At 42.6% G+C, this 121896-nt stretch overlaps 6 protein-coding genes across 11 annotated transcripts; 2 read left to right on the forward strand and 4 right to left on the reverse strand.

Moving 5' to 3' along the window:
* Positions 1–46601: 46601 nt before the first annotated feature.
* Positions 46602–75430, reverse strand: snx19b (sorting nexin 19b). The gene is made up of 12 exons (XM_035384841.1): positions 75277–75430; positions 73171–74801; positions 72597–72735; positions 72387–72487; positions 71751–71870; positions 71404–71528; positions 70825–70918; positions 70271–70448; positions 67500–67629; positions 50134–50318; positions 49072–49159; positions 46602–48168 (listed from the first exon to the last, which is right to left on the reverse strand). The coding sequence occupies exons 2-12, from the start codon at positions 74779–74781 to the stop codon at positions 48045–48047; spliced, it is 2895 nt and encodes a 964-aa protein (XP_035240732.1). The 5' UTR covers positions 74782–74801; positions 75277–75430; the 3' UTR covers positions 46602–48044.
* A 68-nt stretch (positions 75431–75498) lies between these two features.
* On the reverse strand, positions 75499–77111 carry LOC118209516 (histone H2A-like). Its single transcript, XM_035384850.1, has one exon. The coding sequence runs from the start codon at positions 77015–77017 to the stop codon at positions 76598–76600; it is 420 nt and encodes a 139-aa protein (XP_035240741.1). The 5' UTR covers positions 77018–77111; the 3' UTR covers positions 75499–76597.
* Positions 77112–78467: 1356 nt separating this feature from the next.
* il4i1 (interleukin 4 induced 1) lies at positions 78468–93714 on the forward strand. 5 transcript variants are annotated; one of them, XM_035384845.1, is made up of 8 exons: positions 78468–78558; positions 80981–81003; positions 89305–89519; positions 89626–89738; positions 89983–90184; positions 90709–90783; positions 91452–91588; positions 91864–93714. In XM_035384845.1, exons 3-8 carry the CDS (start codon positions 89319–89321, stop codon positions 92627–92629), a joined length of 1494 nt encoding a protein of 497 aa, XP_035240736.1. In that variant the 5' UTR covers positions 78468–78558; positions 80981–81003; positions 89305–89318; the 3' UTR covers positions 92630–93714. The 5 variants fall into 5 exon arrangements, with proteins under 5 accessions (XP_035240736.1, XP_035240738.1, XP_035240737.1 ...); XM_035384847.1 differs by lacking the exons at positions 78468–78558; positions 80981–81003 and adding an exon at positions 81764–81810; XM_035384846.1 differs by lacking the exons at positions 78468–78558; positions 80981–81003 and adding an exon at positions 86428–86446.
* Positions 93715–94428: 714 nt separating this feature from the next.
* Positions 94429–97544, reverse strand: timm8b (translocase of inner mitochondrial membrane 8 homolog B (yeast)). Its single transcript, XM_035384851.1, has 2 exons — positions 97273–97544; positions 94429–94985 (listed from the first exon to the last, which is right to left on the reverse strand). Exons 1-2 carry the CDS (start codon positions 97381–97383, stop codon positions 94818–94820), a joined length of 279 nt encoding a protein of 92 aa, XP_035240742.1. The 5' UTR covers positions 97384–97544; the 3' UTR covers positions 94429–94817.
* Positions 97545–98231: 687 nt separating this feature from the next.
* LOC118209515 (succinate dehydrogenase [ubiquinone] cytochrome b small subunit B, mitochondrial-like) lies at positions 98232–105712 on the forward strand. 2 transcript variants are annotated; one of them, XM_035384848.1, is made up of 4 exons: positions 98232–98358; positions 99473–99583; positions 100560–100710; positions 103894–105712. In XM_035384848.1, exons 1-4 carry the CDS (start codon positions 98310–98312, stop codon positions 104057–104059), a joined length of 477 nt encoding a protein of 158 aa, XP_035240739.1. In that variant the 5' UTR covers positions 98232–98309; the 3' UTR covers positions 104060–105712. The 2 variants fall into 2 exon arrangements, with proteins under 2 accessions (XP_035240739.1, XP_035240740.1); XM_035384849.1 differs by having other exon boundaries at positions 100563–100710.
* Positions 105713–108773: 3061 nt separating this feature from the next.
* LOC118209941 lies at positions 108774–120932 on the reverse strand. The gene is made up of 10 exons (XM_035385672.1): positions 120740–120932; positions 120205–120216; positions 119627–119761; positions 119081–119235; positions 118295–118444; positions 110861–110972; positions 110633–110644; positions 110037–110168; positions 109398–109546; positions 108774–109136 (listed from the first exon to the last, which is right to left on the reverse strand). The coding sequence occupies exons 2-10, from the start codon at positions 120212–120214 to the stop codon at positions 108924–108926; spliced, it is 1068 nt and encodes a 355-aa protein (XP_035241563.1). The 5' UTR covers positions 120215–120216; positions 120740–120932; the 3' UTR covers positions 108774–108923.
* Between the last annotated feature and the right edge of the window lie 964 nt (positions 120933–121896).

The following is a 121896-nucleotide window of genomic DNA, read 5'->3' on the forward strand; positions in this document are numbered from 1 at the left end:
ATTCAGTCATTTTTCCTTTACCATGAATGAGAAATAAAGTGTTTATCATATTTTTAAATGGACATGCTTTTAATGAGGTATACTGTATACACGATAGACCTGCTAATTGTTTGTATGACAATAGAGGATCTATAGAACTAGCTAACAGTAATTTAGAAATGTGTTGTTCGCAGGGTAGCCACAGTAGCCTAGTTAAAATGTAGTTAACAGTAGACTTGCCACAGTGTTCAATTTGTTGTCACTTTAAGAAAATCAATAAACCTGCCAAGAAGTCTATAATCTATGGCTTCCCCTTCATGACTTTTCCGTAACATATATGTTGAACATTGCGAATTTGCATATCAATATTGCATAATGAAATAAAGTTAAGTACTTATTCCAACATCAATAATGTATTGTCGCTCCATTTATTTTAGCATTGCTTCATATTTTGCAATTGCTGTGTACATGTAAAATAAAAAATAAAAATGCATGACATAAATATATGGACTAGAGCTTTTACTATTTCAACTACTATATGCATGACATGACTTATTCTAATTCTAACTGAGGTTGTAGAACTTCAGATACAGGATGTGCTGCTTCTGCCCCAGGAAATCTGTACTGATACTATAAGAGTCCTGTGCATCACCCTTATACATATATGGTATAATTAGATTATAAAGTGCATTAACTATATTTATACTACACTGTCTTACAATGCCATAATTACACAATTTCATGCTCATATTTCTACCCTGGGGAAGCTTATTATTAGACAGTATCACCCAAGCATGAAAATCTCTTCTTCCCGAACTAAGTCAAACCCCGAAGAGAGAAATATCTCCCTCAGGAGAGAATGTGCAAGAGAGACAGAGGAAACGCAAGAAGCGCTGTGCAGATCTAGTGTACCCCACAACACAGAAAAGGCCCTATGATCATACTGGCAATAACACAAGCACTAAGGGAATTGGTAGCTCCATGTGATGGCCACCAGCTAGGTGACAAAGTTTGTGCCTGCAAAAAAAAAAAAAAACTACAACTGTGATGGATGTGGTGGTCATAAATTGGGTTTGCCATAAAAATACTGCCTCTAGTTTCATGTCAATAAATGAATGTGTGTTTCTGCTCTTGACAACCACCTCTTAGTAGTAATGGTAGTACTTTAGCGCTACTTTGGATTATTCATGTACATTATGTGGTATAAGCCTCACAGGGCATGTGGGTCAGACAACCAAAGTTTGCTTCATAGATCCTCTAGGCTACCTCTGCTGTATATTAATCATATATTAACTGGTTTGTTGGGTTGTAGAAGTACAATCCCTTTTTCATGTTTTTCATGACAGTCCATGGAACACATCACAATACACAGAGACAGTCTACCAACCCTGCATTTCCTTCTTCAGCCTGTCAGCAGACAAATGTGTCAGGAAACTCCTGCTCACTTCACATCTGCTGACTTGTGTTCTACATACTGTACCGCACAGCGATATGCCAACGATGCTACATTAATCTCACAGAGGGTGCATTACGAAATTTCAGACAGAATGGAGCTCCTTCCAGAATCACTCCTGACGGAGCCATTGTAGGAACACACTTCCACAGACATGCTAGAATTGGCAACCTGCCCCGGTATTCTGGCTTTTAAAGGTCTGATTTTGCCATAATGGGACACTTCCCTCACCACTCCCAGAGGTCATTTATTCACGTAACCCGACACTACTGCTGTTTCCACTCTTGTTTGGGATCACAAAATTTACTAACTTTATTTTGAAATGCCCAAATTTGCTGCCATGTCCATTACAAAAAAGGAGGCCTTATGTGTCTCTTCTTTGCTCAACATGGAGGACAAGATTTGCTGAATGCTTGCTTGGAATTTTGTACCTCTTAATCAATGCAGGGCATATTTTAGTGTTTGAGTCTATTAAAGCATGCACAGTGGAATTTGTAAATTAAACATCAGAGCTATCTGGATTTCTTCACATTGTGTCTCAGCCTTTAATCATAGATACTGTAACTGTGGCTGTTCTAACGGAGAGGTGCAAAACACAAGAGTATTTATCTAAACGTACTCCAGTGAGACCAAATGAGAAGCTTGCAGCCTCCTACCTAGTATCACTGCAACATTAACTAAACAGCAACTGAAAATATGAGAAAAGATGTGCAGGTGTATGTGCATAATTTACATAAATAATTTGAGTGACTATAAGAATAATTGCTCAAAGTTCTTTGCAGGGCACAGTAATGTGTGCTTCCTAAGCTCTCCCTTGGTAAGGATGCCCCAGAGTGATAAAATGAACCATCTTGTTGCATCTCCTTGGTGACCTTAAAGACCCGCGCGACTGAAAACTGCATCAAAATTAGTCTTGTGGAATACATCACAAAAATAACTTGAATAAGTAACAATTAGCGATCTACTGTATAAGCATCCTGCAAATAAATCTTTCAGAAAATTATACAATAACAAATTTGCATATCCCTGAACTTCCCCCCCTCTTCCTCTTTCTATTTTTTTCTTTCTTCTGTTTTCTTCTCTTCTACCCTATTATCTATTTTGGCCCCTTTCTCTCTTGCAGGCACCTGGTGAAAACATGATCTCATCACCAGACTTCATCTATGATGTGAATCCAAATTAAAGTATTATACTGATATTAGTAGTTCTTGCATCACATACAGAATAAGCCCCAGTATCGTTTTGAGACTGACTACTGGGTAAGTCGACACATACTGGTAACCCCATCGTAAGGCTGCAATCATCAGTGCTCGTATCTTGTCCGTTTTAGTTGTTTGGGCTGTGAAATATTTTGGAACATCTGGCCCCTCTATTTGTGCACTCACTTGGGGTCTATACGGAGTTCATAACTGCAGCCTCACCAGAACCCTTTTCTGCTTATTTTTCATTTGAATGTAATATAAAAATATGTAATTGGTGCCATACTGCTAATGTCTATAAGCAAGCTTGCTATCATATGTTAGATGTGTCTGGAAAACTATTTGCCAGATACCACAATAAAGCTATTATTGGACAATGCCTGTTATTTTCATGAATTTTTCTTCTTTTTTTTCTTTTTTGTTCCAGGTTAAGAGACCAGTTCTTTGTTAGATATTCTGCTTCTGTTAGAGTGTTCTGTCAATAGAAATGTACATGTGATCTGACTGTACTGCAAGTATGTTTCAGCCCAACAATGCCCTCACCATTAAAATGCCTGTGCGAACAACTGTGGCATACAACAGAATGCAGAGGTATTTACTGGGAGAAATAACATGAGATGTGTGCAAAGAAGGTTACACGTAGTCAAGTAAAATTAGTTGTTTCTATCCTTAACACTTCTTTCCTGGCATTACCCAATAAGGTGACAATAAGAAAGCCCTTGTGTTTTAATGATGTGCCAAACCATCCTTTCAGAGAGAAGCCAGACCTTGTTTCAGTGATATAGTATGTCTATCAGTTTTATGAGTGTGGAAAATGTTCTATCTGTCAAGGCACAGAAAAACAAGTGATTAATAAAGCCATGTTGGAGTGCTCCATAGGGGACTGTTCATTAATGCATTCCTTACAGAGGATGAAGGGCGCATGAAATGGTCAAATAAGAGAGGCCCTTTCTTTTAAGGAACAAAGGATCTTGTTCAGCTAATTTGCAAAGACAAGCCTTCCAAGAACACATAGAAGACACATTTCAGATATATATACTCAGTTGTTACCGGGACATAAATCGTAAATCCTATTCTACTTCCCAGCAGAGTGTTCAGTTTATAGTGTCTCTCTCTCTCTGTCTCTCTACAAAACTCAGTTGCTCTGTCTAGTTCCATGTAGCTAATTAGCTAATCCTGTTGCTTCCTAATGTTATAAACTCCATTTGAGTCTCTTGATCTATTGTGTGTGCTGAAGCATGATCCACAATGAGAACTTCCTACAGACAACGCAGGCAAATGTTACTCCCTGTGGCAGGGCTGCCCAACCCTGTTCCTGAAGACCTATCATCATGTAAGTTTACATTTCACCCTTAATTTCGCACCCCTGATTTTACAAATTAACAGCTCAACAAGCTCTCAGGTTGTTGAATGAGGTGCGTTTTGTAAGCATTGGAGTGAAGACCTACAGGACGGTAGATCTTGAGGGACAGGGTTGAACAGCCCTGCCTTACAGCATTAGATATTCTCACCATGCAGTGTTACATAAACTTTTTTCAAGATTATTTCATTTTATTACTTTTCTCTAGTAAAGACACAACACTTCATGATTGCCTCACTAATTATGTAGAATGTGCATTCTTTGGCAGGCACAACCAATCACAGTAGACTCCTATTTCAATTAAAAATGTGAATTGTAGAGGTGTATTTGGGCTTGACAACAGCACTTGTTTGTGGGTACTCGTACAGCATCTGTGACAGGCTGTGCCAGCTGCTGAAGAAAAGATGATCTGAGACTGTGGCCTTAGCCCAAAACTAAAGTGGATCTAAATGGCTCGTACAGAACTTCCAAAAACCCAGGCAGGAAACAGATGCGTGTGATTACTTACCCACTGCAGCCTACATTTTCCACAATGTGGAGAAAATGGGACAAGGGCCAACTCTCCTTCACTCTGCGATACAGTGATGTCACTCCTCCTCAGCGCGGGCCAGAGACCTTTCCCACTGTTCTGGGCGGTTGCAGCACACTGAAGTTAGCCGTGAGCCCAGGCGCGGCATCACCTAGGGGATACAGCACAGCTGAGGAATTCATGAAGGGTCTGTGCTCTCCTGATGGGAATTCAGTGACTGAACTCCAGCCCTAAAAGCCAGCGCTAATCAAAAGGCCATAATGTAATGTAAGAATTATCAGCTATTTGTACTTAGTGTATGTTAACTGGTTATATAAAGAGTGCTATTCAGACTAGCTGCAGGGATGGCATTCATTCTGCCCACAGTGGAGGAATTTGGCACAGATTTTGGAATGTGTGGCACAAATTGTGATTTTTTTTTCTCTGACATTATCTAGAGAACTATGGCTTTCTTCAATAATATAGATTCAATCTTTGCTTCAACTCTGTTTAATTCACTCACATCCATCAACACTAAATGATTACAGTAAAAGTGGAGCACGCACGGCTGACCTGCTCCAATCCTGGCACCAACCAAACTACCTCACTACACAAGGGCAGGAACAGGAGGCTACTCTTAGCTGTAGAATGCAAGAAATAGGTAAAACCCCTTGCCCTCCCCTCCCCTCAAATATCAAATGCATCCGATTATATAGTGTTTTCAATTTAAGCATAGGGTCAAATTCAGAATTCAATTTTTGCCAGGTTTGATAAAGGAGCCCCCTGGGATGGTTATAGGTTGGGCATCCTGCCACTGTTTATAGGCCCACCGGTTTACCTGGTAAAATCAACATTATATATTTGATATATTTTTTCTCTGGGGTTTATTTAAAAAAATACAATGGAAAATAAAATTGAAATTAAGTCACTTTCCATGGGTGGTTAATTTTAAACTCATTGTTTGCATACTGTGTAAATACTGTCAATACCTAATTATCTACCTTAGGTGTGTTTTGAGCAGAGGACAGATGATTTATCAGAATTATTAGTGTAAAATCAATCGCGCGGCTGCTGTAGCACCTTACAACTCCTTGAACTTTGAGGTATCCACAGCTGCTGCTAAATTCAGTGTGGTCATCAATGGCTATATAGCCACTGCTGGTCTGTCACAGGTTCCAGTGTAGAAACAAAATGGACTTGAATCAACATACATGAACATACTTAAGGACACACCAGCTGCATCCAGGTTTACATCATGGCAACACAACCAAGAGGCTGTTCAGCCTGCCCTTAAAATGTGCTTCTTAAAGTGAAAATTTAACCAGGTGCATCTGAACCCCAAATGGATGGGTTTTTTTCTTATTTCTTCCATAACATGACCAATGTAATCCATGATGCGTTAAGAGTACATATTGCATAACTGCTGAGAAAATGAGTCACGTTGATGCCACTTTAAGTCAGATTTTTTTATATTGAAAAACCATACATATAAGAATACTTCCTTTTATACTGTACACTCAGGAATTGAATTATAGAGAAAAAAGATGACAACTAGCACCCTTCAAAAACATGTTGACAAAAATGAGCTAGAGCATTTATTCATTTTTATGGTTTTAATGAAATATGAAATATGCCTGGCACATTTAAAATGATGTAAGACCACATACTCCATTTGAGGTGTGTAAATGAATAATACCATAATATATTATCTACTGGGGTTTATGTTGGCCTTAGTGAAGCCATCATAAACTCCATCTGGGCTCAGTCCAGTAGTAACAGTCATAACCTGAAGCGATTGTAACAACATGTGTCTGGATGAACTGTAGGAATTTAATGTCAATGTGTTGTGGCCAATATAAATTTTAAAAAATTAAAAGGATTATATTGTGGAATTCATACAAAAGATTATACCATTATGTCATAACTGAATTATCTATATCACATTTTCTTGCTATATCAATTTAAACATCTCATGCCATTTAGAAAAGCAGAACTGCATATAAATAATGAATCCATAATCACTGCCTGGTTGCTGTGAATGAATCAACCATCATTTTGACAAAGGGAGTGAAGTCTCACAGGTTCGGTTTATTTTTTAAATATTTGGCTATTTTTTGTTCATTTTAAATATTAGTTACGTCAATTAGCCGCTCATGCTAATTATCTAGTAGCTAATGCTAGATATGTAACAAATTGCAGGAGGCATTTTAGTTTCTAGTAGAAATGCTATTGTTGATTTTAATATTTAAAATATAGTATTTATAGTATTTTTCATACTATACAATTTAGCAAAGTTTCTTTCATAGCAGACTTTATAATTTGAGACAAAGGTACAGTTACACCTGGTCAAACCCCACTCCAGATACCTTAATTAAAACATTCACAATTAAGTCAGCTACCAAGCTGCACCTACTGTAGTTTTCTCCTAGTATACGCACGCTATTAAGAACTGAAGCTAACCCAATTGATGAGCCACGTAACAATGTCCACATTGCCAAATGAAACATTTGGCTCCTTCAGTGTGGATGGACAAAAGTTTGTTGTTGATCAGAACCTGCCATAATGCTAATTAAAGATATTACAAACAAGGCTCTGTTTAAAAAGTACACATTCCATTTGCAATGCAATACAGTATTAGTGTCATCAATTACCAGAATTAGACCTGCAGAGACATGTTGAAATAATACAAAAACTAAACAAAATGTCTGGAGCAGGATCATCTGTCAACAGGTCTCAGTATTTGTAAAACTTGGGGAACTTGCTGTAAAGGGAGGAAATGCATTTCCAAATCCATCGTCAGCTGCAGGAGTTATTTTTTAATTGGATTTGAATGGGATTTCTGATTGTGCACTAGCTTAACTGATAGATTTTGTAATCAAAGTTTGATTCTTTTATTTATTTTCATATAACATGTTAAGCTCTTTGTTAATTATTTGCAGATCAGATTTGATTAATATTTATTTTCTCCATGGAACAAGTAGCCAACTTTTATTTTTCATCATAGTTAAGATGATGTATTTAATCCAAGCTGTTTTCTTGCATTGACTTGCAAAGGTTTAGAACACGCCACAAAATTGGAAATAGAGTAACCTCTATAATCATATTTAAAACAATTTTGAGTCTTTCATTGTGAACAAATCTGAAATCCAACAGCACATTATTGGATGGTATAATTTTTGCCTGCAGCAAGTAATTCAATGTCCAAATTTGGAAGGAGAAATAAACACTATTCAGAGGCAGCAGCAATGCAGGTACATTTGTACTCATATATAATAATCATTAAAGCTATATAGTGGATAGTGAGTAGGACTGCAAGAGAAGGTTTTTATGAAGGGGACTGTGACTACAAAAGCTCCATCTGCATGATGTCATTTTGAATAGAGAGAAAGCTTGAGTGATGAATTACAGAGTGAGACCACACATCAACCTCATCAACATGGACACATGTTTAGCACGGGGATGACCATTCGCCAAATTGCACAGGTGTTTGTTCCATGACTAGTTTGGGTTGTGGGGGCCAACGACCATCTTCCAAGAATACGGGCCGTGTCCAAAAATACTGGGGAAGAAGTCTCAAGCCTTTATATCCCAGTGTGGCTGCTGTACAGCATTAATCAGCCGGCGGAACTACACTGCAGCCTCCATAAGAGCACTGCCAGCCAGGACCGAGCCCCATAAATGTGGAAATAATAGGGTTGCTTCTTTCAGTTTGTCCCTCCATCCATCACCAGCGTTAAGTGTAACCCTTTTGGGGGGGGGGGGGGTGAGGGGGGAGGATGTTCAAAGCAAGTTTAGCCTCAGGCCTAGCTCACTTCCCACCCTGTTATCCAGCTCACACGAGAGCTTGATCCTCATCCATGGCCATAATGTTCCTTCCTCTTGGCTTCAGCACGGAGAGTTTTCTACGCTAATGGCAGCAGACTGTATCCATTGTTCCCAGAACTGTTTAACTGCCGTACACTAATATACGAGTGCCATTTAAGGAGTTAAATCAATCATGATTTTCTGAAACAGTCCATAAATCATGCATCAGCCTGGTAGGTCTGTGGTAGATTTCCACTCTTATTTGTAGAACTAAATGGTAAATGGTAAATGGACTACATTTATATAGCGCTTTTATCCAAAGCGCTTTACAATTGATGCCTCTCATTCGCCAGAGCAGTTAGGGGTTAGGTGTCTTGCTCAAGGACACTTCGACACGCCCAGGCCAGGGTTTGAACCAGCAACCCTCCGACTGCCAGACAAGAGCTCTTACCTCCTGAGCCATATCGCCCCCGCATATCACTACAGCATGCATGCAAAATGGCCATATAAAACAGTGTTATATAAAACAGTTGCATTAAATACCACAACTACCTTTGAGGCCCAAAACAGAAGGGGGCTAGTCTGCTTCATTAATGCAAAGTCATTTACAGTCATTACTATAGTAGCCTACACATATAATAAAACTTTCCCATGATCCTGCTCTGGAACTACATAACATTTATACCCTGGCCCGAATGTGTGTTTAAAATTTTTTTTGACATCACCCAACTGACATCTTTTCTTTCTCAGCCTCTCATTATCCGATGCATACCATACTGGAAAACCTGCGTTCAGATAGCGGTCACTTCAGGTTTCAGTACAGTGCACAGAGCCAAAACACAGCCTCATAGGGTTAACATGGTAATAACATCACAGAGATTATCTTATACGCACATAAACTGATTGGTTAACGGCCAAAGTGAAGACAGGCCAGAAGGAAATGTAATTTCCTCAGCAGAAAAAGGGTGGTGCAGCACCTTATTTAACCCACTGGCTGTTCTAGGAAAGTAAATTATATCCTTCCTCTAATGGAAATCCCTTACAGTCAGAACGGCCTGCAAAAAAGCAAAGAAAAATGACCTGAAATGTATAAGGTTCCCGGGTGGCACACCCAGCTGTAACTTTACTGTACTCCTTAGTGCAGTGATGCACCCATTATCTGTGGACAAAAATTCTGTGGGGTGATGCAAGAAGCCAGGGAGGGAGGGTTTCAGTTGGTCAGGTTTCCCCCACCTTATTGTACACGTATGATTCTGATTTAGACCGTTCAGGTTCCTGTGTTCTGCCTGTGGCAGCTGAATGTGAAATGCAGGCCTGTGCGGCTCAGCTGGTGCACTGCGACATGGAGGCAAGAGGGACGTGGCAGCTCACACTACGGAGGAGACGCTCCAGAGCTCAAGAGACAGGCCTTAAAATGATACTAAGCGTTCCGCATCGGGGAAAAAAAAGTAAAAATAGGTTTCAAATGTGTAATTCACTTTTGAAAGCAGTAATCAGATCTACAGCATGCCTGTTTATGTGGCATTGACTAACAGAAAACAGAAAAATGTGTTTTTCCTCTGAAATTCTGTAGAATTGGTCCTAGACTATGTGTTAAGTGCTTATTATGTTCATATCAATGATCAAATATTTCAGATGAGGTCATCCCACTTTCATAGAATGAGAAAATGTCATTCTATCAGTTTGACTTTTATATTAAAAAAAATAATAACCCTGACAATCTGCTATATTTGGTCATAGTGATGTGACCACCCTGCAGAATCATTCGTGCTAACACAATCAGCTGAGCCCCTGTATTTCTTCTGATAAAGGACCATTGAACTGCTGATGATTCACAGCTGAACAAGCTCTCTACTGAAATACACCAGAATTTCATGTTTCATCTCAGTTCCTGTCATAATCCATCTGGAGTGACAGAGAGCATCGCTGGACAGGACAGCAAAGCAGTGTAGCAAAGCACTGATCCACGGGGACCTGGTAGGAGCTTGTCTGGGAGCAGTGATGAAATGGAGAGGTAACTGTGGAGAACATGATTCATTTAATCACATCTGGGCCCTGGTTCCATCAATGAAACTAATGGCTGTAGCCAGCAAAGTCCAAGCCCACAGTATTTTCTTGTTTTGCCCTTTAGAAGAGCTTTCCACAGACAATCTGTCATGTACAATTGCACTAGAACAAGCTAAATCAGGCATGCTAACTGGCTTTCATAACTGAAGTGTTTCATCTGCGAGGGCAATTTCTGTATACACAGGCAAGCTTCTGTCTCCTATGGTGGGCCATGTTCTATCAGACCCAAACAGATTCAGCTTTGGCAACAGACAGGGAATCACCGAATACTGCACAATCTTCTGAATATTTAGGTTGTTGCTATGTTAGTTTCCATGTAAAAATGTGTTTATACTAATGATACACGTGTAAGCACGACATTAATAAATGTGGTACACAGGAAAATGTTGCAAATTGCATTTTATGATGTAATGCAGCATAACCTAGGGTGTGTCTGGTTTGTTACCAAAAGGAAGGTGTGTAGCCAGAAAAAATCAGCTGATAAAGTAATACAGAGTATGTACAGTTTTATGCTGCAATAATAATAATAATTCCTTACATTTATATAGTGTTTTTCTAGCTGAAAGCATTTTTTACAATGAGGAGGGGGAAACTCAGCCACCACCAATGTGTAGTGCCCACCAGGGTGATGCACGGCAGCCATTTTGCATCAGAACGCTCACCACACATCAGCTGAGGTGGAGAGGGAGAGAACTTTTTTTTTCTAATTTAAATGGATGAATAGGCGGCAGGTTGTGAAAGCCAAGTTGGGAATTTGCCATTGACACCGGGGAGCCCCATAATAAATGGATATGATAGCAATACTTTTTATTACGTGATTAACAAAGTTGGTTCTAAGGTGCAGTGATCAGAGGCCAGTTCAATGACTGTGGGTGCAATACATATGGAGACATGGAGGTGGAGCCATTCTAAGCTAAGTTCATATCTTTCCAGCACCTTTCCCTGCCCCTTACCCACCCTGTTACAGTGGGGCAGTTACATCCACACCCTGTCACACTACAGTAATTATAGCCACACCCTTTCATCCTGCAACTGTACAGGAGCCATAGCCACACACCCCATCCTGTCACAGTGGAGTAGTTATAAGCGCAACTTTTCATTCTGTGACAGCATAGCGCACACAGCATTTAACAATCTATCGTGTTGAGAAACAACCACTCCAATATTTCCATCATTTCTGGTTCATGAAATTTTAGGTCAGATATTAATAAACACAACCGTCTGATTGTTAAACTTCCAAGAATACGTGCTTTTTCCATGACCTCCTGCCTCTTGGTAAAGCGCCTGACATTTTCTGGTCTGGAAAAAGAATTCCCAATTTAATGGCCCTCACTGACCCCGAGAAACCATGAGAAAGACAGCGAGGGTTTCCAGCAAATAAATAAATAAATAAAAAATAGTAAACTTCGGCCTCAAAAAGACTAAGACCATTGAATCAAAAGGTTGGGATGGTCCCTGATGAAACAGCAGGACTACTGCTGAACTGCATTTTTAACTGACGGACGCACACTGACATGCACCCAGCAGAGGGAGGGGCTGGGGTGTGGTGGTGGTGGTGGTGCGGGGGGGGGGGGGGGGCGGGGGTGGTCTTTGGCTTTGCCGGCCCCACAGCTTGCCAGCAGCCTTAGAGGTCTCACGAAATAAGGTGAGATCACCGCCCCATTTAAAAAAATGAAATAAAATTTGTTCTCCAGAAAAAAAGGTTGCAGTTCTCTCCAGCTGGGTCTGTAACAAACGTGAAGCACCTGCTGTAAGAATGCAGTGAGAATGGGGCTGGATGGGCCTGCCCATTTAAACCTGGGGGGCTAGAGCTGGCCCACACTGAAATGTCCGTTACCCTGGGGCTGAAGATCCCAGACAGGGGGGAGGGTCTGGCAGTGAGGGGGCTGAAGATCCCAGACAGGGGGGAGAGTGGGGCAGTGAGGGGGTTTACGTTACTGCAAAGGAACACCGTTCTTACTGGTTAAAGGGCAGTCCTGAGGTTTTATAGTAGGGAGTCGCTTTCAGCCTCTCTGCATACCTGTATTACTGCCCCGGCTCTGCGGCTGTGCAGGGACAAACAACACAAATCTCACTGCTTTCAGGTTTTCAAAAAACAAGTCATGGAACAGCAGTTAACCCATTTAATGTCTAAGTTGTGTTTTGTCAGAATGACCATTGTTTTTGCTGCTGTGTTCACCACTGAGAGAGAATGTAGGGCGTGGAGAGTATTTACATTTTTTATATTCCCAACTGCACTCTCAATAGAAATTACTCCCTCTCTTAAACCTCTCTTAAAGAAATGAGGACCAGATGAGCATGATAACATTTAAAACTATGTATATATATATATATATAACTTTATAATTAATATATTAATATTACAGCGTGTCCAAGATTTGAATCAGACTACAGAAGGAATAATATAGTTTAGGACTACCACCCTCAAGTATTGCAATAAATAAATAAATAAATAAATAAATAAATAAACACAGCAAATATTGTATCTCTTTATCCAGATGGAATTTTGGGGGATATGTATATCAAAAAGGAATGTTGGAATGCTGAACATTTTTTTGGTGGCAGTTTTCACACATTCAATCACAAGTGAGTCCTGACAGGCTGGATTAACACTGCATACCCAGCAGTGAATCAGAAATGCCGCAGCCAGCGTAGCTGCATAGTTTCCGACATTTATGAAGGGGTGAGGGGCGACTGGTTCTACAGGCACGCTGCATTTGGCACATGCACAATGAGACAAGTGTCTTGTTTAAAAATAAAAAAAGATTTCAAATGGCCTTTACCGAATGGTTAAATGCCAAGTTAACCAAAAACAAGTCACAATTTTTTCACCTGTTGCATTCCACAGGCCACTGCGATGGATTGGCAACCTGTCCAGGGATACTCTTGCCTCTCGCCCAATGCATATTGGGATAGGCTCCGACAGCCCCTGCAACAGGAATAAACAGATTAGATTATGGATGGATGGATTTCACAGGCCATGAAAAGAGAAAGATATTACCAGAAAATGGGAGTGTATGAGGTAGAGAAGATGAGGTGGGAATGTGCATGGTGTAGAAAATGAGGCAGTAGTATGTGTGACACAGCAGATGAGATGGGAGCGTGTGTAGCATTGAAACTGAGGTAGGAGTGGTATGCTGTATTTAAGAAGAGTAGGAATGTATCTGGAAGATAAAGTAAGATTATATGAAATACAAAAGGTGAGATGGGATAATATGTCATTTAAAAGATAAGTTATGAGTAAATGAGGTGTAGAAGATGAGGAAGGTGTGTGTGTGGTGTAGAAGATAAGATAGCAGTGTATGTACAGTAGAAATTGAAGTAGAGCATGCGTGGTGTAGAAGACAAGGTCAGAGAGTATAGTATAGGATATGAGGCGGCAGACTTTGCTACACCATAAATGTGCACAGGTCTGGTAAAAGTCTATTGGGCACTTTTAAAATTACGACTTGATGATACAAGTTTTAATACTTAAAAAAATACACTTGAGCAATAAAGAAAAATGCACTTAATAAATAAATGTGGCTACGTTTCTAAAACTATGTGTTCCTCCAGCTGGATCTGGAGACAGCCGCTAATGTTCAGTAAAATGGGGGATAACTCCAGTGCAGTGTGCAGTCACAGAGAGCCTGCAGTAATGCTTCACACACAGAGGATGGATGTGGAGAGTGCTGGTGTGAGGCACACAGGTGTCCTGAGGGCGGGGCGCGCCAGGCAGACCGCACTGGTGCCGTCATCTCTCCCGTGACCCCCGCGGGCGCTGCTCGGAGGTCCGGGCATTCGAGACCGCGGGGCTCATAAATCACACAGGGCCTAAAAGGTCTTGAGGAACGGCTGCGTCAAACAGGAGTGATCGCAGTGTGTTTACTCCTCAGCTTCTCTCTGCGCTGCGCGGACGTGCAAATCTGAGCTCACAGATTCATCTTTACCAGTGACACCCGCAAGAGAAGGAAAATTGGGGCGCGGAATGAACCTGTCATTGGCGCGGGAGGTGGGGGTGGGGGAGGTGGCAGTAGGGGTGCTGACAAATGATGGGGGTCTATTCGAGGAGGGCCCCGGAAGATTAATGGTTAAAAAGATGGAGAGAAATGTTGCATAGTTTTTAAGTGATCAGGCAAAATAAACAGAGCGGGGGGAACATGAGGGCTCCTTTCCTGAGTGTGACGGGCCCAGCCGAACACCCACACCACACACTGATTAAACACTGAACATTATTGTTAGGTGATGGATGAAACCAAATTTGAGCACTATAAATCTTCAGGTCCAACAACCAAGTCAAACAAGTGACTCCACAGGTAGACCATATGAATCCACAACTGTACCAACAAACATTCTGGGGGGAGCAACACAGTAAGTACTTCAGTATTACATGGATGACATACAAAATTTCCTTCAGATGAATTCCCCCATTGTGTAATTTATTTTCTTGAACATTTTTTTCCTTCAGAAGAAGAACTTTGAAAAGGACCACTGTACAATTTGGTCAAAATATGTTTAGAAGTACAAGCTATAGCTATGATATACACTGTCTCATGTTTGTTGTCACATTGTTCTGTTTGTGTTTACATAACTTTTTTTCCACCCATGATAGTTACAAATGCATATTTTTTGGAAATGGAACAGCTTTGGAATTTCCCTTTCTTGTGACTTCTTTTGACATTTCACCCCATCTCCCTTTTCTGCAAGACATATTCCCACCATATAAATCGATCATGTTAGAGTTCATGCTATCATGCTATCTTCTGCACCGCAGTTAGCTTGTGAATTTACTTTGTAAGATGAAGCAAGCTAACCTCATAGTGAGTGACTTGGTTTCAGCAGATGGAATTGGAACAAGGCAACCATAAAAGGTGTAGACCCCAGTAGACTCCAAAATCGCAGACTGAATCAAAAAAGAAAACGTATAATAGACCATTAGGAAGTTTAATGACAACAAATGCAATTGTGACCAAATTCTAATGGGACACCATGGAGAGCTCACACCCAATAAAACACAGAAAAGGAAGCTGTAAATCTGTGCAAAAGGGCAAAAGAGATTACTTCCTATCCAATCTCCGCAGGAATGGTAAGCATTTGAAGGTGTTCAGTCAAACTAGTACTGGAGTACTGCCCCTTCCTATTGCTACGATGATCACACACAACACACTCCAACCAGGCCTGCTCACTTAGCCTCCTCTCACCGGCTGGCCCCCGTCCCCTTGAGTAACAGGCCGCTGCTCCGCACAGCCCCCACTCTTCTCTGCCCCCTCCCTCGATAGCGTCGCTATGACCTCTCTATATTCCCCTGTGGTGCTCACTTATCATGTGAAATGCACTTTGTCATTTTCGCTAAAAACTATGAACGATACGAACAGCGTGGGTTATTCTGCTCCAGAGGAATTGTTCCGATATGTTTCTCTCTCTTTGAAATGAAACCCACATTGCGACCTTTTGTTCTGGCCTTTATCAAAACTGGCTAGTGCATGCACTAAAGCCGCAGAGCTACATGTGTGAGTGCAGGTGATACAAGTGGTCAGGTGATGCAAGATTCCAAATATGTCAATTCTGAGAAAAAATAGTTTTATAAAACAATTCCAGGCCTATGATTGATTATGAATAACCTAGAAAGTGAAGTGCAGATTTTGAAGCAAAAACACAGATTTTGAAGCAATAAGCAAAAACAGTGCTAGTAAATGCTTCTCAGGAAATGCCTCTCAATATTACATTAAGCAGCTGTATAAACTGGTATCAACTGCATGCAGGACTGGGGGAAAAAAACAATCAGGTGCTCTGAGCTAATTAGGGATATCCCACCCTCATACATTCAAAATTTTTAAGACAAAAAATGTAAACATTGACCCCTATTTCTGATTCAAGTCAGGCATAATGAATAAATAACATTGACACCATTTCAAAGAGGACAATTTTTTCTTTGGCTGGAGTGTGGAGTAATCCAGTTCTAGGCTAGTATGTGTTGCATTAGCAAGATTTACGTTAGCCTCTTGTGCAGAATCTGAACTTTTTAGAAAACAAGTTTGCTTTTTTAGACTTCTTTTCAAGCTTTTCACCTTTGCTTGTACACACCTTCCATATTCAGTGCCACTAGGCTTTCTCATTGTGTTGATCATTACCAGTGTGTCTCAGAAGATGACGTTCAGAAAATGTTCTCCTGTTGACAATGATATTTATTTATGTTCAAGGCATCGCATGCCTAGTGGTCTGGCGCCCAGGGAAATTGCCCAATTTATCTATTGCTTCCACTGGTCCTGATTGCATGTGCTCTTATTTAAAACTGTCACTGCAATACCTTTATTGGAAAGCAAAAAGAAGGACAACCATAATGTGCATTATTCCATGCACCTCATCACAGATCTCCATCAATTCAGCTTCAAATAGCCAAGGTTCCCTCAGAATTGAATAGGCATGACAGCATGCAGTTAAACAATCCCACTTAAGAGAGGGAGAGACCTGGGGGGAAAAGCAGGGAAAGAGAGATGTTTCCAGCATGGTGCAACAGCTGCACTCGTCAGGCTGGCTCCCGCCCTCGTCCATGATGTAATCGGGGAGTGAGGTCACCTCTGTCACCATGTGCGGGTGACTGGCAGCGTCAGCTGTCAGTCAGGACACAGGTGCGGCCGTTTTTACCGTCGGCTCTACCACAGCTGGGTCCGTCCACTGAACTATCAGACCTTCCACAGCCATCCACCGTCGCGCCCAGCCAAAAACAACAGCCCAAACCAAGGGCAAGAGTGTTACTTTCTCAGTACTGTCGTCATGGGCCCCGCCTCCTCCAATAACACAGTAAGCTGCTTTGCTCTGCCTCACAGACGAGCACATACATCTGTACAGGGGTTTCATGGGAAAGCAGAAAATGGGTTTCTAGGAAATTGGCATAAAAAGCATAAAGTCAGGCTTTGTAAGAATGTCAGTCAGCCAGATTTTGTTTGTGACACCAGGACCCACTATGCAAAACTCATAATGTTTGGGACAAAAACTTTTTTTTTCTTGATTTGCTCTGTGCTCCACAATTTTATATTTGTAATCATGTGACAAAGTACTAAATATGACTACGGTCATGTACATAACATTAGTACTGTATGTCTCAAACACTTTGTTGCCCTGAAATGGGGGACTGCAAAAATTCAATAATGATAAAATCAAAATGTATAAAAAATATCCTTCAATAGGAGCTGAGAATATGATCAACAATTTATAGTTGTGGAGTACAGAGCTAAATCAAGAAAATAAATGTCTTTGTTGCAAACATTATCGAGCTCACTGTATATTTATAAGCCCATCTTGCAATGGTTTTGATTAATTCAGTAGAGTAGGCTTGTTGCAGTGTTTGGTTTAAATGGTGTCATATGGTGCACAAGCCTACATTACTGTAGTTACAGTATGTCCATACCAGCAATACTGGTTTTTTGTAATTATAATTTTAAAATAAAAAAATAAAAAATAAATGACTGCATTTGCAGAGCTATTGAATAAATTAAATGTAGGGTATTTATAACCAAAGAAAAATTGCTTTGTATTTATTTTACTTTACATTTTTTATTTGTAGAAATTCAGGGGGTTTTTTTTGTTTATTTTTTTGTTTTTTGCAAAGTATTTTGTGAATTATTGAAATTTGAGCGTTAGGCTCCTCTAATAGGGGAATCTGGCAGGCCCCCCTAGTGGTGAAGGTTGGTATTCCTGCATGCCCACGGTATTATCAATATCCACCTCTGCAGTGAGAGACAGACCTATCCCTGTGATTGACTGGTGCGCTGAGCATGTACGGATCTACAGTGGCCAAAATCAGGAAATTTCAGCCTTATTTGCCTCCTCGATCACATAAGCTATGTGGTGTGCGATGATGCATTTTTATGTTTATCCAGAGGGAGGTTTTTCCTCCCTGGCATGATCCCTCATTTGTCATTAGCAATAATAACATTGTCCATTTTATTTCAGAGGATGCTGAGTGAAAAGGAGACAGCTAGAGGCGGGACCGCCTACTCGGCCCTAGGGCTCCCTAGATAATTATTAAACGGGTGCATAGCTGCTGTCAGAACCTGGCCACTCTTTGTGGAAAGAGGTGACAGAATGTGAGATACTGGCTTCTGCAGAAGCTACGGACAGAGGCATGGCTGCCGTCTTACTGCCAAACTATGCAGAGAAGATGAATCCTCCATGGCAGTGCTATCAGGGCAGCGGGAGACCTGTCGAGAATCTTCCATTACCCGCCCAATGCAGGAACTCAGGAAGGGCAACAGCTGCTTTCATCTGAGCCTCAGTCTTCTCTTCTGATACTGAGCAGCCAAGTCTCACCTGCCACATGCAGGGTATCTCCTGGGTGCAACAAATAGCTGAATACTTCAATATGAAAGCTTCAAAGCTGCTGCATTCTCATATTCACAAATGTTTTGTTTATTAACAGAAGTTACTGCACAATTACTCGGCATAATTGTGACATAACTTATCACAGTCAAACATGTGCCTGCAATTCCACTGAAGAGAAATTCCACTGAAGAGAATGTGTGGTTGTATGTTATATATTGTTAGTTTTGCTTGTGATAATTAAATACATCACAATTTCTTCCAAATTTTAGAATCAAGCTTGTTTAAGTAAATTAAATCATATATTAATTTCGCATCTGATTTGGGTGTAAACTGTGACCGCTGTATCGGTAGATTATCATTACTACTGATGACAGTTGTTAAGTACTATTTTTGCATGATATCTTTGAAAATATGTGTAATTAAAAACAAATCCAGTGTGTAGCTAAGGAATACACCCATAAGATGCTCCCATTGGTCAGTTAAATCGTAATGTACATCTTCCTTTGTAGTTCCCAGACAGAGACCATAAATCTGTGCCCATACACTGCTGCTTGGCTCGCAAGCTGTCATTATTCCTGCATAATCATGAAAAGCATTACCACCCTCAAGTGCATTAAACATCAATCTTCTTATGTAAGACTATCAGTGCCACCAGTTCTTTCCCTACAGCTGCTCACAGAAAATCAATTAAAATACCTCCACGTATGACCGTTCTCTTCGTGCACTACGTGAAACAAAGGAAAATAACAGAGCATGATGTTCTCTGTGTTTTTAAAATACTTGGGAAAGAATATGTTCACTGAAATATTATCCCTCTAAAGGATCATCTGTTTTGATTCATAACAGAAAAAACTTAAATACTCTTAACAGATCTTTTGCAGTGTTTTCTTTGTTCTTGAATATCAAATCACCAGATTAGATATGGAAAATCTCAAGACTGACAGAAGTTTCAGTTAAGGTTTCTGGGAACAAATTGATTTTTTTAAACAGTTTTTTCTATTTTAATGAAAAGTGAATGATTTCATGCTGTATTAGAGTTTGGTTGTGATTTCCATAGTTCCATATGATTCCTTTCCAGTAAATGATTGTGCCAAAGACATTAACATCATGACGTGGTGTGAAAATTGTGTGTGTGTGTGTGTGTGTGTGTGTGTGTGTATAATTCACCAAGCCTGTTACATAGAAAACAAGCTACAAGTTATTGATTAGAAGTAGACTTGTCAAAGTAGCCCTACCCACCTAACCTAACTTACATAAATAAACTATTGCACGGGGCAACGTATAATTGGCCATTAAATATACTTCAGTGTGTATGTGTGTATTCTTACTGTAACAAATATTAATATAGTACAAACCAATTGATTAATAATATCCATAATTTCACCTAACAACTTATACTGTAGACTAGGTGGAGGGAGCTGGGTGGGGGGAAAAAGTTCTGCCCAAGCTTTGATAACACGGAAGGTGAGTTCCATTTGGCAGAATATCTCCCATCTCCTAATGACAATTCACCTGGGAAATCAACTGTGCGACCTTCCTGTGCCAGCTGCTCCAGCTGCGCAGTCATGCAGTGCAGTAGTTTCAGCTGGTCAGCAGGTGGACTGCAAAGTGAGAGAAAGCGGTGGCTGGCTGTGTGCATTTTGGAGCGCTCTCCCTCCAATATGTATGTTATCTGATGGCTCTGCTCAATTGCTCTCCACAGTTTGACATTTTCATTTGACATTTCCATTCTGTGAGGAATACACACTCATAAATAATGACCTGAAGGCAGAAGAGGCTTGTCTTTCAAGTATTTGTTGTGAGAAAATTCCACAGTTGGTCACATTGGCATTCTGCAAGTCTATTCATAGATATTGAGTTACTTCCCGCTATTCGCCAGATATCACTGCATGAGACTGGCAGTATCCACTTACTCCCATCCGTAAGAGCTATAGAACAGCACAGCAACATTCTCCCTGACCCTGAGCCTGACCCAGTAATGCTAAACAAACAACTTGCGGGCAAAGCAAACAATCATGTCTGCACTTCAACAAATTCCCTCCAGAATGTCTGCCCTTTTAAATACAGGCAGGGATCCAACAGGACACTGTCTGTCAGCTTTATCCATGTGTTATATACTATACTAGCATGGATACAGAGGTGATGTGGCACAAGTATATTGGACTAAGTTAGTTTGTTTACTGGACAGCACATGGTTAAATTCTACACCATTGGTTATCTTAACAGGTTTCCTTAACTGTGACTAAAAATCAATGCAATTGCTTGTGTTGTTTTCACCAAAGGGACAGTTTTGGCAAGTTCAGTGCTCTTTGCAATTAATAACAGAAATGGATTTGTGTTGGACAAACAGTTGCATCCATTTGTAAAGGCTGATCAAATCCAGGAGTGTCTGTATACAGCTATGAAAACACCCAAAATTAAATACAGCTATGTTTCCACTTACCTGGAGTGCGATCTATCCGTCCATATATGAAAGATTATACTGTTTTTCTAGATATCCACTGTCCCCTTGATACAACGAACTTCAACGGGACCAAGTTTTTGTGGCGTTCAAAGAAACTTCTCTTTTTCAAATAAAATGACATAATTACTCATGAACATCCACAGACCTTTCTGTACACGGCTTCATTTAAAACTTTCTACTGCAAAACAGCAAGTCTCAACCAAAGCACCACTGTTTTAGGGTGTGTTGTCAAAGTTTTAACCTTTTAAACATTGTTTTAACAAATTCTTAGAAGGTTGGATAGACAGAACTCTGCATAAGTGGAAACATAGCTTTATTTCATTACTGGGTGAACTGCCCCTTTATGGAAAAAGCTTTTCTGCCATACTGGCCAAACCAAGTTGCAAAAAGATGACCCCATTAGTCAGCATAGCTAATTGGCCCATAATTAGCCTCACCTTGGAGCATTCCAAACAATCAATTTTCTGCCTGCAAGGCTCACCATGACCACTAATCTAACAGTCAATTCAGGAAAAAAAGCATGCGCAGAGTCCTGTCCATCTCTGCAGTGAAGGCTACACTGTCACATATTGCAAGTTATTGTGTCCTATTGAGAACATTTTATTGCTGGCTTGTATTGATTGTCAGTAACTAATTGTTAGGCCCAAACACAGACGCTTCAAGCTAAAAAAAAGTTTCCTGTGTCATTGCATTCTAAAAAATATCATCCAAGCAAGAGCTGCAGTGTCAAGTGTTGCACCGAGGGGTGCTGTAGCAGGCAAGAACAGGATGAAGCTGTTTATGATTTGTGCTTTCTTCCACTCAGTCATTTCGCAATTGTCCTGGATCACCCCCTTGAGGGTTCAGGATTATTACCTGCACAGGGACCTAAGAGCACATGTGGAATATGAACAACCAGGTTGTGTGTTTGCAGAGCATCGGCCTAGCATTGCATTTGCATATTGCAAATTGTTATTTTTTGCATTATTTTTTTTATAGTTTTGAATATCGCATTCTAACTGCAAGCCAAGCTCATCAGTACAACCCTTCTGTCAATGAAGGAGAGCCCAGACAAACATGAGCAGTCCTCCAAAACACGTGATGTCACCCACTCAATCTTTTCACTCCCCCGCTCAGATCAGACTTATCACACAGATTTTGAATGAGCACTTCCTGTGCAGCATCTGCAGACAGAATATGGGCAGCTGATCAGAGGGGGGATTTACTGGTGCAAAGCGAGACAGCCAGGTGCTGCCAACTGAAATCCCTCCTTTGCTGCATGGCCAAAGAATACTGTCCATCATGCACCACCAGTCACAGTCTGCACTGGTAAAGCTGAGACTGCGGGGCCAAAGCACACACACTACAACGGTACCTTAAACGTGATGAGCCGTCCAGCAGCCCTTCCTTCATTTAGCCTTTTTTTCACTTCTCTGTGATGCATCAATCCAGAGTGTCACAGATCAATGGCAGGCCATCCTGAGCCCAGGCAGCCCTTTTCCCAGGAAAATGAACTGTAAGCCGCGCTGAAATAGCTGCTCCTGACCTTTCAACCACTCTGTTCCCCAAAGACCCCGGCGCAACAGCGCCGCGCTTTCCCACTGCCGCGCTGAGAAAGGGGAGCAGGTGCAGCTGATTAAAAAAATCCCGCCCGCATTAAGGGTCCACGTTGGGAGGAAAATTCCCCCGTCTGCCCCCACTGGGATCATTAGCTTTCTCTTTTCCCACTGACGTTTGGGTCCGACACTCGAGACTCTGAAAACTCAGCTGTTCTCTGTCCTATTAATCATCAAACAGCAAACCGACGTGGTGAAATCTCTTAATGGGATCTGTTGGGTATATAATGAAGAATGAAATGCTCTGATGTCAAAGCTGTGATTATTATTATTATTATTATTATTATTATTATTATTATTTGTAATTATAAAACGTGCCCGTAAATGTTTTGAAGTTCTTCACTTACAGGGGTTACATAGTTTTGTTGTTCTTTATTGCCCACCTCTGCCTGCAGTAATTTTTAAAAATTAGGAAGAAAAATTAGGACCATTTAAAACTGCGAATATGGTTTCCTGAAGTACACAATATTACAATGTTAGCGTCATCTCATTAAGTGCAGATGTGTTCTGATGAGCTTCAATTACAATTATAAAAATCCTGGATGCTGATTGGTTGAGACTGCCTTCTACAGCTTTTGTAAATCTGATACAGTCACTGCACAAACCGTTACTTCCAAATATTCAGAAATAAATTATATTGTGTCATCAATTAATTGCTTCTATATGATGTAACCATTTCATAAAAGCAATACAGCACTATATTTTGCATTGTCCCTAACAACCCTGTAGCCGTGACTGTATTCATGATACAGCATGGTCTCTCGTACTGTCTTACTTAAATAAACTACTGCCATCAAACAAGCATATTGTGCATAATAGGCATTGGGCCATACTGCACTCATATGGCTAAAAGTTTGGCGGACAGATTTATTTATTCCCTTTTTGTTTTGGATCAGTTTCCTGTCAGGAATGTAATGATACTGTGAGCATAACCATTGTGCTCCGTGTGTGTTTTGTGATTTGCTGGCTGTTTTCCATTCCCAGAGAAACTGACAGTGATGAAGTAGCGAGCAGGTTCAGACTCCCAGACGTAAGAAATATCTTAAAATTTTTTGAGTAATTTCATCTGAAGTGCTCTGCCATGTTATGTCACAGCTGGGTCGGGTCTGAGCATGGGTGTCCGTGTGTGAGTGCGAGTGTGTGTGCGCATGGGTGTCCGTGTGTCTGTGTGAGTGCGAGTGTGTGTGTCTGTGCGTGTGTGTGTGCGCATAGGTGTCCGTGTGTCTGTGTGAGTGCGAGTGTCTGTGCGTGTGTGTGTGCGCATGGGTGTCCGTGTGTCTGTGTGAGTGCGAGTGTGTGTGTCTGTGCGTGTGTGTGCGCGCATGGGTGTGTGTGTGGGGGGGGGGGGGGGGTTGTGAATAAACGCTGTTTCGTCACAGCGTTTCAGCTTTGCGTTTCATACATGCCTTTAACGGTGACAGGTGAGGTGCTGACGTCCAGAGCTCCTGGGTTCCCACTCGAGCAGACAGAATGTGCTGCTTATCTCACACCAGTCCCTGTCTCAGCCCTTCAGCTTCCCGGGTCTGGTGTTCATCACCGACAGCCGAATGAAACGCTGTGCGCAGAGGCCAATGGGAGAGGTGGCAGGTTACCCTGTTCTCGGAACAGTGTCTGGTCAGAGTAAAAAGTCACTTTATACGCTGACAGGATAATATGTAGCCTCGTGGTATGGCTGGAATTAACAGATGATATGTGGATCCATTAGTTCTTTGCATAGCGTGCTCTGTCCTAAAAAGGTATCTTTCTAGAACCCATGCAGACTTGACATGCCAAATCAGATTTTCTGGAATGCCTATGAAACCTTACCAAACAGTAATAAATCAATGTCCAAAATTGTGATTAAATGTATCCTGGAAAAGAATATCATTACAGTCATAGTATAACAATGGGAATGATTATTCATTTTTAAACAAAACTTTTACACAGATGACAAGCCGGTATATACAGAAGTGATTTAATAATAAACTGTGTTTTTCAAAATTCATTAGTTAAACACTGTTTTGTTCGCATAAATACAGAACCAAATGAATGCTAACTAACCTTCCAGTATTTATTTTACAACAGGACAAAATGTAACTGGCTAACTGTTACTACATCTGTATAAACTTTTTTCTTTAATATGGGATCATTTTTAAAAGTTTGGTAAAATTGGCCTCCCTTTTGGATTTTCATATGCCATATATAACATTCAGTAATGGTATTTAATGTAAACATGGTTTAATAGAAAAGTGCTCACTTTTAAAATCCACACAGCTTTGACCAAAGAAGGTGATTAGGTTTCTGGGGGTTATTAAAGGGGGTGTTTAACATGCCATGTTATGAGGCCCAAAAGGTTTATTGCCTTAAGCTGCAGTAAAGCTCCTTAAGGAGTTTCTTTAAAGAGGCAATGCATTCTTGGTCAGACTTCAAGTAAATTAAATGTGTAGTAACATTGCATGTATTCTCATGTAATTACCCCATAATCACAAAAGCATTAGGGCTACTCAATTAAAGGCCAAATTTTTTTTATAAAATGTCAAACTATATTGAATGCTGATGAGGTCATGAAGTGTTCTGTTCACGGAATTTACATTAAGGATTTCCAGGTGTGCTAAATCCAGGGCTTTGCTGGGCACATAGTTTAATTCCACAGACTGAGCATGCTCTGTGGGCCCTCAGAGGAGCTTATTCCAGGCACTGAGGGCCCTCAGGTGCCCATGGGTGGAGCACAATCTGTGAGCCCTCAGTTGCCTGCAGTCTCATTAGTGTTATGAATAGACAGTAATGTCAGAGCGTGCAGAATGTTCACCCATTGTGCACACCTGTGAGTACAGCTGCCAGGAAACTCCTGCAGATAAATTTTATTAGACTGCCATTAAAAATCTGTGTGTAATGAATTGTTTCTCATTGGGCTGACATCACCACACCCTGAGGCCCCTTGGTGGGCATGCTGTTCCCAACCATAATAATCCTGCTCTATCTGATTTAATGCCACGCTGGCACAACAGCTCATTCACTGTGGCATGCGTCAACCCAGTCACTCCCCAGGTGAGAGTACTTTGGTCAGGTTGTCCTAATAGGTAAGAGCACCGGACGTTTCTAGGCTGTTGTACTGTGTGACGGAACGAACCCTCCGTACTTTTTTTTTTTTTTAAACTAACGGGTTTTAGTAGTGTATCTGCTCATGGTAGCGCTTTCACGTAGTGCGCAATATTTATGTTTTCCGGTTTGTCGACTCAAACACATTCGCAACTGTACATCTGCTTGCAACTATAATGTACTGCAAGTAGCTTAAACATATACATATCTGATCTCAAACATTACATTTATTTATTTTACTATATGTTCAATAAACGCAATATTAGGAGTTACTACTAACCGTTGCTTGTTCCGTTCGTTCCATGTTCAAACTGGAATGACGTAAACCGAATGTCACGATTCTGTGTAATTTTTTTGGAAGCTTTGGACAATAATAATTGGCTATTTTAGACGGGGTTACACAGTAAAGTGTATTCGGTAATATTTTCAAGTACCCAATTAGATATGTGATTATTAGATATAAAGTAGCACCTGATAATATAGTCTAATTATTTCTATATGTAAAAATATACTGTAATTTCTTCAGTGAAATAATTGAATATTGTATGAAAACGGTATAGTCCGGATAATAGGTATATAAGCAGGTCATTTGCGGTCAGTAGGGTGGCTGGCAGTATGTGGGTGTAATTGCGTGGTTATAACTGATGTGCTTATTATTTTGTTTTGTATATTTATATAAATGTTTGTATAATAGTTGGGGGCACTTTTGTTAATAAAACGCCCTACTTGGGTCGCACAAGTTTGAGTCTCATCTCCAAAGTTCTCTGTAAAATTTGCTGACCGACTGTCCTTGTAACATATTGCCTCAGCTACACAGCACACTGAAAATCATCAGATTTTTCATCTTTGCACAAGCATGCTGTGGGTTAAAAAAAAAAAAAACCTTCAGCAACCCGAGAGCTTAGAATTACCTGTGTAACAAGCTCATCGAAATTCAGTTTTTATTGAAAAATGGTGTGTATTAGAATGCAAAGCAAGAATGCAGTAAGTCTTATTAAAGAAAATGTAAACTCATGAAAAGCAACACTGATCCTAACCTACCCTAACACCCTAACAATCCACCGTAATCCTACAGTTTCAAAAACAAACCTAACAAAAGCCTGTGGCCTGTAATGTCATCCATGCATAACATCAAAACACTAAACACATTAAAAGATCCCATCTTATGCGTATTTCCAGGTTACCAGGAAAATAAGATCAGTCTATAATCTCAGAGGGGATATTTTTTGTACCAGTCACATTTCTGGGAAAATGCTGTCACTACACAATACAACATCCTGTCAGTCCCTTCTCACAGACCTATTTTCACTGGTGCTGCAGGTTGACATCCAACTCAAACAGCATTAATTGGATTTCATCACATGCACAAGTCTGTTTCCTTTCCCATGACATCATGCGATTACGCTGGCAAGCAAACCCTTACAGGATTCACTAGAGACTTGAAGTCATACGTCAAGTTCCTGAGCACTAGTTCCTGTTTATTCCACTTTTTTAAGTCTTTTGATGCACAGGGAAAACCCTCACATGTAAGATTACAGCAGCACAATCTAGATGGAAAGCTACACGCATTTTCACACACCGAAGCCACAAACCTCAGAATTAAAACACCAGTAATGTCCAGATGAGACCAGAGGTGTGAAGAGCACAGTGCGCAGAAGATTCTCTCTGCACAGGATGCTACTCATGTTCCTATCAGGGCTCTAGGGCCTGAAATCACTCCCAGTAGCAGACTTATGTAGACACTGCAAGCAAATGAGAATACCTCCAGTACACACTGCGTTCAGCTGATAGAGCAAAGACATTTCACTCTGTGTTAATCTGAGGATAACTCACATACACACTGTGTTCAGCCAAGCATAACTCGCATGACAAGGCTATGTGCAATGTTATGTGCAAAGAATCAGTGAAACAGAACAGGATAGATGGCATTAATTTACTGCACACCTACAATTCCTCAGTCAATCTCTGAATGTGTTACAGTAGCCACACCCTCCCCACATCCCAACTTGACTTCAAAGCAATCACCTGTTCATTATCTATGAGTCCAGGGCTGATTAAATTACTTCAGGACCAGGTATTTGTCTTGGGGGTGGGGGGGAGGGGTTGAAGGGGGATGGAGGTTGTGTACACAGACTTACTGCACAGGCAGGTTATAGCACTGGAACAGCACAAACTGTAAGTCCAAGCATCAACAGTCGGCCCAAAAAAAGATTTCAACAGCTGTTAATATTTCCCCAATGTCAGTAAGAGCTAGCAAGCACAAGATCACAGAATACATTTGAAGCGAGGCGATGCCTGTTTTTAATAATCATGGGGAAATGATAGGCTTTTGGCAAAGGACCATTATTAATGCAGAAAAGAAGTCGTTTCCAGGGACCGCTGACTGACAGTTACAGTGAATGTAAATTTCATCCTACATTAATAATGGCCCTTTACCAGGGTCTGTATCAGATAATCTGCTGTGGTGGGGTACACATACATATGCAACATGAGAACATGAGACATTCTGACCCTGATTTACAATGGCATACCAAAACACTGGGAAAATAAGGTAAAATTTGTCTTGGCTATTTGTCATAAATCCTAACCTAATGTTTCTTATTTTCTGTATGAAACATATATTGTATATAGAAATAATATTGGACTTCTACAATAGATGTAAAAATCAGAGGCCAAAGTTTAATATTTGAAGCTAATGGTTTGCTTTACTCAGCTTCAATTCCCACAGAAAAGAGCTAGGCTTCTAAAGTTCTGTAACCTCACCTCCTCACTCTTCTGTGATGCTCTACAGGAGCTTCCACTAGGCTATATTAACTACTGAGCTACATTAACCACTGGACTGCATTAGCCACTGGGCTGCATTAGCCACTGGACTACATTAGCCACTGAGCTGCATTAACCACTGGACTACATTAGCCACTGAGCTGCAATAGCCACTGGGCTGCATTAGCCACTGGGCTGCATTAACCGCTGGACTGCATCAGCCACTGGACTGCATTAGCCACTGAGCTGCATTAGCCGCTGAGCTGCATTAGCCACCGGACTGCATTAGCCACTGAGCTGCATTAGCCACTGGGCTGCATTAGCCACTGGACTGCATTAACCACTGGACTGCATCAGCCACTGGACTACATTAGCCACTGGACTACATTAATCACTGGACTGCATTAGCCACTGGGCTGCATTAGCCACTGAGCTGCATTAGCCACTGGGCTGCATTAGCTGCTGGGCTGCATTAGCCACTGAGCTGCATTAACCACTGGGCTGCATTAATCACTGAGCTGAGAACTGCTTTCCTGCCTCCTCACCACCACCCAGTAATAGAGGAGGGCTTTCCCAGGAGCCAGAACAGCTGTGGGGCAGGACCTATGGGTGGTAGGGGGTGGGCCTAAGGATAAGAGGGGGTGGGGCCTCACTCCAGATTATCAGCCTCCACAGTCTGGACAGCATCATCTGCTCGGTGACGTGAGGTCCACATCCGTCACCTCAGCAGGTCAGCGTGGGCCACTGACCGACCCTCCTTCCTGCCATGGGTCATTTGAGCAGAGTGACACAGTAATTGCTGTAACATCTGACATCTGCTCTTTCAAAAGTTCTCTCCAGAGAAATGCAAATATATAATGTTTGAAAAGCAGCACGTCTGCCCAGTATGAGACAGTGTTCACAATAGAGAAGGAGTTTCACTCAGTTCCAGATTCATCTAGACTTAGTAGGGTGGGACGACTCTGACAGCTTAAAAAAGGACAAATCCTTAGTTTGTAAAACTATCTGTCCTTCTTGTACTGGGCCTGTGCTACCCTTCACCATAACAGCCTCTTCAGCCAAAGACTACAAAAACAAATGACTGCAATTTCACCCATTATGCTTTTCTCTTTTGGTGTATTGACTCCATCTCTACTCCATTGTTCACTTTACCTTTTTACTTTCTTTTCTTTTTACACTAAACTTTCTCCTGTTCCTCTGGATTCCTGTCCCCACTCAACAAGGGAGTGTTGAGCAGGGGTGAGTAGAACCTTAAGCGTGAAGTTCAGAGAGCTGTCCGTCTCCTTATTGACATTAAATATAGTTATCTCTAATTCAACGCTTGGTGTCCTTGGGCTGCAGGGGAATGTTGGGGCTACAGTATCTTTCTCCTCATCCACGCGTTGTTGTGCTATCCAAAAAACTATGCCTGAGTGGCACCGATCACATCCCTTCTGAAATGCAACCCCGGAGCGGGACCAATCACATCCCATGTGAACATAGCAGACAGCAGCTGCTCCTGGAAGTGGGGCAGTAATCAGGAATTCAACAAACACATTCCAAATTCCTGAGAAACAGACCCCCTGGAGCAGATGTTCTGAGTACCTTCACTGCTTGCCCATACCAATCTCATGTCCTCTATTTCATAAAGACAAGATTAAGACAGTACTGCTAAGCATTGTGAATGATATGTTCAGTACTGGGGGAGCCATTTCTACATCCTTCAGATGTACTTCAGACTAGTCCATAATGCTATCTTGACTAACCCAAGCCAGAACTATTCACATATAGTCCAGACTAATCCAAGTCAGAAGATTACACAGATAGTCGAGACTAACACAGGCCATAACTATCCACACAGGGACCGGACAATCCAGGCCAGAGCTGAAGGCCTGCTGTATTTTAATGACTACAGTACGTTCTTGCTTTATCATTTTACATTTCCAAAAAACATTTATCACATGTTGCTCCATCAGTGTATCCCTGCTGCCAGAAAGTCCGGATCTGCAATGCATATGAGCCGTCTGCCGGCACTGAGGGGTTTTGGCAAAAACACACCGGAGCCTGCTGCGTGTAATCGATTAGGTAGTGCTTCCTTGCCAGAGTTTTTAAGCTCAGTTAGTGGTAAGCGTCATGGCGGAAACAAATATATTTATTATGTTTTGCCATGTAAAATCTAATAATTCAAATATACGTATGTGCTGATTAAAGGAAATGAAAGGTCTAAAGATTGAAGGAATACTGATGGAAAAATACATCTGCAAAAAATACTTGTGTCTTGTGATTTGTTTCATTCTTTGCAGCGCAGCCTCAATTTACGCTATTTACAAATAAATGTAATATTTTATGGGTTTTGTTTTTCAGTTTTTAACTGTTAAAAGTCAAATGTACGAAATACACAGTCATTGGTATTGGCACTCAGATACATTACATCCTGAAATTCTACACTGAAAATTTCTTGTCATGAAGGAAATGTATGGTTGAATTGCTCCAACTTTAATTTACCCTCTCCCATTACACCACAAGCCAAAGGACAGCGGTAAAGACTGGCGTGCCTCATCACGCCCCATGAAGCTTGTGCTTCGCTTCGGTTCAATTCAGCTCGCAGGAAGGAGTCGAGGATGAGGTCCACAGGCCAAGGGCCAAAAGCGGAAAAACGATGCTCTCAGATTTCTACTTTTTGAAATTCGAAAGAGTCTATTGCCTGATCCTTACTGTGGGGCGATGTAGGAAGGATGTGGCTTTTGCTTTCATGGTGAGATGTTCAGTTTGAGAGTGAAAAGGACTGTAGGGTAAGGTTCACTATAGGGGTGAAGGTTTAACCACTCTCATCTCTGGAGGTGAGGCATACAAGCTGTCAGCATTAAGCCCGGAGGAGCCATGCCCTAGTATCCAGGAACACATTTTGAATGTGTTCCATTGGTAAATCTCAGAGTAATCCCTCCAGGCTTTTAGGCACATTTCCAGGCCCTTTCTGAATGCCATCATTTTTACGTTGAAAGCACAACCATTTGGTAAGTGCCCATTAGCTCCAAGTCTGACATCGCTAACTGATGGCATTGTCAGGTGGCCTTGTTGTCTTCCAAATCAAGCCGTAAATGTAATTGAACTATGCGGGATTCCGACAGTTTGTCTGATAGTATCTCGAGCTCTGTAGGTATCCGGGCACAAAACCCGAAAGCAGCCAATGCTGTAAAATGCTGTAAATGCTGCCGCGTGACCCCTTCGAAAGGACGCTGACACTTGCAAGGTCAGGCAGGGTTCAGGCCTCCATCCCAGCCCTGTGGAGAAGGGCTTATGCGGGCAGGAGATCCAGAATGAGATGTCTAGCTACCTGATGAAGATCTCGCCCTGTTTAAAAGCAATTAGAGTGGCTATACTTCTCAGCCAGTCTAATTTCTCCCTGGGGCCCCCCGGGGTCGCTGTGACCTTGAGGTCAGAGTAGTGGGTCTCTGTGCTGTAGGCAAGCAGTGTAAGCATGTTAACCTCTCCCTCACCTCTCCCCCAGGCCCAGCCATCCACTGCCCCCCACCTCGGAGTGCAAGCATGGCCATGTTCACCAATCAGCTTAATTGAATAAAGATAAATAAAGATCTACTATGTTATATCATGCAAGCAATAACTCTATAGGCATGTCTCTATCTGTGAGATCAAATCTGGTAATGCTCAGGATGTCAACAGCATCTGTACTTTTCATAGGGGGATGGAGTTTAATGAAAACAATTAATTGCCACACTCTCTTTGTATTTTTCACTGCTTTTATTGTAAATAAATGCAATCGATAAACACGACGATTGCAAATGTACAGTAAAATATTGACTGTATGTGGATGCTGTGGAACTCGTATCTAAGATGTTTGAATAAGAATTAATAATAAGAATCACCCTTAGATTAGTTATAATATTATTTTCCTATCTTGCTTGCCACCAACTACTTATGCAACAGAATGCAACAAAATTACAGCACTTTAAATTTAACCATGTTTGATGTGGTTATAAAAAAATAAAATTTACTTTTTTACAATGAAAAAAAATCTGACAATGAGTTTAATAAAATAAGAGTTTTAATAGGCAAGCCTACTATAACTGCCATGCCCTGCTGTGCCAGCACAGTGCCCTGCCGTCTCCACATGCTGCCAGTGTCATTTCCTGCCATTGTTGGGTCCACGGCCACAGCAATATGGTAAATCCATTATTTTAAGGGTGTGGGACAATGGCTAATGGAACGGAGGGACCCTCCTATCCGCTGTGGACTCAGAACCCTGTGAGCCAGTCCCTACCAGGCGTGAGTCACAGCGCCATGACACAGTGCAGGGCACCGTGGGTAACAAGGAGCAGGGGAGAACTTCAGCGGCCTGACCGCTGGCCAGGTGCGCAGACACAGGCTCTGACGCGCCTCAGACCCGGGCTTCCACCCCCCAGGGAGCTGACAGTGCTCTCTCCTGAAAACCCAGACGCTAAACACGATGCCTCAGAGTTGTTTCGGGAATGCATTACGCAGCAGGACAGGGTCGGTCAGATCCGCTGCCCTTATCAAACCCGTATCGTTTTCCCGCTCTTCCTCATCTACTGACTGTAGCCCACTGCGCAGGGCTCGCCCAGGCTCTATCGCACCCGCTAGCAGGACTTGACCTACTTTCTCAGTCCAAAGAGTCGTGTTGGGACCGAAACAGGAAATGAACACTGAAAGCAGGGGGAGATTCTGGGGTCACATCATGTTTGGGGTACAGGAAGTGACGTTCACACATAGTACGGTTGCAACATCAATCAGACATCGTAACAGAACACTGGTGATGTTAAAAGATGTCATTGGACTGAACACACAACAAATATAACAAATAATATACCATTTAAATGCAGAGAGAGCAGTATTGTAGCATCTATCAAACATTATGCCCAACCTTTGTCATTATAGCAAGTTATTCAGTCATATTCAGTTTGTGCCTATTAAGCTCATGTAAATGGTTATGACAGATAATGACATTTTATTCAACAAACTTGTCCCATTACATAAATTATTGTCCATGGTTATGTACACTGATTCTGTCACAATAGAAAGAAAAGCTGCTCTGCTAAACAGTTTTCTATTTTTGTCTTTTTCTGTCTCATTAAAAGAAGTGTGAATCAAATTTCACGCATAATCTCCACAAACCCACTAACCCCAGACAGGCGTAGCAGCAGTTCAAATCTCGCTCATTGTCATGCAGAGTAAATGTCCGAGTAAATTCAGTTAAGGCCGAATCTCAGTTAAGGCACCACGCTGTGGCGCATGGATGAGCCTCCAGGTCTCAGATCGAACCGCGCCAATGCCAACTGTGGCTGGTAGCTCTAACTGGCGCTTCTGTCACAGACGATATGAGCGGGTCCAGGCTGTTAGGAGTCAGGGTTATCTTGCGACCCCACTGCCCTGTGGACCGCAAGTTAAAGCTGCATATGAAAGGTCTTCCTCGGCCTCCTCTCTATGCCAGTTTGGCTGCAGTCTGCGGTGTGAAAAGTGCGACCCCATGTGTTTTCGGGGGAGAACCACCGCTGTCTACACCCTCCAGAACTGTGCATGAGCACGGCTGCAGTTGCTGACAGTCGGCCATTCCAAATTAGGGTGGGAACCAAATAAAAAAAAAAACATTTATGTATTTATTTTTTAAAATGGATGTTTTTGTCTTCGATTTCAAGAAACATTTGCACAGACTAGTGAAGCACTAATGACAGCTGGTGCAGATAAGCACAGACAGGGAAGCAACCATTCAGACGGTATGGTATCTATTATGGGTATCTAGAACAGCAGAGATTAGTAATACATGCAGAGCCTTGGAACGGCTTGGCTATTGAACATCAGTACTCATCTTCAGAAAATGAATGCTAGGTTTAGACAAGCAACTCTTGGGCACCATTAGGTCATTGATAACAGGAATAAGGGGAGTCTCTCCAAAGAGTCCTAAGACAGCACTGACTGTAGTGCATCGAATAACACTGGACTACAGCCTAAGAACTATATAAAGGTTGGGGAGTCTTTATCAGATCAGTCTGAGGGGGGAAAAGCATATTAAAATGAATCAGATTAAATTAAGATATGTGATTCAAATTCCCATGGTTCTCTGGGTTGGTTTCCATTGAACTGTACAAATATTATAATGGTAAACAAATACATTGATTTTTTCTGTTCCTTCAAATAAACTGCCCCAATACAATAAATTGGACTGACAAACATCTTCTTCAAACACATTCAGCAGTGGAAGAAATGCAGGCCAAACAGGATGAGGTAGCTTCACACACACAATACAGAATTACCAACAAAAGGGCTTGTGGGTATTTTCACTGACTGCATAAGAAACAAAATCTATTTAATCCATTTATCTAAACCCAAATTATTTTTAATTTTTATTTTTAAATTAAACTTGCAATTACACCTTTGACCATGATTTGATGCAAGTGTAAACTGCACATACCGGTATCTCCTGGATGCGGAAGTGGACAGCGCATCTAGCGAGGGATCGTCAGGTGGATGCGAGGATCCACAACTTAGCTTGCATTGCCACCTTCTGGCGACTACAGAAACATTGTTGAAAAAGATTTAATCATTAAAAACTAAAACAAGTCCGCCCTCTGTTGGTGATAAATAAGATGCCTAGGTCCTAGGCATTTGGTGGTGGAACGTGATTATCGTTTGAGCAGTAAACGTGAAAAAAAAATACATTTTATGTTTTTCAGTGAGAATTTAGCAGTCTGTCCTGTGTGCGTGTTTCACAACAAAGAGATGTCATTTAGATAGCATAGGTATCACGTATCAGCCATGGATATATAAAAACCTTGATGAATTTCTGAGTTCTAAAATCAAAGGAAAATCATGAAATAATCTGTTAGCCATCCTTTGTCTTTTTCATGGAAATTTAAAGGAAAAAATCACTGTGACCAATGATTTAGCTGATACAGAAATACCAAAGAGTAACAGACTGTGCAAGTCACCACAGCAGACTGGAGTGATTTATCAAATCCTGGGACACTCTCGCAGGACTGGATTATGTTTACAATTATTTAAATGATTGTTGAATATATTTTGAGTTATGATTAATGCTTGCAGAGCGGGATATGAGTACAGAGGAGGAGAAGGGCAGCTCTAATTTCAGGGTGCTTCTTTTGCAGGTGCAGATATTCTGGGACCAGAGATACTGTAGACCCATTAAACTTTAACAATGATGACAGACCAGTGCAACCTAGCCATGTGTTTATAGAGCTGCAGCACAGTATTAAATTACAAACCCCCTATAACCTCAGATATTGACATTGTCTGGATTGTGTGTGAGAGGGTTTGGGGGGGGTCTGAGTGAGGGCATGTGCATGTGTGCTTGACATGTGCCACATAGTTTAGCCTTAGCAGACTGGCTTAATGGTCACAGAACAACAACACAGGCTTGGACCCACTAGTGTTGCTTGTTTACCAGCCTCTGCTATTGACTTCACATCAAGCTGCTCATTCTTTTATTTGCTGAAAACTGGCAGCTGCATAATCAAAAAGTCAATACATAAATATAAATACATTGTATAGATTAAGAGACAAATAAAGATCACCTGTCCTGCCACAGATGCACAGACAGATTTAATATAAATGTTTTCATAAATGCAGTGATATATGAAATATTTTTAATAAAGGGGGTGGAGGTTGTTTGTTTCTTAATATGGCTTGATTTACTTTTGTCTTTCTGATACACACACAACCCCATAACATCATCACACATATTGGCAAATGAGACATGTAAGAATTTAAATAGGCAGCACTGAGGGTAGAATGCTTTACTCAAAGTTAAGGAAAATACATGGATTTATAACAATGCAATGTATATTTAAGAGATTTGTAGCCTAATTTATACATGGTACCCATTACTGAACACACTGTTTTGTTTGTGTATCTGAATATACATATTATCAGCTATAAATAGGAAACAGAGTTCCTAAACAGGTTGTTCCCATATATCATCAATGCTGTTGCTGTGCAGAAGGATTCTTTGTGGTTTAATTGAGCTGTGCAGAGTCAAATGGTTGCGAGGGAAAGACCCCCCAACCACACCACCCCCCCCAACCCCCCCATCCCCCCTCACCCCCAACTGAAACCCCTCCCACGATAAAAGGACCAGCTGCAAACACATAGGGCAGAGGGTTACCACCACTCTGTTGAGCACTCCCACACTGAGCAGACTGGACACAACTCCCATGCTGGCTACACAACCACACTCACCCGCACACTGAAACTGCCCCCTCTCTGACCAAGACACGACACCATGTTTTTGCACAGAGCCTTCCAAGCAAACAGTTGTTGCCACAGCTTTTGACAGAATACAAAAAATAGCAGCAGTTATGCTTCTTCTGTGTATTTTAAACAAAAAAGGCATTATTCATGTCTTCCCATGTACAGGCCAGTGCTCAAAGGCCAGTGCTTCATTGGCCCACTTATTTGAATGGCTTGGTGAGGAAGTGGGTCAAGTAATAAAATTAGCTTTACTTCTTGAAACCAAACCTGTCTCTGCATTACTAGAGAGACCCCAAGTTCACTTCTGGAATCCAGAATAGTGCAGATAAGTTTCCAGACTAAGGCAGTTAGATATTTAGCCTAATCCTCTTCCTGGAGATCTGCAGTCCTGTAGGTTTTCATTCCAGCCCTAAAAAAGCACACCTCATTCAACAGCTAGAGATCCCGTTGAGCTGATAATGAGTAAAATCAGATGTGCCAAATTAGGGTTGAACTGAAAACCTGCAGGAGGGTAGATCTCCAGGGACATCCAGGAAAACAGGGATTTATTCAAATGGCGAAGCACTTGAAACAATCCAGATAACCCAGGCTTAATCACAGGTTTGAGCCCTAGCTCTTTCATTAGCCATGTATGATCAGGAGTCTGCACTGGAAGCAACTGGTATTCCCCAGTTATCACTGCATTAGCTAGGGCCCCCTGGCCACTCACCAGGCAGTTTCCATTTGTTCATTCATTAGAGTTGCACTTTTTCTCTGATCAGTGCAATTTATCCTGTAATACACTGCGGCATTTAGAGACCACCCAATCAATCAAATTAAATGTCCATTTTCAAAAAACATTCAATGTTTTTAAATTCTCTGAAAAATGATGAAATTATTCATTATTTGAACAATGTCCTCCGGTGGAAACTGTTCTGTTGGCTCTACCAAGCTCACACAAAGTAAATGAACCGTACCGGGCAGATTTATGGTGTATGCTCGGTTTGGCCAGTCAGATGCTTTCCTTGGGTTTTAGTTCCTCGTTGAGCTGCAGGTGCCTTTTCACTTGGCCACGCTCCTGACATTTAGCAGAATCCTCAGCATTTACATTCCAGCCCCCGGAGCGAGGAGTTCAGTCCTGACATGTACTCATGTACCACGTATTATGCAAGATCGAGAAAGGAAACAACAGTACAAGATTAAATGTGCTTCACGATAACTGTCAAAACAAGAGTGTATCAAAGAGCAGAGCGGAAGAAGAGAGCGTGCAAGATTATATAACTGCAGCAGGAACACCTGTTTCTCATGTAAATCAGTACGTGAATGTTTGGGTTCACCGCAACCTGAAATAAGGTTTTGTAACTCATCTACCAAGACAGGGGCCTTGTCGAGCCAAGAAATACGAGGACATGACATATGGAAAGCCTTCGAACCTTGAACGTGACCAAGTCACCAGAATGCGAGCCCAACACTTGTCAATACTGCTAGCCTTTAATAAAAGTCAAGCCTTTGACAGATGTCATTTTCAGAAAATTTATTGTGAGCACACATATTTAGGTTTTTACAGTAACTGAGCAGCAGGCTGTCTGTGCATCAAATTTTATGACTGTCAATATTTTTAACTAAAGCAGCCAAATTAAAAAAACAGTAGAAGTAAGTATTTTATCTAATACAGTAGCGTTACAAGCATTCACATGACCGAATGATTCTACAGATTTCTACTTTTTCTTCTTAAGCCCTGAAGAGTCTTAAAATATCAATTATAGAGGAGGGAGGTCTTCTTCATCCAATTATTATTATTATTATTATTATTATTAGTGACTTTCTACCTGGCATATATGTATTGCATTAATATGTGCCTGAGCCCTTTCCCCCTCACGCCTCCTCCAAACATGTGACACACGTACGCCTGCTTAATATCACGTTTTTCTCAGGACCTTGGCATTTCTCATGCTTTGTATTCTTCGCCTCCCATTCTGGCACTGTGGAAGTCTCTCTGTGTGGAGACACACACCACTCCTCCCTTTATGAGACCTCTAGCCTCTACACTTTCAGCCTTTTCCCAAAATCTATTTTCTCTCTCTCTCTCACTCTCTCTCTCAATCTATCTCTCTTCCTCCCCCCTCTCTCTCTCTCAGTCTCTCTCTCTCTCGTTGGCTTGGTAACTCTGTGTGTCCCTGTGGAGTCCTGGAGGTGCTCTCACCCCAGCAACCAGAAGGCAGGCGTTGGATATGCAGAGGGGAGGCACCGGCTGAAAACGGACTTCCTGGGGCTGATATTTTACCTCAGATCCCGCATTCAGTCTCTGACAACACCAGGCAGAGGCCTGTTCTGTTACTACAGCAACCGGCTTTTCACCGTCTGCAAACGTGAGGTGATGGCGTGCTCAGGAGTCTCCTTTCATAGACGGACACCCACAGCAAATGGCTCCCCGTCCTTCCAACGGAAGGGTGACCGTGTTCTCTTCACGGTCTCGGCGCCGCACACATTCCCATGCGAAAGGGCATGCTAATTTCTCCCCACAATCGCCCACCAGCAAACCTTGGCCGTTTCTTTCAGGCCCTTCCGAGAAGCCACCTTCAGCACAAATATCCACTTGGTGCTGAGAAAACTTTAGACAAAGGAGCCGAAGCTTGATTGTGTCTGTTCCTGACGACAGAGTGCTGTGAGAACACATCTGAGATGCTCCTGCCTGTGACCTCAATCTGGGTTCCACTCAAGCAGAGCCCATAAATACCTTTCAGAATATCATACAAATGTTTGTGTGTGTGTGTGTGTGTTTGTGTGCAATCGTGTTTCGTGCGCGTGTGTGCGTGCGTGTGAGTGCGTGTTTTCATTGAAAGCCAATGTGCATTTTATGTAAACTGAAGCATCTTGTTTTTGCTTTGGTAAATGAAACCTTCATAAATGTATCATAAATGTGTTCCTGTATTAGAGAAAATAACCCCAAAGACAAAGTAAGGTACAATTGTCGTCTAAAAAAGCCCTGGCTCTCCCAGAATGAACACTGTCTACTACATACAGCAGATGCTAACAACTTTCAACTGAGGGTATTTTTGGGCAGGCCGGTGCTGTTTGTTCAGTTCAGACAGTGGCAGTGATTAGATCTTTAATATTCCTGTAAGCCGCGCTGTAGAACAGACGCAGGTGCTTTTCCCAGCGTCCCTCGGTGAAGCACGTCGGCAGTGCAGCAGAACCCTTATGTGGTCAGATATTCAGCCAGACGCCCCCGAGCGCTCAGAGTCATGCAGACCCCCCTGTGGCCTGATAAGATGAAGCTCTCAGAATATCCTTCCCGGAATAATGGACACGGTGTATTTAGCATTAAATAGGCATCCGGTGAAAGGATTGATTAAAATTTATAGCTTACGGACACCAGTATCGGAGGCCAGGCCTACATTCAGTACAAACAGACTTTGCTTTAATTAAATATGACAATATTCACCTGGCATCAGAGTAGGACACCGTGGGACATAAACAAAAGTGAGAATGCATCATTTTACTATATCTAAAATGCAAACAAAATGCTATTCATGTGTGTGGAAGTAAAGCTCCTGCAGCACGCATGATTGATTGTGTGTTATGGTCGCAGATTACAGGAAATATACCAATTTTGTAAACTCCCGGTTCCTTTTTCTTGTTTCCCGTCAGTGACCTCACTTGCCAAAACGAACGAGCCCATCAACCGGGGATCCCCCCAGAATTATCTCAGGGACGGCACCCCAGTGAATGAGCTCATGCCCGGGCCTATTATTAGACCTGCTCGGGGAGCCAGTGCAGAGGCCGTGGAGAGGGAAAGGGACTCTGTGCCAGGAGGCACGCTGTGGTTTTCTGCCCCCAGCGCAGGGCCAAGACTCTTTCAGCATCCCTGCGGTCTCTGCTGGGAGGAGCTGGCAAGACCCCAACGCAATCCTGGTTTATGACACTGTAAGAATCAGCTGCTGCTTTTCAGAACGAAGCATACAGCTGCCTGTTTTTGTCAAGAGGCGAAACCTCTGACGCACCTTCGCAATGTTCTCTATTTCTCCACTCCTAGATGTATTTTTTTAATGTATTTTTTTTTTGGTTGTTGTCCCTACCCTGCAGTGGGTAACCCTGTGGCCAGCCTATCCGGCGATAGTACAGCCCCTCAAGGATGGATCCACCAGCAGGATCCTCTGAAAGGTCACCAGGGTCGGGAAGAGGGTCCCACAGACAGTTTGTCTGGAACATCTTGCCACGGAGGAGGATGACAATAGTAAACAGTTCCGAAAATCTGGCTTCGTTACGCCACAGATGGTTTAATATATTACTTTTTAATTGCCACTTTTCTCTGGCCATTATACTAGCATCAATTTTAATCAGAGTTCCAGGCATGGGAGGGGGGGTGTGGTAGGACAGGGACAGAAAAGGACCAGTGGAAATAACAGCTCAGAAACACACCTTCATGGATGTAATAGTATTGTGTGTACATAACATTCTGTCCTTTATAGAGAAAATGTCAGGAAGCCCATGGATTCTACCAGCATGTGGTTGCTCTGGGTCTTGGTTCATATCACATTTGGATTCATGAAGAGAGTTGGACCATCAAACCCCAAGCAAAATAGACCGTGAAGAGGTTAGGAGGTCGGTTCACAGGTAGTTCACTTGTGGGCGGCACTGCATTGAGTTTGCTGATGGAAACTTTCACAGATATATCTGCAATGTGCTTTGGCTATGCACTGTATGTTATGTGCAAATTGACAAAAGACAAAATGTTTTACAATGAAGAAACTTTTATATGACTCTGATACGTAAAGCATCAAGTAGATTTGATACTTTGATGAACATGTGATATTTTGATGACCGTGCGATACTTTGATGTTTCAGTGATAAATATACTACATGCATTGAGATAATCTGAGAGGCAAAAAAGTGATGGGAAAAAAAAACTGAGGTTAAACACAGACTAATGTCTGTGATTAGATAACAAGAACACAAACACAAGCCTGGTACCTCTCGGAGTGACATTTAAGCCAGCATTACTCATAGCTCTTGTGTAATAACCCATTAATTATCCCATTGTGAAAATGTTTAGTTGTTTTGGACGGTGCGCCAACTTTGGTTTCTTTAATCTTCATAACACGACCCTTGGTGTGAATGCAAACACTCCTTTGACCGTCCTGGGCTGGGAGACCAGGCCCGGTCCTGATCTGATCTTAATTATACGCGTGCTGCAAGAAGACAACTTTGATCCATCATTACCGCGGCTGGATGAAGCCCAGTTTGCCTCAGGATGCACAGGAAACTTGGCTTCGATGTTAATATGCCGCTTTCCTTAACGCTGATCCGTGCACCGTGTAGAAAAGAATCACGTTAATGTCGGAGGTAACAAAATAAGCACTATGTCCTTCCACAGCTCTTTAAAAACAACTTCACTAGAACAGCATGACCCAATGAGGCATATTAACCTTTTTCAGACAGAAAAGGGGAACAATTTAAATTTATAAAATGCTACTTTTACTTTGAGCAGACCTCTTCTACTCAGCAGATTTTCTGATTGAGTTTGACTTTGGCTTATTCAACAAAAAATAATATATCCCTAATTATGATTATTATGATTATGATTATGATTATAATGAATAATAATAATAATAATAATAAGAGTAAAACTGATGCAAGAAAGACATTGGTTTGCTTTGTGTTCGCAGGCTTACCCATGAAGCAAATGGCAAACATTCAGTATAACACCTGCAGAAAAATAAAGTACATGGCACAATTCCCATTTCAATTTTTCAATTCAATTTTTTCAATTATCCATAATTGGAGTAAACTAATGACTGAATCAAGGCACACCCTTATTTTCAACAGCAAACCGGAAAAAAAAAAATCAACAGCAGCAGTAATAATGATTCAAAGTACTGTGCAAATTACAGATACACCTTCTGTGAATGTTTTAGCCAGGAAAACAAACACTAATCTATTCAGTTCAACACTCGAGGAAATGGAGGACTCACAAGTGCTGATGCTCTTGATGTAAAGAGGTCTAATCTGGGAATATCTTCCACTGAATGTGTTGTCTGTAGCCTAGCCATCCCTCTTTATTAATCAATAAAGATCTGCTTGATTAGCTCTGACTGCACACTGCTGAGTCCAAGCTGTTCACCCCGGTCCATAAGATTACAAATCGCACTCAGAGCTGTGACTAACGGAAATGATGGGAGTTCCACCTGTAAGATCCTTTCACAGTGGCATGTTGGAGTTGCTCCGGTCCTAAAAAATTTGGTATAGATAAAATGCTACTTAAATGTGAAACGTGGAATAAACAGCATTCAGATGCCCATTCAGCCATGCAATTTGTCCAACACAAATTTAACAGCTGGCTTTGAAAAAAAAATGTTTTCCAACCGGCCAAGACATGATTTTTTCAGCTTTGTTGCTCAGATTGCTTTGAACTGCACTCGGATTCAAAATTTTATACAAATTTTTTTTTTATTTTTTTATTTCCCTCTACCAGCGTTCCGTCCGTGAGTGCCAGTTTGTGCTTGGATGAACACAAGCAAGGGAAAAGCACCAATCTGCCAATCACTCCAAAAACAACCTGCCTTGGAGAGTGATGCCAGCAGATGTCTGGATGGAGGTACAATGGCCTACACAACATGCTGTACATCACAGAACACAGGCCAAGTCAAGCTAGTTACTTCAACTGTAGCTCTGACAGATTGAATCAATGTGCTTGGATACCATACAGAAATATATTTGTCCTTTGTACCTTCTAGGTTTTGTACATTTCAAAGATTTTTGGGGGGTTCAGGCCAGTTTTTTTTTTTTTTGCGGAGTTTTGTTTTTCCACTGTAAAGCATTTTTCTGACAGCGTCAGTAAACATTGCTATACAAATAAAACTGAACTGAAGGCACGAAACACATAGACATATGTGAGTATGCCGTAAGCCTGGTGAGAAAGGTCAAATCTTGGTGAAGGGAGGGACAGGAGCCTATAAGTCTCAACAGCACAGTTACACACTCGAGCAATACACACGTGTGCCTTTTATTACAAAAACAAAAACTTTTTCCCTCAGATGGACTTAATTATGCTCACAAGGAACATCATACATGACTGAACGCAATCCATCCCACACAAACCGATTAAAATTTTTATTTGCATTTGATTTAATTCGATTTGATTTGATTCCCTTGTGATTTTGCCAACGGTGGCCAATTCTGTCCTAGTACTAAAATTATTTTCTAGACCCAAATGACAGGTTGGGCAGGAGTGAAGTGGCATTCCAGTGCAAGTTCTTTAGTTCTCTAACAAAACTGGAGCTTGTCTCTTGGATTATTAGAAGTAGCTGTCAGTCTAAATTTAAAAGGGTATCATACAGACACATCACAGAGTTGTCTCAATGTTCCACTGAAATTAGATAATTATGTCATTGCAGTTACCTCAGTGTTCCATTGAAAGTCATGATGATGTCATCAGTTACCACGATGTTCCACTGAAAGGTATCTATCCAAAATGAGCAGGATACATGGGAGTTTACATACGATTACCCAAAGTAAGGTACAGGGGAACATGACAGATCTTGCAGAGGTGTTAGCACAGTTTAGGAGCAAACAGTCCCTAAAAAAAAAAATCACATTGCTGGCCAGGAGCCTGACAAAAACACACACTGTGCACTGACCTGTACGCAACCTGGGTGTAATGGGTCAGTAACAAAATAATCAGAAAAGGAAACTATGCAATAAGTTATGAAGATGTCCTCAATCTATCAAACAAACCTATAAGGAGGGGAAAGTAGGTCAACCGGTTTTGAATGCCTTGCATTTGAAAAATCTGTACCAGCAATATTTTATTTTTTTCATCTGAAGGTTTAATAAGACCTAATTGTGGAAACTATGCATGTGCTAATAACAAATGGAATTTTAAAAGAAGCATTTTAAATGTTTCAGGAGGCGATGCTAGCATAACTGGATGCTCAAGTGGAAAAATTTCAGTTGTTCTGTCTGGTAAAAACGAAGCAGAATATAAACACCCCAGAGGCACTGGGCTCTTCTCCACACTCAGGAGTCTGACATCTGGGAGTCGCACAGAAGGACGAGGAGTTGTAGCCTATCAGAAGACTCTTGCTTGCTTACGGCTGAGGCGGTAACACAAAGACTCATCCGCATCACTCAACTCCAGGTGACATCACCTGCAGAAAGTGTGCGGGGGTGGACTAATAGCACAGATCGGTGCAACCAATTAGGCTAATCCCTTTTGTTTGATTCCAGTACACACACAGGCCTACATCACTGTGGACTGGAAGTACACAATTATCTGTCGCTAACAGATTTTAGTTTTAGCCCATCGATTTCTTTCTTAGTTGTGTGCTCTACATCCTTTATATGAGTGAAATGAACCCATTTTGCACCATCAAAAGTAAAAATAAAGTAACTATCCAAGATAGCAACTCGAAACACCTTCTTGCAGCAGACGCAATATACTTTTTAACATGACTAACACTTGATTTCCTCAATTGGCAACCTTTTGAGTGCACACATCTAAGAGATGCCCGGTGCCCTTATAATATTCAGATGCACAAACCATACATGTATCACCTACCTCAGCGGTTTGGCCATTTTGCATAGACACTGCAGGTAAACCACAGTATGAAACAGTGGACAAACCTTAAAAACAAAGGCACCCTCATTGGACAGAGCGGAGAAGGAAGAGATTACAAACGGACCATTTTTTGGATGCTTTTATTATTGCATGATGCAATTACCCGCACCAGAACAATTACCCGCACCAGAGACTGCTTATGTTGGCGTGTTCTACAACACAAGCACCAAACTACAGGATTCCCAACTGGCCTTAGCAATGTTAATGTTATTCAGGAGGATGTGACCATACAAGTCTGCCACTGTGGCAGCACGTATACAGACCATATGACAGATAATAGATTCAGTGCTTTATTGTAAAATTACTCTAATTCTGTATAAGGACAATACTCTCCTATGCATTTACATCAGCAGAGAGAAAAAGGCTTAAGGCTGTGCCCTTTTGGAAGGTGGAGAAAAATAAAGGTTTACTGTTGCATAGCAGTTTGAATCACAGGCATTGGGCATGTTTACACCATTACATGGTTAAGTGCAGTTCAATTAGAAACATCATTCAGCCAAGTCCACCTCTGAATGCAATTGCACGTTGCCAGGACAAACCGAGACAGACTGCATCCTCCTCACCAGACAAAACATGAACTTGGCACCCCCACTTTTCTCACTGGTCCCCACGGCGTAAGAAATACACCCCGAAACAGGACATCAAAGGGAAGCTCGTACTGTTCTCTGAAAGACTGAAGTGCCTGACCATATACCAATAAAGCTATCAAACTGGAGCTCAGCTTCATTGTGCGCTGTATGGCCAGCCACACCCTCTCCTTTTGTTCAGGTAAAGAGACGGGTCATTCATTCACTAGGGTTACTTCACAGCCTTTTTAGAAAAGGCTTCTGAATGCCCGGCGAGTGATTTGCAGTGAGTGGCGAGGGAACGAGGGGTACAGAGAACACATCGAGGCGGATCACGCTCGTAACCAGCCTTTCAAAGGCCGTCAGGAAAACTAGCTATTCTTCCACAGCCCGCTGCTACACTTCAATCACACGAGAGACTATTCAGAGACGTCATCAGTATACACAACAAAATAAATTAAATAATTTAACATGTATATAAATAGGAAGAGAAAGAAAGCAGGTGAGGCACTGTACGCAAACTGAAAACAAGAGATGATTATTATCCACACATTCACAAACTGGAACGTTGAAACGGCGTTACTTCCTTCAAAGCAGCGTCTCTCAAAACGAGCTTTCCATAAGACACTTGGGTCCAAGAACCCCCCCCCCCCCCCCCCCCGGTGGTGAAACACACTGGCTTCCCACAGAATCTGGGCTTGGAAAAAAAACAATTCACTGCAGCTTGGCTTTCACAACAACCATCACATGCGGCTTACTTTTTCTACAGGTATAGAAACCAGGAAATGAGGGTTGGCAAATGAAGCCGTATAAACAAAAACAATGCAAATATGCGTGTAGGGACACGCCATGCCCCCACACCTGGGAGAAGGTACGCTACAGAACTGCCCATAGCTTTGATGCATGAATTGTAACATATTGTGCCTATTCAAGTCTTACACAATATTATTCATTTAGATAACTGACAAATTCTTGGTGAAGTTCATAAAAATCAAATGGAAAAAGTCATTCTTGCATAAATTCAGTATTGATTGCTAAGCACAAAGTTTCATAGCTGCTTGACTGAAGACTTCTGCTAGCATGACGGGCTCCACAAACATGGTGGTCTGTTTTTCACGCAGAGGCAGACAGAATTGTGCAACCCTTGCAGTTTCTGCTCAAGTGTGAGGCCTAAGAAACAGAATGCCAGGTGCTGATAATGCGCTTTAGACAGCAGCGCCCCCCCTCCCCATCCCTCTACCCCCCCATTGGAATGGTTGGATAGGTCCAAACGCATCCATGGAATAATTACAGCAGTTTGTACTACAAAGAGAAAAAAACCAACCAAAACCAGAGGCCCTTGGATGGGGCCTGGAATACAACCGTTAGATAACAAGGCAAACACACATGCAAACATTCCACACTTGGACCAGCAAACGAGGCACGCGAGGCACACACGTTACATGCTTAGACCAGAACATGCCGGCGGGCTTCACCAAGAAAGGGTGGTTTGGTATCTAACAAGGAAAAAAGGCAAAACAGCCACGAGACACAAGAGCATGCCACTGCAAACATCGGGAAGAAGTAAGAATTAGATCCCTCTGACACCTCATCCAAACCCCCATCCAATAAATCCATGTTTCTTTAAGGGCAAGGCCAGGAAACATTGCAACAGTGTTAGGTTCATATGAAAGGGGTTTGCCAAAGGTTTAGATTCAGAGTGAAAACAGGGAGGAGATGGATCTGGGGAGGAGGGTCTCAAACACAGTCCATCCAAGCTCAGAATTAAACACTAGCGCACAGTAAGCACCATCAAGTTGCCTATCACTAGTACACAGTAAGCATAAATATCATAAATAGCACACAGTCGAGCTGCAGTGTGCAATGGGTAATGTAGTCTCTAGCTAGCAGATAGGAAAAGCTGTAATGGGAAAATTCAGTTCATTCAGAATACAGATTCTGAAGGTAGGGACACGTTGAACGAAGAGATACTGTGAGCCTTCTTCAGGTACCTATACTCCTCATATTTTTCTTGATCAGCTGCCAAAGTATTAAGTGCTTGTGTGTGAGTTTGTGTGTGCTTCAGGACAGAGGGGTTCTGCCGTAGTTTCAGGCAGACGGCTTGTCCGTGTTCCTGGAGAGGCTGTCCAGCAGGGATTTCTGAAAGTCCTCGTCTGAGGACTCAGGAATCAGAAACTCCAGCAGCAGGTCACACACACAGTACACCAGGTGCCTGCAGACAACAGGGGGAAGGTCAGAGGTCAAAGGGGAGGGTCAGAGGTCACACGCTTAAACTGGTATGTGCCGTTTAAAATCCTTCAAACACCACAGAAATTCGGGGAAGCTCACTCTGTCGCCGTGGGAGTTTGGGGTTCATTTCAAAAGACTCAATTGGTCAAATTCACTGTTACCCACCCATTACATGTGTCCAAACATGGAAGTCAAATAAGCTTACAATACCTGTCATAACATCTGCTAGTACAATAACAACCCAGCTCAACCCCTTTCGCCACCCAGTTTTGAATACACTGCTGAAACTCATGTCGTACGAAAGTGGCATCCGGCATAAGAAGTTCCATAAATGTCTTAAAGGTCAAGCTGAAAACACGTTTTGAATTCAAACCACTACAGCGCTTTGCACGGTGTGTTATTTTGTAAACGGTGCACATGATCAGAAAACCAAAGTGAGGAATTCAGAAGACGTGTCACGCACGCCCAGATGGCAGGTGATAAGACTTTCATAGTGGAACACAGAGCACATCGCACGACATTACATGCATGCCTTTATTCCATGTCACAGCACATGCTTGTTTGTTGGCGCGTGTGCACATGTGCATGCACTGTAAGCATGCATGATGTGATGCACCGTGGAGTGTGCGCGGGACATGTACAACGTCCCCATGAGTGGGTGAAATATGTTTGTGCATGTGTACCTGTGGACTGTGTGTGCGAGGAGTGTGTGAGGGGGCGTGTACAATGCCCCCGCTAAGTGGGTGAAATATGTTTGTGCATGTGTACCTGTGGACTGTGTGTGCGAGGAGTGTGTGAGGGGGCGTGTACAATGCCCCCGCTAAGTGGGTGAAATATGTTTGTGCATGTGTACCTGTGGACTGTGAGGGGTGTGTGCATGATATACCTGTTTACGTTGGGGTCCTGAAGGGAGCCCAGCACTGTCTGCCAGCTCGATCTGTACTTGACAGAACCCAGCAAGTCAGAGATGAGATCTGTAAACAGAGACAACGACACTAACTCAAAGGTCAGAGGAGATAACGGAAGCACAGATCTGCCAGGACGTGCGACTACATGTGTTCTGCTGAGCTGAGATACACCAAGAGTCCATGAGAGTAGACACTACTGCATACTGTAGGTCACACTTCCAGGTGAGCCAACAGTACTACTGCAAGGGTGTCGCAATACTGCTCAGATTACTGCTAATGGAGCACAGCAGCTACCCATTTTTATTTTCTCCCATCACATTACCTTACAGACATTACATAACCAGTAATCTGAACCAAGTGAAAGCCACAGGCAACTATGTGATAAATGGTAATAGATTGGGAAGTGAGAAAAAGGCTTCCAGATTCTCTGCTTTTTTTCTGTTTTTCTGGCATTTTCCAGAACATCTTCATCTTCCTCTTCCTACTGCCCCAGCTGTGACTGTCCCTGCTGTCTGACTCATATACCACTGATCACCGATAAGCTCCCCTACCCTAAACCCAGCCACACCTCTTCAGTGTGAAGGAGCTGATCCATGATGGTCTAAGGGCGGGAGTATACGTGATAAGAAAGGGAACTCTTTGAAACAAGCTGCCGCATACAAATGTGCGGAAATTCATTGCGGCTTCAAACTGCTCGTGTAGGGGCAGATTCTGGGATTCTCCAGGGATGGCAGGTATTTGGTAGACCCAGGGGCTTGATCAGGGGATTCTGCTATTGAGGAGTTCTTGCATTTATGCACATTAATTATATTCCAATACTGTTGACAATGAACATCAATCTGAAAGGAACTACAGACATTTTTTCCATGCAACCATGAACAATTTTCACCAACTCTTCAGCCTGCACCTAATCATGTACCTCCTAGCAGTCGTAGACACAGATCATTTTCGCTGATCTTAGATCAGCCTCTCTCGGCCCTGGGAGATCTCCTGTCAGTCATTATGATCAGCGGCACCAACCGGAGAAGAGTCTCACTGACCTGGGATCAGTTTCATCAGGCAGTGCAGGGACTGCCGCCTGGTTTCGTCCTTCTGCTGCTGGCTGCGCTGGGGGCGGGGCTGGGTGGGCAGGACCCCCCCGGGCCACACGGCCTCCTGGAGCACGCGCAGGTACGTCACCCAGTACTGCGTGCAGGTGAGGTTAGCCACTCCCACATCCAGCCACCTGGGAATGAGTCACCTCAACCGTCAACACATACACCGCATCACCACGGAAACATGTCAAAACACACCCACCATATTCAGTCTTTTCAAGGTCAATCTGGGTCAATACTTTGCAGTAGGCAAAGAGGATGTATGTGCAAATGTGGCCTCTACAGGGAAAGAGTAACAGCTGTACAGTAGCTGTCCAAAAATTTAGATCCTTAATTTTACATCTTGAGTACAGTGTGTCCTCCAAACTCGATAGCTGTTTTCATCTTGTCAGTCATCATGAGGCAAATTTGGCGATGAAAACACATTTATTCTTTCCACTTGCCTCCATGACCCCAGCTCTGGCAAAGCCCTCACAATCCACCTCCAGTGCTGTTCCCTCGCTTTAGTGCAGGGAAGTGATCACATTCACAGTCAGGAGCTCAGCACGACAGCAGGTTTATCTCTGTCTGACTTTTTACATTTCTGCGTAAATCCCGCTTTTCCTGCGAAAACGAGCACCCACAGTTTGTGTTACACATTTCCGCGCAGCGTGCTTTTTGATGAATGGGGACCCCGCTTGGTACGCTGCTGGATGGGGAGCCCGGGTGGCCCGCAGGAGTGTTGCCCTTGGCAGAGATGTACCCGGGTGCTGCCAATCAAGAGCGGCACCCCGCACCGCTCTCGTTGGGCTGAGATTTACAGCACAGCCCCGCGGGTGCTGGAGAGGCGTGCTCATGCAGAGCACCAGGGGACGTAATCAGCGACTGCTCGCACGTACAGACCACTCAGAACGCACAGGAACTTCATTTTAAAAAGCACTGAAGAAAACACGTTGAGCAACCGGCCTTAAAATGGCCTCTGGCCACAGTGCGGTAAATGTACCCACGTTTCCCTTTCACGGCTCCTAAACGTCAAGCCGACGAAAGGCCATACATTCAGACTGCATTAGTTCGGATAGAGGCAGAACATAAAACCCACCAAACTTTAAATAACGCATCGCAGATGTCGTTACACAACTGCTCCAAATTAAAAAGGTAAGTACGTCATTGAAGCCCACATTTCCTGGTTCTTCTTGATGTTTCTTGGATCGTCTAATTAAATTATCCCATCAGATTGTTCTCTCTCCTCGTCGCTGGCTGTAAGTCATGTGGCCCGGGCCTGGTCCTGAGGTCGCTCAGAGAGGTGGGGGGAGCCCCTCCCCACGGTTGCATAACAGCGGTGCTGCCAGAGACATCAGATAGTGACGTCCTTCAGGTCTGCGTCTAACCGCAGCCACGGCCCGGGAGATAATGCTAGTTCAGAGCCAGCGGAACGTTCCAGAACGAACACGCACAAGATTGATATGACCAATTACCACTTAAGACATGCCCTGCGGGACTCCGAAGATAAGTTTATGCATTACATGTACAGGAACGAGGCCACTGCGGTTCAAAGCGCAATAACCAGCCATTATGTAATTGTGGGTGGGTGGGGGGGAGGTTGAGAGTTGCGAAAAACATACATGACTAGACTTTAAAAACACCATTCTGTGACAATGGAAAAAAAGATAAAGTCTTTGGCTAGACATATTCTGCATTTTAAAGGGCCTTTAACTTGTCATACATCATGCAATAAATTGACATTGGGTTCTATGTGCGCTGGACCAATAAATTACATGTATAAACTGGGCCAGTGTTGTGGATTTAGGCATACAGACTGAGCAAATGCTGCAGAGTTAAGCATATGAACTGGGCCAGTGCTGCAGAGTTACGCATGTAAACTGGACCTTGACACTTGACATGCTGGTGATTTAAGTCCTCCTCGAGCTTCAGTTACTTGGTTTATTTTTGTCTCCGCTTGTTAAATCTGTGTGAAGGTGGGCAGTGATATGTGTCCATTCAACACTGCATTCCAAGCAGAGACAAGCTCCTTAAATCACTCTTATGCAATTATGCTGGCAAAGCCACACACACACACACACACACAATTTCAAACGACACCACCTCTAATAGACCATCTAACCACAACCTGTACAACACGCCATTTCTAACCAAGCACAACAAGCTTCATGAGAGCTACACCCTTTCTAACCACACTGTCTTCATACATCTCCTCCATCCGTATCCTCTGCCTCAATGCCTCTCATCTTGCACAGCTGGCTTGATTGCCAGGCAGGAGACCCAGTAGGACACTTCTGGGTTCAGTCAAAACACAACAACTGAAAGTAAAGAACTAAAAAACAAACAAAAAAATACTTTATATTGCAGCAGTCTGCTAACGGAGAGCAAATAAAAAAGCAGGCCTGTTTCATCTTGGGTCAAACAGCCCTGTGCTGCTCATCCAGAAGACCGCTTTCTGGGTGAATGACCTGCTGGAGAAGAATACGTGCGCACTGCATGCTGGGATGTTTTTCTGCTTCGTACATATGTGGGCGTGATGCGGTCTGTAAGACACAGTCACCGCACACACGTGTGCCTCTTTCCCAATAAACTGTGTTTAAGAGGCACCACATGCCGTGCCTCACGAGTGTGTCCTGGAGTCGCTCCGTGTCCCGATATGACCGGGCCCTGAAGCCAGGAGAGCCAATAGCGGAGTGGCACGCACCACGGGAGAGCTAATAGCCAAGTGGCACGCACCACGGGCGAGCTAATAGCCAAGCGGAATGCACAACCGGAGAGCCAATAGCAGAGCGGCATACACCACAGCAGAGCCAATAGCAGAGTGGCATGCACCACAGGAGAGCCAATAGCAGAGCAGCATGCACCACAGGAGAGCCAATAGCAGAGCAGCATGCACCACAGCAGAGCCAATAGCAGAGCGGCATGCACCACAGGAGAGCCAATAGCAGAGTGGCATGCACCACAGGAGAGCCAATAGCAGAGCAGCATGTACCACAGGAGAGCCAATAGCAGAGTGGCATGCACCACAGGAGAGCCAATAGCAGAGCAGCATGCACCACAGGAGAGCCAATAGCAGAGTGGCATGCACCACAGGAGTGGTCAGCGCAAAAGAGTCATGTGCGCAACAAAGAGTCACGTGTGCAACAAAGAATCATCTGCACAACAAGGAATCATATGTGGAAGGAGGAGTTATCTGGGCAACAACAAGTACCCTTAAGGCACAAATAGAGCCATCTGTACTATCAAGGCTACAGATCATAAAATCAATGGTATTTAAAATGAAATACTTAAAATGATTCCAGATACATTGCCTTTTGTGTTGATTTTATGCTATTTTTCCAGCCATTAAACTTTCATAAATCATGGTTCTTATGTACACCCAAAATTGGCAATTGGTCTTGGAATGAGAGCAAACGGTGACTAGTGTCTGAACACAGAAACAGAGCCTTGTTTCTGTGGGACTGAGTCAAGGACAGAAACAAAGCCTTGTTTCTGTGGGAGTGAGTCAAGGACAGAAACAGAGCCTTGTTTTTGTGGGAGTGAGGCGGGGACAGAAACAGAGCCTTGTTTCTGTGGGAGTGAGTCTGGGACAGAAACAGAGCCTTGTTTCTGTGGGAGTGAATCTGGGACAGAAACAGAGCCTTGTTTCTGTGGGAGTGAATCTGGGACAGAAACAGAGCCTTGTTTCTGTGGGAGTGAGTCTGGGACAGAAACAGAGCCTTGTTTCTGTGGGAGTGAGTCGGAGACAGAAACAGAGCCTCGTTTCTGTGGGAGTGAGTCTGGGACAGAAACAGAGCCTTGTTTCTGTGGGAGTGAGTCTGGGACAGAAACAGAGCCTCGTTTCTGTGGGAGTGAGTCTGGGACAGAAACAGAGCCTTGTTTCTGTGGGAGTGAGTCTGGGACAGAAACAGAGCCTTGTTTCTGTGGGAGTGAGTCGGAGACAGAAACAGAGCCTTGTTTCTGTGGGAGTGAGTCGGGGACAGAAACAGAGCCTGGTTTCTGCGTGCATCAAGACGGCACAGCAGCAGACGGAGTCCCTTCAGGTAGGCGTGCAGAAGACGACAGACCAAAGAGAACAAAGCTCCGGCATGTGCGGGGAGTAATCACCTTCATCCCATTGGCCAGAATACCATCACAAACCGCAGACCTGCATCTGCAACCTGTCCGGTCTCTGTGGAGCTGCCCGCCTGCAAAAACGAGCCCTGTTTTGCATTTTCTTCTTTATTGAACCCACATGCAGGCCTCCTGTTGACAGGGTGCCAAACGCTGGAGCAGTCTGCCACCCCACAAAGCCACCACAGGCCATGCCCTCGCCCTCACCCTCACCACCTCTCCTCACACACAGGCATATCACACGCCAGAAGGCTAATGGAATTTAATGTTTAAGGTCATTAAAACATGTTATACGACTCAGTATTATACAACATTAATTAGACCAAGATGTTAAATATGGATAAAGAGGAAAAAAATAAATACTCACAAATGCAGGAAATGAAAATATCAGAAAGCTAAATACTCAAACACAAGTTTCAATCATGTTCAACACACCTTTCACGGCTCAAAATACGTAGAAACTGTTCATTTCCAACCACCAAAATGCTAAATGTGGTCAACATTACATGCAGGTACTCAAAATCATATTTAATATTTTTTATTTGACATTATTTACACTAAGAGAGCTTCCTACTTGTGACAGAACAGGTTGAAAGAAATATAGACCTACAGGTGTATAAACAGACTTGCATATATATTGTGTTATATTACCTTGTTATTGGATATGAGATGGATGAAACACTGACTTACATTTCTTTTCTCTACTGCACATGACATCGTATGTTATTGTCCAAATTAAGAAAAGGCAGTTTTAGGTCAAACCTTTAGACGGTGTGACAGACTGCATCTTCACCTCATCATTCAAATGTGGGTGGAGCCAATGGCTGCACTCCCAGGGGCTGCTGGGATATTTCTATCTGAAAGGACCTGAATAACTACAATATTGGCGCAAGAGATAATGTAAGGCAACTGAATAAAGCAACACGCCATTGGCCATCAACAGCAGTGCATCGCTGCAAGTCGAGGGCCGTGTTTGTTAAGCACAGTCCATTCTGACTAGCGGCTACGTCAGGGACTTGTAGTGGGGAAGCACATTTCTGAAGCTCGGAGAAGTGGAAAATAGCGCAGTCGGGCAGTTAAACAACACCCCCTCCCCCCCCCCCTTCCTTTCACAACTTTAATGGGGGACTTGATTTCTTCTGACACTACAAAAATATAAACATGATAACTATATTCCACTTGGAGCACGTCCTAACTGGCGGCGGGGCTTCGCTTGGAAAAAGTGATGGTGTGGCGTAACGCCGTGTTGGGCGGGTGGAGGACAGACCCACGTACAGCCGGCCAAAGGAGGCGAGGTTAAGAGGCGAAGCGGGGGCCTGCGCGACCAGGCCACTGCCTCTCCTCCCGACTGTCGCCCAGCACGCCAGACCCAAAACAGCCTCCCCCAGGAACAGGGCCGGTGGAGCCCAAGTTCGAACCAACATTCTTCACTAAAAATGAATAGCCTGTTATTGGTAAACAGTCCTTACAGCTGAATGGTAGTTACATTTTCTCTTTCTTTTAATAGGCTATCTTATGCAAACTTGACCAATAAGGGGGGCAGAAGGAAACGGCTTCAGCAAAGAAGAAGCCAGTAAGGATCAGAATGTACAGTAATCCAGGTCCAAGGTGTGTGATCGTTATGCAGAAAGGAAATATTAACATGTCCTGCCAGTGCTGGTGTAGGTTTGTCATGACTGTGTTTTTTTCACTGTGCCAGATAGAAATCACATACTCATGGCCCATTTTGGCCATGGCCGAGTCCCCCACATTTAATAAGTTCCACGATAAATCCCGTTATTAGCCAATCACATAAACATGGAACCTGAAACTATAGTCGATACGCCAAAATTCTAGAGAAAAAATAATACAGGGATTTAGTCTGGCACCAGACTCCTGATAGTCCTGATTTTTTCACATAATAAATAAAATACGCAAGTCTGTTGGTCCGTTTAAAAAAGAAATTAAAAAATAATAAATAAATAAACTAATGGCAAACAGGGAAGATAAGAAGGAAAGAGCCACGTCTGGAAGCCAGCGCACTGGACGCTCTAAACAGCGACGTCCCGAGCGATCTGCCCAAAATCCCAAGCAGACCTGCCCTGCAGAGACCAGCAGCTAATCCCCTGAATGCTAACACATCTTTAAACACTTCTGATCCTGCATATTTCTGCTCCGTTTATGCAGCTTGTTAAGTTTTTAGGTTTTTATGCTTCTCTGGACTGAGGAGAGAAAAAAGAAGACTGCATGTAGGGTGAAATAAAAGAGGTGGACCGGTGGTGTGTGCCGGCACGTATCCATGGTGACCAGGGTGCCCCCGCCAATCCGTCGGCAGTTTTGGCAAACGGAAAGGAACAGCCTGTTGTGTTTGTCGATCAAGGGGAACCGTGTGAATTTATTCAGGTGAATGATCAAACTCTGCTAGAGCTAGTGTCCAGCCAGGCTTGCAAAAGCCATCACATGCAAATGCTAACGAACTGTTACCATTCGCATCAGAGTGATTCATCTGTACCAACACAGATCAAAGACACAAACCCCAATGGCCATTTTCCCTATTGTCAGTATGCCCTGGGTCTGGTAGAGTCCAACCACAGGGCACAGGGCACAGGGCGCAGGGCGCAGGGCGCAGGGCACAGGGCACAGGGCGCAGGGCACAGGGCACAGGGCGCAGGGCACAGGGCGCAGGGCACAGGGCAACGACCATGGAGCACAGGGCAAAGGTGACAGGGCTGAGCACAGGGAAAAGAGCCGAGCACAGGGAAAAGAGCCGAGCACAGGGCACAAAGCTGAGCACAGAGCATAGAGCTGAGCACAGAGCACTAAGCTGAGCACTGGGCACAGGGCACAGTCGTGACAGCCCATGCGCAGGGTCCAAGCCCACGGGTTCGTTTGATTCCGCCTTTGATTCCAAAAAGGAAAGAAATCAAACAAACACATATTTACTGACTGGAGTGCCTCGTCAGTACCTCTAAACATATGCCCAAACTGCCTCCAGATGGCCCCGTCGCTGGTGGCTGACGAGGCTAATCCCCGCTACACACCAAGCATCCCACACAGATGAAACGAAGAACACCGGAGTGGATCTCAGCTGCAAATCATTCACCCTGGAGAACCTCATCTTGACCCTGACCCAGAATGAACCAGGGACTCGCACTGCACACCTCCACTACCAGGCTGCAGAACAGGCCCCGATAAGCCTTCGTCACATGCGGTTTCACACCCGCACCTACCAAACGCTGGGGAGAAACCGTAAACGATTCCCTCACAAAGGCCTCCAGAGTTCCCCACTGCAGTTTCCTCATCTATACCTTGGTGGATACTTAGAGATTCATGGCTGATAATATAGTACATATAACCAAACCAAATGAATTTTCCACGCAATTTCTTTTGCAATTTTAGTGAGTAAAACTTAGGGCATGCTTGGTAAATCAAACTTTACCTGGTAACGGTTATATTGACCTTTAGTGAGGACCCAGCTAAATAACTGCATGGACAGCAAACACAGAAGAACTTTCAGGAAGTGAGAAACAGAATGCAGCATATATGATTGTGCTCCAGTTGACAGTCAGGGGCGGTGCTTTACTAAACACCCAAGTGGCCATCTTACATTTCTGAATAAATCCTCAGCTTGCCATCTAAGAATGAGACTACCCTTGGTCTGAATTTGATCCCGTCTCACACTCGTTTATGTACTTTATCATTATCCTGTTCCCTTTGTGCTGTATAGCCCCCTGTCTTTCCCACTTCATTTCCCAAAGTCAAACGCTGTAATGTGTGTGAGAGAGAGAGGGGCAGCAGTTTGGGGGGGGGGGGGTTGGGGGGGAAAGAGTTAGACGGTGGCAGGGCAGTGAGCGGTGCTTTTCAATCTCCTGTGGGCAGTTAGAATGCAGGAGAGGGCCAATTTCACACCTGCTACCCCCAGGGGCCCATTCCCAAACCCTAGCACCTCCCGCCATAATTAAAAAAGCCCACCTGATAGGGCCTGGACAACGACACCACAATCCCGCACTGGCAGGGGGGCACAGGAGCCATTATACACTGACTTTAGCACGGCGGGGCATGGAGGGCAAGAGGCACCCACAAAAGCGGATTTTGGGGCGACATTATAAAGCGCATTCGGGGTCCGACCTCACCACAGGGGCAGGCCCATTCAATCTAGCAGACTGAAGAGTGCGAAAACGGAGAATGCACGGGGGGGGGGGGGGAGGATAGGTGTGGGTGGCTCTGGATGTGCTGCCAGTCACATAAACACCATGGTAACATTGTGCTCATGTGATCTCAGGGAAACTAACTGATCTGGAAGGGTGATGGGTACATGGCTTTCTCCCACTCCATGAACGGTCCTCTGTGGTCACAGTGTCAGCTAAAACAGGCCTCAGACTTCACAAGAAAGAACACAGAACACAGATAAGCCCAGAGAGCACTGCAGAACACACCAGCGGGGACGTTTATTAATCTGAACACACGTACAGGGCCAGTGGGTCCGACATCTCAAACACCGCGCACACCAATACAAGATGTTGCTCGTATCATTGTCACACACCGGCCTGCGAATTAGCAGAGCGGCATTTCTCAGTGTGTGCTGCCACCTAGTGGTAAAGGTCAAATGTACAGGACGGGACAGCAAGAACTGCAAAAAAAACCTGAAAACTAACATTTGAGTGCAGCAGCGATCGACACAACGCCAAAACAGCCTTGCTCATACGTACTCGAAAGGGTTTGTTTTTCAGAATGGGAGCATGGCTCTCCCCTGCTGCCTCACAGGTGCAGCTGCTATCAGTCTCTTTCTCAGAACTGAGTGTCACAAACACGGCGACCGACGGGGCAAACCACCGTAAGCATCGGAACGCCTTATAAGAGCGACCTTCATTCTAACGGTTTTATTGCATCGCTCAGTGAAGGCCTTCAGTGCCGCACATTTCCGATGCTATTAACGGCACACACAGCGCGTTAAAAGCGGCCCGGGCCCGGACCATAACGGCACGAGCGGGAAGACATTCGAGCCGGCTAAACAAGCCGCCCAGCTGGCGCTAATGATGCTAATCCCAAAGCCAGCCCAAACAAAGGGAGTCCATTCCCGGCAGGGATGCCGCTGCCGACCGCAGACCGGCCGACCGTGCTGTATTTGGGGCCCGACCGCTTTCCGGTCAGAGCGCTATTAAAACCGCGTCCGCGGCCCGAGCGCTCTGGGGTCTCTGCGGCCCGGCCGCGTTTCCGTGGGGATAGGACTGCGGCCGGCCGCACCGAGCCGTCCAATCACGGGAGACTGGGCCTTACGGGCGGGGCGGCCCAGGCCGCGAGTCACACGGAGGGACTCTCCTTGCCTGGGACGGAGGGCTTTGAGACGGAGAATGATGGAGCCCCTCCCACACACGCCCCCGTGCCGAGGGGGGCAAAGAGGACGCGCGATGAGTCAGGAGCAGGGTTAAGAATTCAGCTCACTGTACGGGAAACTGCAGCCCACTGAACAGTTCCACACAACAGCAGCTTTCCAGACTCTGTGACTCGTGATGATTTACTCTAAACCATGACAGGGCTAGAGCTCCACTACACACAGACACAGATGACACGCAGACAGACAGACAGACAGTCGGACGCATGCGCAGGGAGACGCAGACGTGGACAAAAGCAGATCCAGGCAGTCGCAGACGGAGATGGACACCCCGAGAGAACCAGTCCAGAACTCCATCTGGCCGCCTGAGACCACAGCCCAGTCTGCAAACGTTGCTGGGATTACACAAATCTCCAAACGTCCACACCAATCCAAATCAACTGCTCTCTCGTTGTTTTCCACACACGCCCGTCTGTGCGTGTGCGTGTATACATGTGCGCATGGTTAGACGTTTAGTGTCGATAGCCTGTAGCAGTAAACAAACGCACCGCTCTGACGTATGAAATTCTCCGCATGCTTTAATCTGCGCGAGATAGCATGCGATGCAAAAAAGCGCTCTCTCGAAAACCAGATGTTGACCACACTTAACTCCTTCAAAAAAAAAAAAAAAAAACAGAAAACAAATTTAAAAACGAGCTAGCGGTCTGAGGCTCCCGTTACCGCGCCAGCGCTGCCTTTCACTCCCTAAGCCTGAGAGACGGACCCAGCGGTTTGCCGGGGACACGGGGGCGGCCTTGCTGTGCGCTGATAACCAGCTAGGCGAACGTAATATCAGCCATTAGGCCATTTCAGTGTGACATTTCCCACCAACCACCCCCGCACCCGCCCGCCCCAACCACCCCAACTTCCACTCCCATTTCACCACCCCTCCTCTCCAGGCCCCCCACTATGACCTAAACTGACCTCTGGAAGTTTCTGGTAAAGGGAGGCTTAGGACAGAGAGACACCTCCTTTGGGGGGTGGGGAGGGGTGGGGGGGGGACACAGCCGTTTCCTAAGCTGTCCCAGACTCAGGTAGGGACGTGGGGAGAGATGTGTGTGGAGAGCAAAGGGCAGGACCGGGAGTGATTGAGTGGCACACAGTGCTAATATTACCCCACATATCGGGTTTCTGGTCATGCAGGAATCTAACAATATCCTCTGCAGACACCGGCATTCGCTGGGTTTATCACATCCCATGGCTGAGGACCTCTGTATCCACATATGAATAAATACCATATCATTAACTTATTTTCTGGAACCACAAACGAATGGTTTAAGCACAGTAATTCTGCCCACTACAGCTCAGTAAAAGGAGTGAATCTCAAACTCTAGCCCTGGCGGGCTGCAGCGTCTTTAGTTTTATGGAGTTTTATGGAGCACTTATGTGCTTAAAGTCACTGATTAGCTATGGAGTGCATACGCCTCACTTCCAGGCCTAAATATTCTAATGAGTGAAAAGATAACCACAAAAATCTGTAGAGCCCGCAGCTTTCCAGGAACACAGTTTGAAATCCCTGGTTTCGGGTTATCCCTGACGTTAATTAAAGAGGCTTGAAAATACCTTTCAGCACATTGTCGCACCCCCATTTCTGGCCACAAATAATTCTGGCTTTCTCTAAACACAAAAAGCAGCACTGCAGTCCTAATCATTTGAATAATGAAGCCTAATTTTCCACAGCGAAGAATTTCACTTCTTTGTAATCAAGGATTATCAAAGAAACAAGGCACTGCTTTTCACTTAAGGGCATTCAGTGTGCGTGCATGAGACAGCATGAATACATTGTGTGTGTATGTGTGTGTGTGCATGCGAGTGAGAGTGTGTGCGCGTGTGTGTGTGTGCGAGCCGGTGTGTGTACTCATGCGTGTGTGTGTATCTGTGTGTGTACTCGTGTGCACAAGACCAGTACAGTTATTACATTTCTCTGGCATTAATCCCTCCATATTGCACTCATGTTTGAGTTGGACAGCCATACAGTAGTCCTATGCAGTACTACCTCACACAGACAGGTGCAGTGGCGTGCGGTCACAGCTAAATGAGGTCGGGTACAGGGTAGAGTGCTGTAATTAAAGTAAACAGTCTGAGGCCACAGTGGGGGGGGGGGGGGGGGTAACGTGCTAACATGCTAAACAGCTAGCCTTCTCTCTTCATCAAGCTGTCATCAGGTTCTGCTATACTGCCCATGGAATTATGAATACCGTGTTTAAGGAGCAGAGAAGCACGTCAGGCTGGGACAGGTGCAGCGAACTGTGAGAGTCCTGGGCAAACTCCAGCAACACCCCGGTTACGCCAGCACCACCACATCCTCCCTACTCAAGTCAAATGAAACACTGCTTTGTCAGTTATACCTTCATTTATTTTTCTTCTCAGGCATTGTCTAGACTTTTAACTATACTGTACATTACTACGGTTGTCACTGCAAAGGAGAACTTCTCAGGTGACCTACCTAGATTGGAAATAATAATAATAATACTTACAAATATAAACAATAACAATAATAATTACTTTAGTCAAAGAGATACAGCACATTTTAAACGAGAACATTCTGAATATTTAACCTGTTCTCTCTCGAGGCTCATCAAATTTTAACAAGCAAGTTCCAGTGGTCAACAATTCATGCCATCCACTACAGATGCTCCCAGCATACCCTGCAATATAGAGGGCAAATTTAAGAAACAAGAAGCACAAATAGAATTTCTGGTAACACATTCCCAGGAACAAACACAAGGTCATTTTTCAGCAAACTTGTCGATGTCTCAGATGGCGAGACCTTCCCACCTTCCACTGCGGTCATTGCAAAATCACCACGAGCCTGCAGGAGGCGCTGTACACACAGATCACCACTCACTCCTCTAAATCTGCCGGTCAGGTGGTCTAAATTCAGAAGCAGGTCACGTGACGCGCGCACAGGGGAAGAGAGCTTCATAACGCAGCCTGGTGTGTCAGTTCATACCAAGAGGCGTGTCAACTGCGACTCCACCTGTGCAGTGCAGTGCAGTGCCGTTTTAAGCAACCACACACACTTGGAGTGAGTGCAAATCTTTTTTGTCCAGTAATGGAGACAAAAAATAAAGGCACTTTGGGGAACATAACTGTAAGGCTGTGGGCGGGACTACAGGCAGGGAATGGGTGGGGCCATATCCACCTCCCACCAATCCCACCTGATGGCCACTCATTCCAAAGATGCCTCGGGGCGAGTGGCAAGACGTCAAGAGACAGGAGTGTCCATGTACTCTAAGGATAGGAAAATATCCCAGATGCAGTCCAGACAACCCCGTCCGTGCGCCAGAGTATTTTGCAAGATTATTTTGTCTAAACGAATGGAACAGGCTTTGAATTGCCTGAACAGGGTCAGTCGGAGCCAAGTTCAGTCGGGCATGCCCAACTCATTCTGATTATTCAGGTCACGGACTATTCATTTCTATAGCACTGCAAGCTTGGAAACCAATAAAGCTGCTTTTAAAAAAAAAAAAAAAAACTTAATCAAAGCTTAGCAGACAAAGCACGGCGCATGTAGCCGGCCCATGGCAACCACATCCTTTAAGTGTGCTTTTGTGACACGTCTCGCGTTTACGCATCATGCAAATCAAACGTGAGGAAACTGAGTTCAGTGTCTGGACAAGGCGTGAGTGCCTCTGGCTGTTTGCAGGAGTTCTAAACGGCCGCCTGGTCTAGTGGATGATGAATATTCATCCCCCCCCCCCCCCCCCATCCATTGTCCACCCCTTAGAGTGAATCCTACCCTTAGAGCAAGCCCCACCCTTTAGAGCGAAGCCAAAGTCTATGGCCACATTTAGGAGAGGCAGGCTCCTCGATCCGACGCAAGACGGTCTCCCGCATGACCGTTCTCTCAACAAAAGTGGTGCTGCGTCCCACACGCTCCTCGGCTAGATCGAGATTCCGTGGCCTACTTCTCCGATCGTTTTCCTACGTCCTTCCGTCACAATCAAACGCCTGTCTTCACCGCAGCAGGATCACGTCGGAACACTGCAGCGGTACACACTGAACGACCTTCAGGAGTCAAGCACACCTGAAGCAACCGACTTTGCCTTCAGTCCATACTCGTGTTCCTCAGCTTCCTCTCCACATCAGCTCAGAGAGCATTCAGTCCTTCTAAACAACACTCCACAGCACAGCTGCTCTTATAAACTCTGAGGTTAACTCACCCTCATTAGATTTTATGCTTGAGACGAAAAACAAGAGCCGGGAACACCGAGCATGTAGACGAAACAGAGATAAAACAAGGAGGGGGTACACCCCTCCCCCGGACCCTCGGACAGCAGCTTATCTGCAAACACCGCCTGGTGTAACCCAAGATGCAGGCCAGCTGTGAAGGCCCCTTCTGTAAGGCCAGTCTGGGGGCTTCACCAAGACACGCAGCGTTCTGCCGTAACAGACTTTCAACTTTGTCCAGGCTAAAAACGCGTAAAAAGCGCAGGGCTCCACCCAAGAACAACTCACAAGAACAACGACCGCAAAAGAACCAGACCTCGCACCCATCCACAATAACACAACCATAAACACAGAAGAACGGAAACGACACCTTCGGCTGGAACAAACGGCTCTGGAACATGACCATTACGACCCAGAACACGTCAACACACGAACAAGACCATTTTTCAAGTGTTATTTTCCATTTCTGCTAGCTTACCACTTTAAGGAACATTTCTCCCCCATCAACCTCAGTAACCTTTTCCATAAATATGTTATGCAAAATCTTAATGTCCCTTGTTAGGTTTACCAAGAATGGACTTCTGGAGCATTACAAAAAGTTAAACTAACAAGACCAGGTCAAAACCTAGTATATGGCTGGACCGGCCAACCAATGGTGTAACTTCACAACTCGGCTGACCAATGGTGTAACTTCATCACTCAGTCACTCAGTCACAGACATTCGCGTTTGTAGGGCTGGCCCCGCTGTTGCTGTCCAGCCAAAAACTCAGATTGCAAGAGGTCAAACAAAGATATGTGCTGCCTGCTTAACCCAACCATCGACATCCATATCAGTACAAAGTGGAGTGTGATACATCCTCGCTGAAAACCTTGTCATGATTTCCACTAAATAAAAAGTCTAGCCTAGGATCCTGCATTGACAGTGTGGTTTCTAATAAACAAACAATGGCAGCATTTACAGCATGGCCTGTATGAAATGAATGTCGGCTTCGGGATGACGGTTATGGTGCGATCCCACATGCTTAAGCAGATGGGCCTGGGGGGACAGAGTATTTTCCATCTCCATTCCATGGAAACGCCGCTTTAAAGGAAATACATTTTTTTTTTTTTTTTTTTTTAAATCGCACACATTCTCAGACTCATCAGGGCGCCGGGCTGACTTTTGCAAATACATTACGGTGTCACAAACAATTATTTCTCCTTCACAAAAAAATGTTATAAGTAGGTCAACAACCTAAAGTGCACCCATAAACGGTACTTCAGAGAACAGCGGCTTTCTCGGTGCACTGGACGATGCGTAGTCTTCAGTATTCTTAAGAGTCGTGTATTTTCAGGTGCTTCCGGGTCCTTCCCAGAGCGCATTACTATGCCACTCGTGGTTTTCTGGGTCACATGTCTGAGCACCAGGGGTCTCCAGCCCCAGTCCTGGAGGGCTGCAGTCTCTGCTGCTTTTTTCCAATTTCCTTTCAATCAGCAGGCAATTTCCGTGGAAACAAGGCATGCAGACTCTTTAGCCAATCAATGACTCAAATTAAACGCTTATGTGCAGGAACACATCAAAAACCAGCAGGCACAGCAGCATTCTAGGATTTGAGCTTGAGATCCCGGCTGTACACAGCATGTACACACAGACGCAAAAACATACACACACACGCAATTGTGTGTCAATCTGCTTAATGGTACTGAATTGAAAAATAAAATGGTTAATCCCCATTCTATGATGATAATGCCATTTCCATTTGGCCATCCTCGAAAGCTTGATTAAGTATACCAATGCGTGCTATACAGTACAGCTGTTCTCTCAATTAAGGAATGAGATCAAAGCATTGGCTCGATTCTTAGAATTACATTAAAGCAGAAACAAAAAAAAACAAATGAAGAGAAGACAATGCTCTGAGTCTGACAGAGGAGGGTTGTGCCTGCATCTGGTCTGCGGTCATCTGCGAAGCAGACAAACTGCACAGATGGAAAAACATCCCAGGTTACACCCGCCATTCAATCTTAAAAAAAAAAAAAAAAAATCTAATAAATATTAAAAATCACAGCAAATGATTAAAAATACTTCACAAATTGCTGTTATCCCTCAACACAATAAAGAATAATGTGAGAATGTGGCTCATAAAGTTTGAGAGATGACGGCACAAAGTGAAATCTGCTGTATTGGCCGGGGGCACTGACCACCAACAGACATCCCGTTTTTTTTTTTTTTATCTGCAGGTTTCCACCTCACACGGATGCTCCATTACTCCACTGCCTGAAGCAGAAGCGGGGCTCATGAGCAGACCCCCAGTCAAATAAACTACAGGGACACCGAGCCATGCACCACAACTGTGCAATGCTCCCACGGCCAGATACACCTCTCCCTCCCGTAATACTGCTACTGACCACACCACACCCAGTCCACAGGAACACTACAGACCTGCTACTGACCACACCATGCCCAGTCCACAGCAGCACTACAGACCTGCTACTGACCACACCACACCTAGTCCACAGCAGCAACAAGAATATATACTCTGATGCTTTCAAAACAATCAAATTTCTTTCATTTGGGGCTCTAAATACAAAAAAAAAAAGGTAAAAACTTTTTTTTTTTTTACAGTTATGATGCCCCCCACCCCATCCCCAAAAGCTCAGATTAACTGCCAATTGTTTGCCTGTTCAATATACAAAGATATTTGTGCTCTACAGTTCGAAAGCTCAGCTGGGAGCCACACAGCTGAACGTGTGAAGAACGTGAGCTTTCACCACAATCAGCCCTCTAATCAAAAGGGCTTAGCCAAGCATGCAAACAAATATTAGCCTTGGCTCCGCACACCGACAGGCCACGGCATGCCGTTCCTCACTCTCATACTGAAAATCCTCTTCCAAATCCTGTATTCAGCTGTAAATAAAGCCTTTTATCAATACGAATTAAGTATTTAATCAAACTGTTCCTCAGAAGTGCAGCGCTGTACACAGCTGCTGTCGGTACTTTTCAGCAACGTACTCAGCTTGAACTTTTTCCAGCAAACGTTCAGCTGTACACGTGGATAAAATGAGGAAGAATAATTGTAAGATCCAGATAAAGCGGACTGCTAGGCCATTAACAGAGTAATGTAATGAGTGTCGCTCCTCCCTCTAATGAGCTGTTCCATCCTTTCTGCAATTAAAGCACAACAGTACCCATCAGTATTTCTTGCTGCCAGTGTTTGGGTGAAACTTATGTCCTGGGGGTCCTCTTATTTACAGCATTTCAGGACAGCTGGGTGCAGTGCTGTATTATGATCTGGTAAAAGGGGAGGAGTTTGATGTTGGTTCTGTCACTGGCCATGGTTCCGTTTCTGCTGCCTACGACTGACACCCAGCACCCTGCACTGACACCTTTCAGTACTTGGAGGAGCTTAAAATGAAAAGAAAAGAAACAAAGTCTTGCAGGTGTGTTAAAATACCCAAGAGAGGCCGTATGGACCATTGAGAGCACGGTTCAGCAGCAAAATTTCAGGGTTTGTGTGCACTCAGGAGTGCACAATATGTACATCCATGATATTAGCATGCAGGCGTGTGTATCTGCGGGTACCCATCGATGAGCACGAGCGTGCAGGTACTATATGAGTGAGTGAGTGAGTGTGAGTGCGTGTGCGTGTTTACCCGTCACCGAGCATGAGTGTGCAGGTACTGTATGAGTGAGTGAGTGTGAGTGCGTGTGCGTGTTTACCTGTCGATGAGAGTTCCAAACAGCAGTCTGATGCTCTTTTGGATGTTGTCAGTGCAGACCCAGCTCCAATGATCCTTCATCATCAAACACAGGATATTCAGAGCCATGTCTGCCAGAGCCGTCTCCGCTACTGCAACACACACAACACACATCAGTACCGCTTTAACCACACAGACACACCTGTACCACTTTAACCACACATACTCAATGGCACGCACACACACACCTGTACCATTTTAACCACTCACGCACACGCAAATAACGCTGCTTAGATTAGCAGTAGAGGGGGCTGCTGTGCCCATTTCAGTGTAGGGAGGAGCCCCATGGTTTGGCACAGTTTCTGGCCTGTGTGCCTGAGGCCAGCAGCACTGCAAGGTGGGCCTGTCTAGGCTATAAGGTTAGCAGCACCTCAACGTCACATTTGGGGAGAAAGCATGTGCTTGCCTGATACATTTAGAAAGCAGTAGACACAGAATATTCCATTAGAACCAAAAGGCCAGTTTGTAGAGTGTTCATATTATTGAGAGCAAAGTCCAGGAATTGTTCTCGAAGCATGATCCAACACTGCCCCCTAGTGCGCATCCAACTAAGGTGCAGTTTTTCCATATGACCGGCAGTGTACTGAGAACAACTTTGTAGACGTGTAGTTCAGAACATCTGCAAAGGATTACTACAATACTACACTTCCTGGAAACTCCTATGACAAAATACAAAGGCAAGGCCACCAAAATGACTCAAGACTTGACAAAAGCATGTTTAGGAGACACCGGTCTGAAATCTCAGCATTGAGGGCGTCATTCTGCAGGAGAGGAGCTTTCACCAGCAGGAGGGTGAGGTTCTCTCTCCCCCTACATCAGCCTTCACCTGAAACACATTTCTCCTCATACCGGGAGATAAAGCAGATGGACCAGAGACAGGCAATTTGGATTGAATTAATAATCAGGTCTTATTAGCCAGAGACACTTTCCATACGACTTCAATGAAATGACCTCCACTGGAACAGAGTTGGTTAGAGCTAAACTGGCCACAATTAACTGAGCATATCAGACATGCCAGTGCCCTTTGAACAGCCAAATATCTTTTGTAGAATTTGTAGAATTGCTACACAGACAACTGAGCCAAATAAAAAGCTTTTGACCAGTACTTCAATGCCATGAGTTATGTAGGGTCACAGCCCAAACAAAACGAACTCTGCCATGAACCGCTGCGCTTGCCTCAGCGTGCGGGTTAATCGCTCAGTGACCAGGGTGAGGGGGCGGGGTCAGGGTGACTAAGCCGGAAGGGGGGCGGGGCAGGGTTACGCTGATTAAGTAAGTGGAGGGGGGCGGTGCGAGGGGGGGGGGGGGGGGGGGGTTTGATACAGCAGCGCGACGGGAAGACCGCCGGCCCCTCTCTCTCCTGGGACCCGACAGCGACGACGAGCTTCCTCACGGCGCAAATATCCACCAGGACACGCGCCAAGGGCTGACGTCAGAAATTCCGTGCGGGCGAAAGATTCCGCTGATGTGATCACCCCAGGTCTCCCCCCCCCTCTCCGTCTCTCTTCCATACGGGGGGCTTATTTCGGGTCCTGAGTAATTATCAGCGATTTCGCAAGGCGCGCGCTGAGCCACGGCTTCCCGTATCGGAGGGCACTCAGCAGCGCTGTGGGAGGCCGGGGCGAAGGGGCCACGCCCATCCCATCTCACAGACTTCGGGCCCGGAGTCATCGGCCGTCTCGTTTCACCGCTCATTAGTTTGGGATTTCAGGGGAAAAACATCAGAGGACGAGCGGCTGAAGCAGGGGCCAGGCGGCGTCGGTTTTAATCGGCGGTTTCCAAAAGAGACCGTGGTGTGGAGCGCCCCTATCAGACGGAGGGTAATAATGATAAAAAATGCACCATGCCCGAGCCTATCCTGCCCCACCCCATCTGAGACCTCACAGAACTCTGCACCAACCAAGACCTGACTGAACTCTCCACCAACCAAGACCTGACTGAACTCTCGACCAACCAAGACCTTACTGAACTCTCGACCAACCAAGACCTGACTGAACTCTCGACCAACCAAGACCTGACTGAACTCTGCACCAACCAAGACCTGACTGAACTCTGCACCAACCAAGACCTGACTGAACTCTGCACCAACCAAGACCTGACTGAACTCTCGACCAACCAAGACCTTACTGAACTCTGCACCTACCAAGACCTGACTGAACTAGCCAGCACTGTAAGAAAGGAGTGGAAGAACACCTAGAGACAGAAACATAGTTTTATTAAAGCCTTTCCCAGCTCTTACCAACCTGGGGCAAATTTTACCATAACGAATAAAACGTATATTTGTAAAGAAACACCTGACAGCACGCAGTTACAATTTCGTAATTTCATCATCTAATCATGCAATACACTGGCTGAACTTCAGCAACTGCTTGCCCACAGATGCACTTTGAGACTGACGCTGAAGCACTTGCACTGTTGACTTGTGTTAATAAATCCCTTTAACTATGATATTGTGCATGGCATTCAAGTTTATTAAAGAAGTGTTATGTAAGGGCACTTAAATACATGCATCCAATGCGCATCACAGCATGGACTGAAACATTCCGTTTCAATTGTGTTGCAGACAATTTCAGAATCTATCCTACCATATAGACTAGCCCTACAGTATACTCTAGTCTTTAGGTCACTAGGTAAAAATGTTTGCCAAAAAATATATATTATTAATTAAAATTATTAATGTCATCAACAAAAGCAGTAAGGTATCATTTCCATGGAAATATTTAGCTTGCTCACCTGCTCCATGCTTCTGTGTTGCTGGCAGACTCTCAGAACCAGCACAAGCTGCTGTACCTCCTTTCACCTCCAGGGGGCCCTCCTCCCCGCCAACCTCCCGCACTGGCGTCTTGCACAGCAGCCTCTCCTGCTCCTTAATGAAGGCCTCAAGCCCAGACAGAGAGAGGCCGCTGAACACCTGTACGAGACACACAGCGCGCAGAGAACACGCACTTAGAGAGAAACGTGCAACAAGCCACAAGACACTGCTGAAAATCAAATTTAGTTCATTGGAGAATAACGTATAATTTGCCTACATTAATTTCAGTTTGTTATGCCAGGCACACCCGAGGTGCACTTTTCAAGCGTGCATTTAGTACACCAGTTGTGACTAAACAGATGCTCACAAAAAGCACAAACACACTTCAGCTCCACAATGGTTACGGTTAACTTCCATAACTCTGAAGAAAATGTTGCAAAAAAAATGACAATTACGTGACATTTCAAACCGTTGCAGCAAATATCACTCTCTATCCAATATGCTGGCAAATAAATGAGATGTGTGTTAAACTTACTGTGCTCGCCTCATTAAAGCAGTAAAGCACTTTGGGCTGAATGTCAGACAAGCTGAGAACTGGAGTGATTTTACTGGAGAATCTCAGTTTGGACCTGGAGAAAACAGAGGTTCATTAACATTCTTTTTTAAGACCTTTACTCCAAGACCTCAAATATACACTTATACCCAGCTATAACATCACCTGGTTCATATTTACACAGACAATCTGTATGAGCTTGATTTCAGGAATCTGAAGCAAAATCGGCCACTCCCAGAAAAGCTTTTCATTATTGGACTACCATCTTCCAATGATCTTACGACAGTATGTAAACAAACTGACATTTCTAGCTAAACTTGGATATTTTTAAGTATAAAAAGAAACGGGCCATCTCCCTGTAAAGAAACACTTCTGAGAGATGGGAACAGCACAGAGAAGCAGTGATTAAACTGAATCTAGTTCAGCAAGACTACGAGTGACGTGTGTATTCAGTGCTCCCTCGCAGCATGGCAGTCCCTGGGTATCGGATCGGCACAGGTACCGGACCGGGCGCAGGGTACCGGAGCGGGCGCAGGTACCGGAGCGGGCGCAGGTACCCACTTTGACTTCTTGGTCTCGGATGGCGAACGTCCCTCGCCGTCGCCGTCCACTTCCTCGGTGGGGCTCTGCGGCTCCGAGCGAGGAAAGGCTGTTTTTAGGGTGTCCACGATGGCGTTCACCACGATCTGTCGAGCGTCAGTTCACACGGTCAGGCAACGGTACGCCGGAGCCAGAGACTCGGTACAAACACCATCAACCACGCACAGCAACATAACAATGACATCACGCGTGGGCACTGTGCAGCTATACTTATAAACAGCAATGTACAATTACAGCGGTATGGCACACAAGTATCTGCTATGTGATGGACCCTGTAGTAACGGACAACAGCAGTGTGTTGGGATCACCTTGTCTATCCGTGATACAATGAAAGGCTTCTTCACAAAAGCAATTCTTGCGTCCGTGTTGAGGGCCAGGAACTCTTGCATCTCTTCACTGTTAGCGGTTTCAGGAATGGCACAAAGTTGCTAAAATCAAAGAGGACAGATGTTTGACGAGGTTTATTTCTCATTAGAAGCTGAACGGTCATAAATATCCCACGGACAAACGTGGTTTTGACAGGATTCTGACATATGCTTGAATGACATATGAGCTAAAAGTAATTTACGATGATCCCAGAATAGGCTACCAGGTTGTGTTCACAAGAGTGCAGTGAAAATGGTGGGATTTTCAGGACAGTCATGTCCAAATAAAATACCAACATACAAAAAGTCCATCCTGCATTTGCAGTTCATATCTTTACAAAGGAGCTGTAAGAAATGCACACACCTCAAAATTATTCAGTTAAGCTCTACATAGCTTTATTAGCCTAGCCTACCTGCCCCAGATTATTAAACTGAGACAGCCACCTGCACACAAATACCACGCAGGACTGCTCTTCCCCAGGAATAGTGTTATAGTGAAGTGTCAACATCTAATAAAGAGAACATGGCCAGATCTCAATGTGTTCAACTATGTAACTCGATAAAAGTGCAGGTCAATACCTTGAGAAATGTTTCAAGCAAGGCTTTTCTAGCTTCAACTTTGTCACTGTCCATGTTTCCAAATGGAAGGTCAGGAAAGATCTTCTTTGGCCCTTTCACATCTAAAATGTAGTTTACGGGGGTGGTTAAAGGGAGAGGAAGACAGGATAGTGTAATTTATTAAATAATTACAGACTGTTGCGGGGAGGGGGGGGGGGGGTGGTATCTTACTTTTGAGAATTTTGCGCAGGTCTGGTTTCTCCTCCAGTCGGGTCTGCAGATTGAGGAACTCGCTGTAGCGACGGTTTACCATGTGATAGGCCACTGGCTGGAGAGAGCCGGGATTCTCACTGTCCACCGCAGTTTCATACTGGACACATGTACACACATATACATATACATGTACCTATGACATTAGCACCCTACATAAAACATGAGATACTAGCATTGGCAGCAGACATACCTTCATACCTACATACCAAGGTGCAGAGCAGTGACAAAATGGGGCACTGAACACATGCAAAGTGTTCTGGTGTTCCTGGTTACTCAGCATCTAAATAAGCAGCTGATTAGGTAACTGACCTCACCTCGTTTATGGGTTTAACTGGTTGCTGATTTTAAGGTGAAAACAAAAACCAGTACACCACGCAACCAACACTGACCACGTTTGGAGCAGCAGGACTGTCAACCAACTATAGGCATACCTTGTAGGGGTGCAAGAGTATATTAATCGTGTAGAGGGTATAGGGGTAGGAGCGGGTGTACCTTAATCGTGTAGAGGGTGTAGGGGTGGGAGCGGGTGTACCTTAATTGTGTAGAGGGTGTAGGGGTGGGAGCCAGTGCCACGGTGCTCTTTGGCAGTGATGGTGCCAGTGATGCGAAGGTTCTGTATGATGACTGGCCCCTCAGGGCTGCTGAGTGGCTCAAAGCTGAAGGGGGAGAGAGGCACGCCCCCTGCACTGGGGGAGGACGTCAGCAGGGGAGCGGTCACAGAGAGCTCATTAGGGTTACCCCTGCCTGTCCACTCGCCCCGCTCTCCCTCCACCTCCTTGCCCAAATCAGGGCCTGTCAATCCCTCCGATACCAGCACCTGAGGACAGGGGGCCTCTCCTAAAGCCACGTAACCCTGCTCATCCTCCAGGTCCCCCACGCTGCTGATGTCTGTGGGCGTGGCACAATCCCTCAGCCGGTCTGACAGCACCTCTTCTTGCCCAATCAGAACCAGTGACTCCATAGAGCTCCTCTTAAAATCTGAGGAAGGAGACTCCAAGTCAGAGTCTGTCTCTTGGTAAAAAGGGTTGAATTTGGTGGGCCTCAGAAAGTCGGCAGGAATTTCAGCACACTTTCCCAAAGGGAACTGGCTGGACCCAACCTCCTGCCTGGGCTCCACCTCCTCCTCCTCCTCCACCTCCTCTTCCTCCATGTTCTGCTGACCAAACTGCTCTGCAGCATCGACTACATCGTACACAGAGAGCTCGGGTGTGGGCGAGGGCGTGGGAACAGATCCAACCCTCCCATTCGGTGCAGTGGCTGGGGGCATCGGAGTGACGGGGTCAGAGACAGGCAGGGGCTTGTCCCATCCTGTGGGCGCCTCCGCCATTTCCGTGTCCGGCCTGCCAGACTTGGAGAAGATGTTGACAATCAGCAGGTTGAGCCAGTCGGGATCAGAGATCTTGCTGAGGAGGGGCAGGAGCACGTTACAGGTGATGAGCTCTCCCACTACAAACCGGCCTGTTCGTGTCTCCAGGTGAGGGGGCGGAACCAGCACATGTAAGAGAAGGTCAACGACAGCCCGGGCGTACTTCACGTCCGCAGCAGGGCTCTGGAGAGCTGGGTGAGGCGCGGTTACTGTGCGGTACACATTCCACACACCAGACTCTGAAGGGCGGCAGTCTTCTGCACCTGGCTGCCCCACCATCTCTTGCACCTGCAAGAAAATCTGCAGGTGGCCACCAAACAGGTCCAGTACCCTCTGTGTCAGGGCCTTCCTTTCCACATTCCTAGCCCTCCTATTCAGCTCCATCGCCATGGCTAGCATGGCATCGTGTGCTTCTACCACGAACTCAGGCTCTGTAGACACGGTGCGGTACCAAGAGGAGACAAAGTCGCGGGTAATCTTGCGCACAGTGCGCCGGAGCTCCTGTTCCAGTTGCAGCTCGCTTTCAGGGGAGTTGCGCACCCGCTCCAGCGTGACAAAGCGCTCGAGGTGAATGACACTATTGGAGTCCAGAACGGCTTGAGAACCCAGCCAGCCTCCCAGCACCACCAGCAGGCTAGTGAACACGCACAGCAGCCACACATTCACCAGCAAATGAAAAAGAACCATCCATGCCAGAACAGCGCCAACGCCTAGCAGACTCCTCTGGCCCAGAGAAAAAGCCCAAGCACTTGGACCTGTAATCTCAGGGCGAGACATTGCTCTCTTCAGACATGTACCTGTGAATGCGAGAACTGTTAGTCAAACGAAATGGCATGCAATTTACCCTGCTTTATTTATTTAGGCGGCTAATTAACAAGTACGTTCATTTAGATCGTTTTAGGTTCGGTGCATGATTTCGTTCTTTGTAACTTCATCCTTATCGAATAGAAGTATTAACCGATTTCCTTAAACACGTACCGTGGTAGAATACATTGTATTGCCGTCTAATTTAGACAACTAAAAGACATTTCTGAGTTACAAATGTTAGCTAACCATATCGGGCTTACTTAAACATGTTTGGCGTTTATAAATTCAGAATATTAAGTTTGGAATCAATTTCATAATGAATCGTATTCGATGAATTTCATCTGGCTAGCCAGATAACATTAGGTTTGCTTGCAGTGTGAGGTTGAACCTAATCTGGCTCCAAATCCTAACTACCACACAGGCCTATCGGTAAACCAATGTAGGATACGTGGCTAGTGAGTTTACCTCAATTTTTGAGAAGCGTTCACCTTAAATTGCCCCTGTCCGATTATGATCAAGGTAATTTTGTCACGAATGAGCAAATGTATCTACCCATCTCTCTTTCCTCCATCACGAGTGAAAAGCTAGCCAAAATAAACCTCCAACAAGCACTTCCTGTCACCTTTACAGCGCCAAAATTCAAAATAAAAGCATTTGTTTCAAGTTTTATTGCTGAATCAGAGAAAAGCTCGCCTGACAATTTTCCAATTGCATAGATCCAACCAGTAGCCAGTCATTTTAAATTACCAAATCATTTGGGGCAGTATACACGTTATAAATTTTAAAACTCTGTGGGCCAGTATACACGCTATATATGGTTACATCCTGTGGGTCAGTATACATGTTACTGTCCTGAAAGTGAGTTGGATTATATTACTCTACTACATTAGTTTCACATCATTCATTGGAACTACTCCGGTCAGAAACCCTACCTCACACCAGCACTGCTGTGTGTGCCTGTGGCAAACATGTGCTGTAACAAGATGGATGCCCTCCTGCCATAAAGTGGCCACCACCTTTTGGTCCACACATGCCCTGAACAAATCCCAGTTCATTCCACACAGTCCAGGAAACCAAATTCCATTTTTGACTGGCCACAGCCTCCATGTCTCTTTAGAGGAGAAGCTGCAACTAGAGCTCCCATTCCCATCTCAGGTATCTGTAAAGTACGTACATTTTCAATCATGTTGTGCCTATACAAGAATGAGCTTTACATCACATGGACTATCCCATGATTAAAAGCAATTAAAACTAAAGGAAGACCTTAAGCAATATAGCCATGTGAACATTCAGTTGACATTTGCATAAATTGTCCATGTTCCTAAAAATATTAAGCCATGAGGTTAGTTATGGGCCAAAGCTAGTAGGCCTAGTGCAGCTCAAGCAACTTTTGTAATCACAGGCCCTATAGCAAAAATATTCCCTGGTACTTGCTTACATTTTGAAATTTGCAGCAGTCATAAACACACAAATTGAGAAGGACTACAAAACTTGCCAGTTCATATTAAAAAGACTTGTAATCTTATTGGCCTTAGCCTCAGACCCAATTACATAACTCAGAAAAACTTTATTCAGCAACTTCTTCCATCAGTTCAAAGCATGACCACTACATCAGTCCAGGTTTAGTTTTGCCAATTTTTAGCTGCTAGCTTCTAAACTGCTAAAGACCTAGAAGGCTTACAAGAACCTGCCAAGGCAACTGAAGGATCACCAAAGTTGGAACTGCTTTTTAAAAGGAGCCATGTGTGGCCCTTAAAAGGGCCTTTGGGTTTAGAGAAGTGATAATTTAATATTCCTGGGAATCCACAGACTTCGCCTTCCCAGCCCCTACAGCACCCTGGCTGGTCTTCTTGGGGAGAAGTACGGCCTGTATGTTCGGCAAGACACCACCCTGAGCGATGACCACGCCACCGAAGAGTTTGTTAAGCTCTTCGTCGTTGCGAACGGCAAGTTGCAAATGACGGGGCATTATACGGGCCTTTTTGTTGTCGCGGGCTGCGTTTCCGGCCAATTCTAACACTTCAGCGACAAGATATTCCAGTACAGAGGCCAAATACACCGGAGCTCCAGCGCCAATTCGCTCTGCATAGTTCCCCTTTCGCAAAAGCCGATAAATACGACCAACAGGAAACTGCAGGCCAGCTCGCGAACTACGTGTCTTGGTCTTTGTACGCGCTTTTCCTCCTGTTTTTCCTCTTCCAGACATATTAGAAAACTGTCACAAACGCCTTCGCAAAAACCGTTCTGCTCCAATTGTTGTTATCACAAGATGAACGTTCAACTGATGCTCTGAACTGAGGTGTAGGCGGCTATTTATTGTCGTCCTCAACTAGCACACTGGACGGAAATTAATCCCACCCGTTATTTCAATTGGACTAATTGAATAAATAAAATAGCTCCACTAGACGAGAGTCTGAATCGTGGATCTAGATTAGAAATGTGTGGATCTAGTGCAGAAATTAATTTAGGTCAGTCATGAATCTTGGTGATCGGATTTTAGATGAGCAAAATATCTTAAATGTAGCTAACATTTACGTTTGACGATTTCTATTTTACCTTACCTGGAGAATTTTTTTGTAATGCTGTTTTTTTCTTCCAATCTAAATTATAGCCTAATTCCTGGTGTATAAAAAGCTGTTCATTGGTTTCAATAAGTCACTTCTACTATCTGAATGACAAATAGTTTACCTTTTGATGTCACATTTCTTTTCTCAATTAGACAGAACAATCCATGAATATTGCATATTCATTTAAGTACTTGTAATAATTCGGATCACTTATCAGAAGAGATAATTAATGTTTCTATTCTCTAATGTGTTGTAGCACAAATGATCGCTTTTGAAATACATTACGTTTTGGATTGATTAATTGATAAACCAGATATCAGTCCTAAATAGTCGGCACCTGGCCAGTGAATCTAAAGCGTTTGTGGATAATGAACAGTTCAGAGGCAAAGCAAATGATAACCAACAAAACCAGTATTATTTTAAAAGTCTAGCCGATATTTGTGTAAATTAGAACACATTTTAATAAGTTAAATCACGAATGAAAAGAGCTGACAGGCTTGCCGGGTAGCGATATCTCCTTCGTCACAATGGGGTATCTGTAAGAATACACGAGAGTCCCGGTGTCCATTTTGGGTTTTTAATGGCACACACAACACAACCACGCGAGGGTACTCCAGTCTTATTAGTTTATTTGGGTGTGCTCTTGGTAATTTATGACTATTTGTTATAGACTTTGGTGTTTTAGCTGGTTATAGCAGGTTTTACTGCACAGTTGGGGAGGGGGAGGGGGAGGGGGAGGGGGAGGGGGGGTGTGCAGAGACAATGAAGTGACAGCATCTCCAAAGCACAAACTTTGAAAAAAATCAGCACACAGAGATATTCTCTTGGATCAGGGGGGTGTTTTACAAAGCAGGACTACTGAGTTAGCTGGGACTGAGTAAAACCCAGAAACCCCAAATCTGGAACATAGACTGAACTAAAAAAGAGCTGTTCCAGGTTTTACTCAGTGCAGTTATCCAGCTAACTCAGTAATCCTGTTTCGTGAAATACTCCCCTGGTCTGAGAACTCCTGCTATAGTTTTGTGAACGATTTGTGGTTTATATATTGCATTTTAAATTCTGCATTGAGAGTTCTGCTCATTTCCACAGAATATGCATTCAGTGATGTGTCGGGAGATCTCCATTCTCAACACTTGATGGACTTGCAGTGAACGCATGAATCCATACGGTATCAAACAAGGTAAAATAATGAGCTGTTAAAATGCAGCAAAACACATTGCATATGATTTCAGAGAAACAGGTAAACAAATCAGGATTATATACAAGCATACCTCAGGAAGCACAGAGGGAATTAAGAAACACCTGAAAAGACAACCTGTTTTTGGAAATGTATTGTGACCTGGCTTTCTGCCATTTGAATGCCATTGCAGTTATCTCCCCATGGGAAAGTGAGAGTAAGAGCTTCTGGGTGGTTTATGCAGATGAAACACTGGGTTCAGGATGTGGCTGCAGTGGTCTCCTCAAACTCTCTGCAGGGCAAGAGCAAATGCCCCAGCCCTGCATGCTTGCCTGGGAAATGGCCCCCATAAGCGATGAGAGGATGCTGCAGCAATAAGAGCAGCTTGGGTCTGAGTTATGCCTGGCGCAGAGCAGACTTTGTGCAGTTAGTGTTTTTAGAGCTGACAGGGAAACTACTACATCTTCAAGCTGGGCCACAGCTGGTATAAAAGCAATAATCCCCTAGCGTGGGCGCTGATAGGAAATGGACACCACACAGGGTCTGCTATGCATACGCCCCAGTCCTTGTGCAATTAGAAATATGACTGGATATACCAAATTAGTAGATTTTAAAAATTTGCTAGGAGTAAAATATTTACTCAAAAGAAAGCAATGAAACTATTTGTTTTTGCTTAATAGCAATCATTAGTATTCTTCTTATTTCTGTAAAGTGAGATCACCTCAAGTTTCACTGATAGAAACAGAAAGAGAATGTTCTGAAGTCCTGAGTACACAAATATGTCTTAATATACAAAATACCCTCCTTTTCTTTCAAATAGGAGAATTGTCACCTTGGTTGGCATATCTCAAAGTGAGGTGACATAACAGATATTGGACAATAAAAAACCTGAACACTTATAAATATATAATGGATAAATACAGAGTTACAATGAATAATTATCCTCTATTGAGTGCAATAATGCAATGGCTTTGTCATGGTAGTGCAAGCAAATCATCTGTCTGGGTTTCCTTGGAAACACCACCTGTTTTCCATTCTCCTCCACCTGTTTCCACGTCTCACCTGTTTTCCATTCGAGCGCTGAATGACCAATCAGTGGTAGAATAAGTGAGGGCTGCACTAGCTCAATCCTTTTGTGCACGAGTGGAAAACGGGCGAGACACAAAACAAGACCATAGCACAAAGGCACGGGAACTGATTAATGTAAAATAGAAAAAAGATAAAGTGAAAAAATATTGTACTTGTCATTCAAAAGCTAATCGAAATATATTTTAGGCCTATAGTGGGTGTTCATCGCTCTGGATAAGAGTGTCTTCCAAGTGATTGTAATATAATGCAATATATAACATAAATCATAAATATAAGTGATGAAACTGTAAATGAGAATATTACATGCCACCTGTGACGGATGAAAAAAATATATTTATTGAATGGAATTCCAAAGAAGGCGGCATGATGGTGCAGTGGGTAAAACTTTTGCCTCACTGCAAGAAGGTTGTGGGTTCGAATCTCGGCTTGGGGCCTTTCTGTGTGGAGTTTGCATGTGTCTCCCTGTGTCCGTGTGGGTTTCCTCCCACAGTCCAAAGACATGCAGGTGGGCTGATTAGAGACTCAAAATTGCCCATAGGTGTGAGTGAATGGTGTGTGTGCTCTGCGATAGATTGGTGGCCTGTCCAGGGTATATTCCTGCCGCTCACCCAGTACACACTGGGATAGGCTAAAGCATCCCCTGTGACCCTGCTCAGGATAAGTGGGCATAGATAATGGATGGATGAAATTCCAAAGAGCTTAGTGGGTAAACAAGATAGAAATCCAAGACATTGTGTTATTATTCAAAGCATGAATATTTCTTTCAAAGAGCAGAATTAGATTCTTTACTATTTTGCATTAATTGTTTAATATCTTATATTATAAGAAGCAATCTATACAAAATTATAATGAGTGAAATGTTTCTTCTAGCCTAACAATCATTTGTGGGAAACAATGAAGGCAAACCCCACAAATAAAATAGGTGCAAAAGGAAGTTAAGAATGTAATGATTTCTGTTTGCCACCAAAGGCAACCAGCCCCTGGTCTCAGGGAGTCCAATCTTATCCGAAAAGGGCCAGTGTGGATGCAGGTTTTTGTTTAGGCCCATAAGACTCCTGATTCTATGTACCAAGGTCTAAATCGAAAACCGTGATTAGCTGAATGAGTTGTTGTAGTGCTGGGCTAAAACAAAAACTAGCACCCACACTAGCCCATTTTGGATAAGATTGGCTACCCCTGCTCTAGTCTCTAGTTCCAATTATTTTTAGGTATCCTTGTACCCATGTTTGTTTTTATACCTATCCATATTTTTGTTAAATCACTTTTTCTCTATTTATGCTGGTTCCTGCTTTTGGGTGCCTGCACTTGGGTCCACACCTCGGTCCCCACATTGGAGGTGGAAGGTCCAGGGGTCAGAAAGTAAGTCATGCCTCATGTTTCTTCTGTTCACAAACTTCTGATCACCTCTTGCTTGTAATCCCTGATGTCAACTGTGAAGGCTACAACCTGTTGCTAAGATTAGGACTGAAAGTGAAAAAAATATGCATTGCATGTGTGTGGTACGGTATGCCAGCATGTATTTTCCATTAACGGAAAATACACGCTGGCATAGCATGCCACACACACACACACACACACACACACACAATGCATATTCTTTCACTTTCAGTCTGAATCTTAAAAACCCCAATACAAGTTGAAGCCTGCCGTGAGTACCCAGTTGCCAAGAGAATATTCAAATCTTAGAGATCAAAATCAGGTAAATCAATCAAAATAAATAAATAAAAATGTTTAAAGAATGAAAGAAGAACTGAAATCATTAGAGTGCATATTATAGTACACACTTGGGGATAAGCATGCCCTGGTAAGCAGAATTCAGATTGGACTTTCCAGTAAACCAGAGAAATTTACAATGTGTGTAATACATTTTTGTGGAAGTCTCTCAGTTTCTTATTATCACATGAATCTCACAAGAGAGAACTTTTTGTTTCATTTGAATTCTTTCCTGAAAATCCATAATCTATATATCCGTAACTGGCAGTGAAGGGGAAGCAGGCAGGTACACGGATCTGAGAACAAGAACAGAAAAGCACAGGATTATTTCGGACTAATTTCGTGAAGCCGACGTGGAGTATCAGACGGGCTGAGACAATGATCTGGCGAAGATCTGTGGGTGAGCCGAGAATAAATGCAGGAGAGGAAGCGTGCGGAATGCGGAGAGTGCAGGTAAGTCATATTAGTCTAGATGCCGGGGCTGAGGGCGAGAGTCCCCCTACACTGCAACGGAGAACAAAGATTGTGTGAGAAAAGACAAGATACGTGAGGCAAACACAAAACATGAGAAACACAAGGGATATGACAGGGAGAAACCGGTTTTAAAAAATTGGGATTATATACAAGCATACCTCAGGAAGCACAGAGGGAATTAAGAAAACACCTGAAAAGACAGAACCTGTTTTTGAAATTTTATTGTGACCTGACTTTCTGCCATCTGCGATTTGAATGCCTACACAAAGATCTCCCCATGGGAAAGTGAGAGTAAGAGCTTCTGGGTGGTTTATGCATATGAAACAGTGGGTGCAGGATGTGGCTGCAGTGGTCTCCTCAAACTCTCTGCAGGGCAAGAGCAAATGCCCCAGCTCTGCATGCTTGCCTGGGAAATGGCCCCCAGAAGCGATGAGAGGATGCTGCAGCAATAAGAGCGGCTTGGGTCTGAGTTACACCCGAAGCAGAGCAGAGTAAATATTAAACACACATGCACACACACACATACTTTAAACACTATATATAATACGCTGAATAGTCTTAACAACTTATGGGATGTAACTGAAAATATATGAAAGGGAAGAGAGCTCAGTCACCAGAAAACACTCGTTAGAATAATGTAGATCATAATCCATAAAAATAATGAATGAAAAAATAATGATTAAGGAATTAACAAACATTCTCAGTGATAGATACTGTCATATGCTTTTACTTATGAGTTTACTTTTTATGAATTATGTGATAAAGACAATACAAAAATATGGACTTCACTCTAAAATGCTGAATAAAGGGAATTTAGTTTCACTTTAAATTAGAAATAATATTTTTTTTTAAATGATAACAAACAAACAAATAAATAAATAAATAAATAAATTCAGGTACACAGTAAAATTTCCAGCATTCATTCAACTCTAACCGAGTTTATGTGAGTCCAGTATGGGCCATATGTACACTTTTAAGAGTTCATTTAACCCTGCTGTTGTCCTCAGGATCAAAAATGACCCTCTCTGAGTTCACAGCAGTGGAGAGCTCCTGGGGGTATGCTACGAAAAAATCATAACATACCCAGGGTTTCTGTACGATAGCTGGCTTCAGAAAGCCTAACAACCACAATTCAGGCTTGACCGATATCGCAAAGGTGCTAATCCACTTGTTAAGTGAACACAGGCTTTGTCAATCAAGCTCTGTGCACATTGGCCATGTCGGCAATAATGAGCCTGTATAGCATGTACTCAAGTACTGTATTAGACTGTACTCAAGCAGTGCATTCTCACCTGAGGGGAAAAAACTGATGTGGACAGACATGAAGAACATAAAATGGTCATATGTAAAAAAAAAAAAAAATAACACCGTTGTTGCTAGCAAAGCCGGGGGCAAAAGATTGTAATAGTGTAAACATGTTCATTAATATACCTTGTTTACCTTACCACTGCTAATGAATACATCTACACTAATTGTCCTACAGTGTATTCCAGAGCTCCTAAACTTTACACTTGATGCAGGATATTTGAAATATTGCCTGAAGCAATCACACCAAAGTTTATTCATAAACTCAAGAATTATGAGACTCAGGCCATTGCCCAATCATTGAAGGAAGTAGATACCGTTGCATAGTGTTTCAGATGCTTGCATATGTGGGCCTACTGGAGATGGAGAAAAACAGAGATATACAGGGAGAGAGGGGTAGGAGGGTAGAGCACATAAATGAGAAATAAAGAACAGGTGTGGTGGGCAGAAAGGTTTCTTATAGGGGATAAGCAGAAGTGCAGTGTTCGAGGCATGGTCCATCTCCTCAGCCTCAGCTGTTCTAGCTCCATTTCAGTGAGCAGTGCTTTTAGCTGCTGTACTTGCATACCGCCAGGCTGTTGACCAGCAATAATTTTTATGATCTTGCACGATTTGAATACCATCTTGGTCATTGCCGGCTTCAACTGGTACAGTGGTATTTAAGATTCAGATTGAAAGTGGAAGAATATGCATTGCGGATGGGGGTAGGGGAAAATGCCTACCCCCATCAGCAATAATCAGCAATAATTAATGTTGATCAGCAATAATTTTTATGATCTTGCACGATTTGAATACCATCTTGATCATTGCAGGCTTCAACTGGTACAGTAGTATTTAAGATTCAGATTGAAAATGAAAGAATATGCATTGTGGATGGGGGTAGGGGAAAATGCCAGCATGTATTTTCCATTAAAAGATCTATCACACTAAAACCTGAAATATATAAAGTAAAGTATTTTTAATTTGTAATTCTTTTTATACCACATATTTACAAGTGCATTGTCACAAAGTTTGTTCTGGCAGTAATTAATTGATTTATTTTTTTGTAGAAAGCCCAGAGCCTTGCAGTTGAGCAAACAATGCAAAACTTTGGGTGTGGCTTACCTATGTGGCATCTGGAACGGTTCACCTGTTTCTCAGGAAATATTGCATTTGTAGAGCCAACGATACTGGTATTATATTGTCCATAATACTGTGCTATTCCCATAAAAATGAAGAAATGAGTCAACAATTAAGTTTCTAATTTCTAATCTAATTTATCTGAATGGTTCTAACCTTTTCCCCCCACAAACACTTGCACTAACTGCCACTGAAACACTGAGACAAAGCAGTTCTTTTCTGGAGTGTGGTGCAGGGCCGGATCTAGAAGTGGGCAAATTTCTGCTGTGCCCACCCAATTGGTCAACTTTATTCTGCGCCATTTGAATCTGCCAATCACTTTTATTTCATTCGCCCCGTCAGAATTTCCTGATTTCTGATTTGCTGGTTGGACAGAACAAAATGGTAAATGGTAAATGGACTGCATTTATAAAGCACTTTTATCTAAAGCGCTTTACAATTGATGCCACTCATTCTCCCTTTCATACACCAACGGTGAAAGGCTGCCATGCAAGGTACCAATCAGCTCGTTGGGAGCAATTAGGGGTTAAGTGTCTTGCTCAGGGACACTTCGACACGCCCAGGGCGGGGGATCGAACCGGTAACCCTCCGACTGTCAGACAACCACTCTTACCTCCAACAGTATAAACAATAAACAACAGAGATGCCTTAACTCCGATATTCTGCGGGGCATTTGTAGTCACCTGTGACAGTGGAGGAGGAATATTAGCTCATTCTTATTAAAGCTTATTCTTGTTCAAATTTAATTTCTAATTTATTGTTGCTGTAGTTTGTTGTAGTGTTGTGTTGAATAAGGATCTTTGCTGGTATTGGTTTAGTTTACTAGATAAATAGCTAGCTAGCTAGCTAGCTAGCTAACGTTACTGTTAGCTAGCAAGCACACTAGAACAGTATTTAACATTTGGCAGTTTGCTAACATTGATATCAGGGCCAGTGGGGCCAGTGCCCCGGGGCCTCGGACTGCCAGGGGGCCTCCAAGCCTCAGGCCACGCACGGTGCGTAGCCCAAGACTTCCGAAGGAAGTTGAATGCCAGGGCCCTCAGTGCACACAGCGCAAGCTGACCACTAGGCCCCTGGGTGCTTATAGCATGAGCTAACCACTAGGGCTCCCCAGACCCCTCAGCGCTTACAATGTAAGGGCCCACGGGCCCCTTGGTGTTTAAAATGTGAGTTCACCACTAGGGCCCCCCAGACCCCTCAGTGCTTACAATGTGACGGCCCCCAGACCCCTTGGTGTTTAAAACGTAAGCTGACCACTAGGGCCCCTGGGCCCCTCAGCGCTTACAGTGTGAGGGCCCTCAGTGCTTAAAGCGTGAGCTGACCACTAGGGCCCCCGGGTGCTTACAGTGTGAATTGACCATTAGGGCCCCCAGGCCCCTCAGTGCATACATCGAACGTAACACCTGGGTGTAAAACCAGACTTCGTTTTTGAAGCTCACTTCCTGGTCTTGTTGAGAGACGTTGCTCACTAGCGCCACTACGGTTGAGTCCAGTATAGGTGTTTCCATATCCCGTTTCCATGTAAGTCTGTGGTACAAATGCGGTCAAAATACAAAGTCAATAATTTTTTCTCACAAGAACAAATAGTCACAATATGTGTATTTTATTTGTGTTATGACTGTCCATGGGCCGATTTCATGATTTATTGTGTCATTTGGGCACTGTTATAACATTTGTTGTGATACAATGAGGTACAATTTGCGTCACTTCCTGATTACTGCAGAGGACTAAGCTACAGTAGGGGCTACAGTCTATGGTCACTGGGGTGGGAGGTGGCGCCTCTTGGCCTTGACATTGCGGCTCCGACTCATTGTCCAAGGTCCACCTGAAATATGAAAATGTCCATGTGCTAAATTTTTCTACCCCTAGAAGTCAGTATTTTGAGGCTCAAGTAAGTGCTAGTGCTCACACCTCTGATACTTCTCTATTAAAATCTTAGCCTATTCCTCATGTGCAAATAATTTTGAGTAATTTTGCATGCAACTGTATGTAGAGTGGTAATGTTTAAGAACAGACACATCAGTTGTGCATTAAAACTAGGAAAACAGCTCAACAAGGTGAAAAGGTGCCCACCCCAAATTTCTAATTGCCCCCCCCCCCCCCCCCCCCCCCCCAATCTGAGAAGTCTAGATCCGGGACTGGCTGAGCTTCTTTTACTGTTAACAACTATCTGCCAAGGGCTGAATTAAAGGTAAGTCTACAGTGCTCCCAATGGATGGCTTCATCCATAGCGCTCACTGTCTAGCACTGGAGGCACAGCAGTTAATTGACAGCTATGACAGCAGCTCCAGACATAATACAGTAAGAACTGTGTAGGAGGCTGGCTTGGACTCCCTAAAGAATAACTGAAATCATTACAGTGCATATTATAGCACACTTTAGGGGATAAGCATGCCTTGGTAAACAGAATTCAGATTGGACTCTCCAGTAAACCAGAGGAATTTACAGTGTGTGCAATACATTTTTGTGGAAGTCTCTCAATTCCTCATTACAACATGAATCCCACAATAGATCACTTTCCTGAACATCCATATTGTGTATATAATCAAAGTACTTGTGAATGTACTGAACACATCTGTAAAATAGGTCCCTGATGGTGGAAGCAGGATTGGATGTTCAAAGATGAACACTTTAAAAAATGTCTTGCTCGAGGGGGATGGGGGGGGGGGGGGGGGGGGGGGGGGTGGCTGGGATAAGGTACATTGTCATGGGCACTGAGAGGAGGAGGCAATACTCTGTGAACTTCTGCTAAATACTATTGTCCCAGGCCCGTGAATAATATATTCATATCATTGTGTAATGGACCTGGGAATTTCACTGAGTGCACACATCCTAGAGACATGTTAGCATGTCTAACCAAAACCTTTTTCTCAGTTTTCATTTTAAAAAACGTATTGAGTTTTTTCAAATTAACATGCAAACTGTAGAAAACAGGTCATTATAAATTTTGTTGAAACACAAATAAATATTAAACACACATGCACACATTCACATACTTTGAACACTATAATAATACACTGAATAGCCTTGACAACTTGTTGGATGTGATTTAAAATATATTAAAGACAAGAGAGATCTGTCATCAGACCAGCTGTCCTTAGAACGATGGAGGTCATATTCCAAAAAAAATCCGTTAACATTAATGTATGAAAACATAATGGATAACAAATTAACGAACATGGACAGTGATAGAAGCTGTCAGAGTTCGCTTCTTATGAACGAGGAGATAAAGAAAATTCCGACATATGGTATTGCTGAATACGCTATTTGTTCTAAACCGGGAAGTACCTTGCTTAGTTTCAAATTGTGCCGGGGCTCGTGATTGCTATCATCGAAAGGAGGCATAAAAAGGAGGATGGCGATTCCGGATTCATTGTACAAGAGCTCCATGAACATGGCCAAGACCACTCTCCGTAAGTAACCTACAGCAACATGCTGTAAAATTTACCAGAATTAAGCGTAATAGCCTACATATGTTATAGCTCCTAATATAGCCGATCGATGCTTTTTTTGTGAAATGTATTAGTCTTATTCTTATTCTTATTCTTATTCTTATTCTTATTAGCGTTTCACCATTTTATTCCTTAATTACACGAGCACAGACAGCCAATATCGAATCAGTTCTAAATAAATATAGACAACAAATAAAGCACGGCTTCACACCTGTTTTGTCCATGTGATAATACTATGATGGGGTTTTTATGGTTGAACCTCGCTAATCTAATCAGTTCAGTCAGGCTGACCCTTAAGCTTGTGTGGGAAAGTATTTTATTCTTAACAGAAAAGTCTTCGGTATGTCTGTGATTCCACGCATTCATCCATCAATTAGGCTATTTAAGGATTGACTGCCTGGGGTAACGCGTTATACCACAGCTTCATCAAAATATAGTTCCAAGGACAACTAAATAGCCTACTGAAAAATAGTTGTGTTTATACAAGCAGATTTCATGGCATATTTGGTTTGTTGGTTACAATCTATCCCAGGTAAGTCATTCCAAATAGCCTACGCGCCGGTAGCCCACATAACTATAATTGGTCAAATGACAGGCTAATGGTAGGCTACTTACTAATTCAAAAGTTTTTGAGGGTCTTCTGTATGATTTTATAGGAAATTGTGGTCCAATAAGTCGTAGGGCGATTCTGTTTTAGATTGTAGACTATAGACTACGTTATAAAATAAATGAGTATCTTTTTTCTGTGATGTCAGATTGAGATACAGCCTAAGCGGATCCACTGTATTCTCCAAACATTCCTCGGTTTCGATTTCGAGTTTGAGTTTCTTTTTCCTACGATTAGTTTTAGTCAGAATTAAACCAAGGCGCAGAACGTCTGGATTCAGAAGTCAGCGCATGTGTCCATGAGTCATGCAGCGGAGTAGATGAGTTATTTTTAAACGTTATTTTAAATAGATCACATAAAAAACTATGTGAATTATTATTATAAGGTTGTAACTGTTTTGATTCGTTTGTTGCTTTGGATTGATTAATTTATGTAAAGCGGGAGGAATAACCTTTGTTTAAGGCTATTGATAGTTTAAGAAGACTGCGCAGTAAAATGTCCAGTGTTAATTCAACTCTACCAGTGTCACTTAAACTCTTAACAGATAACATTTGGCCCCACATTCCAGAGTGAGATCAAATGTTATCTGTTAAGAGTTGAATTAACACTTTTGGAGTTGAATCAACACTGGACATTTTACTGTGTAGTAGGCTACATGACGTGTCTGACTTAACCCGTGATCCAGAAAGTCCCTTGGAATTTTTAATGAACAGCCTTATCGGGAGGAAATGAGTGACATCCTTAATGTTATAACCACTAGTCGTGTAATTTCCCTGAAATATGTTCGTCCCTTTATTGGAAAAGTGATTACAGCCCATTAAAGATAACATTTCTTAGTGTTACTGATATAAAAATAAATAATAACACTACCTCATTCCAACGAGAAGCTAATCAGTTTATACTTACACAATACATAGTGCTCATTACAAATATGATAGGCTAACTACTAAATAACACCTACATAGCAAGTATTGTCTTTTTTTCTTGTAGTAACGATTGCTGCCATGCTGGTCGTGGCTCTGAGGGCGAAAGCGGACATCGACGACCCCCTTTTCAAGTGCCTGATCGATAAAGACTACAATGAGATTCTTAATATTGTGCAGAGAGGTCTTCCCCATGCAAAGACACCACGCCACATCGCTATAGTCGGCGGAGGCATCGCAGGTCTGACGGCCGCTCACTTCTTGGAAGGGGCGGGTCATAAGGTACCTTTTCATCTCACGAAGTCGGAGTTCTTAACGGACCCGCTTTAACGAGAATGTACTGACTAAACGATGAAGGTAACGCGAACTGCTTTGGTTTGATTCTAAGGTGACGATAGTTGAAGCCAGCGGGCGTATCGGCGGGAGAGTGGAGACGTACAGGGATAAGTGGGGAGGCTGGTATGCTGAGTTCGGTGCTATGAGGATACCCAGCTTTCACAGGTAGCATAACCCATTATGTCAAGTGATTGAATGTTCTGCCTCAATTTTAGCTCAGCCAAAGTTCAGCTTGAGGTTTCTTCTCAAACAAACATGCCCTCCTGGGTAGCATATAGGCTACTTTCTGACGAAGGAGAAGTGTACATGTAGGATAATGTAGCTATACATGAGTAAAATAATGGTATACATATTTTATATGAAAACAAAATTACTGGGGAGACTAAGCAAAAACCAATGAATTTTGTAGAATCCTGCTGAACTTCACTCAAAAGATGGGCGTCCAACTGAACCCTTTTATCCAGGACGACATCAACACATATTATCTCATTAATGGCACGTTAATGAAGACGTACAAAGTGAAAAATAACCCTGATGCACTGAACTACCCTCTGAAAGAGTGGGAGCGTGGGAAGTCAGCCAGTGAGCTCTTCAGCATTGCTTTGTGGAAGGTGAGTTTCTTCATGGAGAAAACCATAGCTTAACAGGCATTTTGCAGACGCTCTTATCCAGAGCGACTTACACAACTTTTAGCTCACACAACATAGCTTACATCATGGCTCTTCAACTGCTTCCTGGGAGCTAGATTATTTTTCTAAATGGTAAAAAAAAAAAAAAAACATTACCACTGTGAGGTATAGAACAATCTGAGTATGTGGTACTGAAAATGTGTGTTAACAGAACTTGCCTTACTATTTGTCTATAGTATAATGTATGCAAAAGCAGATCTGCACATATGAGGCATCTAAAGAATATTTTTTTCCCCCCACCTCAGTGCTAACTGGAGCCAGAGTACATAATATGGTGGGCCACATCAGACCCTCAGACTGCCATTTGAATAGCCCTGTTGTACAGTTGTTCTGCATGTATTAGACACATTAAAAACAATGACTGTTAGCATTATCCTGGTATATTGGGGAAAATTAATCAATATAGCGTGACATTTTTTGTGTAACACATATTTAATTGTTTACAGATTAGAGACGACTTGAAGAAAAGTGGCAATAACTGCACAAAAATTTTGGAAAAATATGACTCCTACTCTGTTAAGGTAAAACATTTGACGCATTACTCCTCTGGGGGAAATAATAATTTTGTCTGTTGTTTCTGTGCTATAACACGGATTGGAATTATTTTATTACTTTATGACCAGGTACATCATCGCTTTTGCAGGGCAATGCAGTTGACTTAATACAGTGACTATTATGACATGCATGACCAGCTCATAAATCATCATTAGCAATTCTAAGTTAACCCCTTAAGTCACACCAGGCCATATTCGGGCCGCAGTTTATTTGCATTGATTATGTTTTTTAATGGTGAAACTTTCAATCAGTCTGGTTACACAATATACCGTTTGAAAGTGTTAAAACTCAAAGTTCTATCTCTAAACTTCCACTGTGTTTGAGTTCATGTAACTTGTTTTCTTTCAGAAACATTGAGAGTAATTCTGACTCCCAAGGGTTACCTTTCAGAAGAGCATATTATGCCTGTAGTCAAAAGGGTTCTAGAATTGTAAGCATTTTAGTTTGGGTGTATCATTTTCATATTTTTTAAATTGGCGATACAGAAGGGGTTAGAAGTATTTTTCTACCTCTAAGCAATGGTCTTCCCCCTTGTTTCATCATCGTATTTCAGCAGCAGTTAAACTGGGCACCTAAGCTTGGTGGATCAAAACCATTACCATTTTACCAACACAGCTCTCATTTTCGCCTGTAGGAGTACCTGGTGAAAGAGGCACTCCTGAGCCCTGGAGCACTGCAGATGATTGGCGATCTCCTGAATGAAAACAGTTTCTTCTACACAGCGCTGACAGAATCTCTGCATATCCAGGCCGATATCAACGACAATACTACGTCAGTACAAACACATCACTGGATACTCTCTCCAAATGTCAAGCAAATAGGAAACATACACATTCACAATATGTAACGTATTTGCTTGATACATCAATATTATGCATCAATCACATTTTATGTTATCCATTCACAGACCTGGATATAGAAATGTCAACTTTAAGATGTTACCTTTCCTCAGGGTTACACTCACAGTGTTAAACTTAATTGCACTAACAACCGACACCTGATTTTCCAGGAAGAACAGTGGAGAATATTATTTGTTTGCTCTCCAGGTACTATGAGGTCACTGGCGGTTTCGACCATCTGCCAAGATCATTCTACGAGACTCTGAAAGGCACCATACTCCTCAACTCCCCGGTCAGGCGCATCAGTCAGACGGAAAGTCACGTCACCGTGTCCTACCAGGACCAGCACAACTCCGCTGCCTTGACCAACCTGACGGTCGACTACGCCCTGGTCACAGCCACAGCTAAAGCTTCCCTCTTCATTGAGTTCCAGCCTCCACTCTCATCCAAAAAGATGGAGGCCCTGCGGTCTGTGCATTACGCCAGCTCCACCAAGGTGGTGCTGAGCTTCAGTGTGAGGTTCTGGGAGGAGGAAGGCATCAGGGGTGGGAAGAGCATCACGGACCTGCCGTCCCGCTTCATCTACTATCCCAGCCACAACTTCACCAACACCACTGGGGGCGCAATCCTGGCCTCCTACACTTGCTCGGATGACTCCACCCTCTTCCAGGGCATGTCTGATGACAGGGTGAAGGAGGTGGTGCTGAATGACCTGGTGAAAATCCACGGCGAGGGCATCCGGCGCCTCTACAATGGGGGCGTGGTGAAGAAATGGGGCCTGGACCCCTACAGCCTAGGAGCATTTGCCATCTATACCCCATTTCAACACACTAGCTACGCTAATGACCTTTTCAAGAAAGAGCACAGGATCCACTTTGCTGGAGAGCACACAGCCACGCCCCATGGCTGGATTGAGACTGCCATAAAATCAGCGATAAGAGCTGCAAAAAACATAAACAATCTCAGGGAGTAGCAACTGCCAGTGTGGCACACTCAAAGCCAGAAGGCACAGGGAGAACCTGGCTGGAGGGAAGACTGCTAGGGGAACAAAACTGGCGGTACTTGACTGAAAAAACAATGTCAGAATTGGTGGAATTAGTCAATGAATTTCAGAAAAAGCAATACTGTTATGCAAATGTTTCAACTTTATATGTTTGGAGGGAATGTGGTGCTTTTGTCAAGTTATTTCTAAATGTAAACACTTAGGTTTTGTCACCTGGATTGCATTATGTAAAGATATGTGTGATTTCACAAAGTAGTGCACTCAAGCAACAAAACATAAGATACATCATCATTCTATGAATTTGATTCTTGTACTATACAACTTTGACAAAAGAATGTAGGATATAATTTTATTGTTGGTATTCATCCAATTTTAATGCCAGTTGATCCAGATCATTGTATTTAAGGAATATGTAGCTTGCATATTTTATATATATATGAAATCCATTAATTTACAACAAAAAATGTGTGCGGTTTTACAGCCTTATATATATCCATAAACACAATTTGTACAAAGTGGATAATTTTCTTTAGGAATTCAGGCAAAGGGTATACACTCACCTCTTTCTCAATGAGCCAGCTGAAAGCGATTGCTTCTCTGAGTTTCCACCATCCACCATTAAGCCTATAACTTGGTCTTAAATGCAGCGAAAGGAAAGAGTGCACGTTTAGTGACCTCAGGTAAGGAATTCAGCAAAAGGCTCAGTCTTCTGATTTTACTTTATTTTTTTAACATTTAGGAGATACTTCTCAGCTGATTCAAACTGATTTCATGGTCTAAGGCACTGAAGGTCTGACTGCAGTCAGCAGCTAAGCGATGCAGAGCTTTAAAAGTGATTGTTAATATCTTAAAAAGCTATCCTAACTATGAATAGTAAAAAGTAATAATTTCTAGTATGTTGTACAATTCCAAACTTCTAGTAGGTTTCACATTTAAGATGGAGTTTATATGGATTATAATTTCAGAGAATTAATCATAAGTAACCAATTCCAAGTTTGCATTTTTTTTAAACGAAGAACGCCGAGATTTCCATTAAACTATTATGATTAACTGATGACATGAGTTCTGATTCTCTCTTTAAGAAGCTCAATAAGTTCCCACACATCTGGAGGGCTCAAAGGTGGCAAAGGGAGATGGGTTTACAATTGTATCAATAGTTCTACTGTATATAAAACGCAGCAGAACCCCAACTGTTGAGATTGCTAAAAAAAAAAAAAAAAAGGTCCACATTATCAATGAAGGTAATATTACTTTTAGCACACGTGTTGGTAAGCCACATGTAGAGACAAAAGCCGGAAAATCCTTGCAGGCCTTCCTGAAAACTGGTTAGGGACCAGACAATTAATTCTGTGTCTTTGGCTCCACTTTGAGGACACATCGACACAAACACTGATTACAAAATTTCATTAAATCACCACTGCCAGACACACCTCACCACGGTACAAGAATGTGTGATACTGAATGCTTTTTTTTCCCAGAACACTTAGATTCATGGATATGCCATATGAATGGAATGGAATCATGATCTGATGTGGCTTTGTGTAACTGTCTGTTCTGAAAAGGAGCAAGATTGACTAAGTAGAACTGTTTCCCCTGGAATTCTTCCAACCAGCCTCACTTATGACTGGATATGACCAGCTACTTAAATAAAATATTAAAAAGTTTTAATACAGCTAGAAATGTGTACACACAAATTAATCACAGGACCTGAAAGATTCCTTCAAATGTAAAAAAAAAAAAATTAAACATCCGATTCCCTCAACTGATTACTCTGTAAACGGTTGCAACTGCATTGACTGCTTTAATTCTTTTTACATTTTTTGCTACATTCAACACATGTAGCATTATGGCAGCAAGGAGTGCGATAAAATGTTTTCCAACATAAAAACATGAACAAACATCTACATCACACATCAATCCGTGCACAGAGGGTCACAGGATGTTCTGTCCCAAAAGGAGAGGTACAGACATGTTTGAAGAACGGAAAGAAATATGCCGGTTCATAACCATATTCATTGTTGCTCTTGGTAACATTAAGCATGAGGGGTCATGATCGTATTTCTAGAAAGAGTCCATGACCCTACGAAGTGAGGTCCCAAGTGCAGCACACGTTTAGACTCAGAGTTGAGTCGGTGAGCTTTGGCCACGCACGGATGGATCAGTGTGCCCCCTTCTGCACCATCTGTGTGAAGCGGTTGGTGATGGTGAGGGTGGTGTCAATGAAGCGCTCCACGCAGCTAACGAGGCAGGTCTCAGTCCGTGAGTCCAGCTTCGAGCCTGGCTTCTCCACACACTTATCCCAGCACACGTCTGTGAAGTTGTGCACCTGTGACAGGAGAGAGAAAAGTCCAAAAGGCTCCATTTAAAATGTCAGGGATCCGCATGGGCCATTTAAATACATTAATTGGGATTATTAAGGAAGGAATATTGCACTATTGATCTTACGGTTTTGTAAGCTGAACTTGTTTAAAGACAATGGAGCCTGTTGTCTCATGTAGTCTCATTTCAATCTTTACAGGATATTAAGGTCCTGTAAAGGTCCTTTACTGTTTATTTAAAAAAATTATATTACATTTTTTTTAAACTATCCTTAAGCCTGTATATGTTCTGCACAACAAAAACACTGAACGTTCTGGATAAAAAGCATGTTACATATTACCGCTGTCATATAATTTCAAAGTACAATTTTATATTTTTATTTTTGTTGAACAAATTTATCTTGCAAATGCCTGTTTAATGCATTTTCACTGTGTTCAGACAATACCAGGCAAACAAGAGCCTCCACCAAAGGCAACAGTGTGGTGCAATACAGGCCCACTGATTTGGCCAATCTGTTTTTTCCATTAGAGCCTCAAATAATTGGAACGCAATACCCAGCTGTATCAAACATTTTACTTTTGGTTGTTTTAATTGACAATTAACATCCTGGTGGAAATTTAGTCAATCTTGTAACTATGAACCTCCTGAAATTATCCAGTACTTTCTGTCTACAAGAATTTCTTTGTTTACATGTTCTTGTATGTTGCTTATTTTTTAATATATATAATATTCTGGAGCCTTAATTGCATGTGTCAAATTATATGCTACATACTTTTTATAATTATATTTTTCCACATTTCTTTTTCTTTTCTGTTTCAGTTCATTGGTACACACCTTTTACCTTTATTCTTACTGTAAATTGCTGCTTGCACATATTTATTGTAAATCTGCCACCTTTCTACCTGCCAAGGGACTACAGATTAAATTTAGCTGTTAAGATCATTCCAGGGCAGTTACCGACTGTCCATTGTCCCTTCGAAATAAACAAATAAAATAAATAGAGGTGATGGAACCATTCCAACGATACTACACACCAGCAGTGGTTCTGTGACCAGAGATTGCTTAAGCCAGTCTGTATCTGTTCTAGAATGAAGGGAGGCCCATCTGGATTGGTCTTGTGAAGTATAAAGCCATACACATTGTACTTGACAATGTTATCACAGCTCACATTGTGAGGCATCTCACAATTTAGGAGTCTTACCGCAGGAAATGCACGAAGTGCATATCACTATTTTTATCTCAGGCTTTAGATAACTGCCCACCTGTTTGTTTCCATTAACTGCAACTGAATGATTTGCCTGAGGTTTATTTTATTGTAGGTTCAATATTTTATTTGTGGGCAAGACGCTGTTTGCTGGTTTCAGACTGCACAAACAACTGCACAATTTGCTTTCCCCCATAGTTCCAGTCTCGTCAAGGGCGATATAGCTGTAATTGCTTTAAAAATCTACCACTCCAACAGTTTCATAACAGCTTGCATTTTGTATTTAGATACCCCCAAAACAATGATTCACTTCTCCAAAAATAATATTTGGCAGAACAGTCGTCAATAAAATGAAGATACGCTATGGACGTAATTGCCGAGGCAGATCAGCGACATTGTTATTGTATGCAGGCAAGAATAAAATGTATGAAGATAAATATGATAGCAAAAACATGCTCTTATCCAACGACCTGACTTATCAGCTAGCTGGCTATGGTATGGTCACTAAAATACCGTCAAAACTCACAGCACGCAGACGGACGTCGGCACAGGCTTTTCATACACAGGATAATTTTTATTCACCGCGCATGCATTCATGTAGTTCGCTATAATTATACATTTCCAAATAATACGTACACTTTTGCGAACTACAAACTCTGCTGCACGCATGCAAATATTATTACTCACAAATCAATTATCATTAGGCCCTACGTGTTTGCATCTGTGCGAGTAATCACAAGTTATGATGCAGATTTGCAAAGTGATTATGATAGAATTTGGCATAATAGTACAGTCTCTTTAATATATAATAGCTGGTTGTAAAGATCAAATTCCAAAAATTATCAGGCAAAAATAATAGTTTTCATTAGGCCTTCCCTAGCTTGATAGCCAATTAGCCAGCCAAAAACGAGGTAAGCGGAAACATAGATATGTTATCACTATTACGGTTACTTATACAAACATAAACTGGACAACTAGCTGTTTAAACAATAATAATGTAGCTAGATGCCTAGCGCTAACGAATTACGTTAACTGAAAAGAAAAATACACTAATCGCTGGATAACAGCTGTTTAGCTAGTCGACCCATACCTGCGCCTGAAACTGCGCTTTCTGTTGTTCGATAGCAATCATCTTCTGAAGCTCTGTAGCCTCGGCCTTTTCAGAGGCACTTAAATCAAAACCGGAGTTGAAGTCGGCCATGTCACCCTGTATTGCTAATTGGGATTATTCACACTACTCGACGATTATTTTTTATGAAAAGCAATGACCTTCTACAACTCATCAAGTCGTATGCTATCCTTATTTGCCCCCTAACCCACGTGTGTTTCTATGCCGGAAACTGCAGAAGGAGGAACAAAGACACGGAACAACAGAAGATACGTTACTTTAGTGCACGCTTCTTTTTTCATCTTCCATGAATAGTGTTGCCGTCCATCGAGTGGAATATAGTCCACAATCGACATCTTGCTCTTTGAACTTCTGTTTGTGGGCATAAGTATTTTCTGATTATTTTCTGACACTTTAAATAGATGCATTATAAGACCAATTCTAGCTGAAAGCAGCTTGAGTATGGCAAAATGTTGCTGACTGAATAAATGCATATTTAATCATATTTTGTCACTAGATTACACAAAATGTATGACTAAAATTATTACTGTAATCACTTTAATTTAATAGTATGTTTACTGGTGATGTCATTTTTCAGGATTTAGGCCTAAATTATTAGTTAAAACGAATGATTGACCAAATGAGTGATGAATTATTTTAATTACAGTTACAACTGGCTGATTGGTTGAAAAATTTAAGAGACATACAGGAGATCAGTAATGTGTAAAGGTTGCCAACAGTTACAATTGAAGTGTTACTAAACTCCCAGAGAGGGTTTTGCTGAAGATCATACACGTTATGTGGATTAATGCCAGTGTCAAATTGATAAGGATGGAGGAAGCTGTTGAAAGGGCCAAAGTAACGTCATCTTGGCGCAGACCACCTGTCATGTTGTATCACCATACGGATTGTACGTCTGTAACAAATACACGATCTTTGAGGAAATTCGTGGCGCTGGAGATGAGTTTCAACAACTATTTCCGGGTAAACACGGTGACCTTGGATGGTTTTTCTACACCATGGCGGCGCTTGTCAGGTTAAGTTCTGTCTGTCACAGAGGTGTTAAACGTGAGTTATCTTTAACATTGTCTTTAGTACAGTGTAGTTGGGTTGTGAACTGGAATCAGCACACTTGAAAATGGATATACTATTTAGCGTAAATTAACCATGGAAGCTTGCTAGTTACGGTGGGATTTCATTGAGGAATTTAGCCTAGCAGGCTAAATAGTTGCTAGCTTGCTAAGGCGACGACGTTTCAAGTTCAAACTGACGCGTTTTGTGGCGAACTGTCGGAAAATACTCGTGACAGATTGTTAGCTGGTTATGAGCTGCTAGATACTGTAAAATTAAAGTATTGTAATGCAAGTTGGCTAGCTGAATATTCCGTCAGACTAGCAAAAATGGCAAAGAAGCTAATTTAATGCAGCTAACGTTAATGTAGCTGATATTGCATCGCTCACTACTCCCGACACTGCGCCATCACCTCGCCCAGTGACTCACTTTTTAGCAATCTTACTAGTTACCAGCCAGCAAGCTAGCGATTAACTAGACTTTAAATTCGACAGAGATTCAGTATTTTAGTCTACCCGTAATTCCAGGTAGGCACGTTAAGTAGATAGCCATTTTAATCGAGCCCATTCTTGTTAGTTAACGTTAGTCTAATTATAACTAAGTTGTGCAGACAACACCCACGGTAAAGCTATGCTTCTATACAGTCTTATTCATGACGCCTGCTTTTCAGTGATGCTAGTACTAAGGTTACTTGAAAACCGTTACGTTCCTTCAAAGCAGCAGGTGATATCGATTTTGAAGGTTTGACGGACTGCTGCTGCTGTTTTTTTATATTACAGGAATTCTTGAGCTACTTTAAATAAATTAATTGACTAGCTAACATCTGTGCAACCATAGCTATTTTTAGGTTATTTGTAAATGAGTTGCTAATGTTATTTGGTTCACTTTACCAAAAAAAAAAAAAAACTAACCAGCCTTTCTGCTAACAAATGTTATTTTTAATAGTTTTATTTGATTGAAATTGCGTATGCTTAACGACCTTTCACGTAAGTTAGATCTGTAGCACTGATATCTTTCGGTTGTGAAATGGTCGCGTTTTGAAATCGGAGGAAACTGACACTTTGTTCGGAGCCGTAAAAGTCACTGTCCGTGTTTCTTCCCCCCTCCCCAGCTCTGTTTCTCAGAAATTCTCTCCTTGTCCGACCTCTGGTGGCTCATAACCAGAGCAGTGATCGCCCCTCCCTGTTGGCAGCGCAAATACATGTGTCTCCTCCTCAATACGGTTAGTCTTGCCTGAGTACTGTCTTACACCACTGTGCAGAGCCATCTTGTATATACTCTGTAATCATCACATATACAGACGATTTTGACTACCGTTTGGCACTTTTCCAGTCATAAGATGATGCACTGGTACAAGCACATGCATTTGTTTAGTTGTAATATAAGAATGTAATAAACTCCAGGTGGTGCCATAGTGTGCTATTTGCAATATAAGTGCCACACAGCTCTGAATTGTTTGTTGGAACCTGTTCTATGCATTTGTGCCATTGATTTTGTTTTGAATATTCTTCATAAGGGTGTGTTCTAGCTGCAAATGTTTTTTCCCCTTTTGCTGCTCTGCATTGTGCACCATGTGCACACATTTTATATACATATATATATATATATATATATGCATTTGCTCCTGTTTGGTTGCCATGCCCAGGGTGGTGTGTTGGAACCGTAGGTCTAACCAGAAGCAGTAAGTGGCATTAAGAAATCGGTGTCACCTGTGTAACGTTTGAAGAACTCTTGTCGTACTATACAGCAGTTTTAGTAAGAAGTCTCTGGAAATATACATTTCTGAGTTGGGAAAGGGGTTTTTAAAGCTTTTGCTGTCTTCAACACAGCCCAGACACTTGATGCTTTTGCAAAGATCTACATTAGGGATTCTCAAATTTGACCCTTGAAGCTAGCAGCTAGTATTACCGCTGGTTTTATTTTAGTCCTCATACTTAATCGATTGGCTGTAGATCCCACTCACCTGGTGTCCCAGGTTTAAGTCAGTCACTGAATAGATGAAAGGAATGAAAGCCACCAGTGCTGCTGGCTTCAATGGTCAGGTTTCAGTGTCCCTGATATGTATTTCTTCTAATGCAGTTTAGAAATAGTCTGTTTACCACTAGGGGGTGCTGTTTGGTCTATTCAGTGATGGATGGGGAAGCTGCATGCTGCCTGACTCCTCTGCTCCTTTAACCCTTGCTGTCTCTGGCACACAGCAGCAAGTGGGTCCAAGGCAGCATCTCTGCACTGGACAGGGGAGCGTGTTGTGAGCATACTCCTGCTGGGCTTGGGGCCGGTCGCCTACCTGTACCCTGGCCCCGTTGTGGACTACTCTCTGGCAGCTGCGCTCACTCTGCATGGCCACTGGTAAGAGAACTCCGCAGCACTCCTTTATGAACTGGCCTTCATTGCTTAGGAGATGCCCTCATCTGGCAGCAAAGCAACTTGCACAGCTTACGTATTCAAATACTCCCCTTTTGCAGTGCAGCAGATTTACAGTTTCAGGTTAGGAAGTGAGAGAGTGCCTTTCTCAGAAGTACCGAGGGAGTCTCGCACCTGGGATTTGAACTTGCACTGTCTGTTACATGTCCAGGTCCGTTAGCACTATAGTGTTGTCCTTAAAGTGCATTGCCCTCACGCTCCACATTCTCCATTAAGTCTTCACTACCTATAAATTACAAGTCTACACAGGCAGATGCACTCATAGTGAAGTTGAAAAACTGCTATTAGAATCCATCCAAGATTGTTCATATCCCTTGCTGATGAAATTGATCCCAGGGTTTGTGGAGGTCAGGATGTTTGTGCTTATCTTGGCACCCTCACTGTGCATAGGGATTTACCTGTGTTTATAGAACCTTCGCTGTACATAAGGCGTTACCTGTGATTATAACCCCTAAATTGTGCGTATGGCTTTACCCGTGTTTATAGGACCTAAACTGCACGTATGGCTTTACCTTTATTTATTGCACCTTGACTATGCATTGGGGTTTACCTGTTTTTACGGTACCTTCACTGTGGATAGGGGGTTACTTATGTTTATAACACCTTCTTGCGTAAGATTTGACTTGAGTCCTTGTTTGAATTATAAAAGACGCTGTCAAAAAATTATAAGGGATTCTCATTCCTCTGAGCTTTACAATGGAACGTTGGGACTCTTCAGAACTGCTGACCTAACTGACACCTCTATTTTAAGTAGTGATTTGCAGTACTGTGCAAAAGTGAGCAACAACCCTTTCTTTTATTTACTTTCCAGTGAGGACAGCCAATAAGTACAGGTTATGTATTTTTGAGTGTCAGAAAATAATGCAACAAATGTATATTTAACAGAAAATTGAACAAAAACCTCCACAACTGTACAATCTCAATATCTTTCAGGATTTGGTGTGTCCACCCTTTGCCTTTATTGCAGCTTCTATTCTTTTAGTGAGACTTGCTTTGAGTTTTTTGAAGAAATGTGCCAGGATGCTTTTCCATGCTTCTTGTTAAAACCTCCAAAGTTCAGCCTTGGACGTTGGTTACATTTTCTGCTTCTCTCGATTCAAGTAATCCCAAACAGCTTCAATGGTCAGTGAACACTAGCAGACTGGTCTTCTCAGCAGTGTGCTCCGGGTCATTATCTTGCTGTAGAATGAATTTGCTCCCAATCAGGCATTGTCCAGGGGGTATTTCATGATATGTAAGATTTGTTTGTATTCCTCAGCATTCGTGATGCCTTCAATCGAAACCAAATCACCTACTCTACATGTTGTTATACAACCCCAAACTTGCACTGATCCTCCACCATGCTAGCCTGATGATTGTAGACATGGTTCCGGGAGTCTTTTATTGCTTTGGCAGCATACATACGGCTTTCTCTTACTTCAGAAAATCTCAAATTTAGACTCATCGGTCCACAAAACCTTCCTCCACACCTCAGGTGTCCAATTTCAGTGTACTACTGCAAATTTTCTTTTTATTTACTTTTCTTAGTAGTTTATTTACTTTTCAATGTGACCCATAGCATTGACGTATGTTCTCACAGTGGAAGGATTGACATAAGCACCTGTGGATTTGTTCAGATATGAAGCGTAAGATAAGAAGAGTTGAGTCCCCCCCCCGCCCTTTACTGTATCTCATGTTGTGATGGTGATGGTGCATGGTTGCTAGGAGTCTCTCTTCCCTTCCTTATTTTAATTAGACTTTCACCTTCCTTATCGAGTTGAATTATCTTATCTAATTCATACATATCTCCTTTAGCCATTTTAGATGCACATGACAAAGAAATCTACAAGGCATCTGAGGTGTGTACTTAGTCCCTTTTGAAGATTGCACTGAATGGCTGATTTGACTGGAAATTGAATAAACTAAAGGGTGGTCTCTGACTTTTTCTTAGTACAGTATGCCTGGTTACAATTTTCACAAAGCGGTTTCCAATTTTGATTAGCTTTATTTAAAACAAAATGCATGTGTGTCATTGGTTACCCCTTAATCTTTCTCAGTGTAATGATAGTTGACCACTAAGTGAATGTTTCCGTGGTCAGTGTAATCCATATCATGTCCGGAGTTAATTCTCTAAGTGGGCATTACTCTAAGTTAGTGGACCCCAACCTCAGTCCTGGCGACCCCATGTGTATGCTGGTTTTCTTCAAACCAGTTGTAATCCCAGAATTTTTACAAGCTGTTCATTTTTCTTAATTTAGTGTTTAGAGGGTTATTTACCCTCTTAAGCCACATTATTTCAGAAATAGCCATGCATGCCTTGAAGAATAAAAGTCCCATATTCATATTGTGCTTATTATGCTATATTGCAAACTTGAATAAATTGCATAAAAAGAGAAGTTTTTCAGCAGGTCAGCTTAAAGACTGACATGAATCAATATGCTCCTAATTAGTTTGTTGAACATGTTTTTAAGTTCTTTCATAATTTTTTGTTAAAATTATTAACACAGTGCCGGCTTGGCTGTTTATTATTTATTTTGTCTTCAAATTCCTCGTTATCTACCAAATGGCTAGTTCTAGTGGCCATGGGTCCACACTTTTTTGTAAGCACATATTTAAGAAAAGTTAACATCTTGCTAAAATTCTGGGATTGCAGCCGTGCTTGGAACGAAAACCAGCATACACAGGAGGTCCCCAGGACCGAGGCTGGGAACCACTGCACTAAGGATTTCCTTTATCTTTCAGTAGAATCTGGCCTATACATCCATTTCATGTGGTCCATTCCATTTTGTGTTTTCTATGTCTAGAAAAATGTAATAATCGATGAGCGCTTTTCCTGTAGTGCAATCGGCACAGCAAATCAGTTTTCACTGGTATATCTTTTAGGATCTTTGTTCCCTGTGAATGATAATATAAATGCTTAGTTGTGCTGTTTTTTTCTGTTTTTTTTTTTTTTTTTAAGATAGGTTATCACCACAGAACTGAAAGAAATCGTTCACTTTCTGGACTTTTCACTTTTTTGTCATAAAATTTCTCCTTTTATGTGTTTTTGATTGGCCCAGGCTGTTTTTGTGTGTGGGGGGGGGTGGATTATTTGCGGACTAATCGCGACTTGCGGGGGTCTGTTGACAGGGGCATTGGCCAGGTGCTAACGGACTATGTTCATGGAGATCTGAAGATAAAGGTGGCGAACACCGGCCTCCTCTGCCTGTCAGCAGTCACCTTCGCCGGCCTCTGCTACTTCAACTACAACGACGTGGGCATCTGCAAGGCCGTGGCCATGCTGTGGAGCTTGTAAACGATGGACTGGCAGGGCCGCAAAGCAGGCTGGGACGAGGACACGCGCCATCCCGTTCCAGCTGATTGTAAACATTCAAGGGATTATGTGTAAATTCTATAAATATATGCGTTTCGTTGGGGGGAGGGAAAAAAACGGTGATCTGCAATTATTTTTAATTGTGATTCATGTTGATCCAGCATTTCTGATTTCTTTTCCCTTAAAATTTTGTTTTTAATTTTAAGTTATGAAGGTTCACAGCAGGAGTTCCAGGTCCTTTTCTGGCATACCGCTGTTGTCTTCCAGCTCATCTGTGATGTATGATTGGGATGAGAGGAAGACCCCCATATCTGTACTGTAACACACTAACTCTAACCTTTACATATGAAGAAGTAATCATTCAGCTCTTCTGTGTGCATAAAAATGGTTTAATGCCAATATTCAATACAGGCTTCACCCTCCCAGCAAAGAAACCTTACTAAAGCTGGTGTCATGTGGAATTTAATAACCAATTTAATAACCAACCGAATGCTTGCAGTTAAAAAAAATATGGGATAACATATTCAGCTTTTCCCTGAAATTGGAGTATTCAGAGGCCTCTGCATCTGTTCCCACTGGGTTTTTGCCCCCTTAATTTATTTTTAAGAGGCTTTCTGCATGTTTAGTTTTCTATTGCAAGTGGTTTGTATAAGCTGTACATAATTTAAACCACTGGTGTATGTGTCAGGTAGTTGCCAGAGGCTGATGTGCCACAAAGACACCAGAGATCCCATGTAGTTGGTGTTGTTTTGACTGACTGGAGGGGACGGGAGATGGGCAGAGGGGGCAGTATTTGACTATTGCACTGTTATCCTTTTTGTGCTCGTTGTCTTACTGCTAAATAAATATACACTGTATTTTGCATAAAGATGAGCTATGGTGTGTCGGTGACCTATGGCAATACACGCATATGCATATAAGCTGCTCTTCACAGTTTTTTCTTATAGCCAGGAACTTAAGCCAGCATTAGCGAGAGGTATGTGTAATGTATTTTATTGTAACATCAATTCAGCGCCTTTGTGTTCTCCCTGGTCAGTGTGGCGAATAAATAATGGAAAGTGGAAAGCAGTCTTGGCAAACATTTGGGTCTTGGAGCTTTTTTAACCCCCATATTCAGGGCCTGGGGCCGATCACAGCTCCACAGAACCGTGGCATGGAGGTTTCAGCAGCGGATAGCCTTATTGCACATTCCTAGGTCAAGGTTACGCACAAATCTGAGCATTTTTTTACCAAATCATTTCTGAAAGACCGCAGTCCCCCCCCTTTGGTTCTTCACTGTGAAAACCTGCTCATGAAAAAATGTGTATGAAAAATATCTTTAGACTTGTCCTACTGTATGTCAGTTTGTGATAAGTTCCACCGTCCATGTTCGAGGTCGTGTGGGTAATGCTTTTTGTGTGCTGTTCTTTTGGATCAGTTTAGAAATGAGCCATGTAATTGGGGAGAAATGGAAAAGAAACGTTTTCCCTTTCACATTTTTCCTAATTTCAGTGCTGTATTCTAAAATTAAACCGACAGACATTGAGACCGTTGCACCAGTCAATGTATTTAATTTATTTTATCAAATTTGTACATGCAGCTTGACTATACATGTAGTGGAGCCCTCTTCAGAATAAAGTTGGTCTTACTCATGGACTGGTTGATTTGGGATTTTAATATCTTGCTGCATGATGCCTCTGGATATAGTGATTACACCTAACTGCCAAACTGTCTTTTGACAGAGACCAGAGAAGAAACCATAACGATCCAAAACAGCTGAACAGGGGTTTCCAAATTTAGGCCACCTAAAATGGCCACCATCTGGCTAAGAACCCCCCCACCTCAAAAAAGTGATTACTTGTTGACACCTTTATCTGACTCCTACTCCAGGCTGCAGTGCAGCACACATTTAAAATCAGCAGATGGAAACATGTCAGAAATGGGGATGTTGGGCTGAGAAAAAATCCACTTGTAACAAAGGGGCAATCCAGTCTGGAAAACACTTGATGCTAGATCCAGTTATAAGGGTCTTTATTTCTGCAGAAAAAGTATGCCTGCTGACAGTCAACACTATTAAAACAGCATTATTGACAGTAATCCTTTATACCCTTTAAGAGACACATTACAGATTACAGGCATTTTAGCAGACACTCTTATCCAGAGCGACTTGCATCCATTTATACAGCTGGATATATACTGAAACAATGCAGGTTAAATACCATGCTCAAGGGTACAACAATAGTGGCCTACCCAGGAATCGAACCTAGGACCTTTTGGTTACAAGCCCAGTTCCTTACCCACTGTGCAAGTTAGTACCATGGACAACCACCTTATTAGTTAGAAAAGTAGAACTTAAATAAATAAAACTAAGTATAAATAATTTTTAAATTTTTTTGATTGCCTAAGCTGTTTTCACATGCAAAACAATGATGAAAAAGTTATGTGATGCATGTTATCAGACAGGTGATTTGCAGTGTCCTTTTTGTTATTTCATTACATTAAACAGGCAGTTATCCAGAGTTCGTCCTATCTATCCAGATAGATTAGCTCAGATTAGACAAATTTTCTAGATATCTGCATATCTAGCCGCAGCTCACCCTGATATAACAGACCTCAACAGTGCTGATGTTTGTGGCGCTCAAAGCGGCAACTATTAACGTCTGACAAACTGGTCAGCAATGTCTCTTAACAAATATGACACGGTTACTCATGAACATCTACAGACCTTGTGCATGGTTTCATCAAAAACTGCTTTCTACTTAAGTATGCTAATTGTGCATATCCACGCAAAGTTTAAACCAAAGAACGCCAGTATTCTGGGGAGCATTGTCAATATTGCTTTAAAATATTGTTTCATTATTTTAAAACATTGTTGCAGCAGAAGCAGTATCTAGAAATCTCATCAAATCTCTGGGAAATTGGATAGCTCACTAGATAAGTGGAAATATTTATTTTTTATTTTTTGAGGAACTGCCCCTTTAACCAGACTCTTGGTAATATGGACTTGGTCTTTGCCACCATCTTTTCCATTTTTGGTGAGCAAAGGAGGCTTTCTACTTCTCCTGACCAGCAAGCAGAATGGGATTTTTTTTTGTCCTCGAATGCTTTCATTGTACTTTCAGTGGTTTAATTCAGAGAAACCCTGCCAACACCACAGGCTAGGATGCACATATAAAGGAATGTGGTAGCATTGCAGTGTCCACAGGTTTTTATGGTTTCCTTTCAATCAGCAGCCAGTTTAGGCCTTGGGAACCAGATGTGTTTCCTTTGCCATTAAATGACTTTAATGAATGGCTTAAAGGGGAATTGCACTTTATAACACTTCTGCCTCTCATGACTGATATTGTCCTTCTAATGAATGTGTCGCCCTTCATTTTTCGATTAGTTATTTCATTATGTTAATATTTTACACTGTGTTGTTGTTTTCCTTTACAAATGCAGGAAGTAGACCCAGGCAGTTTAGTGTCGAACTCGAGGATGCATATCATTGCGCGACTTCTGATGTGGGCGTACCTGCAGACAATAATATTAGGTTGGTCGTAGAAATAGTGCTGTATGACTACTAGCTAGCAAAACCGAAAATGTCTGAGGACGAAGGAGATTTTGTTTTTGATCATGGGATTGTTGTGCCCTATCGATTCAAGCCAGAATACACAGAAGAAGAGCTGGCTAATTTGCAGGATGATCATGCGAGAGCGAGTCAGGAGCGGGCCGAGATTGAGGAACCACAGGCTATTCCCAGGACAAACGGCAACTGGTGGTAGACATCCTATGTACCACAGACAGACGCAATAGCGTTAGCCAACCCGCATAGTACCTACCTCGAGCGGTTTGACCAACGATGGGAAAACGGTAGGTACAGCTCCTGGCTTCAGGCGGTTGCCTTGGTAGTCAGTGCCTTCAAAGTGGTCGCTGCATACCTTTAGTCTTCGTTTGTGAACTTCTTCGGCTGTTATGTCGGGGTGTCTGATTACATCCAGCCATGTCTGGCACAAAGTTGCATCGCATGGAAAACAATGAAAATGTGCTTTCAAGTCAAGTTTAACAGGGGCATTATAACAACCGGATACAATGCACCTCATTATTACACCGATATCGCATCAAACAAGCTAGCAGACGTTAGTTTGTTCGCCTTCAATGCTAAGTTAACAAAATGTTTTGCTTCGCTTCTTCCCGATTTTGCCGCGAAAAGAAATCGAAGAAGAAAAAACCGGAAACCGTACTACTATGTGCGCTAAAAGAAATAGGTCTTTGTTTCTAACGTTACACATTTAAAATTAAATAATTAATCGAAAAATGAAGGGTGACACATTCCTTAGAAGGACATTCCTTAGAAGGGTCATGAGAAGCAGAAGTTCTGTAAAGTGCAATTCCCCTTTAAGTCCTGAAATTCAAAAAAAGGAAATGAAAACATTACAGACAGCCTGACCCCAAACAGACCTTCATCGCTGTTTTTCCATCCAACATATCCACTGTGCAAGACTGCAAGTAACTGAGAATAGCTGCAACTACTGGGGAATATTAAAAGAGGAGGACACATTGGTTACAAAAAAGAGTGAGGAAATCATATCCAGTGCTTTTGCAATTCTGGCTCACAAAGATTGTTCAAGAAAAATCAAACAGAACAAACAAGCTTATTTATGAGAACTTTCTCTTGGATATTGCATTGTTTGACCTTATACAGTCATCACAAAGTGGTTTAAAACAAAAAATATAATTCAGCTACGGCATCAATTTATTAACAGACACTCTTACCTAGAAGCCTTCAATTTGTGGGTTCACCAAATGGAAATTAACATGGAATGACAGAGGATTTTCTCAAAATAGTTACAGCTGATTAATTCCTATAAATTTTAAAGCCCTTTCCTTATGGCTTGAGGAGGTGTAACCCCTCTACCACATCTTCCCCAGCCTTTCTCAGTACCAGCTTTACAAGATCATCTCCTTCTTCAGAAGCCAGGAACCATTTAGGCCACAAGGAGGACTTAAATCTGTAGCAGTTCCTCTGTTCTTTCACACTCTGTAGGAAGAATATGGCCTCATGATTGGACTCCTCTATGTAACCAGGAAGAGGTAGGTCCTGAGAAAAAGAAAAGGGAAAATAAAAAAATGCTTTTTAAAAAAAAATAGGCTGGGAGATCTATTTCTTTGAATTGGTTCATATTTATCCCCCCACTCTCCACACTTACTATACCTACCTCTCCATCTTGAGAATAACTACAATATTACTGCCCACCAAAACCATAAAGACAGTGAAGCAATGTTGCATTTATCTGAGTCATTTTAACATTGATAGCCTATCGGCTCACCTATACCCCATCTTACATGCAGAACCGCTTACCTGTAGTTTGGCGTAAACACGCTTTTCATTTCCATCGTCATAGCAGCAGATGATCCTGTTTTCTCCTCCATCACACACTGATAATATGACAGGTAGTCCAGCGGACATGTCAGAGTTCTGGTAACAACAGATTTCGAACAGGCACTCTTCTGAAAACCAAAAAGGGAAGGAATATAATAAGATTTTTCAAAAGAAATTCAAAATTCAGATCTAATGCATAAAGGTATTTGTAAAAGGAACAGCACCATACTTCTCTTTCAGCCCTCACCTCTATAGTCCCTCTGCTGTTCAAATTTCAGAATGCATGAGTGAGTGCCATACCAATAAGGACCAGACACAGGGCACACTAGCACAGTAGACATCTATCTATCATAAAATATCACACTTATGATTTCCTTTCTGTGTCGCATTTGCATGTTCTCCCCATGTCTGCGTGGGTTTCCTCCAGATACTCCGGTTTCCTCCCACAGTCTGAAGACATGCAGGTTAGGTTAATTGTAGTGTCTGAAGAGTGTGTGAGTGAATGCAGTGTGTGACCTGCGATGGACTGGCGACCCACTGTGACCCTGACCAGGAATGAGCAGGTTAGATAATGGATGGACGGATAGATGGGATTTCCATCACCTGAGGTGTTCTTACCCTTTCTGCTCTCTCTCTTGTTCCTCTCTTCAAATCTCAAGCACCCTGCATCTACCACAAGGAACTGCTTATTCTTGTTCTGGATTACTCTAGTGAGACATTTATCGGCCTTAAAACCATCATACTTGAGGCCTACAGATAGAAAAAAAGTTCTAGTGAAATTATTTGGCACAAAATTCTCATTAAATAAAAAAAATACAATCTTTAGTTTGTCCAGCAAGTTCATACGCTTGGGTGACTGGCATGCCTAAGATAATATCAACCATTGCAGGAATAACAGGTATGCATGTCAAACATGCTAAGGCTCTTGTTAAATAGGATTATTTGTTGTCTTGATAATTGTTAAATTGTTATGGTTCCCTAACAAGCCCTACAAACCCTTCACCCGGCCAGATCTCTTCACCCTGCAACCTTGTGGTGACTGGCTACTTCCTCCCTCTGTAGTTGCTACTCTCAGTCAAAATGTCTATCTCTACTGGCAAAATGTAGTAACATAGACCAGATTAATATCCAGAAAAGTTGTACAATTTGCTGTACACCAACGGTTCCATTATGCAGGTTACTCCGGCAGGTATGATACTTGCATTGTACATTACCTGTGTTCATAACTTCTCAGGTCACCCACCGTAAACAGACAACAGAGACAGACGAAACAGTGAGTTCAGTAAAAACATATTCAAATCTGACATGAAACAGCCGTAAGATATTAAGGTGACATTAAAGTGATGCTATGACTGTCTTTTCTGGATATCCCATAATTGTGTCAAGTGAAGAAAAAACCAATGATGTAATGTAATCATGTGATACATTTTCTGTTGGCTTACCTTCCAAAATGATTTCATCTTCATATATGGTGCCACACTTCACATGCTGCTCATCAACAGCCATGCTGGCCACCTTATCAGGTCCTAGCTTATCCTGATCAAGAAAGATACATCAGGAGCATGGCAACTAACTCCAAACAAATTCAAAGCAAGTTCAACCCCAGATGTTTTTCCTAGTCAAGCTGTCTAGAAAAACGCTGAGGAAAATGAGACATTTTTTTAAACTTGACATTACGTTCTGAGCTGGACCGCAGGCTAATGCAGAGCTAAACCTTTACCCATATATGGATTTCTGGATGAAAGGAGAATTTCTCTATGGAGACAATGAAAAGGAGTTTCACACAACCATTCCCGTCACAGTCTGTACTGGAGTTTAAAGGCATACTATGCAGGATTGTTAACTTGAAAATATTATAAAATACTGAAAGAGATCAGTCTCAAAATTATTGACAAATACGTGTATCGTGATCCATAAAAAAAGACAGGAGTCACAAATGTATTTCACTATTCACAAACAAATATCTTTCAACGTGTGTCTTCTAAATTGCCGTAAACATGACTTCATTTACATAAAATTAATATGTCCTAAACGTTGTGGTGCCCTGAAATGAGGGGCTGTGTATCACAAAATGCTGTAATTTCAACATGGTGAAACCAAAGTGTATAAAAATACCCTTAAATAAAAGATGAAAATGTTGTGAATTGTGTGATTACAAACATAACATTGTGGAGTACAGAACCAAATCAAGGGGGGAAAAAAGTATTTGTCCCAAAAATTATGGAGCGCACCAGTTCTCTCTCCCTATACATTACTACCAAGTTAATCATGACATAGCACTGTCTTAGCTCGCAATGAACCACCATGTTAGTATTACTTACCCACACCTTTCACAACTCTCATATTGTCAGTGATTTTTCCAAGTCAATCACTTTAATACTAATATCGATCTGCTTAAATTCTACATGTAACAGTATTTTTCTGTAGTTTTCACACCTCGGGGTGCTCACTCGCTCACTTGACCCAGCATTGTTTGGATTCATTTTATTTATAACCAGCAGGCTTCCTTCCCTTCTCTTTAAAAAACTAGAAAGCAAAGTTTGAGGACAAACCATAACTTCGCCTGAAAAAGCTATGGAAACACTAGGCTACTAGTAGAAATATAATAAAAAGAGTGACTTGTTAGCTAAGTGGAAATACAGCTAGCTCTGTTATAAATATGAACTCACTCTTATAAATATCTTGAAATAAGCATTGTTAGCATGCAAGAATTATAACGAATAGAAAACTTACCAATATTAGTCTTGGTTGAAGTCACATTGATGTTGTTAGCGTTAGCCTACTCACCTTGCCACAGAGTTTGTCCGTTAGAAGCTTTGCAAGCAGCAGGGTTTCCAGGTCTTCGTGACATTAGCAGCCAAATGGCCAATCAAAACCAGCCCAAAACCACCCCAATGGCGAAGAAAACTAACCCAATACCAAAACTCAAAATATGCCCCTTCCAAACCCTAGACTATACAATGGTTTTAAAGTCCAACAGCATTACGGTCATTGCCATATATCATGTAGTATTTACAATGTAGCATCTTTACATTGTAACTACTATTTAGCGTTCTATTAAAAACACGCTCAGTTTTCTCTAATTCTTTCACCAGTTATCACACATTTTTTGCAATGCATGTGGAAAAAAATAACCTGTCTAACGTGGCTAAGTATAATCGATTTTTTGCGTTCTTTTTCTCAATTTTATGTGTAAATCCACGTTTGAATAAAACGTCACATGATCTTCATTGTCTCACAGGTAAATTCCGTGAGTGAGTGAGTGCGTGACCACAATTTGCCATGCATAGCGTACGGCGGAAGTTCCTGCGCGCCGTGGTAAAAATAACTAATTTTACTCTACCATCACAATGTTTTTGGAGGACACGATATTCAAAAAGGGACTGTGGATAAAAAGGGCAATTGGGGAAGCAGAATGTTCTGAAGTACAAATTACAACACTAACCACACTACCTCTAACCTTTCTCATACTTGCTGCTACTAAAGAACTTCAGCTAAAAAGGGAACTGAAATAAATGCCTGTCCCTGATTTTGCAATATGGGCTGCCTCCCTAAGACAGACCTCTATGCCATTGGATGATTTACAGTATATCTGGGGGGATGCCATGAGGAAGTGAAAACTGATTAAATGCAAAGCTTTTACATTTTAAACTTAACTTACTGACTCTGTATCATGTGGGAATGCCTGTGCTGACGCAGCTGCAAAACATGCTTCCCAACAGCCTCCTCCATGGGTGCAATTCATTAGTGTGCCAACTCCTCCGGTTATCCTTACTATTTCTGATTTAGCAGCCCCACTAGAGGCTACCCCAGCTCCTGAGAAATAGCTGTGGTTAAATTCACATTGCAAACTCTGCACAAACCGGACTTGGTGCCAGTGGTCTGACCAGCACTGTAGCGCCCCAATCTTTTTTGCCAGATGACATCCTGTACAAAAGAATGGTAGGCACCCAAATTTCCAACTACAGCTCAGCAGATATGTTCTGCCTGCATAAAGTGCATGAAATTTCATCCAGGCACAGGCAAAAGTATACCACACAGGTCTCACTTCCTCCTCCCTTTGCAAATATTCAAATGGACTTTTAGAAATGTTTCGATGTAAAGGGGAAAGATACGTACTTTTATTAGTCAACATGTGGTTAAATTGGATAGACGCATTTCCTACCAGACATGCTGATGCAACCACCATGGCTATTAGCCAGAGATTTTTGCCCAAGGTTTGGTATTTGTCAATATCTGGACAGTGACATGGATCCTCATTTTACTGGAAAGGTGATTAAAGAATTTGCAATCCTTTACAAACATTTCACACCCCATCCCAACCCCAATCTTCAGGAGTGGTAGAAAGACTAAATGGGGTACTGCAACTGGCAAAAATTGCTGTTGAAATAGAACAGAACTGTGCCGCCCTTAAGACCTCATAGCTATGAGGAACACACCTGCCAGAAAGACTGGCATCAGCAAACACGAAATTGTCATGGAAAGGTCGATGGTGCACCCAGCCTCCCCACCTTTAAAGAGACATGAAATGAACATGCATTTAACCAGTGACACAATGATCATGCTTTAAGGACTGTATGTTCGCAGGTAAAGGACCGTGGAACCGGTTAGCAGAAGCTGTCTCCAGTTCTTATACATCTCAATGATTCTGACATCTACAAATTTAGCCATGTCCTTAGAGGTGGCCCGCAAGCTACATAATGACAGTAGTTACTGGGTATGATGTAATCAAAGTGGCAGAAGCAGGTGATATGTTAAAATGTCATAGTTTCAACAGGACTGTATGGTTAATGGTAGGGAATGCTTTAAAGTCTGTGAATATGGCTCCAGTTATTTGACCAATGTTAAGAGCACAGCAGAAGTGGTCAGTGAAGAGCAAAGCAGCAAATAAAGTAGAGCGTTGCTTTCGTAATCCAATTGGAGGTTGTTTAGATGTTGACTTTCAAGGTAGCTTTTGAGTTGCATTGTTAGAATCTTTTCAAGTACCTTTGAAAGAACAGGCAAAATCTTAATAGATGCTAATTGGGCATCACTGGATTTAAAAACTGGAGATATTAGGGAACATTTCCAGTGTGGCGAAAATCTGACTTGTGAATGCACTTATGAAAGTTAATGAGCGTATGAAACAATGGAAGGAAGACATCATGATGTTCTTTTAAGAACACAGCTGTTGACAGATGTCCTTATTTTGAGTTCCTCAATCACTTAAGTGTTTTTGATACTGCCGATACAGGTACAGAAGTGCATAGAATAAACATAAGTGTATACAATTTGTTTCATCATTCATTTCATTGTTAGAGGTAGGTGGAGATGCAAATTAATTTGCAAGCTCATGAACAGAAGAAGTTAAACATTCATTGAGCACATTAGCAACCATGAGTGGATCAGAAATAATACTGTTTTTTAAATGACGTATTGACAAACTTTCTATTGTGTTTCCGGTGATTGAGTTGAGATTCTTTGGGTGTATAGCTGCACTGACTAAAGGTAGTACTTATTTTTTTAAATCTGAGAACATTCTTTTTTATGTGACTTGAATATTTAAGGTTACATCTTGTTTTGTTGTAAGTATTAAAGGTGCAGTGTGTTCGTTTGGACAAACGAGCAAGAGAGCGAGGTTTTGGAGAAAGGAAAAAAAAACCTTTCACCCCATTCCCCCAGCGCTCCCTCCAAACACTTTTACCAAGTTGTTCAGGACATGGCATCCTCCATGAACTTGCTTTATGCGCCAATGAACAGCTGTCATTATGCAAGCTACATAATGACACTGGGTATCCTCCTATATCCCAGAATCAGCTAAAAGCAGGGTTCATACACTTTTTTACCAATGATTTTCAATGACTTTTACATGACTTCTCCACAACCTTTAACTTAATTTCCATGACCAAAACAAATGACTTTATCTCAGCGGGACAATTTAAAATTAGTTATTGTAACACTAAGTAAAATTAGGTCTGCATCTAAAATATATGGTGCCTCTCTAAAACAAATAAACACCGGACAGACACACACTTATGCTGGCCCCACACCAGAGGACATTTGGGCCGATTTTGTGCCCGATTCGCTCTTCCCGATAATCGCGGCGGCGTTCCCAATCCGAGGTTAATCTGAACCGATTATCTGACCAAATGATCCTGTAGTGTGAGGGGTTTACAGACATAATCTTAATGTTACCGACTGGATCGGAGTCTCCCCGATCTCGAATCGTAAATATCAAACATGTTTGATATTTACGATTTGAAATCCTGTAGTGTGAAAGGAACAGCGATGGCATATTGAGCAGAAACCCGCAACAGCCAATGAGAGCGAGTTGACCGGGAAGCGTCACCACCCGAATTAATTTCGGTTTGCCGAAACCGAAGTTCTCTGCGGACGATATTGTTTTTTTACTCGATGCGGTTAGGCAACTGCACGTAGCAACAAAAGTATCAATATTATTGTATTATGTATGTAATTATTGTAACGTTGTGGTCTCCATGGAGATGGGGAATCACCTTGCGGAAATAAAAAAAAAGTCCCTGGAATCGCCACTCTGAAATTGTTTAGTATAAACGCCAAGTGTGTGGTCCTGCGTCTTGACTGAATCGTCTGGTGTGTGCGTTCTTACGATTAAAATATTAAAAACCTGTCGTTATGTCTGTGGTCTCCCACGTTTTTAAATCGGTTAAGATTTGAAAATCATCTAGTGTGCACCAGGCTTTAGATAGCCTACACTGTCTTATATTTTAATTCGAATAGTTTAACCTTTTTGTCAATGTCTCAAACAGGGCTGGAAATTGCGACCATTTTATGCTCCCGAAATTTAATCTGTGCGACCTCGAAATATAATTGGGAGCATTTTGTGCGAGTGCAAATAATTGTTCTGGTGCAACCTTTTTTTCTTTTTCCAGTCGAACCTCTTTTCCTGTACATTCGCTAGTTAGTACACTCAGTATGTGCCTTGTGAGCTGACGGTGACCCTTCTAACCAATCGTGAGCTTGACATTCTTACCTTTAATGCTGGTTTTAAATTGGTTAATATTAGCCTTCAATCACTCCCTTTCGCTGCACTCCACTGTCACGCGACATAGAGAGCTAAACCCGATTGAAACAGCTAATTTCTCCGATGCTGTTTACTGGCGGTTGATTTAATTAGCGATATTAATGTGACGAGAAGCGCTTTGTCGTTTGAATGCATAAAACGCAATTCCTTGAAGAGTCGACACATTTTAGGCATGACAGTTTAACTGGACTTGTAAACCGTACTGTTATATTGTCGTTTTTTATCAATAAAAAATCTATTGCATATATGGTTGGTGCTCCTTACATTTTGGTGGGTGCTCCTAACTTTTTGAAGTTGGGAGCACCAGTGCTACCAAGTAAAAAAGTTAATTTCGAGTCCTGATATATTATTGAAGCTGCACTTCCATGGCATTTTGTCGGCACAGTAGGGCCTACGTTTACTAACTGCTACATTAGCAGAAGCGTGCCTGTTGGGCGTGCCTGTAAACAGACTGAGCCAGACCGAATTAACTTCTCACACCACCAAAATACCGCGAAGGTTACGTTCCAATTTACGTTTTATTACTATAGGGTCTACATACTATTTTTATGATTGGATTAATTAATAATTATATTTGATGCAACTTTAGCTATATGTCCATTACTTTTCCAAAAATATTATTTTCAATAACTTTTCCAGGGCCTAGAAATTGCATTTTAAATTTCAATGACTTTCCCAGGTTTTTCATGACCGTACGAACCCTGTAAAAGGCTTCCCCTGAGTTCCATTCCATTTAAACGTGAGTCTGATGCAGAGATCACAACACCCATTTAGAAGGAACCAAGGGTAACAGCCCATAGGCAGCAGCATCCCAGGGAGGGAGTTCCTCTAGGTTCCCTGATCAGGATCACTCACAGCCCTCGTGTTGGCAAAGGTGGCACGTACCACAGTATCGGCCATGTAAGATGCCCCCCAAGGTGAGAGCTAGAGTATACCCCAACAAGGGGAAGTGTGTTTCCCAAGGAAGGCCACTAACCACTGCCGTCCTGTGGGAATTAGTTTAGTTTAGTTTAGTTGTACAAAAAACAAACACGCATAGAAAACAAACACACAAACAACAGTATTAGAATACATAATACAAAATGACAGTGTAAAAGTTTAAAGTTTAAAAAATTCAAAATATATGTGCCGATGAGGTTAGGAACCCAAAAGGGCTTATGTGTGAACCTCACCCTGAAATAAACAAACAAGATAACAATAATAAATAAAAAAAAGTACATGCAGTAAGTTAGTAAAGGTTAAAAAATGTTATAAAAGTTCTCATAGTTATTCAGTAGTTTGTGTAGCTTAGGATCTTGGATTATGCAGAGCACGTCTGCTTCTGTTCCTGTGCATAGTGCTCCTAGGCCAAGCGTGTATCTCTTGAATAATTTCCAAAACTGTCCCTAAAACCCAATTGGCTCAAACATCCTCCTATCACCTGTCCAACAGTAATGAGAGGATGAAGATGAGGAGGCGGAGGAATCAGACAATGTGAACTACGATGAGATGCACAAGCATTATGAAGCCCTCTACGTTGATGATGTCCAGAATGAAGAGTATCAACAAATACATTGTACTGAATCTGGTTTGCTCCATCTGATAATATTGGGCCCATATGTCATTACAAAATTTTAAAAAAATATATCAAATTCAACTACATCTACTTAACGGATATTCATACCCAAAAACTTTCAATTTATGGGTTTAACAGATGAAAAGTGGCAATGATTTTCTCAAAATAGTTATACACAGCTCATAAATTCCTATAAATTCTAAAGCCCCTTCCTTATGGCTTGAGCAGCTGTAACCCCTCTATCACATCTTCCCCAGCCTCTCTCAGCACCAATTTTACAAGATCATCTCCTTCTTCTTCAAAACCCAGGAATAAATTAGGCCACAGGGAGGACTTAATTCTGTAGAAGTTGCTCTGTCCTTTCACACTCTGCAGGAAGAACACGGCATTGTGGCTGGACTCCTCTATGTAAGTGGGAAGAGGTTGTTCCTGAGGAAAGGAAAATGCAAAATGGAAAAGACTCATTTAAAAAAAATGTTTTTTTAATAGGATACGAGATCTCTTCCTCTGATTTGGTTCATACACTACATGGCCAAAAGTATGTGGACACCCAAACATCACACCCATATGTGCTTGTTGAACATCTCATTCCAAAACTATGGGCATTAATATGGAGTTGGTCCTGCTTTTGCTCCTATAACAGCCTCTTCTGGGAAGGCTTTCCACTAGATTTTGGAACATGGTTGTGGGGATTTGCTTCACTCAGCCACAAGAGCATTAATGAGGTTGTGCCCTGACGTTGGGTGATGAGGCCTGACTCACAGTCAACATTCCAATTCATCCAGAAGGTGTTTGATGGGGCTGAGGTCAGGGCTCTGTGCAGGCCAAGTTTTTGCTGTGTGCATGCTGAAACAGGAAAGGGCCTTCCCCAAACTGTTGCCACAAAGTTTGAAACACACAATTCTCTAGAATGTCATTGTATGCTGTAGCATTAAGATTTCCCTTCACTGAAATCAAACCATGAAATATGAAAAACTGTCCCAAATCTGGAAATAATCTGAATCATTTTAACATTTATAGCCTACCAGCTTACCTGTATCTCATCTTACAAGCAAAACTGTTTACCTGTGGTTTGGCGTAAACACCCTTTCCCTTTGCATTGTCACAGCAGCAGATGATCCGGTTTTCTCCTTTGTCTAACCCCATCAGTATGACAGGTACTCCAGTGGATATGCCAGAGTCAGAGTTCTGGTAACAACAGATGCTGAACTGGCACTCTTCTAAAAACCAAAAAAGGAATATAAAAAGATTCAAAATTCAGATCTAATGCATAAAGGTATTTGTAAAAGGAACTGCACCATACTTCTCTTCCAGCCGTCTTCTCTATAGTCCTCCTCTCCAGTTTGCAGAACGCATGAGTTGAGTGCCATACCAATAAGTACCAGACCAAGAGTATCATGCCACTGCAGTAGATATCAGTCTACAGTTAGTTGTAAAGTCTAAAGAGTGTGACCTGTCCAGGGTGTGACCTGCGATGGACTGGCAACCTGCCTCTAGCCCAATGCATGCTGGGATAGCCTCCAGCACCCACTGTGACTCTGACCAGGAATGTGCGGGTTAGATACTGGATGGACGGATGAATGGGATTTCCATCACCTGAGGTGTTCTTACCCTTTCTGCTCTCTCTCTTGTTCCTCTCTTCAAATCTCAAGCACTCTGCATCGACCACAAGGAACTGCTTCTTGTTGTTCTGGATCACTCTAGTGAGACATTTCTTATCCTTCTTATAACCGTCAGACTCGTAGTCTACAGACAAAAAAAAAATGTTCTACTAAAATTACTGGGAACAAAATTTTTATGAAATAAAAAATACAATCTTTAGTGTGTCCAGCAGGTTCTTAAATTTGGTTGGCTACCATGCCTAAGATACGTAATATAGACCATTCCAAGGATAACTGGTTTTGTAAATAGGATTATTTGTCGTCTTGATAATTGTTAAATTGTTATGGTTCCCTAACAAGCCCTACAAACCCTTCACCCGGCCAGATCTCTTCACCCTGCAACCTTGTGGTGACTGGCTACTTCCTCCCTCTGTAGTTGCTACTCTCAGTCAAAACGTCTGTCTCTACTGGCAAAATGTAGTAACATAGACCAGATTAATATCCAGAAAAGTTGTACAATTTGCTGTACACCAAAGGTTCCATTATGCAGGTTACTCTGGCAGGTATGATACTTGCATTGTACATTACCTGTGTTCATAACTTCTCAGGTCACCCACAGTAATGGGACAAACAGACAACAGAGATAGAAAAAGTGAGTTCAGTAAGTGCACAGCCAAATCTGACATGAAACAGCCGTAAGATATTAAAGGGGAATTGCACTTTATAACACTTCTGCTTCTCATGACTGATACTGCCCTTCTAATGAATGTGTCGCCATACATTTTTCGATTAGTTATTTCATTATGTTAATATTTTACGCTGTTTTGTTGTTTTCCTTTACAAATGCAGGAAGTAGACCCAGTTTAGTGTCAAACTTGAGGATACATATCATTGCGCGACATCTGATGTGGGCGTACCTGCAGACAATAACATTAGGTTGGTCGTGGAAATAGTGTTGTATTACTACTAGCTAGCGAAACCGAAAATGTCTGAAGACGTAATAAATGGATGGTGGCAACCTTATAACAACAGCCAGCAAGCTGTCTAACTGTTACCGTAGACATCATATGTATCACAGACAGACGCGATAGCGTTAGCCAGCCCGCCTAGTAGGCTTACCTACCTCGAGCAGTTCGACCAACGATGGGTACAGCTCCAGGCTTCAGACGGTCGCCTTGGTAGTCGGTAAGTGCTCGTTTGTGAACTTCTTCGGCTGTTATGTCGGGGTGTGTGATTACATCCAGCCATGTCTGGCACAAAGTTGCATCGCGTGTAAAACTATGAAAATGTGCTTTCAACTCAAGTTTGACGGGTGCATTATAACAACCGGGTACAATGCACCTCATTATCACACCGATATCGCATCAAACAAAAGAACGTTAGTTTGTTCGATTTCAACGCTAAGTTAACGGAATGTTTTGCTTCGCTTCTTCCCGATTTTGCCGCGAAACGAAATCGAAGAAGAAAAAACCGGAAACCGTATTAGGCTACTGTGTGGACTTTCTAACGTTAAACATTTTAAATGAAATGACTAATCGAAAAATGAAGGGTGACACATTCATTAGAAGGACAATATCGGTCATGAGAAGCAGAAGTGTTATAAAGTGCAATTCCCCTTTAAGGTGACATGACCAGTGATGCAATAACTGTCTGGGGACAGAGCACAGCTGCCTTGTCATCCTGTATCGTGGATATCTCAATCATGTCAAGTGACAAACCAATGATGTAATGCAGTCATGCAACACATTTTGTGTTGACTTACCTTCAAAAAAGATTTCATCTTCACATATGGCGGCTAACTTCACACGCTGCTCATCAACAGCCATGCCACTCATTTTATCAGGTCCTAGCTTATCCTGATCAAGAAAGATGCATCAGCAACATGGCAAATAACTCCAAACAAATTCTCAGCAAGAAGTCAGGTTGTTTTGAAAACGTCTTTTTTAACGTGCCATCGCCTTCCAATGGCAGATTGTAGGAGCTGAACAACAGGCTAAGCACCAGAAAAGGGAACATATGAGATTATGGGTAAACATCCCTTGGTTCTTAGTTGTCTAGTGCAATGGTATCTAAGGTACTGTGCTCAATTGCATAAAAAACCTTCAGTGAAATTTTCCCTTAAGTTTTCCCTTAAATGTCCTTTAAACTTAAGGGTGTTGCGTAACAAAAAAAAACCCTTAAGTGTTATTTAGTTTCCTTAAGTGAAATTATGAAAACCCTTAAGAGTTCCCTTAAGTATTGCGTTTTCCCTTAAGTAATCCCTTAAAATCTTAAATGTTG

This window comes from Anguilla anguilla, chromosome 12 (assembly GCF_013347855.1).
Source record: "Anguilla anguilla isolate fAngAng1 chromosome 12, fAngAng1.pri, whole genome shotgun sequence".
Lineage (NCBI taxonomy): Eukaryota > Metazoa > Chordata > Actinopteri > Anguilliformes > Anguillidae > Anguilla > Anguilla anguilla.

Coding starts and splice junctions, on each gene's coding strand:
- snx19b (XM_035384841.1), bottom strand. CDS start 74,781: ATGTCTCGCCCTGAGATTACAGGTCCAAGTGCTTGGGCTTTTTCTCTG. Junction 72,736..73,170: donor ACACCCTCTACACAATTAAG/GTACACCCGCTC, acceptor ACATGTGTCCAG/TATGAAACTGCGGTGGACAG. Junction 70,449..70,824: donor GCTTTAATGAGGCGAGCACA/GTAAGTTTAACA, acceptor TGTCTCGTACAG/GTGTTCAGCGGCCTCTCTCT.
- LOC118209516 (XM_035384850.1), bottom strand. CDS start 77,017: ATGTCTGGAAGAGGAAAAACAGGAGGAAAAGCGCGTACAAAGACCAAG.
- il4i1 (XM_035384843.1), top strand. CDS start 87,611: ATGGCGATTCCGGATTCATTGTACAAGAGCTCCATGAACATGGCCAAG. Junction 87,669..89,304: donor CATGGCCAAGACCACTCTCC/GTAAGTAACCTA, acceptor TTTTTCTTGTAG/TAACGATTGCTGCCATGCTG. Junction 89,739..89,982: donor AGGATACCCAGCTTTCACAG/GTAGCATAACCC, acceptor TGAATTTTGTAG/AATCCTGCTGAACTTCACTC.
- timm8b (XM_035384851.1), bottom strand. CDS start 97,383: ATGGCCGACTTCAACTCCGGTTTTGATTTAAGTGCCTCTGAAAAGGCC. Junction 94,986..97,272: donor AAGCGCAGTTTCAGGCGCAG/GTATGGGTCGAC, acceptor CTCCTGTCACAG/GTGCACAACTTCACAGACGT.
- LOC118209515 (XM_035384848.1), top strand. CDS start 98,310: ATGGCGGCGCTTGTCAGGTTAAGTTCTGTCTGTCACAGAGGTGTTAAA. Junction 98,359..99,472: donor CTGTCACAGAGGTGTTAAAC/GTGAGTTATCTT, acceptor CCCCCTCCCCAG/CTCTGTTTCTCAGAAATTCT. Junction 99,584..100,559: donor TGTGTCTCCTCCTCAATACG/GTTAGTCTTGCC, acceptor TCTGGCACACAG/CAGCAAGTGGGTCCAAGGCA.
- LOC118209941 (XM_035385672.1), bottom strand. Junction 118,445..119,080: donor GTGTTTACGCCAAACCACAG/GTAAACAGTTTT, acceptor TCCTTTCCTCAG/GAACAACCTCTTCCCACTTA. Junction 109,547..110,036: donor CAAGAGAGAGAGCAGAAAGG/GTAAGAACACCT, acceptor TTTGGTTTTCAG/AAGAGTGCCTGTTCGAAATC.